Source organism: Arvicanthis niloticus, chromosome 17 (assembly GCF_011762505.2).
Source record: "Arvicanthis niloticus isolate mArvNil1 chromosome 17, mArvNil1.pat.X, whole genome shotgun sequence".
In the NCBI taxonomy this organism is placed as follows: Eukaryota; Metazoa; Chordata; class Mammalia; order Rodentia; family Muridae; genus Arvicanthis; species Arvicanthis niloticus.
In genome coordinates, this window is record NC_047674.1 from 25,312,472 (window position 1) to 25,456,650 (window position 144,179).

At 43.7% G+C, this 144,179-nt stretch overlaps 1 protein-coding gene and 3 long non-coding RNA genes across 8 annotated transcripts; 2 read left to right on the plus strand and 2 right to left on the minus strand.

Moving 5' to 3' along the window:
* Positions 1-58,085: 58,085 nt before the first annotated feature.
* On the plus strand, positions 58,086-64,766 carry LOC143434834 (uncharacterized). The gene is made up of 2 exons (XR_013104640.1): positions 58,086-58,220; positions 59,076-64,766. It is a non-coding gene; the product is annotated as an uncharacterized LOC143434834 (long non-coding RNA).
* A 4,366-nt stretch (positions 64,767-69,132) lies between these two features.
* On the minus strand, positions 69,133-74,569 carry Pou3f3 (POU class 3 homeobox 3). The gene has a single exon (XM_076914952.1). The coding sequence runs from the start codon at positions 74,536-74,538 to the stop codon at positions 73,045-73,047; it is 1,494 nt and encodes a 497-aa protein (XP_076771067.1). The 5' UTR covers positions 74,539-74,569; the 3' UTR covers positions 69,133-73,044.
* A 181-nt stretch (positions 74,570-74,750) lies between these two features.
* On the minus strand, positions 74,751-76,821 carry LOC143434833 (uncharacterized). The gene is made up of 3 exons (XR_013104639.1): positions 76,491-76,821; positions 76,227-76,286; positions 74,751-75,600 (listed from the first exon to the last, which is right to left on the minus strand). It is a non-coding gene; the product is annotated as an uncharacterized LOC143434833 (long non-coding RNA).
* Positions 76,822-76,826: 5 nt separating this feature from the next.
* Positions 76,827-121,316, plus strand: LOC117722599 (uncharacterized). 5 transcript variants are annotated; one of them, XR_013104635.1, is made up of 4 exons: positions 76,827-76,948; positions 91,936-91,974; positions 104,953-105,116; positions 121,062-121,316. It is a non-coding gene; the product is annotated as an uncharacterized LOC117722599 (long non-coding RNA). The 5 variants fall into 5 exon arrangements; XR_013104634.1 differs by lacking the exon at positions 76,827-76,948 and adding an exon at positions 78,539-78,741; XR_013104638.1 differs by lacking the exon at positions 76,827-76,948 and adding an exon at positions 84,636-85,049.
* The last annotated feature ends 22,863 nt before the right edge of the window (positions 121,317-144,179 follow it).

The window sequence follows — 144,179 nt, forward strand, 5'->3', positions numbered from 1 at the left end:
TAATGGCCTCAAAGCCTGTTACAAGATACCTGGAAAATTTAGTTTGTAGGTGCAGCAGATTCCAGGGGAGATCCGGCCTCAGAAGCCTTATGCTTTGAGAGGGAAGGAAGGCACTTGAGAAGTTGAGGTCTCAGAAACTTTCTGACTTTGTAAATAGAATTTGCCACTTTTTGTGCGTGCACGCGCGCATACACACACACACACACACACACACATCGTTTTTTTTTCCTCTTTAAGACAAATGATTTTTTTTCAGATTTCAAGTTTTACAGAATTTGATAAAATTTTTGTATAGACCTTAACATTTTCCTCTATGCATAGACGTGGAAAAGAAAGAGATTGGCCTGGGTTAAAATTATTCTAGTTGTTCACGTAGACTTGAAACCTCGAGTGACAAGTGTGTGTGTGTGTGTGTGTGTGTGTGTGTGTGTGTGTGTGTGTTTTTAAGAGGCAGCCTCAGGCAGGAACTTGCTAGCAAGGAGGGAACAAAACAGCATTTAAAAAGCAGATTACAAATCCCTTCTAACAAAGCAAAATCAAACCGCTGATCGATAAGTGCAGCTGGGTTTAAACTGTTTCCTTATAAAAAGCCTCAAAGAAACTTTTTGAATAATAGGCTAAAGGCTGAACCTTCATGCTTTGGAGCAAGCCCCTTCTGGAAAAGTCTTTCCCCTTCCTCCGGGGAGCCACTCCTAGGAATTGCTGCGGCTGCTTCTCTTCCTTCTTTCTGCTGAACTGAGGCTTGTGTTGTGACTGAAAAAGGCTGGTAATGTGGCTTCCAGAGGAAGGGAAAGGTGTCTTTGATCTGTAAGGAGAGCTCTAAGACATTTCAGCAGCCTGCTCCCACAGCAGGGCTCACTCTCCATGCTCATCCATGAATGATCTGTGAGATAGATGCTCAAACTGGGGCATCTCTGCTTACCGGAAATTCAGCTTGGAGTCTAAAGAAAAACCCTAGCCTTCAGATTGTTGAAGCAACAACAACAACAACAACAAAACAACAGCAACAAAAATGTGTCAGGTAGATTGTGGCTTGCTGTTTAGGTGAGAACCTAGTAGGGGACTTTGAAACAGAGTTCCCAGAATCCTCCTTCATCCGTGATTGAATTCTATCTGGGCTTTTAACAGGAGTGAAGAAAGAGAGAGCACCCAATGAGTGAGCTGGTGTTCAGCTTATTCACATATGCTCCAAATGGTGCAGAGATAAGCAAAAGGCATTCTGGTGTGGGTTTTTAATGATTTCATTATCACCAGACAAGAATTGAAAGATCGACCAGATGCTATTCGGAAGATAGAGACGCCAGATTAAAATTAATAATAATGATAATGATAATAATAATACACATGCCTCCAGTAAACAGTTAAGGCAGACCAAGGAGATCCCTGAAGTTAGTAGTTTTGTTTTAAAAGAAAGGTTGTGATTATTTAGAAAAATGAAACTTTTGGAAAATTTGATCTTGGCCTGCCCCTCTCCCTGCCTCCTCTCCAGGAGTTCCAGGGCAGATTTCAGTTTCATCAAGTGTGGTAATAGAGTCAAGGCCACATCTAACCTGGTTGCACAGAAGCCTGACCAGTTGTCTACCGGCAGGAGTTGGAAGATAAGGGTTCCTCCTGTCCCAAGGGTGGTGCTTAAGTCACCAATCTGGCCTTGCCCATGCACTGCCTCCCATGATGACCTCCTTCATGTGACATGTTCTGTACTGAGTATAAAGTATCCAGCTGAAGGAAGCTTTTGCGGACATCCTAGAGACGTGAGCTTGCTTTGTCCTCACTGGGGAGATAATTGACTATCTACAAAATGGGTTTATAGTCTATTTATGAGAGAGAGAGAGAGAGAGAGAGAGAGAGAGAGAGAGAGAGAGAATAAACATCTTCTGAGTTGTGATCTTCAAATCACTCAGTCAACCATGGTGTTTTGTTGGGTGGTAATTTTAAAGGTGAATGTACTAACCAGACAAGCCTGCGTGGGAAGACTGCATGGTGGTGCATGGGGAGCTTGCTTGATGATATATAGTGAACTTGCACAGTGACTCACAGGGAGCTTGCATGGTGGTTTGTGGGGAGCTTGTGTGGTGGGGCATGGGGAGCTTGCGTGGTGATGTATGAGGAGTTTGCACGGTGACTCATGGGGAGCTTGCACGATGATATGTAGTGAACTTGTATGGTGAATCATGAAGTGCTTGCATGGTGGTGCAGCTTACATGGTGGTGCATGGAGAGCTTGTACCATCACAATGGTACAAATAAACTCAAGGACTCAAAGCCTGGTTTTGGATATGCCTTAGCAAGCATTGCTCAGAGAGGCACCCTGTACTGTGAAGTGGGGGAAGAAGAACCTCATTCTAAGAGACAAGATGTTTGATACAACATCATAGTTTCCACCTGGGCCTATCCAGCCCATCCCAAGTTGCCCACGAGTTCCACTAGGGTACCACCACCCTCCAGTATGCCAAGAGACCTAAAATTGAACCTGCAGAGTGCATCATTGTATCAACCTTTGGTCTAACAGTTACTTCTGCTGCCTGGTCTTTCCCTAGCTGACAAATGTTTGTTTCACAACCATCTTCTCAGACCTACTTTGTAACCCCCAGGCAAATTTTAGCAACATTTTCTGACTTCACAGACATCTCTTTCTGGGCCAAATTTTACACAACCATGACAAAAATAGGCTTTCTTGCTGAAACTTTAAGTTGTCACTTTTTATAAAATTTGAAAAACTCTAACAATACCCACTTATCTTTTGGCTTCCAAAACTTTATTATTTATTTATTTATTTATTTATTTATTTATATTATAGGCACCTCGTATTGTCTACAGATTGTGTAGCCCCTGGAGAATAACTTCTTTAAATAGACAGAAGCCAGCCAAACATAGTGGCATGGTCTTCAATCACTAAGGTCTAACTAACTATGTGACCTACCTAACCGATGTTTCTGTGTTCACTCAGCTGACCGGAAGGGCACAGCCTCAACCTATCGACTCCTTCTATTCACTGAGAAGTTGCTGAAGTTTTGTGTGCTTGTTGGATGTATTTTACTGTAAAGCAGCAAATTAGCTTCTATAATTCAAAACCCACTCATAGTATGTGTGCCAAGCACGCAGCAAAACACTGCTCACACAAGCATGTCAGCTGGGAGTGTAGTCCGCTCAGCTTTTCTTCTTCATGCTACTAATTGGGAACAAAGGTAGCACATCTCTCTTACACCCATGGCATCATTTTTCTTCAGGATTTACACAAATTCATGTTTGGAAGCAGGATCGTCTCCAGTGGACAACACTCTAGCATCTATTAATAGAAGAACAGAAATTTAGAAGGTAAAGAAGTGTGGTTTGGGGCCCTCCGCATGATGTCTGGCAAAGGCTAAACAAACAGTCTATCTCACTTCTATGGCTTGCTCATTATGAGTGGAGTCTTTCTTGACTTTGAGTCACCACTGAGTCTCAGTAGTGCTTCCCAAGACAACTTTCTAAAGTTTTTCATTTCAGTGGTAACTGTGATAAAGGGCTGGCGAGCACTGGTTAATTCTGGTGAGCACCAGAGCTATAGCTTGTCTGACAGGGTGCTTGCCTAAGCACGCACAAAACCCTGGGTTCAATCCCCAGCACCATATAACCATATAACCAAGCACAGTGACACTCGGCACTCAAGAAGATAAATTCGGGAAAAATCACAAGTTCATTACTAGCTATTTAGGGAGTTCAAGGCCAGTCTGGGGGGTACATGGAGGCACTGCCTCAAAACCAAAATATCTTGCAAAATAAAAATTATTTAATCAAACTTGGGACTACTTTATCTAAGCAAAGGCTGCTAGTCCTCATTTTGTAAGTACTCTTAATTAACCCCAGGGTAAATCTGGTCCTTCTGCTTCCAGTCTCTTGGCTTTTAAATGTTCAGCTCCCCTGGGCATGTATATATTTCTATTCTTATAGGGAGCAAGGGCTTTGTGCACATGCATGAGTGTTCCTAAACACAGGCACATGTGTTGCTGTGTGGATGGTGAGATTTCAGAAGGACAGGAGAGTATCTGTCTCCTCCTCCTGCCTGTCTCCTCCTCCTGTCTTGTCAGGAGTCTTGTTCTCACTGAATAGCTATTATCATAGGGGAGCCTTAATAAATGTCAATTTTCTGGCAGACTTTTAGGCAAAATTATTATGAGATCAGTAAAACTTTTTGCTGGAAAGGGAAGGTGGGTGAAAGTGCCAAATATAGTCTAATGCCAGGCTAGTTCAACTTTGCATGTGAACATTTAATTAAAAAAAATTAACACAATGAAAGAGATTAGTAATTTGTTGTTGTTGTTAGTATTCCTTATGTTTTATACTTGTGTGTACATTGATCACATTCTCTCCCAATAAGTGGTTTTAAATGTAAATTTTTTTCTTTTTTTTCCTCTTTCTTTTCTTTTTCTTTTTTTTGTAATTTTTTGTTGTTGTTGTTTTGTTTTTTTGTTTTTCAAGACAGGGGAGACAGGGTTTCTCTGTGTAGCCCTGACTGTCTTGGAACTCACTCTGTAGACCAGGCTGGCCTCGAACTTAGAAATCCACCTGCCTCTGCCTCCCAAGTGCTGGGATTAAAGGCATGCACCACCACCGCCCGTCGTAAATTTTTTTAATGTCCTAATTTTAAGTAGGGTTGGAAATGGAGAGTTACATAGCTTGTCATTAGATAATGTAATCTCCAGTTTAGCTGGCCATTTTATTTGTTCATAGTTGTATATAAATTTAATTCAATTTTTTTATGTGAAATTCCCTCGACAGGCAATAGAACCATCATACCAAATGATAAGTTAGAAAAGAAACAGGATCTTTCCTGAGGGGAGTAGATCTGAGGGAGAGAGGAAGTAGGGGAAATAGAGACTGGAAAAGGTAGGGGAGGAGAAATTATGGTTGGAATATAATATATGAGAAAAGAATTTAAAGAAAGAATTTAAAGCAGAAAAAAAGGGAAGAAAAGCAGGAACCATCGCCATTTGTTTTACAATCAAGAAAACTTCTTTTATTCAGGAAATAAAGGATCTGCATGCATGCATGAGGTGAGAAGACAAAATGGCTGCTGCGCCACCCAGAATGATGGAGTGGAACTAATACATCGCCACCCAGCATCCTCAGAGAGGTTTTGCGTTTGATTTCTGAAACTCATGCAGCTCTATGAAAGTCTATAAGAGAGTAAAGAGTGTGTCCAAACCCACTCATCCATGCAACAGCTGGAGTTAACAACTGGGGAGGAAAGTATTATTCTGAGACAGACACAAGAAGGGGCACTATTAATCCACTCAGAGTCTCCTACAGCAAAATTTTGGGAACGTCTGGTCTTTGGAGGGAGATAGCCAACACAGTTCATAGACACAAAGTAAAATTTCTCACTTGGAACAAATCCCAGCTTGTATACATCTGATGCTATTATATTTATCTAGTAGTCAGAAAGAGAAGAAACATGCTAAATAAAAATACGCGTTACTATTTTCGTAAGTCGAATCAAATGCATGTGTCTAACTTGTGCCTTTAAGAGGCACACTGTGCTAGAAAGTAACAGCAGGAATTGCCTAGTTTGTTGTCTGAATTAAATACAAATTTACACACCCAAATGACCAAAATAATGAAAGTGATAGATTAGTGTATTGATGCATAATCACTGTGGAGAATGAAGAACTTACCAGAAGCTGATTTTGAGACAATTGCTTGTAATTAAAGCTGTGCTAGTTACCAAAAAAAAAATAAAATAAAATAAAAGAGAGGGAGCGGTCCTTTGTGTATAACACCAATTAATTACTTTTTTTCTCCCCATGGTGAATAGTTTTTAAATGCCTGTACAGCTATTTATATCTGACCATGCTCGGAGTGATAGGAGGTAGATTTCTTAGCAGCCTTCTCGGGATTTCTATTTGCGACTACACTTTGCTATTGGTTTTTTCTAAATCCATCTAAGAAGTAACAATGACATTCAGAAGATTCTAACATAAGAAGGGTATTGAGATGCCTGCATCTTTTACAATTAATAAAAATAAGTGATAGGGCCCAGCTACACAGTTGTAAATCGATGTCTCTTGCTATCATCCCAAGCTGAAAAATGATTGAATTATAAATATAATTCCTGTAAATTCCAAAAGATATCTACATTTACTTAGCCTCACAACAGTCCTGTGAGCCAAAAACACCTAAAAGAGGCAACTATGGTGGCGGTCGTTTGTGCTATTCCTTTTGGAAGTGAGACACTGTCAGCTGTCAGTTAGGGGTTATCCCATCCAGCTGTCCTCAGTACCAAGGGTGGGGCTCTTCCTCTTCTGTTGTTCTGAGGACTGGTGATGTAGAAAGGCCACATTGAATCAAAACATTTGTTTCTTCCTCCTCCTGACTACTAAGCAGGTTCTGAACATTTCTGCACCCAGGCAAGTTCATTATTTACTATGCCACCATGGAATGCCTTTCTTGGCGTGGTCTCTATGTGAATACATTCAAAAATTGGGCAACTGAAGCAGCTGTGGTGGTCAGGTGGGGATGGGGTGACTAGGAGAGGAAGCTACTGGGAAACAAAGCAGAATAGATGTGAATGTGAAGTTTAGAGGGCTCTCTCTCTCTCTTCCTCTTCTCTCTCTCTCTCTCTCTCTCTCTCTCTCTCTCTCTCTCTCTCTCTCTGTGTGTGTGTGCATCTGTGTGTGTGTCTGTGTTGCTCCCCTGAAGTGATGGCTGGCTGTTACTAGTGACTAATAATGCAAGACAGAAAATCACAGGCCCAGCCACTGTTCTTGGCTTCATTCTGAGTACTAGGATGGTTAAGAGATTTAGCTACTTCTGGGTCCTATCTCTAAACTACACCAAGGCAATTGTGGAGGTTAAAGTAAGAAGGGTGTTAGCTGGAGAGATGGCCCAGTTGTTTAAAAAGCTTGGGTAAAGATAATTTAGGGTCAGTGAGATGGCTCTGATGAAGGTACTTGTCCCCAACCCTTACAGCCTGAGCTCAGTTTCCAGAACACACATAATGGATGGAGAGAAGTGATTTTTGCAGTTATTTTCTGATGTCCACATGTATGCAATAACATGCACATGTTCACACATACACACATACATACATACACACACACACAATAAGTAAATGTAAAAAAATATTTTTAAAAAGAAAACTTTACAGTGCCAATCCAAAATGATTGCTAACAAGTCTTAGATGTTGCTATTAATTGTAATTTTAAGCAATAAAAACATATAAATAAGTTTTTCATCATGATATTGAATCTCAAATACTTGCTTTTTACCAATCACCTCTTTAGATTGAGACAGTATGATAGAATGTCCTTACTAAATACAACCTGCACAGGACATTCTCTTCTACGGGTATATACACAGAGCTCCTAGTTAGGTTTTTTGTCTGTGGAAAAGAACCTATTAGAAGAAGGAAGGTAAAGTTTATCTTTGTGTTTTCCTGTGACATTTGAACTCTTGCTATGCACCCACTACAATACCAGGCTTTAACATATAAGTAGGAATAAACTCTCTAAGTGACTCAGAAAATCACTAAGTCCAAGAGATGAGGAGGGAGACATGAATGACTCCACCAAAGAAATTCCAACCAGCATTACAGTGGCTATGGAAGTGGCCCTGAGTTCCACGCCAGCTCTGAGCACAGAGGTCCCTAAAAAAAGAGACTCTGGTGCATAGATCTTGGCTCAGTGACAACTAGTGCTGGGCACAGATCTGGGTGCTAGTGATTTCTGAACCGTGGGCAGGTGGGGAGGATCTGGAAGAAGTTGGGGGAGGGGAACCATGATCAGAATATATCGGATGAAAAAGAAAACTATTTTCAATTTTTAAAAAGGTCTTACCAATTAAAAAGAAAAACACTCCTGGATGTAGTGTGGCTAGCCTTTAATCATAGCCTTTGAGAGGCAGAGTGGCAGGGAGATATCTAGGCCAGCCTGGTCCACATAGTGAATTCTAGGAAAACTAAGTCTACACAGAGAGACCTGTCAAAAACAAAAGAAAAGTGCTGATATTTGGTAGAGAGTCCTTGTTTGTCTTTGTTTGTTTTTCTTGCATCTTTTTTTCTCTGTTTCATCTTTGTGTTAGTGACCACAGGACGCCTACTTAGCTCTTAAAGACTAAGCGTTTGTTCACATGTTGAAACCTAACCCTAAGGTGATATCATTAAGAAGTACAGTTTGGGAGGTAATTAGACCATGAGGGTACAACCTGAAGAATAGGATTCGTATCTATATTTAGAGGCCCTGAAGAGCCCCCTTTTCCTGCTCGGTACTATCCATATGGCAGAAAGGTTCCTCACAGGATGCTAGGTTTCCTGGCTCCTCCGTCTTGGTCTTTAAGCGTCTCTCTGGAGCTCTGAATGATGACTACTGTTCAGGCTGTCCAGTCTGCAACATTTTGTCACAACCACCTAAACAGACTAAAACTCTGGACAAAACATTATTTTAAATTAATGCATATTAGGAAATTCATAGACCCTAACCACTTCATCAGCTCGTTTCTTCCAGGGTTTTGAGAGCGAGGTTCAAACTGATGCAGGGAAGGGTTCTTTTATCAAATTGTGAAGAGAAATCACAATTTCTCCTTGTCCAGGTTTCTATGCTAAATTATTTCCTTTGTTTTTTGGACCATTAGATTTCTGTCCTGCGCCTCCTCAGGGGTTGCATACAGCTCATTGTCCCACCACGGTTCTGCATCTTATCGGGAGGGTGTGACTTGGTACACTGGCCTCTCCAGCTCCCTTTGTCTTGTTTTAAGGATTAGCACAAGGGTACAAATTCATAGGACCCAGAGCACTTAGGAAGCATGCTACTTCTTCGCTAATACGCAGTCAGCTGGCTCATCTTCCCAGACCAGGTCCCATTCAGAACCCGTTCCCATTCTTTGGCCATCCGCCTTCAGTCTGTTTTTCTCCTGTGTTCCTCAGACTGGGTCACTAATTGTCCCATCTTCAAACTCGTTGATTGTTTTCCTCTGCTTCTGAATTCCTGCATCTGATTTTTTTTTCTGTTATTATTCCTTTCACAATAACTAGAATTTGTTTCCCCCGCTTAAGTTCTCTCTTTCTCTATGTTTTCATTTTGCCCACAAAACATTTTTGATACTCTCTTCCGTGTCTTTCTCTTATTCTTAGAATGGTTTCAAATCAGTTGCTATTACTTTTTAAAAGATTTATTTGTTTATTTTATGCATATGAGTAAACTGTATCTTCAGACACACCAGAAGAGGGCATCAGATCCCATTACAGATGGTTGTGAGCCACTGTGTGGTTGCTGGGAATTGAACTCAGGACCTCTGGAAGAGCAGTCAGTGCTCTTAACCTCTGACCAGGCCCCAGTTAACCATCTCTCCTGCCCCCAGTTGTTATTATTTTATTGATGTAAATCACTGCACAAAATAATAGCTTCCTTGTCACATGCTCTCACATGTATGTCACTTACTTTGATTTTATTTACCTTCCTTTATTCTTTCCTTATGGTTCCCTTTCTTTCTCCAAATTCTCCCCTTCTTTCCATATTCAAGTCTTCCTCTGATTTTAAAGTCTGGACTCTACAGCTGAGAGAAATGGTATGATATCTACCTTCCAGAGCCTGGCTTATCTCACTTGACTTGCTGTGCTCCAGTCCCACCCATTTTCCTGAAGATTCTGTAATTTTGCTATCTTTACCAGATGAGTAACCCAAATATATATTGTATTATAATGTGTTACAATATTATTATTTTTCCCTTAACCGGATCATACTTTCCTGTTTCTTTGTATATCATGGTTTTCACTGTTGTCAAAACTGGATAGTTGAATCTGAAAACTCTGTAAATCAGGTTGTTCTTGTTCCACAGGGGATTTACTGAGCTTATTCTTGTGCTTTTTAGATTTATTTTTATTGTATTACACACACACACACACACACACACACACACACACACACACACACACGGGAGAGAGAGAGAGAGAGAGAGAGAGAGAGAGAGAGAGAGAGAGAGAGTACTTGCAGAGACCAGAAGCATCTGAGTCTCTAGAGTTAGAGTTACAGGCAGGTTGAGCTTCCCAACATAGGTGCTGGGAACTGAACTCAAGTCCTCTGCCTCTGCCACCACCCTGGCTATACATATTCTCTACCTCAAAGCAGCTGGATGTGTGAACTGTGCTCCCCCTTTCTTTCCCTCAGTAATATGTCTATGGCTTGAGAGCTGATCCCATTACACCCTAGTAGTGTGACCATTGAAACTGAGCTAGACAAACTGATGCATCTGAAATCCTGAATACGAGTTCTGGATATACTCACTAAAGGAAAGAGGAACCCTCCTGTGGCATCCTGGATGTAGATGGACTGATCTGAGAGGAGACTCATGACTCACAGTGGGTCAGAGACACCCACGGGCTTGGGCCACATCCCTCCTGGCAGTTATGCAAGTGAGACTAGATGTCTATGTGACTTGAGTCACTCTTACTTTGAATCCCTTTCAGGTAATAGCTCTCTGTAGAGTGTGGTGGTTTGAATATGCTTGGCCCGTAGGAACTGGCACTATTAGGAAGTGTGACTTTGTTGGATGCAAGTCTTCTCCTATTTGCCTTCGGAACAAGATGTAGAACTCTCAGTTCCTCCTGCACCATGCCTGCCTGGATGCTGCCATGATGATAATGGATTGAATCTTTGAATCTGTAACCCTGCCCCCAATTAAATGTTGTCCTCATAAGAGTTGCCTTGGTCATGGTGTCTGTCCACAGCAGTCAAACCCTAACTAAGACTTAGAACATTCCCATATTGAACAGAATCTGGATATAAAAGTGCCTAAAAAATTCAGTCGGGGCATCATAGTAAAAGCCAAGTTTAACACTCAGCTATGAAGGTCATGAGGATAGAGTCCTTCTAATGGCTTCACAAATTGCTTCATGAGACCATCCTTTTCAGTAATCTTGGAGTCAGATCATAACCTGACCAAGTCTTAGCTCTAGGGAAAATGGAATCCTGATGGATAGTCACTGTTCTTTGGTGCTTTTTTTTTTTTTTTTTTTTTTTTTTTTTTTTTTTTTGACAATACCTAAAAAAGAGAAAAATAGATTCAGGCAAGAGACAGCTAGTTGACAAGAGGTGATAGAAGGTAATTTCTTATGGAAAAAAAATATAGGTCTGAAGATCAGAGTCCACCATCTGGGTGGGCTGAGACTGCTCATCCTGGCAGGAATGAAGCCTTTGGAAGTAGCACTGGGCTTAGAGAGATATGCTGGTCACACCTAGAGTCATTTTCAAGCAATCTGCTTTTTTGATTTGGGGCATTTTTGTTTTCTTGTTATTCTTTTTTTTTTTCCAACTGAGAAGAAAAAGTGATGAGTAAAGAGAAGAAAAGGGTGACGGGGGAGAAGAAGAAGAGGGGAGAGGGAAGGAGAGAGTGAGCTAGTGCAGTGTTAGGCAGGAGGTAAATACATGCCCCCCCCCTTAAGTCTCTTGCTATAGTGGGTTTCAAGTTGTAGTCAGGAGCTTAAGAGGAGAAATGGAAAGAACACAGGGCTAGAAACTAAAAAGATCTCAAAGGCTTCGGATTTGGAACTCTTGGCAATTGGCTGAAATGTCTTACATGAAATGTTAAGTTCAAAGGAATGAGTGAGTGTTTAAGGGAAGTGTATGGTAAGAGAAATCAGATAATGCCCTGGCAGTGCCTATGGCCATTTAAATCCTTAAGGCCTTACACCCTAGACCTCTGAAATGGCATTGGCAGGAAGTGGTTCATGAGAACAGGAAGCTTTACAATGTTGGCCAATGCATGACCACTGGAACCCTCTTATTGTCCTCCTTCTAAATGACCCGAGAAGTGCATTACAATTCTTGTGTATATTAGCTTCCTTGAGATTCCTTCACAAAGTGCAATGAACTTGAGATTTACCCAGTGCACACCACACTGAATTCTATTGATATGTGCAAGTGATACTTGTTGAGAAAATACCCAAGTTGCTGGGTGCGGTAGTGCACGCCTTTAATCTCAGCAGTCTGGAGGCAGAGGCTGGCGGATTCCTGAGTTTAAGACCAGCTTTGCCTACATAGAGAGTTTCTAGATAGCCAGGACTACATAGATAAACCACGTCTTAAGAAACCAAACCAACCAAAGAAAAACAAACAAGGGTAAATAAAAACTATTTGAAAGCTCAATACAAAACAAATGCAACATTTTACAAACTACTTTTTAAATATGGAGTGTCATCCAAATTCTGTTGTGTGGGACTGAAAATATATGTATGACCCTGAAGGAGTAGCTACGTGGGGTTTGAGAGACCCTAACAAAAGACAAACATTAGGGATGACTATCTACAAAGGAAATGAGGACCCTACAACACTCCAGGAGGATAAATACCAAACATGGTCATGATGCTCATGATGAAGTCTTAATTAGCATGATGATGTTAGAAATAATTTTTATGAGTGAAATAGATGATACTTATGATTTGTGGTTAGCTTGAGGGATTTGGGGTTCTTCCTATGTCTCTGGGGATCTGGTATGGTTGATCCCCATGCCCAAACAAGAGTCGTCTCTGATAAATTTGGTATTCTGGCTGCCGTGAACACTCATGTGTCACCAATATAACAAACCTTCCTTTAGAGATGAGAACAGAGAGTGGATGTTTCCCTAACCTTGTCTGAATTAGTCTGGGGAATCTTTTTACCATTTATTAGGCTGAAAATGTTTCTGATGCTTGCTTTGGCAAGAGACTGCTTCCAGTGAAAGGAAGGGCAAGAGAGGAGGAGACAGACAAATAGCCTCAATCTATATTTTGCTATTGGATGTGGCTCAGATTTATCCAAAGACCTTGACATTTTGGAACTACCAAACTCTCACAGAAATAATCAAAAGGTTGGTTTGAACATAGGAAAGACCATGGCCACACAGTCTATTAGGTACAGGGAATTCTGTATGGAAGGAATTTTGATGGTGAGGCAGACAGTTGTAGACTTAGAATTGTCCAGTATATAGTGATTTCTCAACGAAACTGTGAAAGGAAACGTACATACATGCAATGAGTCTGTTTTTAACTGTAGTTTGAGATTCAAGAATCCATGTGAACTTGGTTCCCCACCACCACCTCCCCACCCCTGATGACTGGAGCAGGAGCTGTCCCCAACTCTGTTGATTGCCTGTGGATCCTGTTCCCCTAACCGACCTGCCTTGTCTGGCCTCAGTGTGAGAGGATGTGCCCTGTCCTGCAGTAACTTGATGTGCCAGGGTGGGTTGGCACCCAGGGAGAAGAAGGGGAAGGGGAGGGTCTGTGAGAGGGGATGGGGCTAGAAGAAGAAGGGCAGCTTCCATCAGGATGTAAGATGAATAAATCAATGCATTAATGGAGAAAAAGTAAGAAAACATGTGAGCATGAATCATTCAAATGATTTATTAAAAAAAGGCTTTGTGTGAAATGAGCTATTTAAGGTAGGGTAGACTGAGCTCTGTTGTCCTGTAGGTAAGGCATATTAAATACATGTCTAAGCTACTATATTTCCAACTTTATCTAACATTGAAAAGTACCCAAAAAAAGTATCAGCTCCAGGTATCCCCTGGGTAGTCAGTGGTAAGTCACTTTACTTTTTTTCTAAGAAAAATAAATGAAATCTTTCTACTCGTTTTTTTTTTTTTCCTTCTACACACGCTTTTGAGGCTTGGTATGAAATGGTTAGTTCATGTGATAAATTAATCCAGGAGCAGAGCTGGGAGTAGAGGGAGGTACACGGAACTGTAACACACAGAGAAAGGCTTCACATCAATAATTAGCCAGCCCTCTGTTAACAAGTGGATTCACACCATTTACAATGATGAACCCAAGAATGTGCTGGAAACCAGCCTCTCCAAGACACATTGGGACAGAGCCGTTTGTAACAGATTAACAAATTCTGGCCAACAGACCAGATATTCTGTTGTTTGACAAACTTAATAAAACAGAGACACTCGCTGATACTGCTTTCCCACTAAACAGAAATATCCCAGGAACATATGCAGAAGGATAAATAAGAATGTGGCTTTGACAGAGGACTTGGAGTGAAAGCAGAATGTGAGGGACAATAACAGAGCTGTCTGTCTTTCCCCCCACTGGCCTAAAATCCCTGAATGGTCTATGTGAACAGGCCTCTGCTCAGAGACACGGGTTGTGTGCACATTCAGGCAAGTGTTCTTCCCCAGTTCAAAAATGGGTCATAAAAGTGTGCTTAGCCTCTGTCTGTTTTTGAAATTCATGGAGGTAAGAATGATGGAAAGGTGTGTATGTACTGGGCTCATGTGTAGTTACTGCATAGAATCCATGTGTGTGTGTGTGTGTGTGTGTGTGTGTCCCACGCCTTAGCGAGGTTAGAGCATCACAGTTCTGATTTGTGACTTAGGGAGCCAACACGATTCAGTACATTCTTACAAAGAGCTCCATCCAAGTTCTAAACCTTACTGTATCTGTGTCAGAGCCAGTGGCTCAAATCTTCTGACAGCCTGTGCTCCAAGAACAGAAACCTGAAAAAAAGTATCACCCTATTCTTAGCAGCTAACCACAATTCTCAAAGCTCACCTCTGGTCTGTGTGTCAGAGAGCATGACTGCCTAGGGGCCTGTGGCAGTGGCCTGATGCTTGGGTTATTTGAAGCTTTTAAAGTCTGCTCAGGAAGCCCTGTGACATTTTTCCTCTTCCATCCAGGTAAATGAAGTAATAATTCAAGTGTGGAAATTTATGGGATGAAAACTACAGTCTGGAGATGAGTAATGCTTGAATGTGTTCCAGAACCTTCTGTCCAACACCAACCCAGACTACTTTGCAAGGTGACACAGGCATTGGAGCTGTAAATGTCACACACTTCAGAATCATAAGCTGACATCATTGTGTCTTTGTCCTGGGGGCCGGGTGGGCAGCAGGGTGATGGCTCTCTGCAGCTTGTCCCCACCCTGGCTGCTAAGCATTGTCTCCAGCATACTGGATGCCTCCTGCTGGTGCCAATCCTGTGGTGGTACAGATAACAATCCCAGCTAAACTGCAGCCCTTAGAGGTACTGTTTTGTTACATTAAGATAAGAGAAGAGAAAATAGTGAAGTTAAGTGAATTTGCATTTTGAACCTTCATTTCTAATCTTAAAGAATGCGGAGGGAAACGATCCTTTCGAATTGTGAAAGGAAAAAATGGGGCCAAGCCACCATGTACAGAGATTGAACAGTGCCCCTACACCTACCTGCTAGAGACCCATCCTAGCCAGATATTCTGCTCTTATTCATTGTTTGAGACCTTCCTACAAGCACGTCTTGATCAAACTCATTCCTCACTCTCCAGTTCCTCCCCTATCTTTTATACCAAGTTTCCTTTCCAACTTCATGTGCTCTTTTTAAAACCTACAGAGTTTAGAGAGTAAACTCAATATTTAGTGATGCCTCTGTGTGCCCGGATGTAGGACTATCTACTGGAACACCAGCAGCCTCTAGGGGCCTGTATCCCTGAGGAAAACTTTCTTTTCCTCCTCTAGGATCCATCCTACTTATGTTTACACGTTCTTCTAAGTGACATCCAACAGTTTTGGGTGGGGATGAAAGAACTTCCCAGAACACAGGGCCACCGGTTCCAGAGGATGGAACAGCCAGTGACCTCTGTCTCACAAAGCCTGCCCCAGTGACGGTGCATCTTCCAAACCTCTCCAAACAGCATTGCTCACTGGGGACCTAGTCTTCAAATATCTACATCTAGGGTTGGGGGCATTTCTTATTCAAACCACCATGTCTTAGTTAGGGTTTTACTGCTGCGAACAGACCACCATGACCAAGGCAACTCTTATAAGGACAACACTTAATTGGGGCTGCCTTACAGGTTCAGTGGTTCAGTCTATTATCATCAAGGCAGAAACATGGCAGCATCTAGGCAGGCACGGTGCAGGAGGAGCTGAGAGTTCTACATCTTGTTGCAAAGGCAAAAAAGGAGAAGACTGACTTCTAGGCAGCTAAGATGAGGGTCTAAAAGCCCATGCTCACAATGACACACTTCCACTAAAAAGGCCACACCTACTCCAAGAAGGCGATACCTCCTAACAGTGCCATTCTCTGGGCCAAGCATATTCCAACCATCACACACCACAGTGCCTATCTTGGGGGAAAAAGTGAAAAAAAAAATCACATTCTTTCTTAAATCGGGTAGAACCCATTTTCCAACAAAACAATAGGACAAATGAAACTCCGAATTACTTATTCACTAACTCTGAACAAATTCAAGGACGTTCTACCACTGAGCAGCTCTGAGCTTCAGTTGCAGCGGTTATATCAGCTAATGGTATTTACCTTCTCCTTGGTAGTCTGATAAGCATTTAAAAGTCACAGGAAGTTGATACTAATCTCTCATTTCTAATCTCTCCTAATCTAATCCCTTCTCGAAATCCTACCAGATGTGACATTGAAGGAAGTCCACGATTGGGCAGCTACCTATGGAGAGAACAGGTAGGGGGAGGAGAGAAAACTTGAGGGGGTTCTTTTCTTTCTTTACTGCTTGATCATAGGCTGGAGAGTACTACACATACATACTTTGCTTTTCTAAGTCTTAGGAGAGCTGGAGACAGCTAAGAACAACCACCCTTGCCCAACCCTGACCTTAGGACTCCCATGTAGGATAGTACAGTTCAAAGAAGACCTGGGCTGAATAACCACACCCCACATACCTCACTTCCTAAGTCTCTAGGGCACATCATTTTTAGTACTTAGCTCTGCAACAAGGACCATTGTGGTTTCCCAGGATACTTTATTATTACCAAACCCAAGTTATTTGTTGCATGTAAAGATTATTTTTAGACCACCCACAATAACAAAAATGACTGAGCTCTGGAAATTCAGTGCAATACTTGGTTAAACCTTTTAAAATTCCTTATGTAATGTCCAATAGAGCCAAATCTAATCTTTATAGAATAAATTGGACCCAAGTTCTATAAAAATAGATTTTCAGGGAAAATGGGAAATTGACAATTTCCCTAAGAAGTTCCTATGAAGAAGTAGTCTCCTCCATTTGAATAATGACAACGAAATCAGGCATTCCTGTATTCTTTCCTTTCCCCTTTATTAATGAATTAGAATACACAATTGATTTAAAATTAAATAAAAATCTCATAAGCATCATTCACATCTTCATTACCAGTCACTTGAGTTTTGTAAAACTGGATTTCCATTTAAATAGCTTCATGTCAAATTGGGAGTTCACTGTGGCTGGTGGAAGGAAGCCCATCTGAGAAGTGGCCTGACCCTGCTCAACCTGCAGCCAGGGCAGTGAGTGCAGGCAGGAGCTGTGGTCTCAGCCAGTGGGGACAGTAGTTCAGAGGCAAGAAGGGACCACAACCAGCTGGGCCAAGGAGGGCAGGAGACAGTCAGCTGACTACAGGGTTTCCCTTGGGACACTGCCTCTTGTGTGGATACACACCCTTGTGTATGAGGAGTCTTCTTTATTTCCCAGGTTGTCATAAGTAGGACTCTAAGCAAATCTCTTCTCAGATTTCCAAAGGGACCATTGGGACAGGTGGGACCATGGACATAGCTTTTCCTTCCTTAGGCAGTTTGGAAATTCTCAGGCAGGAGGATGGGCTCAGACTAAGACTCTGGGGCACCAGCTTTGATGAAATTTTTGCTCCATGATTCACCAGCCACATTGGAAATGTGAGAACACCACGTTACACTGTTAATTCTTTTCTAATTCTGACTCTGTTTTCAAGAAGTGACAGCTTTCAGAATAACTAAATAATTTCTAGTGTCAGTTTTTTTCCTCCCAATATTAGTGTTACATGTGCAACCTGGTATTTTGAGGCTTTTCATCACCCATCTGGCTCTCTAGGAATCTTTAAAAAGTAGAACTTTAAAAATAAAAAAAAAAATTAAAGGAACATTTTAGAATATAGACTTATATCCACTTAGTCTACTTTACAGAATTATTCAGAGGCCATAATGACCTAAGCATCAATTTTTAAATCAATATACAAAATTTATTACAGTCAGTGCTGAAGTAGAATGTGGTGGCCCAGGCCTATAATCCTGGTACACAAGAGGCAGAGGCAGGTGGATTGTCACAAGTTCCAAGTTATATCTAAGTATTATTATCTAGGCTTAATTATTTATGGAATAAAATTAAATATGTCGGCACAATTTGTATCTGCATGCAGTGCTCAGGTTAGGGATAAATGTTTGCTTTCTATACTGTAGAGCACTAGGAAGACTTTACTGAAGCCACGTTTAAGTAAACCTGTATGGATGCACAGCTGGAGAATGGGGGACCTATCTTGTTCTTGATAAGAGCTGATTCCAAGATCAACTTCCCTTGCTTGCTTATGTCATTAGAATCACACAGTCACCTCCACCACTGCTGACTACAGGTGGGCCAGTGTAAGAGTCCTAAGCTGCTCATTTGTCCTTGGAACTTGTGCTCACAAGTGTTTGAGAAGACTCTCAAGCCAGACCTGATGGCTTGGACCTATAATCTGTGCTAGTTAACAAGGGAGATGTATCAAAAATTCACTATCTTCACAGTCCTGGGCTATAGAGTGAATTTAAGATCATCCTGGACTAGACAATTTATTGCCATTTTCATTCAAACCACAGTTACGCTACTGTAAACCTGTGTGTTGAGATGAATCCCGAATCCTGTTTTCTTTGCCCCTTTCTGCCTCAGTTTCCCTTCTAGCAGTGCTTTCTGTGAAGACGAAAATAACAGTCTAGAGAGTGAGGAAGTACATCAGTGGCCATACATGTGGTTACTACCCATGCACACGGAAAGATACAATACAAAGGAAAGACTAACAAATAAAAAACAAACAAACAAACAAACAAAAGGGAGGAAAGATGGCTCAACAGTTGAGAGCACTGGCTGCTTTTCCAGGGGTCCTGAGTTCAATTCCCAGCAACCACACGATGACTCTCAACCATCTATAATGTAATCTGATGCCCTTTTCTGGCATGCAGGTGTACATGCAGATAGAGCACTCATATAAAATAAATATATTTTTTTTTAAAAAGCAAAGCAAAACAAAACAAAACCAGTGCATTTTTAAAAAGACCAGACAGGCTACACTCCAAAATTCGGTAATTAAGAACTCTAAGCCAGGTGTGGCCATACACACTGTAATCCTAGCACTTGGGCTGCGACAGGAGGCTTACCAGCTCCAGGTTAGCTGGGCTATAAAGTGAGACTTTGTCTTAAAAAAAAGAAAAAAAAATTATTTATGTGTGTTACCATTTTAAGGAATTAACCACCAATCATTTATTAGTATGTGTAAATGCCAAAATGTGTGCTTAAAAGATAGTTGTCTTAGGTAGGGTTTCCCTTGCTATGATAAAACGTCATGACCAAAGGCAGTTTAGGAGGATAGGGTTTACTTCACCTACACTCCAAGGAACATTCTATCATTCTATCAGGGAAGGAACTCAAGCAGGGCAGGAACCTGGAGGCAGGAGCTGATGCAGAGGCCATGGAGGGATGCTGCTTTTACTGGCTTGCTCATAGGTCAATCCAGTGGGGGATTTTCTCAAGGTTTTTTTTTTTTTTTTATCTCTGAGGTTCCCCCTTCCAAAATGACTCTAGCTAGTGTCAAATTGCATAACACTAGCCAATCACATTCAATTCCAACTTTTAAGAAGTATTTATTTTTATTTTATGTATTTCGTGTGTCTGGGGGTGGTGGTGTTTGCCTGCACAATATTTATGTGCATCATGTGGGTGCCTGGTGCATGTGGAGGCCAGAAGAGAGCAGTGGATTCCCTGAAACTCAAGTTACAGATGATTGTGAGCCACCGTGTGGGTGCTGAGAACTAAGTCCGAGCCTTCTTCAAGAGTTGCAAATGCTTTTAACTCCTGAGTCAGCTCTCCAATCTCTATAATCTTGATTTAAAAAAAAAAAAAAAAAAAAAAAAAAAAAAACCACCAACAACAAAACATACGTATAGCTGGGCATGGTGGAGCACACCTTTAATCCCAGCACTCGGAAGGCAGAGGTAGGTGGATCTCTATATTTGAGGCCAGCTGGGTCTACAGAGAGAGTACCAAGACAACCAGGGCTGCATAGATCGAGAGCTTTACTTCCTTAACATGATAAATCTCTCTCTCTCTCTCTCTCTCTCTCTCTCTCTCTCTCTCTGCTCTCTTTGTCACACACACACACACACACACCAGTGTATGCATATGCAAACTCTCACACTTACTGACGTATCTGTATCATATATTATGCTTTGCAGAAAGACCTTAATAAAGAGTATTTTTACTAAGTAAATAATAAGTCAAGTCTTCCTCTTATCTATACTGATACGATTTAATCTTGCTTCAGACCTACTAATTAAAAAGAATTCACATAACGAGTTGAGAAGACTCTGAAGGATATTCTGTTATGATGTCACAGGCTGTAAGAAAACTACCTCTGGCAGATATGTGGAGAAGGGACATTGGGAAGTGGGTGGGAACCAGTCTCTGACCCAAAGTAAAGGAGGTGGCCTAGGGTAACTCAAGGGAAATGGACATATGTTCTCTCTGCATTTAGATGCAGGAAGAACCAGCAGTTCTTGCTAACAGATTGGTGTGAAGAATGAGTAGGAGGAAGAATGAGGGTATAACTCAAAAGATTCCATTCACAATAGAAAAACAAACAAAAACACAAAATGTCTAAGGAGAAATCACTCATGAAATGTCCAAAACCTATGTGACAAAAACTCCAAATATTTTCTCAGGAGTTTAAAGAAAAAAGTAAGAAGGGAAAAAAAACTTAAAAAAAAAAAAAAGTGTGTATGGTAGAGTAGGCTTCATACTTACGGACAAATATGGACTGTTTAAGGAAATCCAGCATTGTGGTTTAATTACAACAGAACTTAAAAATGACAAAAATGTTACCAAAGTTCATGTCTTTGGGGTTAAGTTAGGTTAATTCTGGCCAAAGTAAAAGGAACAACGGTGGAAAATAGTCTTCACCAGCTACTAAAATGTGAAACGAAATTACAGTAAAGAAAGGTGCAGAAATTCACCACATAGGAACAGACAAATGGAGTCCACAAATCAAACAGCAAGTCCAGGGACAGGGACAGACCCAAAGCAGGTAACTTGTGTTACTAGATATATGTCATGAGGCTTGGCTGGTTCTTTGACACAGAACATGGGCTGGAGAAATGGCTTAGCAGTCAGAACGTTTGCTGCTCTTCCAGAGAAGCTGAATTCAGTTCCTAGTACTGTCAGGGTGCTCACAGCCTCCTGGAGTCCAGGGCATCTGATGCCCTTTTCTTGGCCTCTGCAAGCATCTGCACTGCACACAGGTCTCTCTCTCCTCTCTCTCTCTCTCTCTCTCTCTCTCTCTCTCTCTCTCTCTCTCTCTCTCTCTCTCGTCACACACACACACACAAAATGAGTCTTTAAAATAATAATGAAACATATCACTGTTTTAACTTAGAGTTAATTCAAATGTATCGAAGACAAAAGTAAATGAATACCTTTATAATCTTAGAGTAAGGAAACACTTTTTATGCATGATAAAAAAAAATTAAAACCATGAGAGAAGCTCACATGCAAACTCAAACTATGTAAATATAGAAACCTGCGTGTATGCCAAGAACCAAGCGAGCAAACAAAAACCTCAAAGTTAAGATTTAACTGAATTCATCAAATTCTGGGGTTTTAAAGCCCATCTATTTGTTCAAAGTTTCCCAAGGATAACGGCAGCCAAACATCTGAGTGGTTGGATTGTGTCCTTTCAGAAGCCTTGCCTGTATCCTACCCCCAGGCCCTGTGAGTGGGACCATATATGGAAGAGGGTCTTTGAAGATGTAATCAAGTTGAGATTCGACCATACTGGATTGGGATGGACACCAATTCACCGAGAATATCCTTATGAGAGAAACATTCGGGCAGATGGGAAAATGCACACACACACACACACACACACACACATACACGGAAGGAAGAAGACCATGTAAAGAGGATTGTAGGAACCAGAGCAGTGAGGACATACATAGGAAACATCACCAGTTACTGAAAACCACAGAAATAGCAAGAGAATTGAGGAATGAATTCTTTGGTAAGACCTCAAAGGAGTGGCTTTCAGACTTGATTTCAGACTTCTGTCCTCCGTAACACAAAAGGATTTATTTCTGTTGTTTTGAGCTATCTAATTGATGGTGATTACTTATACCTGGGGAGCAAGCACAGAAATGTCTAATAGGCATGTTAAATTTCATTATAACAAACTTCCTCTTCAGTTCCTTATTTAGGCACATATAAGTAAAATTAAACACAACACATATGAAACATTACTATTTGAATAGAAAATGTTCCTCATAGGCTTGAACTGTTGTTTCCCAGCTGGTGAAACTGCTTCAGGAGGATGAAGAAATCTGGCCTCTTGTTCAACCTTAATCTTTGCTTCTTGGTCCACAGTGATATAAACGGCCTCTAACACAGCATCTCAGCACATTACACAAGCGTCCTCAGCTGTGCCTTGTCACATGTAATAGCCTGAAAACCTCCAAAACCATGAGCCAAAATAAATCTTTCCTTCATTAGGCTGTCATGTGAATTTTGTTTACAGTGTTACAAAACAAACAATAGTAAAACAATTACAGTAGTGAATTCTGGAGAATGAGAATAAATGGGCTGGTACTTTATCCATGTCTACATGGTATTATTACAATAGAAGGCATTTTTTTTTCTTTGTTTCTTTCTTCCTTTTGTTCCTCTTCTTTCTCTTCTTTTCTTTTCTCTCTCTCTTTTTTTTTTTTTTTTTTGTTTTTTTTTTTGTTTTTTTTTTTGTTTTTTTTTTGTTTTTGTTTTTGAGACAGGGTTTGGGTTTCTCTAGGTATCCTTGACTGTTCTGGAACTTGCTCTGTAGACCAAGGCTAGCCTTGAACTCACAGAGATCCTCCTGCCTCTGCCTCCTGAGTTCTGGGATTAAGGGCCTGTGCTACCACCACCCAGCTAATAGAATCCAATTTCAAAGAGTCTAATTACACAGGAAAGCCTGGTGTCACATCATGAGCAGAACCCAACACAGTCCTTTGTGTAACGTGCAGACTTGTTATTGTGACATGATCCAAAAATAACTGGCAAGCTCCAGGCTCCAAGAGGTCTAGGTAACCATAGGTAACCATTTCCAAATCCATCTTAGTCCCGGCTGTGCCTTGTCTCTGCGATTGTGCTAGGTAAATACCCACGGAACTGATTCTCTATTTCATTGCTATATTAGTGAGGCTTCTCTAGAGGAACAGAACTGATGGGGAAACCTACATATTAAAAGAGGTGACTTACAGGCTGTGGTTGGGCTCATCCAACGATGGCTGTCTCCCTTTAGAACGGTCAAGAACCTGGTTGTCATTCCATTCACAAGGCTGGATATCGCAGTTGTTCTTCAGCCTACTATGTTGGAATCCCAAAGAATCAGGTTCTAACACCAGCAAAAGAAAGGCCTTAGCAGCAGAGTAGATGAACTTGTCTTGGAGAGTGAGGGGAAGGAGGTAAACAACTACAACAACAACAACAACAACAACAACAACAACAACAGCAAAAGCTTCCTTTTTCCATGTCCTTTTATGTGGGCTGCCCCTAGGAGAATGTGGCCCAGATTTAGGGAAGGTCTTCTAATAGCAATCTATATTTAGGGTGGATCTTCCCACCCCAAATGATCCAATCAAGAGAATTCTTCATAGACAGGTATGCCAGGATGTTTGCATGTTAGTCAAGCATTTTAGTTGATTTCAGATATAGTGAAGTTGACAGCTGAGGTAACTAACTGTCACAATCACACTGACTCCTGACTCCTGAGATCAGACCAGTTAAAAACTCACACATCATTTATTTTTGGAATTTATCATTTAATACTTTTGGATAATAATGAAAACTATGAAAATGGGAAACCTCAATACAAAAACTGACCAAAAATATCAAGTGGTAAAACTCAACACAGTATCCATAAGACAACATTATTGTTTAAGTCTGATAGGTCTTCATAGGATCCTAGAGTAACAGCTCTGCTCTTGGCATTTTTCAGTTTTTTAATACCTGTGTCAAGGGCTCAACTGGGAAGATGGCCCCGGGAATTCATCAAAATCAGGGACCCAGACCCCCTTCCTAAACTACATTGCCTAGTACTGTCTACCAGCCTGGCTGCCAACCATTTCTGTACCTCTTCTCCAGCTCACATCATCATAGTCTTAGGGTCTCTAGCTTTTCTCTTATGAGAATTTGGGGTGCATGAAGAACAGACACCAGTAGGTCCTCTCAGTATTCATTCTAGTCTGCCTTTCTTCTAGCCTTGCTAAGGACATGTGTACCATATTATATATCATATTATACCATAGCCTGGATAGGCAGGATCGCTATGCTGGATTTAAGTGGAATTATTTTATTTGGTCTTTTTATTGTCCTTTCTGTCTGAGATGAATAGAAACAGTCTCCTTGGGAAAAGTATCAAAATACAGCGGAGAGGGAGAGAGGGGGAGAGAGAGAGAGAGAGAGAGAGAGAGAGAGAGAGAGAGAGAGAGAAATTCTCATACATTTTATTACAATCCAATGCTGAAAATGTAAGCCAAACAAACTTCTTCCTTCCAAACTTGCTTTTTGGTCATGGTGTTTCGTCACAGCAATAGAAACCCTAACTAAGACACTTGGTTTGTTTTTACATATAATGGTTGCTTCTTATCCTCAGGGCAAAGTTCTCAAGAACTTTATAGATATCTTAATAGATACCTGAAACAGAAGATAACACTGAATATGTTCTATTTTTTACACAAACATAATTCTGATGAAACTAATTATAAACTAGGCTCAGAAAGAGATTAATGACAATGATTAACACGTGTAGGAGAGGAACTCAAGCAGGGCAGGAACCTGGAGGCAGGAGCTGATGCAGAGGCCATGGAGGGTGCTGCTTACTGGCTTGCTTCTCCTGACTTGCTCAGCCTGCTTTCTTATAGAAACCAGGACCACCAGCCCAGGGATGGCACCACCTACCATAGCTTGGGCCTTCTCCCATTGATCACTAATTGAGCAAATGCCTTACAGCCAGATCTCATGGAGGCATTTCCTCAGCTGAAGGTCCTTACTCTCTGATGACTCTAACTTGTGTCAGGTTGACACACAAAACCAGCCAGTATACATGACTACTGAAGATTTTTCATTTTACCTTTTTAAATCTTACTTTATCACTGGGTTACCAGTGGTTCTGACAAGACAACATGTAATTGTTACAGTCTATAGGCCTGGATGAACTAATGATGTCTGACTACTACACTTTGTAGGTCTGGATGAACTAATGATGTCTTATTGCTACACTCTGTAGGTCTGGATGAACTAGTGATGTCTGACTGCTACACTCTGTAGGTCTGGATGAACTAATGATGTCTTATTGCTATACTCTGTAGGTCTGGATGAACTAGTGATGTCTGACTACTACACTTTGTAGGTCTGGATGAACTAGTGATGTCTGACTGCTACACTCTGTAGGTCTGGATGAACTAGTGATGTCTGACTGCTACACTCTGTAGGTCTGGGTGAACTAGTGATGTCTGACTGCTACACTCTGTAGGCCTGGATGAACTAGTGATGTATAACTAGATAACCTAACAGGACTTTCCCCATTCATTCTTAGATGACTAGTCCAGAGTAACTGGCCCTATAGCAGTCCCTCAACATCAGTTGAGAGGTTATCCTTTTTATATGTCACTTGGGGCCACCAAAAACATTAATGGTTCCAATTGCTAACAACTTAAGTCTCCTGAAAATGCCAGCTTGGTAAAGCATTATAAATGTTACTCTCCCACATCACCCCACCAAGTCCTAGTCCATATACGATAAAGTCTTCTGGAATGTTCTTGATGAAGCTCTCTGGTCTGTTCTTCATTGCAGAATCCTGAGACAGTAGACTCCTTCCTTTGACTTTCAGTCATTCAAACTTATCACAGTCTTTCCTTGGGCAAGATGGACCCAGAAACGTTGTGAGCATCAGAGCAAAGTCAGAGCATCTGCATCTTAGCCTCGCTGATTTAGGCACCAGCCTGAGTGGAAGCTGCCCGCCCCGCCCCCACTCCACAAACAGTTTTCTAGTAGAAAGGTTAAAGGAAGGAGAGGCTGAATGTATTAACTGTCTCCTCAGCCTCGCTGCTGCCTGACTTCCTTTAGGCTCAGCAGACGATATTAGGCGCCAGACACATATGCAGGGTGCCATTTGCGTGTCTGTGTTAAAGTTGACTTAATTAGGAGGGTTTACCTCAAATACACGCTTAAACGGATTCTCCTAGTGGTGTAACATTCTTGTCTACTGCCTATTGCTTTGCTGAAAAAGAGAAGATGAACACAGAAAGTGGGCAGCAGCTCCAAAGCCATGTTTACACGCATTGATGTGCAGCGGAGAAAGAAAATGGGACTGGGGTCGAGCGAACTCCTGTAGGATAAATAGAGATAAATAATTCAGATTCTCATTATCATAGAGGCATGTAGCTTCAGTGCATGGGAGCATCCTGCCTTTGTTGAGAATTGGTATGCAGAAGGTATTCAGAAGCTATAGCATGTAATCTAGCGTTAATATTAGCATAAATCCAAGGCAGGAATTAGCAATATTTCTAAAGTCTTATAGGATAACTGAATTCACACTATATTGTCTGGTTCTCCTGGGCATTTTAGTAATCGGATAATAGAAATGTTGAAGTAGTTGAGATGTTCTTTATATTGCTCTGTGAAAAGATCTTAACACAATGTCTTTCGTAGACAGTTTTGATAGAATGTGTTGAACAAAAAGAAATATGACTATTTTGGTTATATGGGTATGTTTCATTAGCTCAGCCTGCAGCGATATGACATTACATTCTAAAAGGAATACAATTAATAACAATGAGGGATTTTTCTCTCTCTTTCAAAGAGTGTAGCTGAAGTATTTGAGCACGATGTCAGGGCAATTAAGCCGAGGCACTGCATTACCTTTGTCTGAACACCAGCAACATCACCCTGTCTCAATGCGTTGAATATATTTCTTTAGCAGGAAATTTGTAATTTATTTTGATGTTTCCTATAATTCAGACCACTATAATAAAAAAATGATTTTTTTTCAGGTAAGAAAAAAAAATCTTTTAAAATAACTAGGCAGTAGAAATTAACGTTTCTTTCAATTGGTGTAGCTTCTACCTTTTTTTTTTTTTCCTAGAAGGGAATAAATGACTGCAGGAAAAACTCACACAGTAACTTCTGGGGATTAAACTGAATCGAATGGTCCTATTGGTAAAGCAGCAGGGACACACAGAACAATCAGATGTGCGCAGGCCATGCCCTATGGAAGAGCAACCCAGGGGGAAAGTTGTACTTTGAGACCATTAAAATAATCACCCAAGGTATTATTTTATTCAGTATTAACCTTTATGCTTTATGTTAAATGACAGTGAAGGTTCTGGAACATGGTGATTCCCTAGAGTCTCAGCTGCTGAGATTTCTTTTTATCTCTAAAGAGGTTGTACTCCACTCTGCAATGCCGAAAGTGTTCTTGCTTCCCTTCGCTGGTCAGTTTTAATAGGCGTAACGAAAGATGAAATGTGTTGGAACATGGAAATTCTGCTTTCTGAAAACAGATGACGAAGAGGATTGTTTAAAATCCCATTTCTGCATGCCCAGTCTGCTTCAAGCTTCCAGAGCCATGGTTGTTTGGGCAAGGGGAGACTGCAGGTGATAGGGAGGCAGAGGAGAAGGAGGAGAACAAGTCTATCAATCATTTCTGCTCACCTAAGTTTACCCTGATGGACTTCCCTTGGTGGACACACAGAGCTGTAAGCAGGCATCTAGAAACACCACTAAGAGTCCAGGCCTTGGGGTATTAATACCCAACTCCATTTCCACTCATGAGTGATGTATTAAAATGTTGTAGGTAATAAATTGTTAATCTGAGAGGCTCTAGGTGGTTTCTTACTTACACAGAGACTTAGTTAATGTAACACCTTGATCATTGCTCTGACCGCCTGTTACTCTCTGGGTTATTTTCCCTAGCCATCCTAAGGCAATCAGCTCAACTGCCAACTCCTTCTGCCTGTAACCGCTGCTTAGATCCTGCATATATGCAGACGCACACACCCCTTCAGACAATTAAATCACACCAACCTGCTAGGGGACAGGAGGCCTCCGTGTGTTATGTGAGCAGCCCCCCTCCCCCGTTAAGTATTATTGACAAATCCATCAAGGGCAGTGATGCATTGGCTCCCACCTTACCTAGAAGGACACTAGGGCAACGGTGACATGCTGTCACCGTGGTAACTGAGGCTGAAGTGAACAGCCTGTTAGGATAGGTGACCTCTGTTGGCAGTGCGCCTAGAGATGTAGCACTCACCCGGCTGCCATGTCACGGGGACCCCAAGGAACAGCCCGGTGCCCTCAAATTGATTCATTAGGCCTTAAATGTATTGATCGCTCCAATTTGCAGGAATTTATTATATTGATATTGGACTGATTAACATTTTGTGCCAGACCGGTTCGATATGTGCTTGTAACAGCTTTTAATGATTAATTGACTTTTATGATTCCATCTCAGGGCTGTCAGTGAGCTGTGAACTGTGGGCAGGCCTGTTCCTTGACTGTCTCTCCAGTGGCACAGGGCAGTGATTGAATACCTAGGAAATTAGTGTCCTTGCTGTCTCATTTTATGAAAGATAAATGCTATGACATTTAATGCAGACCTTAATTTAGAACAGAACTAAGCAGATCATTTTGCAATTTAATCATAAACAGGTAAATATCAAAACTTGTTTAGCATTTTTCGAGTTAAGCACACAGAAAACGGAGGCGAAGCAGAGAAGGCGACAGGGGAGCCAGCAAGAGGCAAAATAAAATAACGTGGGTTGGAACTGCACGGCAATTTAATAATCACGTAATTTATTAGGGGCAACATCTGAGCCCATTTTTCAGCCCAGAATATACTGCTCTCATTCACTTGGTGGCGAGCCCAGGGCGTGCCGCTTGGCACGGGCTGAAAAGTTAGCATTTACCTTCAGGGCTGTGGGCAACCCTGCAATATTGCCTGGTGAGTGGAGGAAAATACATTGACTGATTTGCCACAAAAGTAAATAGCAGGAAAAGGGACAGGCTCCAGTTTAATATGTGCCCCTGACATGTAATAACGGGAATATCACATTCAACGTGGTTTGTGTGTTACCTAAAACAACCATAAACATTATGAAAAGATGGTAGGAGCAATGAGATCTCATTGTGCTCGATAACAACAGAGAGAGAGGAGGAGGAAGGCTGGGGGTGCCAACTCACACCTCTTGCATTCATATTTAAAGCATATTTTCTGCCTTTCATTTTAATTAAAAGACTTAAGTTAGGGGAAAACTGTCTAAACATCATGTCAAATTATTCATGTTTGTACATATAAGGAATGAGAAAAAATGGTTCTGTGCAGGCTTCTTCCTTTATGGTTGAATTTTTTTTTCTTCCTTGCTGTGCGGAGCAGGGACCCCTTTATCTGATGTGAGGTTGTCAGGTGATGCATAATATAACCATTTGTAGTGTTCCTATTCTGTGGCCCTCATCTGAGGTCTGCTCAAGCCACAGCAGATTGCCTTTCTCCAGTTCTGCGATGTTGAAAAGGATTGGAAAGTCCTTCATCCCTGGACCACCGAAACACCCCCAAAACATCTTATGGTTTTGGTCACTTCTAAGCTGAGTCTCCCTATCTCACTCATGACCTGAGCTTTTGATCTACCGTCACTTCTACTTAAGTTTGGAATGATGGCTTTTTTCCTCAGGTGATTCTTTGGTCCAATAGTAAAAAAGGGGTAAGTGGGCTCCTGGCTGTCTGTGTCCCTATACAGGCTCCTGCACATACATACACATACACACACCCGTCTTTGAATACGTGCACCTTGTCTGGCCAAGGTTATGAGCCATGCTTACCAATAGTAGCCCTTAGCTATGTTAGCTATGGGCACCATGATCTCACTGTTCTGTGCCCTAGATCTGGTTAGGATGCCCTTTCAGAACTCAGAAAGCACAAACACCCCACTTTAGCTGAATCACAGTCCCAAACAGCAGAAGGCGTTTTCAACATGTCCTTCCTTCTACTGGCTTCAAGTCTTCTCCCACTGGGGCCAGTCTTTGCTGAGAAGTCTTCAGCAGGCTGGGATTATTTCTTTATGCTAAATACAGTTTTGCTACGGAGCATTGTGTCTGACTCAGCCCCACCCAAACTGCCAATAGACTGTGGCAGGACCTATGTGGATAGGCTCTAGAGAGCTTGCTTCATGCGGAAGGATCTGCTTCTCTCCATTGCACCAGCATACTAGTTGCCCCGTGTGCAGAGAGAAGGCATGGGTCGCATTCCAATTGTTCCCTTTACTGATGGAAAAGGTCATCCTTTTTTGCGCTTACCCCTTCAGCCTGTGCTACTTCTGTTCCTCTCCTTTCTTGTTGAGCTGGTGAGCTTCTCTTGAGACTCCGGCTGGAGTTTATGTCGCCAGTGCTTTAGGAGGTGGGGCTACCTGGAGGAAGCATGCCACAACCCACACCACGAGTAAAAGGAGTGCATGAGAATCCATAATGGCAGAGAAGAAGATTCTGGATACAAATTTACAATACTCCCAATGATCCTAGGAGCACGTAAAGTATGTAAGCAAGAGTACTGCGCAGTGTCCTTCATTCTTGGGAAATGGTCTTTCTGTATATTAATAATACTGGTCTTCAAGGCAGCCCCCCCCCTTAAGGCAGATCCAAGCTGACCCGAAGCTGTTGTCTACTTCTCACTCAGTTAAGTAGCAGATGTGTGATACAAATACAGGCAGAGACCTCACAAGTGACGGTGTAGACCTACTGTGTGTGTTATGGTTCTGACACTTTTCCCCCTTTGGAAGGGCTTATCCTTTGGAGTACCTCAGGAGAATCACACATTCCTCTTCTCCCTCTTGTTAGAACCCAGATCTCTCTACCTGTCTAAAATGGATCTGTTTCAGCTCCCAGGGAGAGTTCCGAGACCTACAGGACATGCTCTTGAGTCCTCTATCCAAACACAAGTCCAATAGCTTTTTGCGTCTCTTATCTTCTGATTCTGCTGTCAGCTGAGAGTCATATTATTATTTAAAATTCCATGATAAATTTAACAGTGGAAAAAAATGTATGGATTCCCCCATGTGGATGGATGGAATACATTATCTCCTATTCTGTGCCTATTAATCTTTAAAATGCTTATCTTTCAGTAAACATTTTAATTCAGGCAAAGAAAGGTACAGGGGTAGATGTCTTATTCCAAACTTAGCATCTAAGGGAAACACTCAAAAGTAAATTCAAACAAAATCCAGAGTTGTTGTTTCTCTTCCTCTTCCTCCTCCTCCTCCTCTTCTTCCTCCTTCTCTTCCTTCTCCTTCTCCCCCTACTCCTCCTCCTTCCCCTTCTCCTGCCCCTCTTCCTCCTCCTCCTCTTCCTTCCTTTTAAAAAATTGATCTGTAGAGTCTCAGCAGTTAGGACTCACATTCAATTCCCAGTACCTACATGGTGATTCACAACTGTTCATAACTTCAGGAATTCGATGCCCTCTTCTGACCTTCAGGGGCACCAAGCATGTGTGACATAGTACACATACATACACACAGGCAAAAAAGCTCACACATAAAATAAAATGAGTAGGTCTCATTTTAAAAAGACTTTTTAAAAAGCTTTATTTGTAGCCGGGCAGTGGTAGCACATGCCTTTAATCTCAGCAGTTGGGAAGTAGAGGCAGGCAGATTTGAGTTCAAGGACAGCCTGGTCTACAGAATGAGTTCCAGGAGAGCCAGAGCTCTGGATAGAGAAACGCTGTATCAAAACAGAACTGGAGAGAGAGAGAGAGAGAGAGAGAGAGAGAGAGAGAGAGAGAGAGAGAGAGAGAGAGAATATTCATTAGCATGCAGTTACCTACAGAAGCCAGAAGAGGCCATCAGATTCTCTAAAGCTGGAGTTACCAGCAGTTGTGAGCCAACTGACATGGGTGCTGGGAACTGAACTTGGGTCATCTGAAAGAGCAATAAATACTCTTAACCACTAAGGGCTGAAAAATAAGTTTAACAACATATATTTAAATTTTTTATTTTATGTGTTATGTGTATTTTGCATGTGTGTATGTCTGTGTACCATATGCATGTTGGGTAGCTATGAAGAGGATGTCAGATTCCGTGGAACTGGAGTTGCAGAGGGTTGTGAGCCACCCTAAGGGTGCTGGGAATTGAAGCTGGGTCCTGTGCTAGAACAAATGCTCTTAACCACTAAGCCATGTCTCCAGCCCCATAAAATATTTTTCTCCATAGATTTTATTCATGAGATCTAGGAGGGACTATCATGGTATATTTTACTTCTCAATCATAGCATATACAAAAGGCATAAAATGCACTGCATATTCTAGAAATGCTAGCACTGAGTCTTTTATATTTTTATATTAACATTTCTGTTATATGTTGAAATATTACTTGAAAATTATTGCCTTCTAAATTGGTAGCAGGAAAGTTAGATAAACATGATTCCAGCACTCAAAAGCCTGAGGCAGGAGGATCAAAATTTGAGGCCAATCTGGGCTACATAGTTAGACTCTGTCTCAGGAACAACACAAAAGTTTTTACATTCCATCATTGATTTGAAGACTTATTTTGTTTATTCTATGGTCACTTTTTAATATTTCTAATCCAAACAGAGAAAGATAACTTTATACAGTGTCTAAACTAGTTGCTTTTCATTGTTGTGACCTAATTCTTGACAGAACTAACTGAGGGGAGGACATACATCCGTTTGCTCACAGCTACAGAGGGCTTCAGTCTATGGAGACAGGTAAATCGTGTCTCTCTGTTTATGGTTGCTTGACCACATGGTGAGCTAGGAAGCAGATAAAGAGAGAGGAACAGGCAGGGTAAAACCTTCAAACACCTGTCCCTGGTGACACTCTTCCTCCAGATTGGCCCCTTTTCCTAAAGGCTCCATAGCTTCTGGAAGTAGCACGGCCAGCTGGCAGGCAGGTGTTGAAAACATGTATCTGGTGCAGGCGTTTCCATTCAAGCAACAGGAGCACTAGTCTTCTTGGGTGACTACAGGAAAAAACCATAGGACTAGAGGGACATAGAGGACAAGTCACTGGACTAGAGGGCCTCTGAATAAAGGAAACTCATCACTTTCAGTTCTAGAGGTTAAAGATCCATGCTTAGAGTGTCCTCATGGTTCTGCTCTGGGGAGGGCCCTCTGCAGTGCTGCAGACCTCCTTCCTGCCTTCTCACTTGATTGGATGAGATTCCCCCTAGTTCTCTGGCCTCCTAGGACTACATTGATTCCCATACTGGGCTTTAGATTCTGACATATAAATCTGGGAGAGCACGAACAGTCAGTCTACAACATTTAGGACAATATTTTTTTTTCTTGGCTATTTTGGTAGCCACATACGCTGTAGTTTTAAACCTAGCCAAGTTTATCTCTTCTTCTGTCTTCACAAGGCCTCAGAAAGGAAGCCTCTATTGGCTTCGATGTTGTGGTCTTTGAAGAAATGTTGAGAGGTTGGTGCGCATTTCTAAATATCTCAACCTTGTGGGAGTACACAGAAAATGTCTTGTTTGGAACACAGACTGAAGAACTGCCTTTGGGCTCACCACTGCCTGATGCTCTATTTCTCTCTGGCTCAGTGATGCCTCAGCGCATGAGACTGAAGAACACCTACCATTCTTGCCTTATTTTGTATACAAAGCCAGCCCTGCCTGGTTCTGGGTCAGACCTGTGTCCTTCTGGGGAATGTTCAATGTGCTCTGGAGCCTACGTGAGCTGGCAGGCAGTGTTTCTGGGGACACTGCAGCAGGCTGTGTGGTAGCTTTCTCTGCTTCTAGTTCTTCTCCCTGATCCAAGAGGGAAGGTAAAATGAGAGAGCTCCTTTTTGACTTTTTCCCATGTGTGACTTTATGAAGATGCATAATTTCTATGTGCCTGCCAGGTTTGGGGTACAGAGGCCCTCAGTTCTGGGTAGTGGAACTACTAGGAGCTTCTCCAAGAAGAAAGACTTAGCATGAGCTAGAAAATGGTTTGGGGTTTTGCTTTCAACCTTGACTAGCATGTAGCCTTAGGTGGCTCACACATGTCCATGCACACTCGCTCCCACTATGCCTCCCACCTGGGCTTACTTCCATTGTGGGGTTGCTGGGTGTGATCAACATTCAGGCATGCTTTTAGGTGTATGAGAGAGAGAGGAAAGAGGGAGAGAGGGAGAGGAAAGAGTGCATGCTGGTACATCTCTGGAAGTCAGAGGACAACCTCAGGTATCATGCCTTACAGAACACAGGGTCTCTTGTTCTCTACTATATGTACCCCACATTAGCTAGCCCTACAAGGGTCTAAAGAGTCAATAATGTAATAATAATGTAAATAAGTAATACTGCCATTTCCCATCTTCCCATGTGAAAGCAAGGATTACAGACTTGTAGGCTACTGCATCCAACTTTTACATGGGTCTGGGCATCCAAACTCAGGTTGTGAGGCTTATACCACACATGCTTTTACCACTGAGCCATCTCCTTGGCCCAACATTTGGGTTTTAATAGCAAGATTATCAAAATAAAGAAATAAATAGGGTTTTGTTGTTGTTGTTTTGTTTTTGTTTTGTTCTGTTTAGAGTATCACGCTAGCTACTTGTTACTATGGCAGAACTAACTTAAGAAATGGTTTATTTTGGCTCACAGTACCACGGTGCAGTCCATAATGGCAGGGAAATCTTGTTGGTAGAAGCTTGAGGCAGCAGGTCACGCGATATCTGCCCAATCAGGAAGCAGAGTCGGGTGAATGCTGTGAGTCTGGAAATCCTGTTAAATCAAAAGCAGAGGCTCATAGCTGCCAGGTGATGTGTGAGAGTCGCTGCACAGAAGGGTAGGAAAGAGCCAGAGCCCAGTGTCTGTGATGCTCAGAGAGGCTGTCTATGTTGTGTCATGTCCAGGGCCTGAGCTAAGGCATCCAGATGCCATAGGCAAAGACAACAGCTTCATGCAGGCATGAGAACATTGTATTCCACAGAAGCCCATGTTAGAATGGGCTACTCCAGAGATGCTGGGCACAGAACCCAACATGAGACTTCATCCAGGATCAAGGAGTTAAATATGGGGACAGCAGGGTCTAAGGCACGATGAGTAATGGGAGTAGTCTAGGCTAGCCTTGTAATTCAGGTCAGAGACAGGTGATTTGATGATGAAGTCTCAAATTTTCCTACAGGGTAGTGTGTGTGCCATGGATGAATGAGGTGTTGACACAAACTAAGAAAAACACAACAGAGTAAATTTGAAGGCACGGGATGTTTGTCCCAGACTGACTTCTGATAGACAGAACATTATTTCATATGACCTCCAGCCAAAGTTGCTGGATTATTGGGGATTGTTTTCCCCACATCATTTGTGATGTGCCAGGATGTAGAGGAATTTTAATCTAGCAACATGGCTGCTCTGGTAAGGGATCACATCCAAAGATATGATCCAACCAGAATGTAGATGCATCCTGGATTAAAGTATGATATGGCTGGAAAATAGACAAACCCTTAGTACATACCTTTAATCTCTAATGATGAAGGTAAGGTTAGTTTGTAGAAGGAAGCAGCCATGTTTGAAAGTGACGTCTAACAGAGGGGCAGACAAAGTGACAAGTCATAGAAAGATCTGACAGAATAAGTCAGAGATAGGATACACCTAACTCAGCATAGGGAAGAGAGGCTGCTTAAGAGCAGAGAGAGACAGAAAGACAGAGAGAGAGAGAGAGAGAGAGAGAGAGAGACAGAGACAGAGACAGAGAGAGACAGAGAGAGACAGAGAGACAGAGAGACAGAGAGACAGAGACAGAGACAGAGACAGAGAGACAGAGAAAGGTGTCATGGGTGGTGGGTTGTGTGTGTGTATGGCAGTTTTACTGGGACATCGTTAAAGAGGCAGGTTACAGAGAGAAAAAACTAGACACAGACACAGGTGAAGACAGAAGGATCCAGAAAATGAGAAGGAGCCAAAAGATTAGAATATATTGCCAAAGTTAGTTCAAAGCCAGGCAGAGCCATTCAGTCAGAAGCTGAGAGAAGCCGGATTGAATCAGTCAGCTTGGAATATTAGATTATACAGAGGCTAGAAGCTTCCAGGCCTAGGCCTAGAGATGGTTAGAACAGAGAAGGGAATGCTCTGGGCTCAGCCCAAGCTGGGTATTTGCACAGCTTGAGTAAAGCTCTCATTTCATCACTTCATCTGAGGAATAAAAGGATGTGGAGGGCTACAGATAATTAGGGCTACCATGTCCATTGGACATGGGGTTGAGGGGGCAGAACAAACTCGAGGACCTTTTCAGCCAGGCTAGATCTAATTAGCAAGAATTAGTAAGAGTCAGAGGATAATAAACATGAGCTAGAAGATTCTGAGTCATTGTGTCAGCCTTGGGATTAGGAAGAAATCCTAGGCACAGTATCCCATTATTCATTTCTGCCTTTCTCTTAGATGTTCTGGTCCTCAGTGTCAAGTTCTACGGTATGCTAAGTAGATTCCCAATACTCTCTCTACCATTCTCTCTCTCTCTCTCTCTCTCTCTCTCTCTCTCTCTCTCTCTCTCTCTCCTCTCTCACACATACACACACACACATACACACTAAAATAAAACTACATTAGATCTTTAAAACATGGAGTCAGGATGACTGGTACACAGAAGGGCACATTTGCAGAGTTATTCAAACACTAGTCATGCCTACCATTGAGTGACACACTTTCTGTGTGCCAGGTGTAGCTCTTGTGATATATGTGTTTGGTCTTGCTTAATCCTTACAAAGACTTTCACAAAATCTACTGCTCATTCAAGGACACTGTCTTAGTTAGGGCTTTACTGCTGTGAACAGACACCATGACCAAGGCAACTCTTACAAGGACAACATTTAATTAGGGCTACCTTACAGGTACAGAAGTTCAGTCCATTATCATCAAGTCTGGAGAATGGTGGTGTCCAGGCAGGCTTGGTGCAGGAGGAGCTGAGAGTTGTCTCTTTGTCTGAAGGCTTCTAGGAGAAGACTGGATCTCCAGGCAGCTTGGAGGAGGGTCTTAGAGCCCACACCCACAGTGACACACTTCCTCCAACAAGGTCACACCTCCTAATAGTGCCACTCCTTGGGCCAAGCATATTTAAACCACAAAAGACATTGAGGTTCAGAGAGGCAGAAAGCCTCTAATGGCACAGCCAAATGCTGGGACACACCAGCTGGCCTGCCTTCATCTACAGCAAACTTAACATTTTTATTGTGATACTATCTGTATCTATAGGTTTTCACATAATTTAATGCACACATAGTTGTGCCTCAGCAGTTATTACTTAAGCACCTGCTAGGTATAAACTTTTTGCACACACCATGTCTTTACCCTTGCCTATCTCAACTATGCCAGGACAATAACTGTCTACTTAAGGTTTGTGTGGCTGGTTCTAATCCTAGATATTTCTTCTCCTTAAGTAGAAGACCAACCCTTGCCCTCTGCAGAACACTCAGAGACTACTCCCTTTCCTCTGTGTGTCTCTGTCACATAAAGCATGGGTCTGTTTTCTCTACTATCCAAAGCGCTAATAGAAGTAGCTGTGGGACAGAGGATTTCAAAATAAAATATAGGTCCAAAGTAAGCAACAGAAGTTATTTGCTAAGGATACAGGCATAGCTGGGAATCTTTACAGCTGTATGAGGGCTTCCATCTCACCATTGCCAAGATATTACTCTCCTTTCTTCAACAGTAACGTCCCAAGTATCTCTATTGATTGACTGAAGAACCTGAAGCTCAAGTTCTATATTCATTCTATTTTTATACCATATATATATGAATAGTCTAGACTCTTTATGTAGGAAGAAATGAAATATTTATACTTTTTCTAGCTCCATACATTTTCCTGTAGCTTTCTCTCTCTATTGCTCACTTGCTCTCTCTTTCTCTTTTGTTCCCTTCCTTCCTTCCTTTCTTCCTTTCCTCCTCTTTTTTTTTTTTTTTTTTTTTTTTTTTTTTTTTTTTTTTTTTTTTTTTTTGAGACAGAATTTCTCTAAATAGCCCTTTCTGTCCTGAAACTCACAATGGAGAACAGGCTGACCTCAAACTCAAGAGATCCACCTGCCTCTGCCTCCCAAGTGCTGGGATTAAAGGCGTGCGCCACCACTGCCCGGCCTTGGGTTTTTTTTTTTTTTTTTTTTTTTTTTTTTAATAACTGAACAAAACTTTCTTGAGGATGTATACCACACTGTCATTGTTAATCCCTATGCTAATGGATGTCTTAACAGATTTGATAATCCATGCCACTTGGATTTAATAAATGACATGGCCATTAATGGTGATGGCCAATAACAAAATTTTATTTGCATAGTCTTGAGGGCAAATAAACCTCTCCCATGAACACCGTCTTTCCCAATCTGTATCACTTATTGTCTGTCCATCTTCTCAGTTTGTAATAGCTTGGATCTCAAATGTCTCCCAAAGCTTTGTGTACTAAAGGCTTTCTTGACACCCTGTGGTGGTGCTGGGAGATAGGGGAACCTGGAGAGTTAGACCCATGTGGGAGGAAACTTAGATCATTGGGGGTGTGCTCTTGAAGGGACTATTGGGACCTATTCTTTCTGTTTATGTGATAAATGAAACAAACAAGCAAACAAACAAAAAACATGATTTAAAACAACTTGGGAGAGAACATAGAAGAATGCTTACTGGCTTGCTTCCCCTGGCTTGCTCAGCTACTTTTGTTATACAGCTCATCTGCCCAGGGATGGCACAGCTCACAATGGGCTGGGTCCTCCAATAGCAATTAGTAATCAAGAAAATGTCCTGCGGACATGTGTGTCGGGCCATGGGAGGGTATCCTGGTTCTTGGGTTGTGGGTTCGGCCATGCCCCCAGAACCCAGGCTCCTGTCATGAGGTCTAATCTCCGTTCAACCTAAGCCCTTCAGTCATGTACACAGGTAGATTGCATGATGAACAGGCCCCAGGCCCTAGAGAGATTTACATACTAATGAGATACCTGAAGGCCAGAGGGTGGAGTCAATTAAGCATTCCTTCTCAGCCCCGCCCCCCTTCCCTTCCCTATTTAACTCAGGTCCACCCTGAGTTTTGGGGGGCACACATCCAGATCCATCCACCATCTGCCATGCCAATAAACCAGTTTTGGAAACCCAAGGACTTCCTCGTGTGTTGGGGCCCCGCCGTGAGGAGCCGTGGAGAGGCCTTTAGTTAGTGAGCAGCTGGGCCTAACTTCCAGCTGGAGGAACCCAGAGCGTTCCCAGCCAACTACACAGCGTGGCGTGAGGAACCCTGCAGTTCCCCAGCCATCTTTTTACCTTCACATGTGCACAGGCCAATCAGAAAAGGGCAATTCTTCACGAGAAATAACATCTTCCTTGGTACGTTTAGGTTTGTGTCAGGTTGACAAAAACTAGCTCTCACAGGACTTAGAATTCTCTCCTTCTTCCCCTCCTTTTGGCATCCGTGGTAAGCAGCTTGGCTCTGCCAGGTCGTCCCTGCCACAATGTTCTGTCTCAGGGCAGACCCAAAGCAACCATAGACTGAATGTAAGTGGCCATGAGCTATATAAATCTTTCCTCTGTTAAGTTGCCCGTCTCAAATATTTTGTCACAATGACAGAAAGCTGATGAACACATGACCTGAAGCATAAATCTCTGGAGTAGAAAGCTTTTACAACGGAGATCATTAAAATGGTTTGAACTGCTCAGGAGCCACTGCCCCTCACTAATTTCAACGCTAAGTAAATGAGTAAGCCCGAGGAAGTCACCTTGAGTCATGACACAGTTGTATTTCCTTGTTTTGTGTTGAGAAGTCAGGTCTTCCTAAGCCTCCCCTCATCCCCAGTTGTGGACTGTCTTTGTTAGAGAAACTGTGACAAAATGCATCACTCCAGAATCACATGACAATGGAGAATTCCATGGCCCAGAGCACAGTGAAGCCCCCTGGCATGGTGGGGCTTCACACCTAGCTCTCTATCTGGGATTCTGGGTCAGGCTCACAACATAGGAGGGTTTGGTTTGAGCACAGGCGTGCCCTTGAGTTGTCTAATGGAAGAATTTTGCTGTTAATGGTTTTTCTGACAAGCAAGATGTGCTTTAGGCTCTGTCTAAATGATGTATTTCTTCAACCAAAGAGTGGAAACTCAGATGGTATGTACCATATTTTTGTATATTTAGAAACAGCTGTTTGATTGACTGGATTTTTAATTTTTCCTGAGAATGTTTGATGTCAGAAACACCACACTGTCAGTCCTCCAAGGGAAAAAAAGATTTATATAAAAGTTTTTCCCCATAGCTATTTTATATTTCATGAAATAACTGTGAACAGAAATTTGGTGACTGAAGAAATAATCCTTTTTTCCGTCCACACCAAAGTATCCAAAAGTTATGGCTGCTCTTCCCACTCATGAACCTGCCCATCTAAACCTGAGGACTCATGGGCTATCTCCAAGGCCCTCTAATACATTTTAGAACTGGCCTTCCAGTTTGTGACTTATTGTTATGTATATTTTGAATAAACAAGCCAAAATATTTGGTCAACCTGCTTAAGTCTCTGAGATGCAAAAAAAAATCAGGCCAATGACCTCGGAGCTTTGAGCATAGTAGATTCCCGCTACCTATTTATCAGGTAGATATTCAATCAATATTAAATAGTCATTAATGTTTAACACACTAAAATATTAACACATCGTTACTGTTACGTAGTGATAAAATATTGATATAAATTAATATATAATTGCTGGTATAAAGTATATTAAGCTGAACTGAATGCTATATCTCATAGTAATACATATGGGTAAGAGAAATGAGCCAAATGCTTAAAAAAACGCTGGCTGGAAGGGAGGCAATATTTATTGACTTTGTCTCGGATATTAAGAACAGAGCTAGAAGCCACAAAGATGGTCTCACAGGTCTACAGCTTGTAGATGGGGGAAATAAAGGCTTTGAGAGGTGAAGGAACTCCCTCAAGAGCACACAACTAGTAACCAGAAAGCCTGAAAGCATCTGCTACCGCTCCTCCTCCTCCCTCTCCTTCTCCTCCCCTCCTCCTCTCCCTCCCCCTCTTCCTCCTCTGAGCTCACTCTCTCATGGGTCTCTCCAGAGTGTTTCTATCTGGTTGGAAAATTCTAGTACTAGACTGGTATGTATGGAAAAGACTGTGAAACTGTCCATGATGAAGATGTACCTCTGTGAGGCACAAGTAAGCAGATTGCTGAGTGCATCCATGACTTGGCTGTGGGGGGAGGGGGGGTATGGGAATGGATTGTCTGTCTCTCCTAACAAAACACAGGGCTCCCCCCTCACCCCACCCTCCACCACCCTTACCCTCCATCAAGTACAAAGTCCAAGCCCCAGCAAGAGAGGAGATCCTGAAGGAAGGTTTCCTTGCTGCAGGCAAGCAGCAGAGGGGGAATTCTCAAAACAGTGTCTCCTCACACAGCAAAGCAGGAAGCTTTCTCTGGAGAAATGCTTACCTATTCAGATAGGAAAGACTGCTCCATGCGTGGGGAGAGGGTATATCCTGTGCATGCTCAAATTGAGGTCATCCATCACATGGTCAAAAACAGAAGTAGAGCGCCATTAGATAGAGAATTTAATATTAAAATAGGGAAAGTTCATTCTAGGCCACTCCAGTAGAATGAGTCAGTAGTTTGAGCTAGATAGTTGTAAATTTCACAGGGCTGCTGGTGGTGGAGCTTTATTTGAAACAAACAAGCACACAAAGAGCAAGAACGATAAAGCCTGGAGGCACTGTAGTAGCTTTTCCCCCTGTGAGCACAAGTCCCGGTGCCTAAAATGCCTGCCTAGTAGCTAACATCCTGTAGGTTTGGCAAGGCTCAGTTTTGGCATGATGAGATCCTCTTCTCCCAACATAACTGAAAAGGCATTGAATCAGGGCTCAGAAGACCCAGCAAAGCAAGAGAGAAGGAAACGTTAGCAAGCGTGTGCTGGCACTCAACACATACACATTTAGCAACATTCAGGGGACGGCAAATGTTAAGTTCATAAGAAGGCTTGGGGTTACTTTCTTCTCTCGTCAGATTCAGCTGTTCCTTGGACAGTAAGCTTGGCTGACAGGGTCTTCAGTCTTGGATATTTTATTGCGGCCATTGATGGAAAAGAGAAGAAAAGAGAGCAAATCTGTCTTGCTTTTGTGGGTATGGGTGTTTTGCCTGCATGCATGTCTACGTACTGCATACCTGCCTAGAACCCTTTGGAGGCCAGAAGAGGGTGTTAGATCTGGAAATGGAGTTACAGCCATGTGAGTGCTGGGGATGGAATCCCAGTAGTCTGGAAAAGTAGCCCAGTGTTCTTAACCTCTGAGCCATCTCTCCAGCCCTGGTTCCCACCCTCCCCCGGGTGAAACTCTCTTATGTCATGTTCCACACTCATCAAATGAACCAGAGCTGCAGCCAATTTGTGAAACTCTGCATTCAACTTTATGAAGCCTGATCAGATTTGGTTGGAAGTGACCGTCGAGAAACTGAAACTGGGGGGGAAAAATGTTAGGTCTTTATAGCAGCTTACAAGGAGAATCCTCCTCCTTTCTGTGTGTGATTTAGAAGCTCTGATTCAAAGTGTTTAAACGGTGAGAGGGAGGGTGGCATGGTGCAGGGGAACAAAACGGAGATCTCTCAGCCAAGATTTGCAGGTGTTAAATATAAACCCCCAAATCAGAGATTGCCTCTCCTGAGATCGAGAAGGAAATGGCCCGGTGGGTGGATGGTGGGCTAGGAGCTGGTAAAATCAAGCCGGAAACTGAGACTTCGGATGACGCATCTTAGCAGTTACTCCCTCAAAGTTCCTTCCTTCTCCCGAGGGTAAAATCTCTGTGTGTTTTCTTTAAACCAGATATCAAAATCAAAGCCTGGAAAGCCTTTTTGTTTTTCCTTCCCTGCAATACAGGCCAGTACCTTCCACGATGCAGGCATCCTTGATTAACAGTGAGATCTGCTGTGAGGATACTGCCTTCCAAATCATGCAGAAGAAAGAAGAGGATGGTGGAGCTGGCCACAAGCTAGGCCCCCCACATCTGTCCCAACCGTCCCAACCATGGCTGTTAGCATTCTTCCCTTAAAACCAGCTTAACCAGCAAGCCCGCAGTAGCTTCTGGTTTTCTCTTACCACAGAAATGGATCTACGGAACCTTCCTAAACAACCTTAACCCTTCCCCAAATAGATCAGGCTTACAGGTGCAGCTCGGGAGTAGAAAGTTTCTCTCACATTTGTGGAGACTTTGTAACACCCATCTGTAGGGGAATTTCCCTTAATTATCTGATTGGCTAAGAAAGATGACAAATAGCCAATCGCTGGGCTAAAATGAGGAGGCGGGTTTTCCAGGCAAGACCGGAAGAGGAAGGGAGGAAGAGGAGTTGCAGGAGACCTGAAATGGAGGACAGAGGCAGAGGTGTTGAAAATAGAGCAAAAGCACATGGCCTGGAGAAACTACAAGTAATAGGGATTTCACAGCTGGGGAAGAAAGTGCTGTAGAGACACATCTGCCCAATATAGGTGTACAGTTTATAAATATACAACTGAGCTGTGTTTTCCTTGCATGGGCTTATTGGGGTTAGAGATTCACCTCAACCAAGATGCGTTTTCTTTGAATGAGGTTATTGTGGTTTGAGATTTACCACAACAAAATGGCATCCCAACGTATATATTAGAACTCAACTAACAGGAAATAAAAGATCACTGCCCCTCCCCTCACCCCCAATACAAGGCTGGGCAGTGAGCTAGGCTGCAGCAGTTGTGTGAATTATTTGCCTCCTAGAAATCTATGAAAATGTGCCCATTTCTTCAAGTACCAAGGTTGCCTGCAGGGGAAAAAACAAAAAACAAAAAACAAAAAACAAAAAACAAAACAGGGCTTGCAGTTTTTCCAGATAGCATCTTTGTTAAGCTTGCACAGCCTTGTTACCAAGGGTGGGTTTTATCTAGAGTGGGTGCACTTTGGGAAGACAAAGGGCGATAGTGCTTTGGAGATGTCCTACCCTCCTCTCCACCCTTCTGAAAGTGCTTGCTGCACTCCATTTGCAGCAAGCCTACAAAAGAAAAATTTGTAGATGTTTTTAAATACTTAACTGTTCCTAATTGCTATTCAGAATAAAGGCTGAACTTAAGTGTTCCTCAGAAACCTCCTTTTGAACCCTGTTTTTAGTATCTCCATTTAAAGCCTGAAAATAAAACATGTTTGCATGTGAATGGCTTGCTGTAAACTTGTGGGGCATTCCTCCCTGTCGGGGCTGCCCTCTGGGACACCCAGAATCATGCTCTTTGGCTTCTGTAGGGACCCAGTACATGCTGGCAATATCCGAAGTTCTGTTTGGGTTATGAACGAATGAAATGTCTGGCCCAAACCTCAGGAAGGAAACTCTAACGTCTGTCTTAAGTTGTAACTGCAGCAGTGCTCACACAATAAAATATTTTTTAAATATTTGGCTCTATTGTACAGCTGAGAATATTTTACCATGCAGGTCATTGGACAGATGCTCTTCAGTAACTGAGTTTAAGATGAGTCCCTTATGCTTTAAGTCAACTTTCCCTTTCCTGTTCTAATTAAGGACGGGAAGTCTGCTTTTCCTTGCACCAGCCTGGGATGTGACTTCTATATTTGCCAACCCACACCACCCAGCAGTTCCATTTTTAATGGTTCCTACCTACTTACCTACCTACCTATCTTGTTCCCCAAGAAACAATCCACTCTGCCTTTCTCCTTTGCTAAAATTGTTTTTTGGAACACCTTCCCCATAGGAAGGAAACCAGCAAGACTTCCCCTGTGTGATTTATTTGACTACCCCAGACCCAGCTGAGCTGAATGGCTTTCTTTCAGCAGTGCTGAAGTAGCAGAGAGGATCCTGTTTTTTTTTTTTTTTTTTTTTTCTCCGCCTCCTCCCCATTCTCCTTCCCCTCCTCCTCCTCTTCCTTTTCCTCTTCTTCTCATCAGGGTTTCTCTGCACAGCCCTAGCTGACCTGGAACTCACTTCGTAGACAAGGCTGGCCTCAAATCCATCGAGATCCACCCGATTCTGCCTCCTGAGCACTAGACTTAGAGGCATGCACCACTGTGCTTGTCGAGAAGTCCTCTTAAGCTTATGACAGACAACACACCCTCTGTGAGTTTCCAGAAGAGAGGACTGTCTGACTTAACTAAGGGCCCTGTGTGATGGAAATTCAGTAACTGGTTTGTGTGGCTTCCTGAGGAAACTGGTTCCCAGAACCCCTCCTGAGTGGGTTGGAGGAGAGGCTTTTCTTGGGTTGTTGCAGTTTTTGCTGCATACATGAGGATGAGCAAGTGGCCCCCTGCGGGACACATGTCAGCCCTGCCACTGTCTCTCTTTCAGGCAGGCTGTAAGTTTAGAAGGAATTCTGGGAGTTTTCATGCTCTCCTTAACAGACACATCAGCTGTTGGGCAGGTCCCTTCTCTGCCATCCTGCATTGGGCCCCAGTGGGCTTCTCTCTATAACCCCAGGTACTGTGCTTTGATTTTGACCCTTCTGCTGTATGTCTGCTTCTAAGATGCTATCCCCTAGGCCCACTGGTACCCTTTCTGTCCTTTCTCCACAATCCTGCTAGATTGTCATCATCTGGTTCCATCATGAATATGACCTCTGCCCTAATTAGTCCCTACAGCTAAAAGCAATTTCTTGTCATCTGTGTGATTTCAAGTTACCTGGGCTGAAGGAGGCTGCAGAGAAAACTCTTTCTACCTCCTCCTGTTTCTTGCCCTTTTCCAGTTCTTTCCCGAAGCCAAGCCATTCTGAGAAGGGCTCTGCCTAGTACCAGGCTACCTAATTCCCTGAGGACAGTCCTGTCTAGTTATCCACAGGACATGACAAGACCACTGACAACAACATTCATGCACGCTCAAGTCCCTTATATAAAACATAGTATTTGAATGGAACCTAGGCACATGTTCCTCCATAATTTCAATTTTTTTCTAAATTACCTGTGATAGATAACACGATGGGGCTGTGTTACTAGGAAATTATGACAAGAGAAAAAAAAAAGTGTACATATCCAGTACAGGCATAGTATTCAACAGTTGGTTAAATCTGCAAATGGAGAACTCAGAGATTAGAGGGCCAACTATATATACTGACTTCTACCAGGGGAGCTTTCTGAAAGCACCCCCCTTCTTTCCTGCCCCTCATGTACTCCCAACAGTCAGAACAGTGGTAATATTCCCTCCTGCATGTTTGCAACTTGGAGACACAGTCTGCTGACTTGCTGAGAAGGTCCTGGAAACACACCACCCCCAGATGGGGAGGAGGGAATTACATTTGTTAGAGTCTCCAGATGCCAAAAAGCAGAGAAATGGACTGGGGATGGAGAGCTGGACAGAGCCCAACTCTGGTGTATAATCTCTCTGACCCTTCTTGGCCGGAACTTCTGCAAAAAATAGCAAGTCGTGTGCCCAGCTTCCATAGAGAGAAGGTCTGCTGGCTTCAGCGAGCCTAATGATAGACCAACACGCCATCTTGCCCAATTTGATGATGAAGAAAAGAGGAAAAAAAAAAAAAAAAAAAAAAAAAAAACGACCATCAGTGTGCAACTTCTGTTACCCCAAACTAATCCAAAAAAATTTTAAACAGTTTCAAAAACCTTCAAGGCAGCCATGGGCCTGAGGAGGGGAGCTGCCAGACTGGGGGTGGGGGGTGTTCCCACGATGCTGTTTCTGGTGAAGCAATTCTGCTCTTCTAATGGTCCTTAGCACTTGGCAAGGGCCTCTCACTGAGCATAGATCAGAAAGTGCAGAGTCCTTCTCTCCGGTACAGCTCCTTAATTTATTTCATGGGCAATCCCTGCAATTCTCCCCAGGAAAGACCCATTTTCCATGAAGGAAATTTCCCTCTCTTCTGCCAAGAGCTTGACTTGCACCTGATGTAAGGACTGATTTCTCCTAGGATGTAGGTACAGAATTTCTCTCAGTTGGGCTATTTCTCTCTGATAACATTCAGACAGCCTCCCCTGGTCTTCTGGTGCCCACTTTCTAGTCTTTTTTTTTTTTTTTTTGAGAGTTTTTTTTATTGGATATTTCATTTATTTACAGTACAGATGTCATCCCCTTTCCCCCTTTCCCCTCCCTAGAACCCCCTATCCTATACCCTCTCTTTCGTTATGCTTTTATACCATTTTGATTACATGCATGTAATAAGGTCAGTTCTGGGTCTAGCAATACAATAGATGCAAATAGTCGAGGAACAAGCAATACAATAAACACAAATAGTCAAAGAAAGAGCAACGCATTAAACCCAGTTACAGGAATACTCCGGTGATCACTGTTTCTAAAGGCTTATCAGGATGAACAAAGTATCTGAGCCTACTTTCCTATCCTAGCCCAAGGTTATTTTCATGTCTGAAACCTACTTTCTTGTTCTAGTCTAAAATTTAGAATTCTGTCTAAAATTACTTCTTTGCTCTGGCCTAATATTTAGAGTCCTGCCTGAGATTAGTTCCTTCTTGTAGCCTATGATTTAGACTTCTACCTGAAATTACTTCTTTGTTCTAGTCTAATGTCAGATTCCTGCTTGAAGCCTACTTCCTTGTTTTTGGTCAATGTCATATTCCTGTCAAGCAGCCCTTTTCCTTGTCCTTGGCCCATGTCAGCTTCTTGCCAAGCAGCCCCAAAGGCTCCCCACCTCTCCCCCTTTTTTATTTTGTTAACAAGACTGAGCCTGTCTCAAGTCATTTTGACAAGAATGCCTTTCTTACCCATCATGGAATATGCATTATCAAAGGCAATGCACTTCTGTCTTAGGTTGGGTTGGTAAGGCTCTGTGCAGAATCTTACCTGTCCTTGGCTTGCCAGCCTGTATATAGCTTGATCAGGCTAGCCCTTCTTGTCCTGGGAATACTTTCATTCCTGCCCATCCTGTTAAAGCTTATCTTTAACAACATCAACATGGGGGCTGGAGAGATGGCTCAGTGGTTAAGAGCACTGACTGCTCTTCCAGAGGTCCTGAGTTCAATTCCCAGCAACCACATGGTGGCTCACAACCATCTACAATTAGATCTGATGCCCTCTTCTGGCTTGCCTGGAGACAACTACAGTGTACTCATATATGTAAAATAAATAAATAAATAATCTTTTAAAATAAATAAATAAATAAATAAATAAAACATCAACATGTTGGCAGCCAAAGTACATGACTTAAACCTGAAAATGGACCCCCAGACAAAGTTATTAAATTCACTTTCTAGTTTTATATGATCAGCAAAGTGTCCAGTTTATACTGAGACATTTGTTTCCTTGAGAACATTACACTGAAACCAAAGGAGAGGAAGAGTAACACATAGGAATGTACATACAATGCTAGAAGCATTTGGAACATGTGTGCTGCTGAACTGGGATTTCAAGCATTTTTGGACACACGGTATCAGATGAAGATGGCTGAATTTGTGGTATTGCTTCATCCACTAGTGTCTGGGGTATTAAAAGGATAAGCCACATTTTTGTTCCAAGGTATACTTGGTGAAGAGACAGTGTGAGGCTGAAGGAAACATATTGAGGACTTCTAATCAGGAACCACAGTGATTAAGTTAGGTCAATATTTGAAATGTTAAACTCAAATCAGACTTGGAAAGCATGCAGATAAACAACCTTTCGTTTGGAAACAGTAGATTTCTTAGGAACACATTTTTTTCCACAGTAGAGTTTATATTTCCTGATAATCTTTTCCTTCATAACTGTCAATTAGCCAATAAACAGGATCTCAGCTTGTTCACTGTTTTTCCTAGTGTGTCTGGACTTTCTTCCTCTTTTGTTTTCACAGGAGGAAAAAGGGAAGAACAACAGGAGATCATAGGTTGTAGTGACAGATACCCCAAGTATGGGAGTCATCTTCCCAGGTGATGTCAGGCCAAGCCAAAAGTGACAGGAAAGCACAGAGACACCTGGGAGCCACCTTTCACTGGCCCAACAATCACCAGGTTTAAAACATCCAAGATTATTTTACTAAATTCAAGAAAATCTGTTGGGTTTTCTTTTTTCTTATGAACACATGTAGTGCTGCACCTGAAGAAAGCCAAGGCTACCAGCTGAAATGCCAGTTTGAAAAGAAAGAAATGTGTATGTGTGCACGCATAACTATTTTATAGGAGAGGATACAGCATGGGTAAAAGAAGGTAGGAAATGAACTATGTTTCCCTCATTTGAAAACAACATAAGATCTATGAGAAGTGATGTGTCCATCCTATTAATGAAGCAAGTTGTTTCTGACACACATCCTTGTCTTACTGACTCTTTGGAGAAATTTAGTGATAAACCAAGTCTAAGTCAGAGACCTCTGCCTCAGGGGAAAGGGTAGCATGAGTTAATCTATGAGGATTTTACTCAAACCCTGCCCAGATTAGACACATCTTAACCCTACCTGTTTACCCCAGAAGAGGTGATAGGTACTGCCAGGCAATAGTGAGGGAATGTTGCTGAAATTCACAAAGAACATGGCTGGCAGCACACACAGAGAACAGAACAAGGTGTGTCTCTCTTTTGTTCCCTGACTCCTATTCCTTGGTATAGAGAAGCAAATAGATCAGAATAGTTTTGATGGCGCAGCCTGAAAAAAAAAATAAGAGCAGACTCCTCAGAACGCTTCCAGAAACTCGGTCCCCAGCAATAAGTACAAATGTCACAACCTATCAGCTTGATGGGAACAGACAGGTGGGGTACTAGGCAAGAAATTTGGACAGCTGGGGCCTTGGGGGTACCCCTGAAATACTGGGTCTCCCATGGTTCCAGCTTCACCCAGATTGGCCAAGTGAATATTTGTACAACAGCCTTCTACCCTAGCACAGAGCCTGGACATAAAGCCCAAGGGAACCTTCTCCTGCAACGCTGGAGAGGGTGCTGTGTGACGGCAGGATGGAGGGGAGTCTGGCATGAGGCATCTTTTCAATTCTCCTGGCTCTGAGGAGAACAGGTGGCCCTAAATCTGTCTGTGTGGGGAGGGGCTGGAGGCAAGGGGGAGGATGAATCTGAAAATATAATGTCCTGAAACGTAAATCCGAACCACTGAAAGGAGGAGGAATAAACTATAAGGTAGCATTCCCAAAATTCTCTATGGAAATATCACTAATGTGAGAAGAAAGCGCATGTGCTTGGATGAGAAGGGACAGGTATTGGCCCAGAGCCACCAGAACAGTCAGGAAGCACATTCAGAACCTTGGGGAGAGGAGTTGTTTTGGTTTTGCTTTTTTTTTTTCCCCCAATTGTATGGTGATTTTGTATTCTTTTGTATCACAGACCTGTGATTGTTACCATGTAAACGCAGAGCCTGACACTGTCAGCTAAATTTCTTCCTTAATGTCCTCCCCAGGACATGCTGAAAGGATTGATCCTCTTGGAAGATGCACCTACTTGCACATGAAACATAGTTACTTTTCTTTCTTCCTGCCTGTCTTCCTCTCACTGTGGCTTACAGACTGGAGCTGTGTGCAACATTGTACCTCAACCTCTTGTTGAGAAAGAAGAATGGCAGCTGCTTTGAGTCCTGTGTGCCTCAGATGTTCTCACCAGACTGCTCATAACTCCACTTGCAGAGGACAAAGTAGCACTACCTTAAACATGGGGATAGCTGTCTTCTCGTGATTTACCTTAGCTAAAACAGGTATACCCCTCCCCTCAAAAAAATTTATAGAAAAAAAAAATATAAAGAGCTGGGCAAGCTGGCACACACCTTTTATCTCAGTATTCGGGAGGCAAAGGCAGGCAGATCTCCCAGTTCGAGGTCAGCCTGGTCTACAAAGTGAGTTGCAGGGCAGCCAGGGATAGACAGAGAAACCATATCTCAAAAAAAAGTAAAACCAATAAAACAAACAAACAAACAAACAAATGGAAAATAATAAAGACAGAACAAATCGAATACTAATAAAAAGCAAATTTATTTTCTGGCCTCTTCCACAAACTCTTACCAGAGGGTAATACACTTGACTGATGGTGTTTGGCAGACATGTCTTTTATAGGCTCTGGCCTCTTGGATACTTCAAGAGGAGAAAACTTGATCAGAGCCCATGGAACCTGAGGCACTGGGCACTGGCCCTTTTCCACATTCCCATTTCTTCTCTACATACCTCCCGTGTGTGTGTGTGTGTGTGTGTGTGTGTGTGTGTGTGTTACACGTATTGTATGCATGTATTAGGTATGTCTGTATTATGTGTAAGCACGTTCTGTGTATTGTGACTATGTTGAATGGACTATGTACTCTATGTGTGCTTCATGCTTTAGCTGTATGTTGGCTATGTATCATGTGTTATATATGTTATATATGTGCCTGCATTGTTGGAGGTGGCTGTATATGTAATGCGTATGTTATGATGTGTAAGCCATGTGTCAGGTGAGCTATTTTATTCCATGTGTTTTTACTCTATGTATATTGTATGTTATATATGTGTTGTATGAATATATAGTATATGCAGTGTTATATGCACATACTATGTATTATTGTGTGTTGTGTGAGAACCATATTATGGTGTATCATGAGTGTCAAAAGGACTGAAGTTGTACTGTGTCGTGTAGTATATATGATGTGCATGATATGTGTGCATTCACTCAAATCTCAGAATATAGTATAGGAAATCTTAGGATGGTTCCTGAATTCTCTATTATTTTTTTTTTTATGAGAAGATAGTAAGGACAGGTGACTGACAAATTATGCAATCCCAACTCTCTGACAAGCTTACAACTTTTATAAACAGGATCTTTCCAAGCCCTGTATTCTACCAGGGCTAAAATACTATTAGATTCATATAATAAGCAGAAATTCTAAATGTCTGATGGCCAGGTTTATCATGAAAACACAATAGAGAATCAGAGTATTGAGCTCTCTTTGAGAATATGCACCAGGTAGGAATTTATTGAGTCATGTCATTCAGCCTATGATATATGCAGACAGGCAGTGTATCTAGCAATGTCAGTGGTGTACCTTGGGTGTTCCAGGCATCACAGTAAAGACATTGGCAGCAAGGAGAAAGAATCCACTTAGTTAGAAATAATTCATCCTCATTTCCAGACCAAGCCCCACAATTGAATTCAACCTCTGAAATTTGGGTAAATTGCATGATTTTGTTTCCATTGTGACCTTTGAGTGAGGCTGATGGATGCTGGGCCTGCTCATCCAGCTGGCCTGTCTTTATACCGAGTTGTCCTTCTTACCAGTCAGCTCAGCCAGGTGACCAATGACTAATCAGCCACTACCTGGTGACTATTTCCTGTTTTCCTGTTCCCAGATGTTTTTCACTGCCTGCCAGGTAGGAACAGAACTCTGTCATTTTCCACCTGAGCTCTGTCTCACCAGGACAGAATGTTACTCTTCCATGGTCAGGGCAACTGTACAACTTAGGAAAGGCTTGGTGACAGTGATGGGACCTAGAGAGTAAGGTCCCCCCAGCTAAGCTCGTCCCAGTGTCTGCACACTGAGCTAGAATGGAGCCTGTGAACATGGGTGGCGTTCGTCCCATTTACTGTCTATGGACATTTTCTCTGCTGGACACACAGAAAAGCTTCCAAAAGGAAGCATACAGTCCTGGCTGTGGTCCCTGGGTTTATGAGAAGGACGTTTTGCAGGGTAACTGTGTGTTAAGGATCTACTTTGGCTATTTCCTCTGGCAGGGTCAGTTGGAGGGAGACCTAATAACTCAGTAAACAGAGAGACGAGGGATGCTTATACTTAATAAGCCATTGCAAATGGAAAAGGTAAGCTCCCACCCGACAGGATTCTCTCTAGAAACAAATGGCTTGGATCCAAGTACTGCAATGAGCTTTTAGAATGCCAAGAGGTCTCTAGGTCCCAGGGCCTCCAGAAGCTTCTCTTTCTCCTGGAAGTAGCTTTAATGAGGGAGAGGAAATGACTCCTGTGAGCTGCCACAGCCAAGGCATCCTCTTTTGTTTTAAGTTACAGAGCTCCCGAGGCGAAGCGTCATCCTTCTCTCTGGAGAGCAGACACAGCAATTAAAGGGGAGGGCCAGACAAATGATCAGAACCGAGAGGTACTAAGAGCTGCCTCCGCTACCTCCTGCCCCAAGGGGGCTCCCAACTCGCTTCCTTCACCCTGCCACAGAACACTCACCACCCAGCAAGCTGTGCCGTTGGCCTGGTGGCAGAGAGAAGGTGGTGCTTGCTGCCAAGGCTTGCTGTTCTGGTTTCTTTCATCTCTGCCCTGTGCCAACCACCCTGTGAGGTGAAAGAACAGTGTAGTTCAGTAGGCCAAGCTGCAGCTCAGGCTGAGAGCCCCAGCTATGACCCTGTCATCAGAGCTGTTTCCGCTTCTTATTTTGTGCCCACTCCCGATGCTTTTCCTTACATGTGGGAAATAAAAACACTAACCTGTCTCCCCAGGCTGTAAAAAGGAATGACTAATATAAAAACGGAAAATAAAAGAATAATAGGCACTTTGTTGGTATACCTCACACAAATATTAAACAAGGCTGGCATGAGGTTACTGCTAGCACAGTCCCTCCAAGGACTGTGGTAAGGAACTCTGTACAAGGGATCCTGCCACAGAACAACAAGTTTCCTGAACACATAGTTGCCATCTTGCCATTTCTCAGCTTTTTTCTAGGAAAAAGAAAGACTTCAAAGATTTCCACCAGGCACCCACATAGCCAAAGTCTTGGCCACTAGCTGTCGTTCTCATTCTCAATTTGAATACATCAAAGAATGGAGGAAGACAAGGGAGAACCCCCCCCCCCCCCACACACACACCCTTTCTACCTCAGAGAGGTCTCCTTCTAGGAACAAAGACATGAATAGGGCTTACTAATAATATGCCTCCACAATTCTCTGGCTTCTGATTGAAGGGATGGATCAAAATGTAATCATCAAAAAAATTTTTCTTTTCTTTTTTTTTTTTTTTTTGCTCCTCTAGCTTAATCGTTTCTCTTCTTGTTTCTAGACCTGAATTTAAAAGGTCTGAGACTGGAAATCCTTGTCATCTTATCATTATTGAGATATTTCTACTGTTATAATCTATGGATACTTTGTTTTGTTCGACAGGCTTTTGGTACAGACCTGTAATCCCAGATATTGGGAGGCTGTAGCAGGAATGTAAATTTCAGGCCCGTTTGGGCTGCAAAGTGAGTCCAAAGCCAGCTTGAGCAATCTAGTAAGAGCCTGTCTTGGGGATAAGGCTCAATTTACCCAGCGTGCATAAGTTCAGTCTCTAGAGCTGATGTACTGATATATAATTGCTCTGTTGATGGCACCTCATTTTACTTCAGGTTTTCTTGTTTGTAGATTTGGTTTTGTTTTGTTTGCTTGTATTGTTTTGATGTAGGCTCTCTATGTATCCCTGACTGGCTCAGAGTTACAGAGAATTCTGTCTCTCCTTCCTGAGTCCTAAGATTACAGGCATTTGCCACCATGCCCAGCATCCATTATGACATGTTTACATCTAAAAATAGTTCAAGATAGGTATCCCAGTACTTGGTAGATAAAGGTAGGAGAGATGAAAGCTTAAAGTTAATCAACCTCAAAAGAAAAACCAAGGAAAGGAAAAGAAAAAAAAAAAAAAAAAAAGGAAGAGAAGTTTCAGAACTGCTATGAGCTGTTACTTATACCAGTTACAATGTCTACTATTTGAAAGGGTCGGAAATTGATGTGTTGAGGAGTCTATGAAGAAACAGGAATCTCTGTGGACTGTGGATGAGAATGTAAAACAATGCAGCAGAGGCTGGAGAGATCACTCAGAAGTTAAGAGCACTGACTGCTCTTCCAGCGGTCCCGAGTTCAATTCCCAGCGACTACATGGTGGCTCACAACCATCTGGAATGGAATTCGATATCCTCTTCTGAAATATCTGAAGACAGCTACTGTGTATTCATGTAAATAAAATACATAAGTCTTTTAAAAAAAAACAATACATTAGTGTGGAACACACTAGGCAATTTCCTTGAGAAGTTCTGAAGAGGATTACCATAGTACCCAGCAAATCTGTTTCTGAGTCTAGACCCAAGAAATGAAAGCAGGAACTTGAGGTTTCTGCATACCTCTCAACATAGCATCAGTATTGGTAGTGGCCAAAAGTGAAAGGTAAACCAGGAATTCATCAACAAATAAATACATAAGTATGGGTTTTACAAGGTTAAAAGGGAAGGAAACACTGGTACATGCTATACATGGATGAAACTTGAAGACATTACATAAAGTCAAATGAATCAGAAAGGAAAAGATGAATGTTGTATTGTCCTACTAACATGAAGACAAATGCGTAGACTTGCCAGGGGCTTTGATGCAGGTGATATGGGAATTACAATGTAATGGAGATAGACTTTCATATTAGCAAGGAGAGAACTTCTGGAAATGGGTGTTGGTGGGGCTGCTCAGTAATGTCAATGTGCCTACTCCAACTGAATTGCCATATGTACATTCAAAAGTGTTGATGTATGTCCAGTGTACTGTACCACCATAAGAACATTTACCAGCTTTATAATATCCACCAAGGAGGAGAAACACTCCAAGGTGGGCAGAAAGCTCCAGTCCTGCCCATCTCTGCATCTCAGACTCCAGCCCAGGACCAGCCACAAACTTGTGGCTTACCATAGGCATTTGTTTGTTTGTTTGTTTGTTTGTTTTGGCCTGAGATGTGGAGATAGGTCCCTGTTAAACCCCAGGGGTCAGAGCAGCTATTGAAGCTGCAGGATGGTTCTGGGGTTGGAAGTCACCTCTTCTCCCTTCTCTTCCTGATTTGTCAGCTGGTCAAGCTTTTCTGCCACCCACCTACACATTCTCCAGGATACTTTCCAGGGTAGTCTGTCCTGATTAGGAGGGCTCCAGTTTGGACCTCCCAGGACCCCTGACTTTCACATTGGCTAGGAATCCTCAGGGGAGGGACTAGTAGGTGTCCCTGTTGTGTGGTATGTTCCCTCCAAACTGAAACTTTTGTTTCAGGAGAGAAGGCACGGCTCACAAGCATATGTAGGGAGAAACAAAGACCTGAAGGAATCTGTATGTCCTCTACTGACAATAAAGGGAGGGGTGTAAGATGGGGAGTGTAAAGAGTTGGTGAGGCAGGTAGAGAGTGACTAGACAGACCTAGGAGAAAGAGAAGTTCCCACTTGGAGATGCCTGAAAAGTGCAGAGAGAGCGGCAATGTGCAGTTTTCAGATGTCTCATGTTGGGATTGGGCTTCCTGTGACGTCAGTACTTTTTAGTTACCCCTGCATCTCCTAATTAACACCTAACCTATACTCCTATCAGTAACCCCATTTTTTAAAAAAAAAAAAAATAGACTAGTTGATTCATCAAATTAGACAGTGGGGCAATCATTACTTTGGCCTGTCCTGGGCTTCTTTCTGGAGGAAGTACATAGATACCTGTTGCATCTGTCACATACCTATCACACCACTACCTCCTGGATGGTGCAGTGTTGCTTGCCCAGGACACTCAAAGGCTCTTCCTGACTTACACCACTTGTGAGACTTCACCAGACTGGCTCCTCTCAAGCCCCAGGGCAACTCTTTAGTACACACCTTTCTCGATGGAGAAGGGCTTCAGCTCTTCTAGACCTACTGCTAGGCTAAATCTCTTGATTACACACGTTGAAGTGGTTGCTATTACCTTTATTCTCCTGCCTTCTACTTCCTTGTGTCTGTAAAAGCTTAGTTAGGCCCACAGGCTTCCATTTCAGAAAACCAGCACACCTCATCCGAATTTATGAGACTTTCCATCTGAGGCCAAAAAGAAAACCCTGAAGACTGAATAATACCAGAACCTTATTCAGGCAGGCGTGACTCCAGGGAACCAGGCAGGCAGTCCTACCAGGAGTGGAAGAGAAGGCCTAAGAAGCAGCCCACAACTGCCCCAGGACTCTGGGAAGGTGAGCTTGGGAGAGGGGTCAAGTCTGGAGTTCCAGAGGGCTAGAGTTGGGAGGGTCGGAGAAGGGGTGTCAAGGCTTGAGAGTGTGGAAATAGTTGGAGAAAGGACTCTCCCAGGCTGGGCACCTCATGGGTCCTAACCTCCACCCACTTTCAACTTTTTTGCTGCTCCCGTTAGATGGCGCTCAAGACTTTCTAACCATTTGTGAAAGTGCTCCTGGCCCGGAACAAAAAGAGCCTTATCGAGAGAGTGTGGCGTGGGCGTGAACCGGGGTTGGGGGTGGGGTGAAGGCACACCAGGGCGCGGGCGTCGCCTGGCACCAGGAGGAGCGGTCACGGGTCAGCTGGCCCCGGGCGGGGGTGCATCCCAGGCAGGGCCTCCGCAGCGGGCCCAGAACTTTCTCTGCTTCCTCTTCCTTTCCCATCCCGATTTTCTCCTGGGCCCTGCTGAGCAGTTGGCAGATGGATTTCGGCCTCGGGAAAGCCGGGGACTGTACATCTACGCAGGCCCTCCGTGTTCTGCAAGAAAGAGGCCTGGAATTGAGCAATGGAGCTGGGGTTCAGAGCAGTCCTCCCCACGCGTACCCCACAAGGGTTCTGAGTTCTCGAGCCCCAGCTCTGCACACTAGCCTTACGGCAGGTGCAGGATTTGTTTTAGGCTCTCAACAAGATGTTTCTAAGTTCACCGATTTTTTGTTTCCAACAATACAGAACAAACTTTCTCGTACCCAGACAGATGACGCCTGAATGAAGTCAAACCACCGTCCTTTTAAAAATACGAACTGAAAGAAAATAATGAAAGTCCCCGGAAACGCTGAAGCATTAGATGTGACCATTTATTTTCAAATAATTGTGTGACGAGTGATCGGAGAGTGAGCTTTGCAAATTTCTCTCTTCCCTCGAAGTCTACAAGAAATAGATAAGCAGGTACTCTGATCCTTCCCTTCCCTGTCCGCCCAAGTGCTCTGAAGCTGTGTGGCTGGCCACCCCTAGGACTAGGGGGAACAGACACCCTCCTTTGTGAGTCTCCTTAGCTGGGAACTTTCCCGCGCGGCGGGTTCCCCTTTAAGAAAGTAGCGATTGCTATGAATATTTAATGCGAAGCTGGAGCCCGTCGGGCCAACGGGAGACCCGGCCCGCGCTCTGCGGCCGGGGCGCAACGCTAGCTCATCCCCATCAGTTCAGCAAGGTGGGATGAGGAGGATGAGGGTTTGCGGGAGGAAAAGCCTTGGCGAGAGAGGGGCGCTGGACTAGAAGACCCGCTGGAGTCCAATAGGCCAGCGCGGGTCATTTTCATAAGAAAGCTGTAACCCTGCTGGAGGCTGCGGTTCTTCGCGGCTTCCCTGCCCCCATCGCCATGGGCAGCGCGTCGCGGGCTTCTCTGGAGTGTAGGTCTAAACGGCTGGTGTGGATTGGTGTTGATGAGATGTGGCTTCCAGCGGTGCCCGACTCAGACCTGTTTCCAGTTTGGATGGAGCGGACCGACCGTGTGGGGTGAGTCCAGGGCGCGGCAGAGCCAGCAAGAGTTGAGGAGAGCGCCAGGAAGCTAGCCCGCACTGGGCACCTCCGATTAGGGAGTCCTGTGAAGTACTCTGAATCGGGTGTAAAGAGAGAGTACTGGGAGAAGGCCCTAAAACCTAAACTGTCCGTGCGGCCCTTCTCAAATCCCCCAGAGCTTTCACTTTCAGTGGGTGACCCTCTTCCAGCGAAGGGGTGGAAAGTGAACTTGGTCAGGCATTTGATCTAACTAGCGAAGCGGTTCTTTTCTGTTTACTTTGAGTTTCTTCTCTGCTTTCAAGCGCGCACGATGGCCACGCGTCTTCAGATCTATCAAACACACACGCGGGAGCAGACACACACACACACACACACACACACACACACACACACACACACCACATCTTATCAAGAGAAATTAAAACCTAGATCTATAGTGTTCAAAAAACAAACAAACAAACAAAAAAAGCAGAGAAGATAATGTGTGAGTCAGATGTCTTCACTTGACCTTCTACTGGGAAAAGTTGCCTGAGAAGGAGGAGCTTCCCTTTATGGCTTCTGAGCCACCTGTATTTTGCTACAAAAACTAAGTTGGGTCACTAATAAAACACCAGTTACATGGAGCAACGAAACCAATTACAACTATTAACAACTTTATTACTTATGATTAGAGTTGAGAACTTTAAACTCGGACATGATCAAGTTATTTTTAAAATCAGCTTAAGATTTTTACACCATCCCTCCTCCTCCACTCCTCACTTCAGTCCCCAGGAAGTAAGAAGACTAGAAATGATATTTCAGGGATATTTCATTGTATGTATCTGTGGTCAATATTATATTTGTTTCTTTTAGTAAATTTTGTTGCCCCTTTTGGTGCCTAATGGTACCTCAATTCCTGATTCTGTCAAGTTATGAAGAACATAATTGAAGATGCTGGTTACAACCGACGTGGTTTGGATGTGGAACTGGGGCAAGCACTCTCTTCCAGTACTCTGGTAATGCTGAAAACCCAAGACTATTTACAAGAACAAGTTGTTTTAACTTCTGCTACAGATGGGGCAATGGCTATGGGGTGAGAGGAACAAGTGAAACTCAACAGCAAAGGGGAAGATGAAGAATTGGTGCCATGTTTTACCCGTTCTTTTTGCTCGTGGGTTGCCATGGCATTGGTGAGCCATTCCTAAGACTGTGGCTGTCTGAAGAGGGGATAGTATCAGAGGAGTTTTATCAGTCTCGAGGCTACCATGTGGCTAGGCCTGCTACCTCCAGGAGGCTATCTGCCACTTACTTCCCTCTGTCTCTTTGCCAGCCTCTTGTTATCCCCAAGTGGAAATCCATGCTCAGTTGTGTGGGTGACTGGGAGCAAAGGAGGAAATTAAATTGCTGTTCAAGTCCACAGTAAGAAGAACAGAGCAACTTACAAAGCCTCTTCTACCTCTAGGGAACAGGCAAGCTGAGCAGTGGGGCAGTTGGAAGGGGCCAGTTATTCTGTCACCTCTGCTCACAGTCCTGGCTTTCTAGAGGATTGAAGTATTCAGGGCAATGAGAATGAAGTCTGTCTTGCTCAAGACATCTACCCAGCTCCTCAGCTCCTGGGTAGAAGCTCATAGCACCAACGTGCGGCTGCTTCCGATATACCTGCCAGGCTGGTGTGGGCATAGATGGCGCGGCTGTGTGGCCCACACTTGACCTGCTTGGGATTAGCAGCCCCTCTGCCCAGCAGCTTAAAGCTTTTGATTGTTTTTAAGCACTGGGTGGCCTCTTCCCTTATGAGAAGCCCATGGACCTCCTCCCCACTCCTATTATGTCAGAGTTAATTGCTCTACAGTGGGGTGTCTCTCATGGTGGGATGGCCAAGAAGTGCAGCAGGGAAGGACAGTGTCCTCCACAGGTAAGACGTTAACGTGGAATTCTCTTTCTCTTTGATATCCAAAGGATCCTGAAACTGAAACTTCCTTTTAATGGGATGGCGCTCCGGCAATTTTTCTTCAGTGGCTCCCTAGGGACAACTTTTTTTTTTTTTTTTTTTTTTTTTTTTTTTTTTTTTTTGCCTGGCCTAGGCTGTTGTCGCCCTGTGTGAGGTCCTGAGAGTAAAACTAATGTTGCTTTCAGTGGGTAGCTCACCCCAGTGGCACATCTTAATAGGAGAGCTTCCAGGTCAGCATCGAATGTCCTCTGTTGCTAAGTATCCTGAGAACAAATCCCCCGTTGATGCCATGAAAGGCTGAACAAGAAGCTAAGGCAGGACCCCCTCACAGCTCTAGAGCTTTCTTACTAAGTCCATGGTAGAGTGGGGCAGGGCTTGGGAACAGATAGGAAAAAAAAATCACTTTATCTTTCAGAAATAGTGTACCTTTAGACAAACTAGAAAACAGTAATGTCCAGAGGACAAGAAGAGGGAATGATGCTGGCCCCTGGTCTGATGACTCTGTGGTCTAATCCACTTATTCTGAGAGTTCCAGGATCCCACAGTAAAGGGAAGGACAGAGCTCTCCCAAAGTAACCAGGAGCACTGATCCTTACACCTGCCCCTATTCCAGAAAGGTCCACAGCACTGGGGGCTGAAGGATCTCAGGGCACCTGGTTTGAGAATCTGAGGTGGTTTTTTTTTTGTTTTTTTGTTTTTTTCAACTTGTAATTTGCCTTGGAAATAGCCAGGTGAGGAGGAAGCATTCTTCCCTCAGAGATAGAAAACCTATCCACTACTAGGACATTCTCCTCGCATCCTCATAGGTAGCCTTTATTGCTCAGCGGACCAGGTAAGCCAGGGAGAAGTTGACCTGTTCCCCAGCAATCTTAGTATATGAAAATGAATATTTTCTAAGAAAACTTTCTACAACTTTCAAGATTTCCATAGCTAGAGCCCATCTACTTTTATCTGGGTTTCTTGTAGACCAACAAGGCCACCTCCTTTTCTTCTTTGCGGTATGAGGTTGCATATTTTGTGTGTGGGGGGTGGTTATTTGATGTTGGTTGAAGTTAGTTCCTCTATCCCTGTCCTCACCACCCAGCTCTTTGTAAGGAACCACTGTCGGAATCTACACATTTAAGATCCTTGCTTTCCTCTCCCCTCTGCTATTCTTTTTGACTAGAGACGTAGACAAGCCATAGACACACTAAGTTGCATAAAGTATAACTTGGCTGATCATCCAAAATGCATCTCATTTGCATTTGGATATAACCAAGGGTGAGGTGCTACGTTACTCATTGCTTCCTGAAATCTCACCAAGCCTGTCTGTGACAGGCAGAAATTTCTAGAAGTTCCTACTGAGGCCATTCCTTAGGTATCTCAGAGCTAGTTCGGGTCCATGAGAAGAAGGAAAAGCAGGTGAGGAGTCTGGAGGGCTAGCATAGGGAACAGGGCTTCTCTCTGTACCTCAGCAAAGCTTTGGGAGGCTCAGCTGGCCGGGGAGGTCTGTGGCAGTCTCTCTCTGGGCTTCTTTTTTGGTTGAATTAGGAAGGTAACACCATGCATCAGAGGGACAGTCACTGACTGTATTTCACATACACGTGTCAAACCTTTTCCTAAAGTTGTATCCTTCCCCGCCCACCTTGTCTTGTGAGGAGTGAAATCTGTAGAATTTTTATACCTGCCCCTGGCCTTGAACACCAGTTCTGAGCTTTGTGTTAGCTGCTTGTTGTGCACCAAGCACCACTCTATAGTTCCTAAAGTAATGCTTTTACTGCTGACTCGGACTGGAGTATGGGAGTTGCACCTGGAGCTCACCCTGCCCTGTGGAGAGGTAGACTGGCTGGTTATTGTTTCTTTTTCTCTCATCTGTCTCATCTGTCTGAGTCCCTGCCAGCCCCTCAGTGCTAACACAGTGGGCAAGTAACAGGGTTAAAGACTTGGGACTCCTACCTAGTCTCTGTGGGTCCCACCTCCTGGTATGGAGAGATAGAGATATTTTTTTTTTTTTTTCACAGCAGTCTTCTCTTTCCATATAAAGGCCATACTGAAACGGACACCTGTCTAACCTAAGGAGCCCTTTCCATTTGGGAGCCTCCCTCTTCCTCAGCAGGGAGGCCTGCTTCTCCAAGTCAGCCTACAACCCTCAACCTTACCAAGCCAGCCAAGGGTAAGTCAGGTTTCTCAGCAGGGCTTGCACCTAGGTCTTGCTGAGCTGCCTGAAAGATCAACTATAAACACCTCTCTAAGGTCCCAGGCACCCTAGCCCCTAGGGGCTTGTGGGATAGCAGGGCCCTAGCCTGAGGCCCTGGGTAGCCAGTCACACACCATGGACATCTTCCACTCTCAGCTCTCAGAATAGTCAATCTGCTCTGTATCTTGGTAGCTAGAGACATGCCTGCTAGGTGTGTGTGTGTGTGTGTGTGTGTGTGTGTGTGTGTGTGTGTTTTAAGAGCCTTGATTGTAGGTTTGCAGGAAGCCTTTGTACAGCTTTGTTAGAGCAAGCTTTCAGCAGCTCTTATAGAGCCTTCACTGTCTTTCCCCTACCCTTGCAGGGGAAAATCTGCCTGGGGTCCACTGCTCTGCTACAGATATCTTCCTACAAAATGCTTTTTCTCCACTTAAAATCTGTCTGCCAGGTCTGGGCGCATAAACACAGTTCAAATGGCCTTTGGGGCCAGGTTCCCCATGCCCATCCTTAAAATGTGAAAGTGATCTCCTGCTGTTGCTACATATTATGGCCCTGTAGCCTGGTCAAGAAGTAAGCTCCCCTAGCATGGCAGGGGTAACTGAGATTCACACTCACGGGGTTCAAAAAGGAGAAAGACACTTGACCTCTCCTGGCAAGGATTCTGACAGAAGGGGCTGATTGAGGGTGCCAAGTTCTGTACTACCTGGCTTGCACTTTCCAAATGACAGCCAGGATGCAGGATTTGTGGGTACAATTGCTTTTCATTCATAGCGTGTGTTAAGTATAAATCCTCCTTAGCCAAGGATCCCCGAAGGGCGCTCTGGCACGCAGAGGGCAGAAAAACAACTGTTTACATACACACCAGCTTGCATGTACAGTGTTCTATACAGCTACCCATACCCCCATGTCTTCCTATGTCATTTTTCTTCCTGTCTCTTTTCCAGGCCTTTCTACCTGCACACATAGTCACTTGTAGAAAAATCAAGTGTGTGTAACTCACCTTGCAGATGGTCTGTCTGTAAGGTAAGGGTATTCACACTGGGATCTCTCAAGTTCTCATTTATTTACTTATTTTTTGTCCCAGTCACCTGTCTTGGTTTTCTGGCAAGGGTCTGTGGAGACACAAATGAAGTGGAGGTTTCCTTCTCTAGGGGCTTTTGTTTCCCTCTGATGCCCCAGCTCACACTGCAGAACAAAGGGATGAGGTTAGTGATTTCTCTTTTAGTCTCCCGACCCCTCATTTCCACCTCTCTCCTCTGCAGGGTTCCTCTTTGAGACCCTGAGGAGAGCCTGGGGTGGAGGTGGGGATCACACCCACAACACTAGACTACTGCTGACCTTGTCAGCCCCTTCTCCTTGAGAAGCAGCGAGCCCATTTTCTGTGCTAGCTACTCCGTGCCTTTGGGTACTTTGGCTACTTCCACTTCCAAAGATTGCAATAGTTGAGGCTGATAGCTTCACACACCTCTCTGGTTAAAAAGCATCAAGGACAAGGTCTGGTGATTCCTGGAAGAGGTAAGGTACCCAAAGGACCCAACTCCCACCCCCGCAAGTGTGCACGCTTGTGCGTGGGCGAGCACACACACACACACACACACACACACACACACACACACACACCTACCTGAAGCAAATGGGCGTACCTTGCATTTGCAAGGCCCTCTATTATTCTCATCACCGCAGAAAACAAAAAACACATGGGACAGCTATTAAGTAGCTTAGAAGAGGTTGAAGGTCTTTTCCTTGGGGGCTGAGAAAGTTTAAAGCCCCTTTGGGTAGATCCCCAGGGGAAGAAATTAAACTTGCTGGTGCAATTTTAAAATTTTTAAAATTCGAAATATCTTTCCTCTTAAAACTGTTCATCGAAAATGAAAATGGTTTTTAGATGCCATGTTGTTTGCTACGGGGCCCTTCTCACCATTGTGAGTCTGGGGAGTCTCAAGGCTAAGCGGAGAAGACTTTTGTGCTAGTTTTGGGGTGCCATCCACTTTCTGATTAGATCTGTTGAATTTCTCTTTAACCCTGCGGGTGGGTTTTCAGACTTGAAAAATGTAAATGACAAGTTAACTCCTTCCCTGCCAGCACATTACAGGAGTTTTTTCTTTTTCTTTTTCTCTTTCTTTTCTTTCTTTCTTTCTTTCTTTTTTTTTTTTTTTTTTTTAAGAGAATGCCAGCTTGGCTTGTACTCATAAAAGTGGGCACTGTGTCTGACCTGGGCAGAAAGAGGGGATTTGACACTTTTCATTTCAGGGCTGACACAGGAGCCTTTGGGAGCCAGTATCTATTTTGTTTCAGTGTGCAAAGTTCCAGCCAATGATTTGGAGAGGGCGGGCACCTTCTGCTGCGAGCCAGTCTGGGAGGGCACAACTCATTCCTGGGTTCTCTTTCACAAAAATATCTCTTGTTCATTAAAATAATAGTAATAAAAAGAATAACAATTAAATGATGTTTGTGCTTTCCTCATACAGGGTCTGTCCCATCCCTTTGTAGCTAGGCCCTTTGTAACGTGTCTACTGTTAGAAATTTAGGTGTGCTCTGTGCTTTCCGTCCTAGACACAGAGTCACATGGAGAATTTCCACTCTGCCTTCCCCTCTCCTATTCTCACTAGAGTGGGCTGGGGGTCACTCGGAGGAAACTCAAAATTAAAAAAGATCAGCCTGGTGCCCCAACTAAGTGATTGACACAGTCACACCAGCTTTCTGGTCCCGTAGGAAGAAGACAGTCCAAGCGGGACATTCCACAGACAGCCCCCCCCAAAGTCTGACGGCCCCCCAAACTTTACAGAGACCCTCCCCCATTCTTAGCCAATTCTAGTCATTTACATTTTCATTGTGTTTACATGCAAATCACATGTACAGAGAATCATGTTACCTCACTTTCCTGTCTGGACCACTCCACTGACACAGAAGGGAAGAGTCAAGGAGAAAAAAAGGGCCTCACCATGTATTTTAGAAGTTTATTTCATAGTGTTTAATGCGTCCACAAAAAGAAACTGGTCAGGTACCCACTATTTTTTCAAGGAAAAGTTAAACTACCTCATTCATTTAAAAAAGCCAACAATGTTTCCTTAGCAGAAGGAAAATCACAGAGGCCCACTGGTGATTTACATACAGAATGTGGCTTGTCTGGGAAAACTATTTGTAAACAAATAGCTTCCAGTTTAATATATCTCTACAACTGTCTGTCTGTCTATCATCTATATATTTGAAAAGGGGAAAAAGAGTGGTGTATCACCTTCTGAACACCTCCTAGAAGAGAAGCTATCTCAGTTTCTTTGTAGTTCCCTTAAACCAGCGGCATCCAGTCAGTTGTGAGGTTCTCTATTTCTACATACTAGGATGACATGGGGACTTGCCACTTCTTGAGTTTCCAGTTTGCAAAATTTTAAGGGCCGCAGGGGGCTGATTCTCTGGGAATGTTACTAGACCTTTTGTGTGGGAGGGTGGGGGTGGAGGGAGGTCAAATTGCCACCGTTTTATCTGAAGCTAAGCCCCTCCACATTTTGTGAGCTTTAGAAGCAAAGCGACTTCTCTGGTGGGACATTGGGTACACACTTGCCGATTGACATTCCTGTCAGCGCCTGAGCCCGCAGACCACTTCGGGTATTGCTCTGTAAGCCTGGGGCTCCACAGTGTAGGAGCTGACACAGGGGCGGGCTCTGCAGGTGATCTGACAACAGATTGATCACCTCCGCGTCCTTGTGGCCCAAGAGAAGCCAAGGCCTGGTCCAAGTGTCTAGGGCTATTCGAGAACACCTCGCTGAGAAAGGCCTGCAAAGACCCAGACAGCCCAAAACTCCACAAAGCCTTCAGCCCTGACCCTCGCTGCGCCACAGTTCTAGCTGCCAAGACTTCCATACACTCACAAACAACATGACCTGCCCGCACAAGGTCATTCTTCTCTGACTACTTTACCCTCTGCTTTTGGACTGTTGCAAAAGAAGTCATTTGGAACCCTGTCCTGAACCAAAGCATCGCCCTTCATGCTCCGCATCCTTTGGGAGAGGCGCGAAGTTTGCTCCTTGGATACAATGGATCTCAGGCTTTCTCGTCCCAGGCTTGGGTCACAGTCTTTGAAGACCCAGGGGGTCAAGAGTCTTGCTCAGTCTTTACGTTGTCCTGGGCCCCAGAGCACTAGGGAGGGGTATTTCTGAGAAACCCGGGTCAGAGAGGCCCTGAATTCAACCCTCTATATTCCACGGTCAGTCAGTCGAGCCAAGGCAGATGCAAGACCCCATAACAGAAAAGCCAAGAACAACGGGCATTTCTATTTTACTCTCTGCCTGCCTGATAAAAAGTGATAGCCAGACTTCCAAACTTAAGCCGTCAGAGCCTTCAACAACTCCTCCAACCTTTCAAGGAAACTTCCACAACTTTTCTCTTTCGCATTCCTTTTCTCAGGTTTCCTGTAGCCAGTGGGCTTTATAGATTACTTCCTCAGCTGCCACAATCTTCAAGGTGCCCAAGGCCTGACGATCTCCATAATAGAAATAATAGTACCGAGTTGGGAAGAACTAGGGAAAGGAGTGGAAATGTTGATGAAAGGGGACATTTCAAAAGGTTTCAGTTGGCAATTATCAGTAACCCCGTCAGACAACTCCATTTAAAAAAAAAAGAAAAAGAAAATTTACTACTGTTCCTGAAAGCCGTTATTTTTTTTTTTTTAACATCGCTTTTAGGAAGATAGATGAACAAAACATTACGTTTCAAGCCATTTTGATCTGTAATTAAATGGCAGGACCGGTTTGTATTCTCCTACGGCTCTTACAGAAGTTGCAGTGATCCAAAGTCGGGTTGCTGTGTCAGAGTGGCATTTTTATTAATGAGAATACAAAAAGCTTGCATATTCTTAGCCCGGCTTGAATTTAGTTGCTAAGCAACCGGTGTATGGTAATTCATCCGCGAAATTTAAATCTTTGAGAAAAGATCCTGCGTTTTGCTGAATGGTCTCCACGAGGAAAACAACTTGTGGGACCCGCAGCAGCTGCCACCGTTCAGCTACTGGGGCCTTGCTGGGCTGAGCCAGAACTGGGCCGCCCCACGGCCACTGCCACCACCCCACCTCGGTGCCCAGCGTTACCCTCCCTCTGGGAGAGAAGCAGGCTTTTAGCTGCCAGCTGCCTTGGTCCATTCTACTCATCTGGCGCTCCTGGTTTTCACCTGAGGCAAGCTCTCACCTAACAAAGTCAGTGTCCCTAGGGCTTCCCACAGACTAGAGTATGATTTTCCCTATCCCTTACACTCACGAGAACACACACACACACACACACACACACACACACACACACACACAGGCGGCCAGGAGAATGCCTGTTGCCCTCTTCCCAGACCTCTCTGAGGTCACTTCCAGAGCCCACTCTTCCTCGAGGAAAAGCGGGCTCATCAAGAACGCAGTCCACAGCCCACCAGAAGGCCAGGCCGCCGCCGCTGGCCGGCAGTGACATCATAGGCCCCTGCTCGCCAAGCTCGCGCCCACATTTTAGGATACAGGAACAAACACGGATGTGAAATCAAGAATGAAAGAGAGAGTAATCTAATTAATAGGCCATGAGCCAGGCTAACAAAATCAAAGAATCTGATTACACAAGTACCCCTCTTGCTATCTCCGCCTCCCCCACCCCCGCTCTTCCAGACTCCTAGCTAATTCCTTTCCTAGGCTGGAAAGTTCAGGAGGTAAACACAGGGCCCTCTGATTTCCTTATTGAAATCAAGATCAAGCCTATCCTGGGGCTCCCGCAGCCAGGAGGTCACATGGATGACCTTCAGGCCCTGGGACTAGGAGTCCCGAGGAATTGAAATGGCCATCCAAGCAAAGCAGCTGAAAGCAAAGAGAGCTGGCTGGTCCAGGGAAGCAGGGGGCCCTCGGCTCTCTCACGCACCACTGCTAACAACAACACCTGCACTGATTACTTCTGTCCTCTGCGGCGGGACCTGGAGGGGGGGGGGGGGTGTCCTTCCAGTCTCAGTCGCTTTAAAAGGGTCTAAACATTTTTGTTGTTGCTGTTACTCCTAACACTACTCTTTTCACTGTATCACCTGAAAGATGTCACTGAAAGACTTGAACTCCCAGGGGCCCTTCCCTTCTTCCCCAGCACAGAAACACAAGCACAGCCAGATAAGGTTTTTTTTGTGTGTGTGCATTGACGCATCTGTTCTAAGATCCATAGAGCCGGCCGCGTGCATTTCTGGAAAGAACAAGGTTCTTTAACATCTTTCCATCTTAACGGTGAGAAAAAGCAGGCCCGCATAATAACTAGTTTCAAGCCTATATCTAGTGCCAGAACCTGTTGCATTTAGTTTACAGTTGATTAATTACCCTGGAACTTGGGCAAACTAAACTCCGTGTGGAGAGAATATTTCTTTCTTTAATTTAGTTCTGTAAGTTACAAGTTATTGTAGGCTCTTACTCTATTTACATACAAATTGGTGCATATATGCCCATCTCTTTAAATGCATTTTGTATAGATATATAAAAGTGTCATTTTGATTTAGCTTGAAGAGGTTGATCATTTATTATAAAAATAAACGAATAAATACAACAATATATTGTTGCTTCCAACAGGATAAATACTTTACAAATATATAATTTAAAAAACAAATTTAATTGTTAAAATTATTTAAAATATTACACTTATTGATAAAACTATGAATAGCATATACTGCATTTGATATAAGAACCAATTATTCTCTGAATGTTGAAAACCACTCATACAAAACCAGATCATGAGCATGATAGTGAGTAAACACTGGAGGCCAGGAGGAAGCAGAGGGAATCTCTAAGATCAATAATGGAGAGTTCTATTTTGAGAGAGAGAGAGAGAGAGAGAGAGAGAGAGAGAGAGAGAGAGAGAGAACCCTTGGCTAATACTAAGGGGGTAAAACACAGAGCAACAACAGCAAAGTGACTAATATTTTAAATACACCTTGAATTATTTATTGTACAGACTTGTCAGGGGAAGGTGATGGGGTAGATGGTGGCTCAAGACTCACACTCTACTGTAAACTATACGTGGGCCTAGTTTGAAAGTAGCTAAGCTGATGGACCAGAACTTTGTCACTTTCCTTTGAGTTGGAAGGGGAGGAGGGGGCGGGCTGAAATGGAGGAAACAAATGGGCAGTTTACTAAGCACAAGACATTTGTGCTGCATAAGAACACAATGACCAAATTCATTTAAAAAAAAAAAAGACCTGGTGATATACAACAATATTTTCATTATTTACATGTGTAACAATATGAGCCTTAGCACAAAACCTCTCATATCTTCTCTGCTGTGTTTCAATCATGAATTCAATTTTGTAAATACATTCAAAGAATTGACTTTAAAACAAAAAAGTGCAAGCATCAGCTTACTTTACAAAACACACAATGACAAGCAAAACCGCTTGGTTCGCCCAGCTTCTTCAGTCAAAACTTACTCTGCTACCCAGAAATCAGGCCTTCTTCCAAAATAACCAGCAAAGGTTGCTTTTTTAATAGAAGACAGTGTAAAATCTAACATAAGCTCTTTTGTCATGAGCTAAATCAAGTAAGCAAATACCTTCTGACATTTAAAATAGACCCATTCCCTACCCAATCAGGCACCACTATTCCAGCAGGAAAACAAAACATCAAACAAACAAAAAATAAAAACCTCACCCCTAAACAAACAAACAACAAAACAAAACAAAACCACCCCCCCCCCCCAAAAAAAAACCACCAAGATCCCTTTCACATGCCAGTGGTGTGTACAATTTACAAACAATCTGGCCCATTCCTAGCTTCTAGCAAGGCCTTCTTGGCTTACCCTCAGAGTCCTTCAAACAACAACAAAACCAACAAAAACAAACAAACAAAAAGATGATGACCCTCACTCTACTCCCAAATCCAGGCAGTGTGATAACAATAACAGGGGAAGCAGAAAACAAGAGCAACGAAAAAAAATAGAATGTGGTTTCTTATCTTCACCTTCACGTCTGTTTAATAAATATGGCCTTTTTGAGATTTCATGAATCAGAATGGTGGTGATTTTTACTACAATTTGGTGTCTAAAATAATGCAACTCAAATACATGGCCATCTGGCTGGGCTCGATTTGTGCTATTGGGTCTGTCTGGGAGAAATAACTATTCCTTGTCCTCATAGTTTCCCAGAATTTTTTTAACCCTTGAATCTATATTGGGGGAGAGGGGAGCTGGTGAGGTAACAAAATTAGGCAAAAGGTGAATGGTAGCTGAGATTGGGGGAAACTCCTGTGTAAATCATTGTTTTTCCACTTAAATTCTTAAAAAAACAAATACAGACAATACAAGGACTCAACCAATCAGAACCTCTCTCCTCTTTACCACTTACAACCTGAGGTGTTGTATTTCCATCTTGTAAATATTGATGTATTAACTTGATAAATGTGACTGTCCTGCAGGGTCTTATCTAAAATGTGGCCTAAATAACTAAAGCCTCAGCATTGATAAAGAAGATGAAGAATTGTTATGTTTCTGAAGGATCAAACCAGAGAAATGGGCAGCCTCGAGTCTGAGCTGGGAACAATCTCAGGACAGAGCAAAGCAGGGCTCAGAACCATCTTCTTTCACGAAAGAAATATAAGAAAGAAAAGCAAATATAGGCTTAATAATTGGAATTTAATCACACAGAGGTATCAATGGGGAGTAATTTTGATATCAAAATACTTAATGAACTTATAAGCTATCCTTCGCAACTATTGATCCACAAAGAAAAAAGAAAGAAGAAAAAGAAAAGAAGAAAAGAAGAAAAAACCCAGGGATATATTGGAAGGCAGAAAGATAAAAAAGAGAGGCTAACCTAAGAGCAACTGTATTTGCCACGACTGGTGGGCATATTTTCACTGGTGATATAGCAAAAACACAGGTAGTTTCAAGGAAATGGCTAGCATCTATAGATAACTCAGCAAAAACACTAGAGACACCCATTGAAACTGAGGGTAAAGAGAATATTGTGAAATTGATGGATCAACAAGGAGTGAATAACCACTATTGTTAAAGCATGGATAGTTTAGCAACCCTAGCCTGTTCTGGAGGTTTCAAACATACCTTTTTGCATGGGGAAGCTCCGCTCTCTTAATGCTATGACTTAAGGATCTGCATTAGTAAAAAAATATTTTCTAGACAACTCTTTCCTTCCCACACAGTGTTTATGCATCAGACACAGACCATTTCATTCTAACAAATTTATTTTCTCAATCAGCTCTTACGGAATCACTACTCAAATTAAATTACAATCAAATGATCACATCAAAAGATACCCTTATTACCTAACAACTGTCCATATTTTCATTTCATTTTGATTTGTGCTCGTCTGAAAAAAACACGTAATACAAGATCTGGGGAAAAATAAATTACCGTTTTGCAGCAGTTCATAAGTATTTTGAATAAAATATTAAAAGAAGTCATTTAATGAAAATATAAAGCAAATATTTTTAGATCAACAACGGATCTAACGATTCTATATTGCCGTCATTTGAAAAGTCTGTTTATTAAAACCTACCAAAAACACTGCTTGGAAATGGCAGTATTACATAATCACATCCGCAGCACCCATTCAATCAAAGTTGGCAACGGATTGAGGGCAGAAGTCAAGGGAAGTGCGCGGTTGGTGCTGTCTTTCCACACCTTTTTATCGGAGTCAGTCCAGAAATAAAAAATAAAAAATGTTAATAAAAAAAATATTAGCGGCGGAATCTTTAGGCATGGTCCACCCCGAGCGGCAGTCGGCAAAGCCCGGGTTTCGGTGGTGGAGGCCTGGCCCTTCTGGGCGGTCTCAAAGGCTGGGCCCTGGCCCCCGCTGTTGTGCCCTCTCCGCTAGCGGATTGTGGCTGGACATACCTACCCTTCAGCCTCACCTAGCCTTGGCTCTTTCGCGATGATTTTATTTCCAAGTTTACTGCGAGGATGCTTTCTTTTGGCTTTCTTGTTCAGTCACTGAACTTCAGAAGCTGTGAATCTTTTCCCCCAGACTCTGTTTCTCCTTTCTTCCCATTTCTTAGTTGTTGATTTATTTGTTCCCCAAAGACTTGAATATGGCCAAGAAAAACACTGTCCAGGAGCAGTCAGACCTGCAGGAAACCTGGTGTGTCTTTCTTTCCAGGTCGCTCCCAATAAAGAAAGTTTCCATGGATCTTTTAGGCAGCCCTTTTGGAAGAAGTGGAAGAAAGGGGAGGGGTCTCTCTCTTATCTCAGAGGCAGGTGCTCTCCACTGACGCCATGCAGGACATCTCGGTGTGGACAGTACCTCAAGTGTGCAGTTTCGGTGCGTTCAAAACAGAAACAAAACACCACCACAGTATAAACGAGATGTCCCTGTCGCCCCCTTTTCCTCTTCCGGTTTTGTTTGTTATATATGCATATAAAACAGTCTTGGTATTTATTATGTTTAAAAATTTTTTTTGGTCCCTCCTTCCTTGGACTTCAGAAAGAGTCTCATCGGTCTCCAGCTGTTCTTCCCCCTCCTAGGGCCGTGGCACGCCTGTCTTTGGGCGGAGGGGAGGAGGCCTAGACGCCCTGGCACTGGCCAGGTGCTGGGTCTGCGCGGCGGCGGCGGCGGCGGCAGCGGCGGCGGCGGCGGCGGCAGCGGCGGCAGCGCAGCGGCAGCAGCAGCGGTGGTTCTCGGCGGTGGCTCGGAGACGGCGGCGGCGGCGACCATGGCGGTGCTGACGGCGGCTGCGGAGATGGTGGCGGCGGCGGCCCTCTTCGCGCTGCGCGCCCTGGCATTCACTGCACGCTGGTCTGCAGCCCGTGGTGCGGTGGCGGTGTGTCAGCGCTCACGGTACCCACCTGCGAGTAGACGTCGTCCGGCGTCTGCTGCTGGATGCCAGGGGGCGTCATGCGTTTTTCCTTTTGGCGTCGGTTGCAGAACCAGACCCGCACGACCTCCTTTTCCAGCTGCAGGCTGTCGGCCAAGTTGGTGATCTCCTGCGCCGAGGGTTTAGGGCACTTGAGGAAGTGGCTCTCCAGCGCGCCTTTGACGCTAACCTCGATGGAGGTCCGCTTCTTGCGCTTGCGGCCCTGCGCTGCGATCTTGTCGATGCTGGTGGGGCTGCCGGTGCTGGAGTCAGCCTCCTCCAGCCACTTGTTCAGTAGCGGCTTGAGCTTGCACATGTTCTTGAAACTGAGCTGCAGGGCCTCGAAGCGGCAGATGGTGGTCTGCGAGAACACGTTGCCATAGAGCGTGCCCAGAGCCAGCCCCACGTCCGCCTGGGTGAAGCCCAGCTTGATGCGCCGCTGCTTGAACTGCTTAGCGAACTGCTCCAGGTCGTCAGACGTCGGCGTATCCTCGTCCGAGTGCGGGTCGTGGCTGTTGAGTCCTGGCCCCGCGCCGCCACCTCCGTGATGCGGGGGTCCCTGCGCGTGGTGCGGGTGCGGCGGGTGCGGGTGCGCGTGGTGGTGATGGTGGTGATGATGTTCCGCCAGCTCGGGCGTGTCCCCGCGCACTAGCCCGGGGTGGACCAGACTCTGGGCTCCACCGCCCGCTCCACCGCCGCCACCGCCGGGCCCCGGGGGCGCGCTCAGCATACCGTTCACCGTGAAGCCTCCGGGCTGCGAGTACAGCAGACTCTGCGGCGGCGGCTGCTGGCCGCCCGCCATGGACGGGAGGTGAGCGGCGGCAGCGGCGGCGGCGGCGGCAGCGGCAGCGGCAGCTGCGGCTCCCCAGCCCCCTGGGTGTCCCTGGTGAGGGGGCGGCGGCGGGGGTCCAAGGTGCGGCGGTCCGCGGTGGTGCAGCGCGGTGCCGGCGTGCAGGTCTTCGCGTCCAGCGCCTCCCTTCACGTCGGGGCCCTGCGGCGGTGGCGGCGGCGGCTGTGGCGGCTGCTGGGGGCTGCCGGCCATGCCCACCGCGCTGCCCGACCACGGTGAGCTGGCTTCCACGGCGGCGGCGGCAGCAGCGGCGGCAGCAGCGGCAGCGTGGGGCAGGGCGGTGACCCACTGGTGCGCGTGGCTCAGCATATGGCCGCCGTTGCTGGCGGCCATGGCCCCCTGCATGAAGTCGCTCTGGACCATCTTGACCGAGGACGGGTCCCCCCGGTAGGCGCCTGAGGTCACGGCGGCGCTTCCCGGCTGCATGCCACCGCCGCCGCCCCCCGCCCCGCCGCCGCCGCCGCCGCCGCCCCCTCCGCCGCCGCCCGCCCCAGCCGCGTCCGAGTGCACAATGGAGCCGGCCGTGAGCAGGCTGTTCCCCGGCAGGTAGGGGTTAGAAGCCGCCGTGGCCATGCCGCTCCGCTCCCGCCACCCCACCGCCGCCACCACCGCCGCCGCCGCAGCAGCAGCCGCGGCCGCCGCCGCCGCCGCCGCCGCCGCGCCCCCCCGCCTCCCGCCTCCTCCCCCCGCTCCTCCTCCCCCGCCCCGGGTCCCCGCCGGCCCCGCCGCCTTCTCCGCCGCCTCCTCCTCCGCCGCCTCCGCCCCCGCCGCCGCCGCCGCCGCCGCCGCGGCCCGGGGCTGCAGCTGCAAGGCCGCTTGGCAGGGCGCGGGGGTCGCCGGCTGGCCTCGGTCAGCAGCAGCAGCCGCCGCTGCAGCAGGAGCAGCGCCCTGTGGATGGGGGATCGCTTCTCCCGGCGAGCTCCGTGGCCAGCCCCTTCAGGGGGGGTCGTGGTCTCCCCCCTGGCCCGGAGCAATCGGCTGGCTCCAGAGAGGCTCGCCCACTGGGGCGGGGACCCGTACTTCGGGCGCTCTCTCCGGGAGCAGGGGCTCCGCTGCTCCTCTTGTCCTCGGGCGGGTGCGGACTCTGCCCCGGCACAGGGCTCTGTCCACCTGCTAAGCGAAGGTTTCACGGGAGACAACAAAGGACGAAGCGGTTCCTTTCTTCCTTGGCCAAATTGTGGGTGGCCAGCAATCCGGCCGCTCCTTGTTGGTCCGCTGTCTTCCCTGATCTTCAGCAGCACATATTACTGTTTCCCCTTACTATAGTAAAACTTTTCCGGTCCTTACAGGCGTGGTGATGCTGGCGGCTCCGGTCTGCGGAGTGGGGAGGCTGGCTCCTGTTCTCCCCCTCTGGTTCTCTCCTTTCAAGTTTTGTTTTGTCCTAGGAAAACTTCTTGCGATGGTGCATTTCTCTGAAGTTGTTATTGCTGGAGCTCTTGGACGCCTCTGAAACAAGAGTCCCTTTTCATTTTCCTCACAACACTCACAGTCTGGTGCGACATCTTTCCTTTTGGGTAGAAATTAGGAAACAAATATAACAAGGCAAAAATTGAACAGGAAAAAAAATGTCGAATTGTTCTGTTACCTTGTTGCCGAAGGTTGGGGTTGATGTTTTATTTTTTCCCCGGCAGTTGTCTGGAGAAGGAGGAGGAAGAAGAGTGCATTGGTGGAGGTGGAGATGTGTGTGTGTGCATACAGGGGATCCTTGATACACAACCAACTCCTGTGGGCACGTTGTACCGCTCCTATAGTACCCGACGGCGGGCGCAGGAGCAGGCGTGCCGGGGCAGAGTTGCAGCCGGAGCTAGCTCTGCGCCCGGGTTCTCTCTCTTTCTCTCTGTCTCACTTTCCCTCTCTCTCTCTCTCCCTCTCTCGAGCGCCCGCTCCCGCTAGGATCTGACAGTTCGCTCTCCGTCCCTCCCTCTCAGAGCAGGGACTGTCGAATGTTTACCCTCCGCCGCAAGCGCGCACCCACCACCACACTTTCCCAAATACAAGGAAGTCGAGCACCAGGGCCCCTGCTGATTGGCTACCCGCTGGGTGATTGGCAGGCCTAGAATGACTGGCTTAGGACGCCTGGCCCCCCTTCCGGCCGTTCCGATTGGTTGCTTTTTAATTTAGGCAGAGCGTCGTAGAAGCTGGAAATCTGTCGTCCCCCCCCCCAGCCTCCCTCCTCCGCGCCACTTTCCCCTCCACGCCCCTCCCCCTCCGCCCCCTTCGTCGTCCCCCCCCTCCGCTCCACCCCTTCGCCACATCTTAACTCTTAGTGTCCGGCCCAAACGTCTGCGTTCCCTTGGCGGCTCCCAGCGTCCGCGATTGGTCTGGGGGGGGGTAGTGGTGGAGGGAGGGGGGAGATATGGAAGAGAAAAGGAGGGGGCGGGGAGAAGAGGGACCAGAAGGAAAATGAAGAGGGGGGAAAATAATGAAAAATAGCAGCCTACCCGTTCTACCTAGTGGGTCGCACCCCAACCCCACGCGAGAGATTTGTAAAGCGCGCGCCGCGGATGTACAGTTCAAGCTAATACCTATAGACAGATGTGTCCCCACTGGTTTCAAAGTTTCCTCTTCCCTTCACGCCCGGGCCCCCATCTCCGTCCTGCGGGAGGTGGAAAAGGAAGGCTTGCCTCGCGCAGAGCTCCTGTGGCCAAGCTTCTTGGAAATCCGCCACTGCAACTTTGTGCAGCCCCGGCGCGCCGGCGGCGACCCTCTTTGTTTAAGTTCTCGGATGCCATCAGCTGGGAAACCTGCAGCCCTGTACCAGCGCGGGGCCCGCGCGTGCGAGACGGACCGCTTGCTGCGGCTGCTCGCTCTCCCCCCACCCCTCTCCCTCTCTCCTTCTCCCTCCTTTCCTCCCTCCCACCCACCCTCCTCTGGGATTCTTGCAAGTATCATGCGTGCCCTTGTGAGTTTGGAGGGTGCCGGTCAACGAAGCCACGCGAGGTATTTGAAAGGCAATCAGCCCGACCGTCCCCCTAGATTCATCGTAAGTGTATTCGATCCCAATGCCTTTAAAATGCAGTGTCTGCCTCAGCTCGCCTAGAGGGCCGAGGGCCGCTAGCTGCCTCCACCCCCCCACCCCTCACCGCTGACTCTGTGTGTGTGTGTGTGTGTGTGTGTGTGTGTGTGTGTGCGTGAGTGAGTGCGTGTGTGTGTTCATTGGTGGGGTTTTTACTCTCTTGCTATTCTTGGGCATGGGGGCGCTTTATTTTCCCCTTTCTTTGGGTCTCAGGTTTGCGAGGTGGCTGTGACCGCTGGCGACAAGTGCCTTCTCAGCCGCAACCCAGCTGAAAGAGTTAAGGGGACGGGGACGGGGGGGGGGGGGGGAAGAGAAGTGCGCCCGGTAGGCGGGAGAAGAGGGGGTGGGGTGGGGTGTGTGTGTGTGGGGGGACGCGGCCAAGCGGAAACGCCGCACAGAGGAACCTCAGCGAACCAAGAAAAAAGAGAAAGTGGCAAGGAAAACAAGGGCAAATTAAATCCTCCTTGGGGATTTCCAATGAACTAACCCAATTCGGACATTCAATAAATACACGACTCTTAATGAGTGTGCGTGTGCTTGCACCCCGCACCCTCAGCTGCAGGGCACCGGCCTGCAGTCTACAGTCCCCAGCCCAAGCAGCAGCAGAGAACGTAACCCGGCGGCCGGTGTGCTCCGAATGTAAAGAACTGGCCTGCCTTCTCCGCGATGCATAATTCCTCTAGTGAGCTCACTTAGGTGAACTCACTTACAGAGGGAGCTCTCCAGCTCGGCAGCAGCCTCCTAGCCCTCTGCGTGATCTCGAGATTAACTGTGGACGCGGAGCATTTATGTAGGATCGAGTCCAGCTCCTGCTTGCCGGGTGAAAAGATACCATCGTAGGAACAGATCTAAAAAGCAGCAGTAATCAAAGCCCCAAACAGAACGGATTCCCCCTCCCTTCCAAAAGGTTCCTTTTTATATTTATATATGCGTATATGTATATATAAAAGATGGAACACAGATTTCATTGAATAAATCTGAGATCTCCAGGTGCAGACGTTTGAATAGTCGGTGCCAGCACCCCGTGTTTTCCTTTCCTGCCGATTTTGCTTGGATCCGGCTCAAAAACCGAAAGAGTCTCGTGGTTTTGTTTACACTGAATGGGGAGGATAGGAACAGAGCCACGGGGCCGCCTTTCATTAATATACAGTGAGGATTTTGTCTAAATTACTGCTATGAGTTTCACAGTACACGCTTTCAAAAGCCGTCTCAGGTGGCCTGATGAAACGGGATAGCGCCTCTGCAAACAGATCCACTTTCTCTCTTTGCAAGGAGGGTGTGCACGTTCGGGAAGCCCCCCAAACACTGTGCTCCTCAATAACAGAAACGCACTTCTGTTCCCAGGTCTGTCCCCTTCTTCCCTCCCCCCCCCACGTACTTAGTTCTCAAATCGCTCCCCAGCTTCCCCCCCACTCCCGCCCCACCCCATCCGCCCCCTCCCTCTGCAGAGTGTGATTGTTTTGTCTGGAAAAAAAAATCCAAAGTATATAACAAGGGGAGAACAGTTAGTGCTGATTTTCATTTGCATACATTTTCATATATTTTGGTGAAAATAATAGACGAGTGAGAACCGGGCTTAGAGGAGTCAGTGTAAAGGGAAGGCTAAGGATGCCTCCTCGGCTCTGGAGAGTAGAGAATACGCCGTCTCCTCTACCCCTCCAGGCACCTTATTTAAAAAAACAAAAAAACAAAAAACAAAAAACAACAAAAAAATCAACCACCACCTTTTATTTAAAAGTCTAACCTTGGGAATTTGCTGGGTAAGTGTTTTTCGTTGTTGTTCTGTTTGTTTGCTTTTTCTTTCTCTGCTTCTTCCTTTTCCTTCCTTTCTGGTGTATTTGTTTATGTTCTTGAAGGTTTGGAAGCTTTATTTTCATTGCTTGGGGAGTAGAGGGGAAGGAAAAGCGTGTCGGAGGGACTGAGTAAAACAGGTCTGACGTTGCTAAAATAATACATAAAAAGATGGACTGATTCCAATGGGCCTCACAGTGAGAGCTTTACCCTTCAGAGAGAGAGAGAGAGAGAGAGAGAGAGAGAGAGAGAGAGAGAGAGAGAGAGAGAGAGAGAGAGAGAGAGAGAGAGAGAGAGAGAGAGAGAGACAGAGAGAGACAGAGAGAGAGAGAGAGACAGAGAGAGAGACAGAGAGAGAGACAGAGACAGAGGTGTCTATTAATTTTAATTGTTGATCATGGGAGGGGTAAACCCTAGAAACGAGTTGCCTACTAAACATGTAGTATATAAATATTTCTTATTTGGAATTTTCCCCCAGAGAATCAGGGCTGAAGAGGGAGAAGCCTGGCCTGTCGTTGGTGGGGGTGATTGAACTGTGAGTCTGCCCAGATTAGGACTCGGGGCTGTAGGATCCAATGAGGAGGGGAGGGGGCTGGCAACCAGAGGGCAGAGGGCTAGAGACAAGGAAGGGTGGTGAGGGAGAAGAGGCAGGAAGTCAATGTCCCCCTGGTTAAAGCTGCAACTGGGGAGCAGGCGGTGTGCTGCAGTTCCTGGCTCAGTAGTGAAAAGCCATCAGAAAGAAGGTGATCAATCAAAACTAACCAGGACATCCCGGCTCTCCACTCCCTAAGGACTCTGGAGCTTCAGCATAGAGTACCAGATTTTCCATGTTTTCTATTTCTGACAGTCAGATCTATCCCTCCTTATCCCTATCCCAGGCTTTCATAAAATTTAAGGGTGTACTTAGTTAAATAAATATGGCCGAAAGAAATAGCTATGCAAGTCCAGGCCAGTGTGATTATCTTACTTCAGTGAAATTAGTCTGGGGATGATTTTTTAAAAGCTTCTTGGATTTGTTCTTTTGAAGAAATCCACATTGGGGGGGGGGGTGTCAAATGTCTGAAATTATACTGCACTTTTGTATACAGAACACCTTGCAATTTTGAATTGGTAATTTATTTGGAAACAGTTGATGCTAAATCAATGCAGTGGTTTGTAATGAGAGAGGAAGAGGTGTCAGTTGGGGAGGGGCTCAGAATCACCAGGTTTCCTCCCCTTGTTTACAGCCTTGCCTCTGACTGGGGTTAACTCTGTCTGCTCCATTGGACCAGATGCCACATAGAACTGCTCCCTGAAGATCATTTGTTTCCTTGATGGGGAACATTTCTGAGCGGAGCATATTGGTTGCCATAGAGAAAGAAATAAAAGGAAGAACACTAGTCACATTAAGCTATATGTTTGTGCACTGGGCTTTAGATAAAAGGACTTGATTCAGCCAAAGAGGAGAAGCCAAACTAGAGATTCCTAGGACCACTAAAACTAGCTTTATTTTGTTTTAGACTTTTACAGTTGAAACATATAAGCTAATTTTATTGGTTGTTGTTAATTTTATATGACACGGTTTACTGAACAAAATAAACTTTGCTTAGCAGTACCCTATCCACTAGTCGGCAGGGGGCGCACTGACCCGACTTAGCAGCAGCTGAGGAAAATGTAGCCAGTTTAAAAGCAAATCTGTCTTTCCAAACTTGCCAGGAAACAAACACCCTTACCTTTCTTGTGCTTGTTCAAGGGAAGAAAGGAAACCATTGGACAACACAGGATTTTAAAAGACCAGAACAGTGATCTTTCCCACACTAGCCACGTCTGTAAATGGCCAAGGAAGCCAGAGAATGTTGAAACTATTTCCTCATTTCTCTCTGAAAAGTGTGGATAGGACTCTTCACAAAATGGGCTGGAAAGAAGGGAGAGAGAGAGAGAGAGAGAGAGAGAGAGAGAGAGAGAGAGAGAGAGAGAGAGAGCAGTTAAAAAATCCTGTTACTTACAGTATAGGTTACTTAAGAAACTATTTTTCAGGGTGATAATGGTGATTATTTTTTTTTTGTAATTTGATTCTGATGTATATGTAAATTTGATGGTCCTCTCATCAGGACATAATTTTACAATAGGGTAAAACTTAGGGTCTTCTGGATATAACAGGTGCCTGGGATCATTCAGTCCATTTGATACCTAGTAGCTACTTTCATTCTTACTGTTTTTCAAAGGATTTAACAGTTAGCCTTGAAAGGCTTTGCAGAGAAAGGAAAATACAAGCTAGACAGAGGGTAGAGGTAACCGTGGACTTGAACCTTTTTAAGGACAGATAAAGAGGAGTTTTAGTGGAGCATAAAGTTTCTGCCTCCACTGTTTTTCCCCCTTTGTGTATGTGTGCTACCAATGAAAACTGTAACAAAGAATGAAAAAGTTCTGTAGCAAAGCAGGAGGCTACCTAAAACAGTGAAGAGCAAATCCTAGTTGGTTTTGAGGATTTAGTCAGTTTGTCTCAAACAGTTTTCCCAAGGAGATTTAGAGAGTTACTAAGAAAGACAAGGCTGGAGTGACTAGGGTGTGACTCTGGCTTCCACAGTGCAGCTGACGGCACCTGTGAATAAGAGTCACAAAGCCTGACCTTTCTGATAGATCTGCTGCTTCTCTAGGGGTGGGGGTTGTTGCCACTGGCTTCTTTTCAACACTGCTCCAAGCCAACCAGGCTTCAGCCTTAAGTTTTTCTTTGAAACTAATTTTAGCAGGTCAGGGTTGGATTGAAGTGCGAGTTCATCTAGGTTCGAAAGATTATAGGAATCATGTAAGCAGGAGAGACTCGCTCAGATACACTTAAACCATATGATTTCACCCTGGACCTTACACATTTGGAGTCAGGAAATGCACTGTCAGGTTTGTGCTCATAAAACCAAGTGGGGAATTGGGGAGATGGTCATTTGAACACAAACACTGCTTTCTTCCTCAGCTCTGCATTGCAGACAAAAGATTTCTAGGAGAAAGTCCACAGAATGGGACAAGTCCCAGAGCTTAGCTTGCTTTGCATGCCCAGGGTTGTTCAAGGCATTCGGAATGTATTAGTTGGGAAGGACACTTTAAAAAAAAAATTCATTCATATCGCAAAACATTGGTGAAGGCCTCTCTATGCTTTCTACGGCACACTCTCCTGTGTTATGGTTCCTTGGAGCTGTGGTTGTATAAGCGGCTGCTTTTCTTTTTCTTTCTCAAAAACATATCCGAAAGAACAGGGAAGTGGAGGGAACCCTAATGGTTTCCATAGATTGAGATAACTTTCAGTAAAAGAAACAGAATATAAGAATTTGGGGTAAAGCAACAAGTTAATTGCTGTTTTACAGAGACCATGTTAGAACTCTGTAAATGACTTTGGGGTGGGAATAATCAAGGTGGATATAAATCCAGACCCGAAGGTCTTGGCAAAAGCTACAGACTTCATTGTTGAGGATAGTGTTTTTTTTTTTTTTTTTTTTTTTTTTTTTTTGCCAAATTCGAGAATGTAGAAAATTACCTGAGTCAGATGTGCCCAACGTGAAATGGGCACGTCCTCATTTGCTTCCATTTGCCAATGATAAGGCAGTCCAATAAAGCACAACAGGGAAGCAGTTTCTCTTAGCATTTACACATTAAAATAAATGCCCAGCCTACCCACAGCCTGTACTGTATGGCTTATACAAATGCAGAGGGCTCTGCAACACTGGCTTTTGGTTAGGAAAGAGGCTTTATTTGGTGGATAGTGGATGAGTCGTTTCTTACTATTGCTAAGGTTTTGGAGTATGCACTCGTTACTCCCCAACCCCCGCTTTGTGTCTCTTTAATAATTGGTTTCTATGACCTGAAGGAAGGGACAAGCACTTAGGTTTCTTCAGAACGGTTCGAAGGAGTAATTATGCATTTAAAGAAACTATGGTTCTTTAAAGTAAGTTCTCTCCTTCTTGAACTACAGGGCATTTCTAATTGTGGAAAATAAACTGAGAAAGCACAGTAACTTAGTTGGTAATCTTGTATGAGCCTTTGAAGCAACCCATTTCCAACTGTTTGCTCACTCTAGCTGTCAAGTCTGGTAATGCTCTCTCCCAATTGCTGGAGAAGCTGCAACTAATGGATTATTCTTGGCTGCCCTTCACCACCCTTCCTGTGCTCCCCGACATCATGGTCTCTTTCAAATTTCAACTCCTAGAACTAGGTAACACAGAGCCCAGCTGATAGGCTAGAGGTGATGGTGAAAATATGATTCATTAGCGACAGACGTGGGTATGTCCTAGCTAGAAAAATATTTCAAGGTAAATTTGGTGTGTGTATGCTATTAAAAAAAAAAAAAAAAAAACAACAAAAGCCCAGAACTATGAACTGAGAGATGTGTCTGGAGTTTACATTCTTGCATTGGTCCTAAGAGATTGGAGTTGCTCTTGGTCTTCCCCCACCAAGCATTGCCTCTAAGTTTTACAGCATCTTCTCTGAGGCCCAAGCAACAGTGCTGGGATGGAGAAGAAAGCAATTCTTGTACTTTGGTGCCTTTTTCTTGTTGCTGTTTTGTTTTGACATTTGACCTTAGCTACTGTCTGAGGAGCCTGGTGAAGATCGGGCATTTCGAGCTGATGGCTGCTGCTCTTTTCACATCTCTGCCAAACACTGCTTCTGTGGTTCTTCTCTCCGGTGCTGCTGGAGCCTTCACTCCTCAGCTCTGCTCCTTCCCTGGGGTCCCACCCAATTCACCGCCTGTCTGGGACAGCCCTGCTTTACTGGTGTGTTCAAGAAAAATTTTCTACTTAAAAAATACACTGGCGGATGTACTCACAGAGAACTGCTGCTTCTAATATGCCACAGTTTGCAAGAGTATAATTTCAGCCACTAAACTACTTGATGGAAGCCAAGGTGTTAGAATGATGTGATCTTGCTCACAATGGCTTCCTGTGTGTCCAGTATTGCTTTTCCATATTCACCTTTCTGCTTAAATTCTCTGCAGGGACTCTGGTTACTAAAGCCCGAGGAGAGGATCCCTGGCTCAGAGCGACAGTTGATAAACATCAAACATTAATTTAGTATTAAACCAGGGCACAAAAATCACCCAGAAGTCACGGCATGTACTGTCAAATGCCGAGGACTGTGTTCTTTTTTATTTTTATCTCACAAAACTGATCAAGTAAAATTTTGCTTGGAACAAACAGCATTAAAAGTACCCCAAATTTAAAAAAAATGTTCGATTTTATTGGTAGGGTCTTGGCAGCAATTCCCACCCAGGGTTAGAATGTATGATTAGAACTTTTTTCCCCAGGAGACTTGAGCTCCAATTCTCATGTGAAATGGGACTTCCATTCCACAGTGGAGGTTGTTCTTCTCTCCTCCCCGACCCTACCATTTAAGTGATTTGTGGGAGCCGACAGGGACGTTTGCCGAATTCGGCAGGAATCTGTTGGGCCTTAGGGCTAAGTCTGTCTTTCTTCGAACGCATTCTAAGGGCATTTTATTTTATTTAGAGTGTAGTTTGCATAATAAAATTAAAAGGCTCCCATTACTCCCCCCTTTCTGCCAGTGACTGCCCAGAAAGGTCTTTTAGAGTGTTATTTGAACATAGAGCGGTCTATGTTCAAATCCGGTTAACAGTGCTTTTCCATGGGAAAGAAAAAAGGGAAAAAAGCTAGCCCTCAAAGCGAAAGGGGGCCGAGGTAAAAGGAGTGAGGTAGAGAAAAAAGCTGGGCTAGATTGAGGAGACTGAAACGGGCACGAAAAAAACCCCAGCAAGACCAGTGAGGTTGCAGGACCAGATAGATAAAAGCGGAGTCACCCAACAGGTCTTTGGGCACACACACACACACACACACACACACACACACACACAGAAGCCCAGAAAAATCTGGGTGCAAATTGTACCCATCTTTGGGGCCTCCTTCTCGCCCGGCCATAGGAGCGCTGCCTTGGAGCTTGGCACCGCCTGCCTGCCTTTGTCACCCGTTCTGAGCGCGGCCACGAGCTCCCGCGGCGGGCTTTGTTCCCGCGGAGCGGGGCAGGACCCCTAGCACCGCCGCGCGTCCCCGACCGCCCCTGAGCTGGGGACCGTGGGGGTGGGGAACGCACCACAGAAAGGGGGACCAGAGAAGCTCCGGTGGGCAGGGCATTTGAGCCCGGGATTTCATTTCTTTGCTCCTTTCCGTAATTGAGCTGTTCTCTCCTCGCGGAGGGGGTCTTGGTTGAACAGGAGGCAAGAGACTGCAAAGGGGGCGCCCGTTCTCAGCCCATAGCTGGGCAAAGAACTATCTGCGCCGTCTGTCCACCGATTTGTATGGTATGCATGCATGCATGTATGCATGCAAGTATGGATGGATGCATGTTAGGATTGATGGATGAGAAAAACCATTGAATTGGGTCCCAGAATCTGGGCTTCTGGTTCGGGTTTTGGCGACTGTAGGGCGTCTCAGGTTGGTGTGGTTGGTTAACCCGTAGGATCTGCTCTCTAGGTGCTTTGGGGCCGCGGGTGGGCGCTGTGGATATACCCTTGGGGTCAAGCTGCACAACCGCAGCGCGCAGATCTCTGCTGTGGAGGCCTGTGGCGAGGGACAAAAGAAGTAGATACTGGGAGCGAGCAGAGGAGAGGCGCGCACTGGAATCCACGCACTCATTTCCACTCCGAGGCTCCTGCCTTAGCCCAGGAGCCTTCCCTTCCCCCCTCCCGCCTAGGTATCTAGGGCTCTGCTCTGCGTCTGTGTCTGTAAAGTTCGCCACCACAGAGCCCTCTCTTTCCCTCCTTCTACACTGCTTTTATCTAGTTGGGTGTGAACTAGTGTCGCCCTCTTCCCAGCCACCTCCAAAGGTGTGGGCAGATTGCAAGAGTTGCGCCTCTGTTATTGTTTGTCAAACAGGCCCTTTCTCTTGGGAGAGGGTCGAGGGGCGTGAGGCGGATCCTGGGCCAGGATTACATTAATCAAAGCATTATTTCCCCAGAGAAGTCGAGCACAAATGAGAATAAATCCTAATAAAATTGGCTCGCAGAAAAACGGAACGCTTTGAGTAATCTGTGCTGCCTGATGAAATTCTCATATTTATAAGATGGGGTGTCTTTAAATTTTTTTCTGTACATCCCTGGCCCTGGCTTGGCTGCTAGGTATGGGAAAGGCATCGGGAGTAGGGTGGGGAGGGATGTCACTCTCTCAAGCTCAGTTGAACTGCAGTGAGGAGGGGATAGAGCTACTCTGGTTTGGAGTGTCAAAAAATTTGGTCTCAGTTTTACTAAGACACTTTCCTCCGGGTCCGCTCACTAGTACCTGGAGAAGTCCAGGGTCCAGTCAAGCCTCGATCGATGTCCTTGTGAAGTCCTGAACTTGTTCCTTCGGGAATGTGGTTGGGGGCACGATGTCTACAGGGTCATTTCCTCCTTCAGCCTAAAGCCCAGACTGTTTGTGAGGTTCCTAAGGGAGCCTCAGGTGAAAGAGCTTGCGTGCTGTTCGGTAAGAGGCAGCGAAGCCGTGGGCACAGCTTGTCCACGAGATTTCTAATACTTTCTGGCCATCCCTAGGAAGCAAGATTTATACTTCATCTTTCTGTGTCCTCCCGCCCCCGTCCCAAGTGGTAGAAAACTTTTCTAGCCTTGTGAAGCTCTTCCAGAAAAAAGACACCCCCCCCCGCCCCCAACACGCAGTGGAGTTGTGACTTGGCAGAATCACTTGGTCTGCAGGCTATCTCTCCCTGCATCCTGCACCCAGGCGTCTTCTAGCTACGGAGCATAGAAAGCAAACAAAAAGGATTGCGAACTGTGACATCTCCTGGCCTTAGATGGTCACTAGTGTGACCATACCATTCCGAACCCCCAGGAAGGAGCTAGTCCTAGTGCTTTGGGGGATGACGGGCCAGCCCTACGGGCGCCACCGTGAGGGCGCCCTCTGCAGGCGGGCTCGGAGAGGGCACGCGCTTGTGTCCAGCCGCGTTGGGTCACTCAATTGCGGGTATGCCAGCCAGGTTCCCCCATGCGCGCGCACAGCTCCAACCTAGGTGTTGCGACCAGGCACATAGTGCCCTCCTCAAGGCGAGTCCCCTGCGGCTGCGGAAAAGAACCACCAAGAAGGCACCCCCAGCCCCAGATTCTTGCACCCCTCCCGCCGCTGCACGCCCTTCACTGAAAAGCCCCTGCAGCCACCTGCCCTTCGTGCCTCTTCTGCCGCGGCCCACGCTCTCCAGAGCCCACAGTGTCTCTCTGCTCCCTTGCGGGGGCTGGGCTAGGAAGGGCAGGGCCGTCGCTCCTTAAAGAGGGACGTTGCCCCACGGTCTGGCCAGAGACACTGGGAGTAGTGTGCGTGATCGGGTGTGTGCGTGTGCTAAGGCGTGTGCGCGTGAGTGAGGCGCGCGCGCAGGGCAGCGCTGGCCAGGGCAGGCCAGGGCAGGGCTTGGAAAGGCAGGACAGGAGGCACGACAGGAGGCATAGCAGGATTCTCAGTGCTAGTCGTTTTCCCGCCAGTGTGGGTACCTATAGTGCAGAGCTTAGAGTCCCCGTCTGCCCCAGGCTTGTTTTCTATCCACTGTGCGTCTCCCTCTTTCGGTTAGGTCATCTGCAGATCCCCAGAGATCTCCCTTGTGGTCCCTCGTGGTCCAGGGCTGTTATGGACAGCCGGCTCCACGTGAGCCAAAGTTATGCCTAGAGGGACAATACTAGCTAACAGACAGCATCATACAGCTTGGTCTTGCTTTAGCCTAGGGCCCATGCACTCAGAAACCACTTTTTAGGGAGTTTAGGGTAGCAGTTTGGTTTTCTCTTGCCTTGGTCTAAAGGACTGTGACTAAAAGGTTTTGGGCTTTTTTTTTTTTTTTTTTTTTTTTTTTTTTTTTTTTTTGGAGGGCTTCGGCCCACAATCATGGTCTGTCTTGCACCGTTTCAACTTTCTGGCTCCTTTCCAGTAATGGGAAATTTTAAGAGGAAGTAAAGACACCTACCTCTTTTCAGTTCTGAAATAATGACTTCCTATTCTTCTAGTCTGTGATTTCCATAATTTCATACAAAACAGGGGTTGTCAATTATCTCTCCACGAGAAAAAAGTGGACTAGTTGAAGGAAAGTTGGGGCAAAATAAATTCCTCTCTCTTAAATCATTAACCAGGAACTTTTTCCCTCTCCTTTCTGTGTCCCGTCCAGTTTTGTTCACTTCTCAAGGGGAGACAGGACAGGGTATTTATAAACACATGAAAGGATTTCTTCTCCTCTGGGCTGTGAACCTAAATGCATTTTTATAACACTAGATTTCTGAAGAACATAGAAAGAAACCTCATGCTTGCTTACACTTACCCTCTACTGTACATTTGTGTCCAATTATTTCTAATAATTAGGAACTACCTTTGGTATTTTTCAGTATGAGTAAGATTCCCTTTCTTCTGTTTTTGAGCTGCTGCTGCTAACCATAGAAGTTTGGTCTATTGTACATGGGCATGTTCTATGCAAATGTATTCAGTTGGGCTGTGTATAGATCTTGTTACATGCATAAACATGTATGCTTGTGCATATGTGTATTTTCACCATAAGTAAATATGGTCTACATCTATTTCTTAGACCTCATAATATTAGATGATTTTACATAGTTCTTTGAGACCCTTCTGTCCTGGAGAAACCTCTGAGTAACTGTGACGGACACTAGCCTAACTCAAGAGGCCATCCTCAGCCAGCATCTTGATACAATGTCAGTCAGTCCTTTTCATGAGATAATTTAGAGACAGCCACATTTTAACAAAGCATGTTAATGCTGGGATGTTAGTGTTTCAGTGGATGAACTTTTGTTTGTGAAATCAAAGTTAAGTTTTTTTCTTTGAATTATTTATCAGGAACTTTGCCCACAGGCTTTTCTAGGAGAAGGTAGATGCAAAGGGGATGGTTCCACTTTTAATTATTTAAAGCAGATGTTAACATAATATTTTAAAACTGGCCTTTTGGAAAACAGGAAATAATCATGTCTGTCAACACCCACCTTTGGGACTGTGAAAAACAAAACCAAAAATACAATTTAATGACTTTCATTAAAAAAAAAATGTACTCAGTTAACAGTTAACTAAAATATTGCTTGGCACTCCCTTGAAGCTCCTCCTCCTCTTAAGTATAGTACAGTTTGGTAATATACTCCACATATTTACACATGATGTAAATATACATATGCACAAGGGTAGATGTTTATGTACAGAACATAACAAAATATATACATACCCCAACTGAATGTATTTGCATAGAACATGCCCATGTGCAATACACTGAGTTCTATGATTAACAATGCATTAAATAGCAGCAACTCAAAGCAAGAGGAACTGAATGTGTGATACTGAAACAATTCAAAATTTCTCTTCCAATGTGCATTGGGCTTTTGGTAGCTGACTCCCCAGAAAAGAACAGGTTCCTAGTACTATTTTAAGCACAGCCCATTTAAAAGTGCGATGTACTTAAATAATGTGTTTCATGTAAAGTAAAAATGACAGCATCCTTTAAAAATGCACATTTAAATTATAAATATTCCATCTAACGTGATATAACCTTTGACTTTTTTTCATACACTAAATGCTATTGTCTTAGACCAAAAGTTAATTCCCAATACATTGAAAAAAAAAAAAGAGCATCAATTTTATTTAATTTTCCTCATTATAAAGAAATAATTTTAAAGGTATTTATTGTTATGGGTGGGCTTCTGTGTGCATTAAAAGGTGGTCTGTAGGCAAACACAGTTAAAGAAGCAAATTTGAAGCATGTATTTGCTTTTGAAATTATTTGCTTGGATAAGGGTGACATGTTACGTACCTGGTACTTATAAGTGATATTTTGAATCTTCAGTTTTTGGAAGCTTCTTTTTTTTGTTGTTGTTGTTAAAGATTACCGTCAAAATGAATAAATTGACAGTCATTGGCAGGAGTCCAAATTCTCATTTGTGTTAACCAAATGTAAAGAAATGTCGGACCTGCATTTTCTCTTTCAAGAGGTAGTGGTCCTAGTTGAACAAATGAAACTGATAAAATTTTGAAGCTTTCTGAAAACTGTGATCAGGAACTTTTTCATGAATTTCATTTATTTATGTAACTACTATAAAATAATCTTGACTTTTTAAGCCTATATAAAAGTACATTTTGCCTTGCAAAATATATACATTCATGATGATACTGATTCCTCAGTGCGATTTATTGCTGTTTATTTGGAAGAGCACTTAAAAGTTTATAGCTCATCAGTGGTCTCCAAATATTAGTGACAAATGTGTGAAATGAAAATTAGTTTAACCTAATAATTTTTTGAATTTTATTTCTCAATACCTTTAAAAGTCCAACATTAAATGATAGCCATAGCACAATTCAAAAAATTAAAAAAAATAAAATCAAAGATTGAGAAGAAGTAAAAATATTTCTTTAGTTAGAAGTTTAAGATGAGTTGCTTTTTTTTCTTTTTAAGAAAGTTTCCTGTTTGCTGCTGTGGTGTGATGTAAGGACATGGGGGTATGTACTAACTTAAGACAGTGAAATGTTCATTCAAAAATTCATCTGAAGAGTCATTCACCACAACATGGGAAAATAACCTTTTCTGTCAATTTAATTAATGAAGTGGGTAAAGAAATAGTTAGGCAAGCTCAAATTACACATGTAGAGAGATTTGTAGGAATAAAGGCTTTGGCATTCGCGGTCTAAAAGCAGACAGAACTATAATGTAGCAAATAAGAAACCCCCAGAATGTAGGCACCAAGATTCCATTTCATTAAAAAATTTGGCAGTTAAAAGAAATGAAGGGAAAATGCTTATTAAATCAGGGTAACTATAAAATGTTGACAGATCTCAAGTTTTATATCCAACTAGGCTCGTAGAAAACTGCAGGGTGTTGGTGGAATATAAGTTATTCTGTCAAACCAATTTTCATAAAGAAATATCTTCTCAATGCCTTCAAATTTAAACTCAGATTCATAGACTAATCTCTCTTTCTTTCTTCCCTCCCCCTTCCCTTCCCTCCCCATTTTTCTCTTCTATAGCTGTATACTCTGCCTTCCATGCCAAGTCTCTAAGCAGCTGGGTAAGATGTGTAGTAAGGCGTCTCAGAAACACAGGGAGGTATGAGGCCTTCAGCCTCCTTCTTCCCAGAACAATGGTCCACAGTCAGTTATCCTAGGACAGATCTGTGGCCTCTCAGAGTCTAGTTTTTTCCTCATCCAAGGAGCAGCATCTTTTAAAGACACGATCAGACCATGTCTGAAGAAGGAAAATAAACTGGAGAATTGAGTTAATTTTTCATAGAATTCAGGTATTTCTGCCTTCCCTCCTTCTTTGCTGCTAAAAAAAAAAAAATAGTGAAAATTGTACAATCTAAATTAGCTATTATAAGTAAATTTGGAAGACTTGGAGTGAGTCTGTCAGCCATCCTTCGATGCTTACTTCTAAGCAATGTCAGCAGAGACGGACATATGCCCCTGGACAGACTTGAGATCATTGTGCTTGTGGACATTTACACCATATTTACATAGAGGGAGTTGAGGGGCCCAGCTTACCAGGCTTACCACGGATACCCATTGAATTGTTAGGTAACTGGTCACCTTCCTACTTTGACTCAGGAGAATCATGCATATATCACTGTACGCTTTGAAAGTAAAGGGCTCAACTGGGAATGCGAAGATTGTTTACATGAAGCTGTGAGTTATGTTAGTGTTTTACACGTAATGAGTTGGGGTCTTAGTTGCCTTGAATGATCCGACTTGGAGACATTGGTTGAACAAGCCTTCTAAGCTTTCCTTGTAGGGACAGTTTTCTTTGGCGGATTTAAAGGTGCAACCCCCTCACTTTATGCAGAGGACAAAGTTGAGAGCAGGAGAAAGGGTGAGGTTAATTATTGTGGGTGGCAATGGGCTGGAGACAGCTTAATGTAGTCAGTAGGGTAGCATGGTGTTGAACCGATACGGGCTTAGCTAAAGAACATTAGTAGACATTAATTACAGGCGGTTTTAAAAATGGTATCTAGTTGAGAGTCTTGTTAAAGGACCGGGCACCTGGACTTTCTGTTGATAAACTTTGCTTTCATTCTGAAAAATTACTGGCAAATCATGTCCCTCTGCTTTGCAGTCCCCTAATTAAACAAGCTGAATACTGTTCAGCTACACACAGCGTGAACACTGCAAGCGTAAATAAAAATGTGTGCTAGGGGAGAAGAAAACCCAGCAGATTTCATCTTTTTTTTTGTTGTTACAGTTTCAGGAAAGAGGAGCCAGCCGAGTGGACCATGAACTGGTAATACTGTCTATTTATTTATAAAGTTGTTTTTATTATTCTAACGGACCTTGTGTTAACCTAGGGGGGGAAAAACCAGCGATACTCCTTTGAAATTTCTAATGGCTATTATTTTTGGTTACACGCAAGCATAGAAAAATACTTACCAGATTACATATGTGCCTGCACAGAAATTAAATGTGTAGAAAGAGATTCATAAATAAGGAGGGTCGTGTAACAAGTAAGTCTTTATTAGTCACCCATTTCCCCCACTGAGTTTTAAAAATGTATGTGCACTATGAAGTTATTATGGAAACAGTAACTATTCCTCCCCCCAGAGCCTTTTCTTAAAGTGATCCATCCGCAGAAGGTTAAAGGTAACAGAATGACACACACATTGTCAGGAATGTCTCCATCTAAGTATTTACAAAAAATAAATAAATACAAATTAATAAAAGGAAGGCATATTTACTTTGCTTTCTTTCCTTCTCATTTGAGAGGTAGGGCCAGATTCTGCCCATTGGCTGTTGGGTCTCTGTGGTGAGGTAGCCATGTAATTTCTTTATCTTTCACCTGCAAATTACACACATTATTTTTCAGCTCAAAATAAGCATTCCCAATGAGTTGCATTCAGTAAATGTCTTTCACAGCATTAGTACAGAACTGAGGTACAAAAGAATATTAATCTAATACATTCCAAAATTCAAATACTTGTGATTAATAAGCATTATTATCTATAAATAAGGCCCTAATGATACTTTGGCAGTGTTGTAAACACAAGAATCAGAGGCAATTATTGTCATTATTGTTCGGCAAGCACTTCCCATGAATACCAAATGGGTATTGCTGTCCAGCTACTTGGCAAGTAAGGTCCCTGTAAAGAAACAGATGTTGGCCAATCAGGACTGGCCACTATCAGCTGCCTTTAGCCTTAGCCTTAAAGAAAGAAAGAAAGAAAGAAAGAAAGAAAGAAAGAAAGAAAGAAAGAAAGAAAGAAAGAAAGGAAGGAAACTGCAAACTCAGACATTAAAAACCGTTGTACTGTGATTTTTCAAAACCTCCCTTTATTATAAACAAAAAGCCATCCTGAAATAATGCTTCTGCCTACTCCTGACGTTGGGGAGCTATAGACAGCAGTAGCCATTGTGTTATGTGGTAGCTAGAGTCTCATTTGTGAAACTCCCAGGCACTACGTGATGAGGGTTCTTCCAGTAAAATAAATTGTGAACAGGAAGTAAGTTGCATCAACTACGAAATCCCTCAGGGAAGTGTGGCCCAGACTGCATCTTTTCTCCTTCCCCAGGACACTTAATCCCCCACCTTTTTTACTAAACACTGCCCACCAGGCTTTTCTAACTCTTGTGAGGGTTGAGAGTAGCTTCAGATTGACTTACAGCTCATAGATGTCTCTTCAGAGGGTTTGGCCTGGGTATCAGCTCTATAATCCAAGTCTTAGCCATCAACCCAGGACCAGGTATATCCAGAAGCTGATGTTTTGCTTGCGGTTTAACGGCAGATATTGGGTAACAGCCAAATTGATTTTTGTAGACATTAAAGTAAATTTTGTATACATTCCCCCCAACCCCGTGAAGGATCAGTGCATTAACCATTGGGTATTTTCTCTTCCTAAATTCTCATCTGAGCCTTATGCTTTAAAGGTGTTACAGTTATGAATGGCAAGCCTTGGGAAAACATTGGCTTGGATGTCTCAGGACATTGCCTTTGGGTCAATTCATACAAGGCAGGCAAGGACTGACTGTGGTGGGGATGGTAGGAGATGCTATGGAGACTAGACTCTTTGTTGACTATTGCCAGCTATCAATTTTAGCATGAGAGTGTTCTTAGGGAGAATACTTGGTGGAAGGACCAGCAGCCAGCTGGATGTGAAATTTTTCAGTTTAAACTCCTTTTTCCCAATAGACATCTCTTTAGCATCCCTTTAAATTGGGTAGGATTTTCCCTTTGTGCCCCCTGGGAATTAAAAACAAGCTAAGGCCATTGTTTTCACAATGAACAGATAGGGGAGCTGAGCTGAATCTTTCAACACAGAGGGTCTTCATTTGGCTCTGTCTAGAATTGTCCTTGTTACACTCCATCTGCATTTTGCCAAGCGGGGGTCAGGTTACCGTGCCCATGGGCACATGCCAAAGCCATGTGGCAGAGGCAATTGTGTGGGTCTTCACCTGGCTTCTGCTCCCTTTCTTTTTCATTCTTTTGCATGTGCTGATTTTCTCTGCATGGAATGGAGGGCGCCTTAACCCACCAGAATTCAGCATTCTTCAATCAATTACTTTTAGGGGAGATGAGAACAGTTGAATTCTTATGAGTAAATTCCTCTCATTTGTGAGCAGGGTGACTCCAAGAATTTTAATCACCATAAAGCCAATATGGACGGTGATGTTAATAATGTTAAAATATCTTACTAAGAAATTACACTGAAGGTTGAACCTTATATGTATTCCTCTTCTAAAGACTCTCTCCAATGTGGACTTAGTTTGGGGATTGATAGATGCATCAGCTGAGGGACTGAGGGATACACCATGTGACAAGGTCATATTAGGGGGATACTAGGTTTTAAAGTTGTATCTTGTCTGCTAAAGACAATGTCTTTCTTTCTTTCTTTCTTTCTTTCTTTCTTTCTTTCTTTCTTTCTTTCTTTCTTTTTTTTTTTTTTTTTGTTGTTGTTGTTTTTCCGAGACAGGGTTTCTCTGTGTAGTCCTGGCTGTCCTGGACTCACTCTGTAGACCAGGCTGGCCTTGAACTCAGAAATCCACCTGCCTCTGCCTCCCAAGTGCTGGGATTAAAGGCATGCGCCACCACTGCCCGGCAAGACAATGTCTTTCAATGACAATGGTTTACAACTTTCCAAATTTGTGTGTACCTGGGTGGGGCTTGTAGGTCTCACTTTCTATCTGTCTTGGCATCTTGGAGCTGTCTGGACACTGCCCCTTCAGGGCACCTCTGTGTTAGTTTACAAGATGGTTCTGTGACACTTGGTGGGTTCAGCCACCTCATCCCATTTTGTATCAGAACAAAGGTGGCAAATGCTCCTAAGGTCTCACGAACCTTCATAACTGCTCTGTCTCTGTACCCTAGCCTTTTGTGACGATGTGGGCAGAAGATGGCTCTTTAGTAACATGGCTCAGCTCTGCCGTGGATGCTCCATTTACACGGAAGGAAGGCAAACTAAACTAAGCATCTTGGCAAGTGTCTGGTTGTATCGACACTCTCTTGTTTTTCCTGTCTGGTCAGAACAGTATTGGTTTCTGCATCTCCCTGAACCCTGAGAAAGAAAATCACTTACTGATGGAAAGCAACACTCCTAACTATGACATTGACTATTGGTGCAGGAGCTTTGACCCTGTTGTGGAGGTCACCAGGGCTTGCTGATGGAAGTGCACATAACACCAGTTTGACTAGTGAGCACCACAAAGGAGCACTGTTCAATCATCCTAGGAGTCATGATATTGCCTGGGAGATAGTGACAGTGTTTCAGACCCACCCAGTATCCATGGAGAGTAGACTCTGAGTCTCCTTGCCTGCAGTCTCTCTCTGGAGGAAATAAGGACTATGGGCTGCTGATTCAGGTGCTGACCGGATGTGCAAAACTGTTCAGATAAATTAAATATGTACTTTCATTTGGAGCTGGAGAGGATATATGTTCATCTTTGGAACTCTGTGAAGCAAGGGTCCTCCACTCATGGTGACAGGGATATATGGTATGCAAAAACTTTGCTTTACATGATAGTTTCACGGCAGTCACTGGGCTCAGAAGGGTAAGATGTATTCGTAAAGGTCAAAGTGAAAAGTTGCTTGGGTTTCAGAGAACAACGCTTTGCTACTTGGTCCATTATTTAGTATTCTGTCACATTCCAAGGAAGAATTTGAGGCAGGATATGATGAAAAAAATGAAGTGGGTGAGAGTTTGTAGCTGCTGAAATGTGGCAGAGAGGTGCCTTGTTCTCTTTAGAGATTCTTGAGCCTCCTGGAGAATAAGACTTGGTTTTTTTCCTTAACAAAAAAGAAAAAAAAGTTTTACAAAAAGAGCTATCGTTCTTTGTAACTTTTATTTATAATAGGACAAAACCCCAAACAGTTTTCAAGGCGGTTGTTGTGGGACTTAAAAACATTTCTTAACTTCTTTTGAAAATATATATATATATATATATATATATATATTCCAAAAAAAGTTCAGAGAAGAGTTTACTGGAACCTTGTGTAGTCTCAGTGAAATAGCTCATCTAGAGTCAGATAAATTTTATATCAGAGAAAGCATTATAATAGACTTTAAAAATCATTAGTGCTGACCATGGATGTTTTACTTCTTGCTCTTAATTCCCATAAGATACTTCTACAGTTTGGAAGACATAGATTACACTTGTTTCAGAAAAAATAAATATGTGATATATGCTTTGCTTATGGTTTTGTTTATTTCATTGTGCAGATCAGAGACAGCACAGTGAAGAGTGCAGTAAGGTCCTCATATTCGGGGACTGTGGGTTTCTCCACCTTCTCTCACAGTGGCTTAGCACTGTGGCCCCCTCAGTGTAATGCTTTCTGGGTTCAGCTTTTCTTATCTGTTAAATTTAGGTGTGGGATGGAGCTGATTTTGTGTTTGGAATTTTCTGTCATCTAGAGAATCCGTTAATGTAGGCATGGCTTTTTTATATGTGGTTAGATTTTAACTGATAGAGAACTTGTGGGTAAAGAATACAGAACATTCTGCTGTGTAGCATAAATCAATAAGTGGAAATGTATCCATCGACAACATTTGTATTTCTCCCCATTACAAAGCGGTGCTATCTCTTTGAATACAATACACTTTTATGCCCCATTAAAGCATGCTTGACATAGCTTTCAACTACTTGCAAATGCTGAGAACTTGAAAAACATAACATTTACAAAAGATACATCTGGTGCATATTTATATGACTTGGAATAAGGAGTCATTTAAATACTGCTGAGCCATTTCCATATTAGGAGAAAAGATATTCCAGGTCCATATGTGAAATCGCTAGTGAAATATGTATAGGTTTCAATTTCTCCTGAACATTTTCTTTTCCTTGACACATGTTAGAAATATGGAAATATTGATTAGGGATTAAATCATCTCTTTGAGTTGTTGGAAATGCTTTCCCTCAGAATTTTATAGATCATACAATTATGGCTAGAGTATATTAAAGAGTTGGTAAATTTTGAAAAAAGAAAAGCTGCTTACTCTTGGTCAGAATTTGTTAACTTAGGGGTCGTGGATCTGTTAAGCATTAAGAGATGAGGTTTAGGGGCTCCTGAGTTGATACACTATTGTGTGTCTACATACAAGTGTGTGTGTGTGTGTGTGTGTGTGTGTGTGTGTGTGTGTGTGTGTGATTTATTCTTTTGCAGAGAATGCTTAACTCCTACCAGTAGCTAGGACAGGTTCTTGAAGACTCTACTATTGGAAAAACTTTAAGTCTAAGAAACCACAGGAATTGGCTTTTGTAAGGAGTAGGCACTCTCTGTGAGCCTCCTTTGTATAAAGAAAAGATAGTTTGATGACCTTAGATGTCCTTTTCAGCTTGGGTATTTTGGAGTTCAGTGTTGGAAGGAAGTTCATACACCCTTCTCGCTATATCATCAGTCAGCCAACACTATCCGCTTTTATTTTGTATGGCTGCATTCCTTCTTAGGCTGTTCCTGGGAAGGTTCCCTGTGGAGCATAGGTGATGTCATTTGGCTGAATGGTGCACAGATGGCGTAGAGACGTGATTGGGAGAAAAGACACCTAAAATTGTACAACTCCTCTACAATGCCCATGTGGCACAGCAAACACGACGGTCTGCTCCCTTCCAGATCTCTCTCACACACAGACACACAGACACACAAACACACACACACACAGACAGACACACAGACACGCACACACACACACACACACAGACAGACACACAGACACGCACACACACATACACACACAGACACGCACACACACATACACACTTTAACTCACAGTGTGGGTTTTGTTTTCAGCTGGAAGAAGTGAGAAAATCAAGGTTAAGGGTGTGATGTTCTCTACCACATAGAACAAATAAGGACAATGTAAATGGAAGATTTCAAATCTCCTTGTCAATTTCCTATCTGTTGTCAGTCTGAATGATTTCCAAATCAGAAGAACTCGGAGGATCTGTTTTCCCATCAGTTCTGAGCCTAAGGAATTTGGAGCTGGAGTTGTGAGCCAGGAAATGGTCCTGTTTTGAATTCAGAGACTCCCGGGCTGTGCACAGATGCCAGGCTTTTGATAGATTCAGAAAGATTCCACATGGTATTTCAACCTCAGAGGTCAGAAAGAATTCCTCATTCCTCAGAGGGGTGCTCTGAGAATGACAGAAGTGGCCTGGGAGTTTTGTTATTCCTCTGAGAGAGCTGCTCATGCCTCTGCAGGCTTCAGTGATGTGGTCAGCTAGATGCACCCACTCTCCTCATGTAGAATATTCTTCCAGTGAGCATGAGCAGCCTTAGTCTAGAGGTGATTTCTGCATTTCTACATACTGGACATAGTGCCTCTCCAATTTCTAGAAGGTCCTGGAATGTTCTCACCTTACATTTAATTATTGTGTTGTCATGAAGACCCATATTTTGGAGCTAGTGGGACCCCATTGTGCATCAGTTCTTGAGAGGATCATTTGAAAGATTTCCTTAGATTATTTTAGAGTCCTCATGATATGTCATATCCATGTTTTAGCTGAGTGTGTGGATTAGACTTACATGCATGCTGCACTCCAGATACCAACCATTCTTTTGTCTTTGCCTAACTAAGCTTCTGTTTCATATTCTGTATAGATCAAACCTCAGTGTCACAAGGGGTGATGGCTTCTAGATTCAGGCTCTCAGGAAGATGATTTGTCAGGAAGACAGACAGACAGACAGACAGACACACACACACACAGACACACACACACAGACACACACACACAGACACACAGAGATAGACAGACAGATACATGCACACAGACTTAGATGATAGCTCGGTAGCTAGAGAGGTGATGGATGGATGAATTGATAGATTAAGTAGATAGGTAGGTAGAATGATTTCAGGATTGAAACATAGATTAGGGGCATAGGTCAATGGTATCATCCTTATCTAGTATATGGGAAGTTCTGGTTTCCAGCCCTATAACCCTCATTCCCCTAAAATTATAAACTAATTTTTAGCAATGACTGAAACAGAACATACATACATACATACATACATACATACATACATACATACATATATCCCTACCCTCAAAGGCTATGACTTTTCTTGTCCCTGAGGCATTGTCAAAAACAGCAATATACCTTGCCTCAATTTTCCCTTTAGCACTTTGCTGATTTAGTCACCTTGCACTGTTTTCTCTGGTAGAACAATACACTGATTCTGAGTCCACAGCAAGGTGAGGAACAGAAGTTTCAATTTGGACAATTCGGTTGTGTTGTGACCCAGGACCTGAAACTTACTGTGTAGACCAAGCTAGCCTTAAATTCACAGACGTCTCTACCCTCCTTTGCCTTCAGAATGGTGGGATTAAAGTCATGAGCCACCATGCCCTGCAGTGATCTATTTTTATTTTTTTCTATTTATATGTAGGTATTGTATATACGTGTGTGTGTGTGTGTGTGTGTGTGTGTGAGTGCCACATGCATGTGGAGGACAGGAGAAGACATTGGAGTTCCTGGAACAAGAGCTACAAGTAGTTGTAAGCAGTGGGACGTGGTGCTGGGAGCTGGATGCTGGTCTTCTGCAAGAGGAGCTTTAACTGCTGAACCATCTCTCTAGTCTGAGGTCATTTTTTAAAGGAGTGAAAACTATGTTGTCCATTTTTAATGCTATTTTGTCTTCACTGGTGGCAACCTGAAATGACTGCCCACAATTGGGAGATCTGATTATTTTTGGTTCGTTGGATCCTGCCAGGTCACAGCTCTGTTCCTGGCCAGCCTGCAGATCCATTGTGGTTTGGGGATTTGTATTTAGTTTTCTACCTTCTCTACTCTCCGGGTCTGTCTATTGTTGACAAAGCCGTCAAAGAAGGCAGAGTGATATCCATTTGTGTTAGCTGGTACAAGTTTGTGCTGCCCCTTGCAGACTCCATCATGCCTCTTTGCAGACATGCATATGTATAGTTAATACCACTTTGGTATCATAAGGACTTCCGGGGAAGTAACACAGAGATGCAAGACGCTCTGTAGAAAAACCGCTCTGTAAGTCAAAAGTGGGCACCATTTGCAGTGACTCAGCATTGGTCTGCAGCCAACATAGAAGATGGTACAGAGAGAAACAGGACAAGAGAGCTGATGCTCTTGTGTGATTCTTTGGGAAATGCTTCCCAGCCCTTCAGCTGCGATCCACAGTGCTCATTCTCATTGTTCTGATTCTGAAACAGTTTTTTCATCCTGTTCAGATGGGATATTACTATTCAGAGCTTAGGTGTGGAGCACCAGCTCAGGGAGGTTTATATATTTGTATAGGAGGAAGGAGATCCTTCAATTTGGTCATTGTTCCTGGAAAATATTCAGGGAGTGTTTTCTTATGTCCCACGAAAGCATTTCACTGTTTATGTGAATTCTTGAGCACTTATGCAAAGAAAATAAGAAACATTTTATCTACAGATGACATACCCTCATGTTCTTATTCAATGAAAACCTGAAGATCAGAATTCTAGATTCTTCTCTAGATGATATTTAAAAAATAATGTCCACAGCATTACAAAGATGATCTGGGACAGTTTGGTTTATCAGTATTTCTACCTTGGGGCTAGAAAATGTTAGCATTCTAACTATAAAAACATCATTCTCTCTCTCTCTCTCTCTCTCTCTCTCTCTCTCTCTCTCTCTCTCTCTCTCTCTCTTCCTTTCTTCCACTAGTTATTTAAGGTGCAAGTTTTCTCTTTTGGGGTTGCTGTGAACCAGCAAGAATTTGTTGGTGACAAAGATTGGTACAGTCGACAAGGAAGTGTTTTTTTTCCGAGGTGCAATTCATTGCAAGAAAAGGTGTGGAACATGAAAATCTCTCTGAAACTTTAGGATTTATGGGTTGGGAGTATAAAAGCGAATGTTTGTATTGCAGATACAAGTCTAAGGAACAGCTATGTGATCAATAACTTCTATGAGGAAGTAGCATACACTAATTAATTCTGAGAAAGATACATTGTGTCTTTCTATGCTTAAATGGCGGGCCCATTTTGTTTAAAGTGATTGATACATTGAGCTAAAAATTCTAGTGAGATAGAGGGAGCCAGTTAACTCAGGAAACAAATTCGGAAGGGCTAAATTTTGAAACAAGAATGGCAGGGTTCAAGCAGCTACGTCAAAATCAAAGAACAACATGAAGAAATGTGGGCAGAGCCTCCATGCCTTTTGCAAAGTCATGGAACAGATTGGCAGCATCTTTTCTAAGGATTTGGATGAATGTGAGCTTTAGGAGTAGAGAAATAAATGGAAGGACTTTAATCAAAATCTAGGGGTTTATAAAAAAAAGCCCTCCCCTTTTATTTATTTATTTAAAAATCTACCTGTGTCTTGAATAATAAAGGACTTTCCTTTCTCTGAGTTGTGCTGGGCTTTGACAAGAGCTAATATATTTATCAGCACTGGCTCAAATGATGCAGCCTGTGCTGATTCTTCTTTTGCCTCTGATGTTCATTTCAGTGTATTTTCTAAGTAGCCAGTACTTACTGACTTTGTGCAGAATTATTTCTGATTGGTAGAGATTTCCCAATTTCTTCCTCCTCCTTGGTGGTGGTTTGAATGCAAAGTCACCCATAGTCTGGACATTTGAATATCTGGTTCCCAGTTGCTGGATATTTGGAGAGACTTAGGATATGTATCCTTGCTAGAGGAAATGTGTCACTTGGGGTGAGCTTTGAGGTTTATAAAACTTATGCCTTTCCAAGTTGGCTCTCTCTGTTTCCTGTTTGTGGTTCATTGTATGAACTCTCAGCTATTCCTGCTGCCATGCCTGGTGCCTGCTACTATGCTTTCCCGTGGTGATGGTGACAGATTGATCCTTCCTGAACTGCAAACTCCAGACCAACAACCCTTCCTTTTTATAGGTTGTGTTTCGTGGTGCTTTTAATGTAGAGTAGAAACGTAACTGATACACTGCTCAAATTCTTCTCTCTCCTTAAAAGCAGTCTACTGATACTGTTCTTCCTATCACCATGTTTCCTTTCTTCTCGGTGATTTTGCTGGAATTTCTTCTGTGCCTCATACTCTACTTCCCTCTCTGTATCCCTTAAGCATCGTTTGACTCTCTCTAGCCATGACCTTCTTGTGTCTTTGTTCTCTATGCTTTAATGGATGTACTATGTCCTGTTCTTTCATGGTGATTTATTTTGAAAATTGTAAGCTACTGATAAATTCAAGCCTACACACACCACTGGACAGCTACCTCTCATACAGTTTGCACTAACTTGTCAATTGGATTCAATTGTAAGTGACTTTTCTTTGGTTGTCCAGATGGCTCTCTCTTCCCCATGGTCATAAACACTATTTTTTTCTCCCATTGTTTCTTCAAATCCTACTTTATTTGGCAAACTTAAGTGCATGTTAAGGCTCTCAGTTGAGATTTCTGCCCAGCTGATAGTGATGGAAGGTTTAGTACCTTCTTCTTAGCATTTATGTTGATGGCTGTGGAGGCTTGCGTGTAAAGTGTGCCTCAACATGTGTCTGTGTTGAAGACTTAGTCGCAAGTTGGTAGTCTCCTGAAATGTCACTGAAGCATGAGAGCTTCAGTGTTATTATATTGAATGTTCTACTAATGGGTGAGGCTTGGTGGGAAGGAGTAGATCCTAGGGATGCATACTTAAAAAAATATATCTTGTCTTTGGCACCTCACCCTCCTCCTTCTTCTTCCTCCTCCTTCTCTTCCTCCTCCTTCCCTTCATCCTCCTTCTCTTCCTCCTCCTCCTCCTTCTCTTCCTCCTCCTTCCCTTTATCCTCCTTCTCTTCCTCCTCCTCCTCCTTCTCTTCCTCTTTCTTCTCCCCCTCCTCTTCCCCTCCTCCTCCTCCTTCTTCTTCTTCCTCCTCTTCCCCTTCTTCTCTTCCTCCTCCTTCTTCTTCCTCTTCCTCCTCTTCCTTTTCTTCTTCCTCCTCCTCCTTCTTCTTCCTCTTCCTCCTCTTCCTTCTCTTCTTCCTCCTCCTCCTTCTTTTCCTCCTCCTTCTCTTCCTCCTCTCCCTCCTCCCCCTCCTCCTTCTCTTTTTCCTCTTCCTCCTTCTCCCTCCTCTTCCTCCCTCTCCTTCTTCTCCTCCTTCTTCCTCTTCCTCCTCCTCCCCCTCTCTTCCTCCTCCTCCTTTTTCCTTATCTTCCTCTTGTCCCACTTCTGCCCAGCTCATCCTGTTGTCATCATGAGCCAAACAGCTTTGTGTTCTGTTCTGTCCTTCTGCTGTAATATTTCTGACTTTGGCCTGAAGCCTCTGAGAGTGTGAGTCAAACAAATGTGCACTCCCTTTTTTACCTTCGATATTCTGTCATAGGATGAAACCTAACAGGATAACAACTCCACGGCTTTTTTTTTTTTTTTTTTCCAAACTTTCCTGGTAGCTAGAAGATACAGATAGGAGTTGCTTCTGTGTGTGAATGTTGTGTTTATAATTCAGGCTCTACAATCACCACTGCATATATTCCCTGAATGAACTACTGAATTCTCTACCTTACTCTGCATTCTCAGACATCATAGAACCCAACTCACAGGTTTAGGAATTTTTTTTTCTTTCAGGATTTTGTACTGACTATGTATCTAGCAAGTACTTTTATTTTTCCTGTTCTCGCTCAGGTAGAGACTGTACACGCTAGACATGGTAGAGGCTGGGAATGAATGCAACAATGCCCCTTGTAGTGTGTCAAAGCATGCACATATTTTATTTATTTTATGCACACATTATTTTACTGTGTTTTGACAATGTCCCTGAACACTGTGCAAGACCTGATGCCTCTTTGTAGGAAGCCGGGACAATTCTTTTGGCCATGACAACCATGTGATTCATTTGGGAGGAAAGATGATGACCATTAAGGAGCCACTTGGATTCAATGAAGGCAGTGGCCACTGAGAGGTCGGCTCCATTGTGGAAAATTGGAGCCATTCAGCCTTGTAGAAAACAGAAGGGTTTATGCTTATTTTCCAAGTTCAGAGAAAAAGAAAACCATCTCTTTTTCTCCCCTCCCTGTTGTTTTTGGCAAGACTCAGTAAGTCTTCCACTCACAAATAAGGCTGGGCCAGGTCTTCAAAGAGCCTCTGTGCTTTGCATGCACTAAGGTTTTCAAACCCAGCTCCAGCTCTGTTGGGGGTGGAGCTTCTGGGGAGGGTTGGAGGGCAGGACCAGATGGGATTTTCTCATCTACTGCTCCAATTCACATACTGCAAGGTAATAGCTTTGATGAGATCTGGTTTTCTGGGAAAAAATATCTGTTAAACGTGGCTGACACTTTGAGCAGTTCACGTTTAAATGGGTAGCTTTGGAAGTGACTGTGGGCTGGGCCTGTCTGCTTGCTTCGTAGGGAGAGGATATTTTATTGTTTAATGTCAAGCATGGTTTGAAGAGATCCCTAAATTCAGATAGAATTACTGGTGTGTGTGTGTGTGTGTGTGTGTGTGTGTGTGTGTGTGTGTGTGAAAATGGTTTTTCCATCCTTTACCAGTCGTGATACCAACTTCTCCATTTTGTAGGCACTTTCAGTCTGAAATAGGCCTCCTTTGGAAAGGAATGAAAGTCTCAAGGCTTTGTTTATTGTGGGGAGAAATGTAGATTTCTCCTTTTCTTTGTGACCACAAGTGACTTCAAACACTCTTATTTGGGCCATTGCTGTTTGTTAGGTATGGAAAGTTATGGTTTACCACTCAAATCTCAATGGCTTAATAGATCAGGCCTTTATCGCTCACTCTCTCTTAAGTCTACTGTGGATCAGAAAGAGGTCTGCTTCCATGGGGATTTAGATTCCTGGAGTGACGGAGGCTCCTTCTTTACCTGCTTCTTCTTTCACCACAGGGAGAAGGCACTCAGTGAATATTGTCCCGGCTCCCAGTAATTCTGTCCACTGATGACACCTGCCACCTTCTGCTCATACTTCCTGAGTCAACATGGCCACTCCTAACTTTGGAATGACTGTAGACATTCTATGTTACAATGAGCCTGGAAGAAAGAAGAGAAATGTAAGTGAGCTGTGCCATGATTCTTTCTTTATCCACTATCACTAGTCTATAAGGCATTCTCTGTATTATAATAACGAGTGCTGTAAGTCTGAACTGCAACTCCCCCAGACAGTTCTGACATTGCTAGAAGAGTGTTGTCACATGGCTCTACATGACTTCCCATGAACTGAACTCCTCTATCCTTGGGAGCTTACAGTGTAGCATCTTCAAAGACTCCTGGTACTTTGAAATGCTTTCAGTGACAATAATATGATGAAAGCAATAGCTAAGAATTAAAAAAAAAAATACGCATAAAGAAAGATACATCTTGAAGTATTGGCTTGATTTCTGCTTTGTTTTTCTATTCTTTTAAAAATGTCCTTCAAATTATAATCAATAGTAACATTATTGGGGTTAGAGATATGGCTCAGAAATTAAGAGCACTTACTCTTCTGGAAGATCCAAGCTTGGTTCCCAGCACTCATATTGGGTGGCTCACAATTGCCGGTAAAAAAAAAAATTCTTTTCTGGCCTCCATGGGTATCTACATTCATGCACAGAGACTCAGATACAAACACAGAGATAGACATAGACACACAGACATGGCTAGACATAGAAACAGAGACATACATGACACAGACACAGAGACAGACACAACAAAGATACAGAGACAGAGAGACAGAGAGACAGAGAGACAGAACACAGACACACATTCAAGACACATACACAGACACACACAAACACAGACACACAGATTAGCTTAACATCCGATGAGTAGGAATTAAGCCCGAGAAAGCATAGAAAGGGGGCTTTCTGAAGCTGAATATAGGGAGGGAGTAGAGGGGGAGGGAATAACTTAATTAGCTACGCCCTGGCCTTTAGATAACTCATTAATATTTAAATCTCTGGAGGTGGAGACTTGTTAATCACGCCCTCTACCTGTGTGTTACGTGACTGAAGGTGGCAGGTTAAATGGAGTTACCTCATCCAAGGCCCAACACTTCATTTTATATATGTGAGTACACTGTCGCTGTCCTCACACACACCAGAAGAGGGCTTCAGATTTCATTACAGATGGTTGTGAGCCACCACGTGGTTCCTGGGAATTGAACTCGAGGCCTCTGGAGGAACAGTCAGCACTCTTAACCGCTGAGTTGTCTCTCCAGCCCAGACCCTTATGGCTGTTAAAACCTTATTACAAGACTCTCATGCTTTGGTGCCTAAAAACGTCCTGGCTCACTTAGGGAATGGTACCAAGTAGAAAGATTCTGGCTGAAGGCTAATGCCTAAGAGTTATGCCCTTCCTCCTCCAAATATTAGTAAGATAACGGTGTTATCAAATTACCAATCATGTTGAACATTTGTGAGGAATCCCATGTTGCCACCTCACATAATACGTTTTATTTATTTTTTTCTCTTGGGGATTTGATCTCTGAATGTTTGCTTCTTCATGGTCCAATTAATCAGAACTCTCCCTATCCCTCGTCCTTCACCACATAGTATCATTGTATAAAAAGAAACAAATGTCAGAAAATGATAGGCAGTATTTAAAGGCTGAAATCTATTAAGAACACTATCTTGCTGGTGAAAGAGAATAGGAAGTAATTAGAACTCAGCACTTTAAAACATTGGGCACCCACTGGCTTTCTTCCATTTTGTTACAACATAAAAAGAAAGCACCGTCTTCTAAGCAAGATGGGAGAGCGCTCACCAAGCCCTAAAAGTGAGCTACCGATGAGTGCATTGGTATGGTTTCAAGAAATAGAGAGAGGAAATGAAAACTATTTATTTTACTGAACCAGCCATCCCCCTGCAGATTATGGAGACTGTGCCCAGGACTGTAAGACGGATACTACCCAGCAGGTTAGTTTCTGTTTATTTAGTTTCTGACTGTCAGCTTGAACTTGAGTTGTTTAAAACTGTAGGTCACTGAATACGTTAAGAGAGTTTCTTGACTATAAAATGAGGCTGTCTTAGATTTTATTTTCAGATAAAAATGTACTTAGCTTGATTATTTGAATAGGCAGATAATATTTTTATACGTTTTTGAAATACCTTCAGACCTTTAGGTTGGTTAAGAATTGGGTATATTGTTGACAGAGAGATCATCCATCTATTTTGGTCACGCTAATTTGGAAAGTTTCACAGTGCCGTTTTAGAATGCATTTCATAAGAAAACATTTTTATAGGCATTAATTTGGAAATCAGGGCTAGCTATTTTCATTTTAGGCTTCTGCTTCTTAGCTATGTGAATCAGAGCATGCTATTTAAGCTGCGTTGTGTTCAGTTTAATCGTTAGTATTTCCTTGTGGATGTAGAATGTAGTATATATTTAACTTTTGTTGTTGTGGCTTTATAAAGCCTGGGATATTTGAAATGCAACAGATTAAACCCAAATGGGGATTCTTTGCTCAAGTGAGGCGGATAGTAGATATGGTGTCACCATTTACTTCTTGGTTTCTGTGGTGCTGAGATCAAACACAGGGTCTCACACAAACCAGATGAATGCTCTGATGTAGCTGCGTTCTCAGCCCTCACTTATAGTTGAGTGAGGTCCCCAGTACAGTTTCAATCTTGAGCTAAATAATTTTATGTGTATTTCTGGTACACAGTAGCCCTATGTTGCAGTAATCACAGCTGCCATTATTTTTTACCGATAACAAAATTGACAGCTGACACAGGAGATTTAACTTTCCTATGAACCTCTAATGGTGAACACCAAACCCAGGATGCTCTCACAATGCCAGGCTGGGAGTTAATAAATGTGGGAGGCATCTGTTACAGTTGACAGTAGCCTTGGTATGCATGTCAAGGTGTTTTTATGTAGACACTTGGACCCAGGGCTTGCTCTACCATTGAATTGCATACTCAGCCAGGCCAGGGTTGTTAAATCATTGCTTTAAGTTCCTAGAACAGAAGATCCAATGTCCAAGTATGAGGCTTGAGTTTCTCCATGATGAATATCACTCCAGAGAACAGTGGGGTTTCCAGCTAGCTTCCCTTAGAAACACTAGTGTGGACACACTTCAGTGGCCATTCCCACGATGCCTTCATAGAGGTCCTGCTACAAAATTACAAAGTCCAGGCTAGAGCCCATCTTTATTAATGTTTTCAAACAGTTGCTCTGGCTTCTTCCTAAGCCATATCAAGTTCAAAGTCATAGTAAGGGTGGGAGCAGCTAAAATTGAAATGGCTTGAATGTTTAATGTAGCCTTAGAGCGGAAATTGTTCTCAGAGTTGGGAAGCAGGCGGAATATTCATAGAAATTTGAGTACAGGATCCCAAGTCAGCGTCAAAACAATATTCCATACCAACTTACTATTTTTAACACTAGCTTTTCAAGGCTGGTTAAGAGAGAAGGAAGAGAGAGGAGGAGGTTAAGCTTCTCCAGTCTTGGGACAGGTCTGTAACATTGTTCTTCCCTTTTTTTTTTGTGGGAGGGAAGATTGTCTCTTCAGGACTTAGCATTTTGGTGACAGTGACGGGGTGCAGAGCAAATCAGCAAGGATCTGGTTCCTTCTGCATTGTGCTTGAAACAGAGGAATCTATAAACAAGAACTTGGGCAGTCTTTTGCAGTTGCAGGAGTGACACCATTTGCTTTGTTCTTGTGATGTAGACAGCAATTAAAAAAAATCATGAAGGTATAGAATGGTGGGCATCATTTCAAGATTATAGAATTATATTTTAAAATTAAAGGGTTCAAAAACTGATGACCTAAATCTTTCCCCAAGAATTAACAAATTTCTCATTTTGCCCCCCTAGGAATGCTCCTCATCTGTAGTTAATCTTAGAATTAACATGTAGCAAATTACTGCCATGGTGCCTTCAGTAGGGAATGTGCCTGGTGGCTCAGTTGATTAGAACCCTGTGCTAATGAGGTCACAGGTTCAGTTCCCAGGAGACAAATTCACCTCACTCTGGTCTCCCTTCTGAAGCCCCAGCCTGGTCTCTGAGTGGACAAGTAGCCTTCTGGGTTGGAATTCGCACGACTTTTGTGTGGTTTGTGGGAAAAATAACTCTAGCAGATGCATTAAATTAATTTGGGACATGTCAGTGATTATTTAGGGTAACAAAATGGTACCCCAGAGGCTGCAAAGACTTCTTGAAGATTGTGCCAGGTGTCTCATTTCCTGGGTGTTTGACTGATGTGTGTTGGAGGGGAGAGTTATCTAGAGCTAGGAGGTTGGGGCTTTATTTAAATGGCATTATCAGAAGGATGTTTAGGAGAACAGGCTGAGTTGCCTACTGGTAACTTATACAAAAGATGGAGCACCATGGTTTTCATTTAATATATGCACTCATGCAACCCATGGGATGGTCTCTCTCCCAGTCAGATGTCCCTCAGCATTTACGTCTAGCCTGCCAGGAGTAAGTGGCTCTCGTTTATGCATTATTTCCATTTTCAGTTCCAATCTCACCTCAGGCATCATCTTTTGGGTACTTTTCCAAGGTTAAGTCTCATCCAATTGTGACTGAATGCATTGCTATCCTCTGAGGCCATTTGCTGGATTTCAAGAGACTTCCTGCCCTCACTAATAATTCCCAGAGGGCTTTCATTGAGTGGCTTCCCAAAGTCTTTGAGATGAGGAGTCACTCACTGTACTGTTGAGCATGTTGCTGAGTTCCTAGGCTGTTGTACTGAGGAGATTCTCTCACCTCATCCTCTGCTTCCCCAAATGCTGGTACCCTAAGTCTATAGTACCACATCTGGCTTAAAAAATAATTTTTTTCTAGCAACAGTGCCCTCCCATCTAGCAGAATGGATTGCGTACAGAAGGTGTGCATAGCCTCCATTTTTATATGCTATTATAAGGATGAGTTCTGTTTGAAACCCACAGAGCAGAGCACAAGTACGGAGTTCAAATGTGTGATCTGGTAGGATGAGAACCGAAGATACCCACTGAGAGGAGGAGAAAGATACCCTTTGCCGGACAATGGATGAAGAAAGACATAAGGAGGAATGGGAAAGGGTCCATGGTGGAAGGATTGATAACTTTGGGAGTTATCAAGGGAAACAGATAAGGTTAGAGACAACACTAGGACTGGCAACTGGACAATAGATCCAACAGGAAGGGATGAACATAAAGACAGGAAGCTAAGAGGTATACAAGAAAGGTAAACAAGGAAGGCTATCCCTCAGAACCAAGTGAGAATGAAAGAAAGAGAATAAAAAGAAAGAAGGAAGGAAGAGAGGGAGGGAGGAAGAAACATCATGGCATCTGTCAATATCTAGTCAATTCCAGCATGATATGGGCAGTAGCAGTGTTCGTGGGCAGAAAGGTGGGGTTGGGGTGGAGTGCAGTGATAAAGAGTGCTTAGCAGGAATGAGGCCCTGTGTTTCATCTCAGCACATAAACAAACAGCTCGTCAAATCCCACAATAATATCACCATCATCTCATTATCACTATCACCATCACCTGCAGCAGCAGCAGCCATAACAGGAAATGGAGGTCACTGAAGACAAGCATGGTCCTCTTGCCAAATCATACCCATGTTTTCTAGAAAATGCTTAGAGTAACATACCTGAGAAAGGTATGGGAAATAGCTGGGTATTAAAGATACAGTTATGCATTCACATTCTCCCACCATTACTACCTTATTCATATGAAATGGCCTATGAGGTGTTACTGTGCAGGTAACCTATGTGCTACATATTGTGTGTACTATACTTCAATGCAGACTTGTGCTATCATGTACATGGTGATTGCAAGAGAAAGATGATGTGGGAGGGCAGGGAGACATGTTTACCTTTGCTTTTATTCACCATTTAGAGCATTGCAACAATCTGTAGTACTTTCCTCATCTAAAAATAAAGGGGAAAAATGAAAGAATAAAAAGAATTTAAATTGGCTCCCATTCTTCACTGTCAAGCGGAAATCAGTTAGGTAACGGTACTAAGTTCTGGGTTGTCACACAACCCCTACTAACTAGGAATAGAGTCCCATGAACAACATGAGAGTCACACCTGGCTACACAGAATGCCGAGCTCACGGCCACCTCACACATAGATGGCATGGGGACATTCGATGAGCTGGGAAGTTATATATCCTCAGCAGGCAGGACATACCAACACGTAGGCTATTTCTATGGGATGAGAGCAAACAGTCTCTTTAGACCATGTGTGCCTATGTAAGCCAGTAGCAGGGAGTGGAGGGTCATGGAGGAGGTTAACTGCAGGGAGAGAACTTGAGCTTGGAGGAGAGGGGCATTGGAGAACTTTCTTCTGATCCAGTTCAAGGGTGGCCAACAATAGTGGATGAAATAAAGTGACTGAGAGTTGTGTTGTTACCTCAGATGTACTGTTTTAAGGCAACCCTCTTGGGATTTAAAAAAATCTGATTCAATTAGAGATAAGGTTTTGCTATGTTACCTAGGCAGGGGCTGACAATTCTTTTGCTTCAGCATCTGCAACAGCGGGGACGATAGCATTCATTACTCAGATAAGGCACAACTCATTTCTTAGAGACCAACAAGGAACAGCGCAGAGGTGACTGCTCTTCTCCTGAATTAAGGAAGTGGATGGTTCACAAGGGACCAACAGGGAGAGCATATTCATTCATGCCAGAGACAGCACTGAAGGAAATCCCTTGGGGGTGTGCTTGGGAAAACCCACATCTAGAAACTGCAGCAGACCTTTCTGGGTCAGGATTGGAGAGGAGAGGCTATCAGGACACAGGGAGATCCAGGAGTGGGTGGGATGGGTGTTGGCTCTGGATGCCACATGGAGAGGTTCTCAGATAGGGGACGAGTGACCTTCTAAATGGTTTCTGTCCAAGCTCAAGAGCTTGAGTTTCATTCAGGGAACGAAGATGTGCTTAGGAGTCCACTTGTGCTTTATTTCATTTCCAAACTTCCACTGGAACATCTGCTGACAGAGAGATCCCTGCATTTGGGTCATTCCCATGGGTAGACCCAAGCAGTGTAGTGTTTTACCCTGTAGCTGAAGGTGCATGGATAAGGCTTCCCTCTATGGCCCTTAATGAAGTATTTTCACAAATGAGACCTGTCTCATGCCCTTCCCACCACCCAGCATAGTAGCCTGTGTAAGTATTCACATTTCTTCAGGTTGTTCATTGACATAGGAAAGACTCAGGTAGAACATATGGCCACGAGCACTCCTGAACCTCATGTCTCAGTTCTGGTAAGCTCTCTCAGAGCTGAGTCCTGAGGAAAGGCTTCCAGTGGTCACACTAGGAACTGTTTGGGCCCCTTCCATTGGCTTCAGAGGACTTATCTGTGAGAAAGTCTGTAGTGAACAGGAAGGCATGCATGAATAACTATGACCTCTCCCATTACCAGTGGGAGGCAGCCAGCTTGTGGTGGTGTATACTTACTGAGCAGACAGGAGGTCACTTTCTAATCTTCCTCCATGGCCTGCGTATCCACAGAAGACATTATCAGGACTCCAGAGTTCTGATGTTGGGGCACAGGCAATGTGGACCAATGGGAGTTTCACTCACCTTCTATTCCAACACAAGTTTGAAGCTGTGATGGTTTTGGATTGAGTTGCCATAGAGAATCATCAACTTGGACCCTTCAATGCCTTGTGCCTTTTGTCACAGTAACTGCTGTGGTCCCAAGAATCACTTCTGAAGTTCTGAAGTGTGTCAGTATTTTGTGACACATACATGCCACACAGACTAGCTAGTGTAGATCTCCAGCTATGTCTGTCTTTCTTGGCAGGTTAGAGAAGCCTCTGGGGCAACCAACTTACTCAGTCTGGTCATCCAAGTGTAGGGTGTAGTGCCCTTTGTTTGAGCTCAAATGAAAAGACCACACAGTCCAAGGGTCTGCTTCTCTGTCAGGATGCTACGCTGTGAACTTGGCATTTGAAATGACCTGTGAGATTGAGGCAGACAGACAAGTATTGGTTGTGGTACTGGGAAGAGTGTGTTCCTCTCTCCTCACTTCCTGCCCTAGGACTTTGGAGTAGAGTTCTCTTAAACCCATCTTTCACATGGGGTTGATGTCATCTACCTTGTATATAATGGAGGGTTAAACAGAATAATTATCATGCCTGGCATCCAAACGATGCCTGGTCCTCATTCCAAGGAATGAATACTCTTGATAACAGGCTTACTCCTTCTCCAGGTAGAATGTTCTTCAGGTAGTGTCCTACCTACTTGCTGTTAACAGGACATTCAGAGGGATATGAGATTTCTCTGTTTAATTTGTGTTGTCTTCTCACATTAAAATGGAGAAAAAAAAAACTTATAGCACCACAAAATAATTGAGCTTTAAAAAGTCTTCATTGGGCAACAAATTCAAAGAATATTCTTATTAATGCATGTTCTTATAACTGAAGCATCACTTCTCAAATATTTGTATGTAGCGGCCAGAGAAGCCAGCACAGTGGGTAGCAGGCCTAGGGACGTTTTCCATGTGTAGCCTGGGATGGCAAAGGCAGGGAGATCCTTCAGTTTTGTGTAGTGGTTTTGGTCTCCAACATGAGCAGTGAATGGTATAGTTTCTGCTCTGGAACCTGTAAGAACTCCCATGTAACTGATCCTTGTAGGAGATTCCCCTTGAAGTCCACGGGGGTTCTTTGAATGGAAAACATGCAAATAAGAATCAGGCCTGATGTAATCTTGGTACGAGGGACTGTTCACCCAAATATTAGCTTTTTAGCCTGGAAACTAGGTTTTGATCATGAGATAAAAGAATTCTTCCTTCCCCTCCGTAAAGCACTTGGTACATGGACAACCAAAGCATTATCATGTGCACACCCAGGAGAGGATAAGCTTGCTAATTACTGAAGAGACCTAATTAAGCCTCAGATACTGTTGAGCTTCATTTTTTACTTTAAACATATGAATAGGATAAATATTCCCAATTCCACGGCAAGTTGCTGTATGAAAAACAAAACAACACCCCTGTCCCCCCAACAATGTTACTCTCTGGAAATATCACTCATCTGATGTGGTAATTTAGAAAAATATATCTATTAGAGATAGTTAGAGATATATGAATTTTTTTTTTTTTTTTTGGTTGGAAAAGCTTCACCGATGAAGAACAAAGCTGAAAATTGTAGACAAGTTAAGTAAATTAAATCACTCACTGTCTTTCTCCACCCCCCCCTTCTTTCTTCAATGACTTTAAAAGTTAAAGGTAATTTGCAAAGAAAATGCTCAGTTTGAATTGGTTTGTAATATCTGTTAATGATCTCGGAAAAAAAAATTCACGTACTCACAGTTCTCTCCCCAAGGGAACTCCAGTGTGCTATCGGGAAAATTTTCCAAAGTCTGAAATGTCGTTAGCTAGTGATTTTCTTGAAGTAAAAAGCCCAGAAAAAAATTATATAAGGTATACAAGTGCACAGGACAATCACTCTGATGAATAATGTCTGTGTTTTTCATAATGTTTCGTATCGAAAAATGCAGCAATTGAAAGCCAAGCTTCTAAACTCCGGATCTGCTTGAATTGGTTCACTGTAGTCATCCCTTGTTTATTTCACACGTATATTGCGTTCTTCCGTATATTTATAGATTGTTGTTGTAAAAACAGTAGTGTTAGGAACAATTTTGATTATGTTCCTTGCATTTACCTTTTGGAAACACAAGGTGTAGTCTAAATACAGACCTACAGGTGCTGCCTTCTCAGGTTAAAACAATAACCTGTTTCAGAGTGTTCAGCCAGGTGCCTGGAGTGGAGGTGCGAACACCCAGAAGACTGGAGGGCTATTGGGTATTAGGTAACAGTACAGTGAAATACTATATTAAGGGGGAAATATCCCCTTGACCCCCGGCTGGTGGTGGGTTTTTGCCTGTTATGCACAGGAGGCTTTGTAATGCAATGCTACCTCTGTGTAACTGCAGATTCCATCCTGGCTGCTGGAGTTTGTATGGGGGAGGGGCTAGATTTTACTAACTGTTGCTGTGTAGTTGCCGGACTCTGTATATTGTATACATTGTATACATTGCAGGAGTAAATGCTTTGTACATAGTCTCTATTTGTTGCTTTTTAATTAATTCTTTGAGAATTTCATATATATATATATATATATATATATTATTATATTTTGATCTTATTTGTCCCTTACTTTTCTGCCTAACTCCTCCCACATCTGTCCACCCCACTCAACTTCAAGTCTTCTTATTTATTTATTTATTTTAAATAACCACCTGATTCCAATTTGTGCTGTTTGTATACTCATAGAGTGGTGCCGTCCACTGGATGTTGGTTGAAGTATGGTTGACCTATCTGGGATCACACAGTTAAAGAAAACTGACTCTTCTTCCCTTAGAAGCTGCCAACAGTCAATAGAGCCATGCTAAAATGTGAACTGGCTTGATCTCACACAGGCTGTGAGTTTATGTGTGCAAGCGTCCTGATCATGTCACATCCACAAGCATTGTTTTGCTCTGGTTCCTTTTGACTTTGAGCTCTTAAAAGGCCCCTTTCCCCCTTTGCAGGATGGTCTCTAAGCCTTCAGGAAAAGGTGTGATACTGATGTGACCACTCCACTGCCGTTGACCAATTGTGAGTTTCTACGTCAACTGCTATTATATTGTCCTTATTTCTTTTACATTGTATCTTTAGTTCTCTTTTCTCTTTCTTCTTAGCTCATTGCAAGACATTCTCTCCCTCCGAGTCTAGCTGGACTAAATCCATTCTTCCTGTTTTCTATCTATTTCACATACACACATGTTGAATGACATCATGAAGCAAAATGAACATTTGGAATGTTTAAATTAGGGCTTCGTTGGAGTTCCACATATGGAAGATGTGAAGAGTGCAAATGTGGCATTCAGTGAATCGATCCAGCGTTAACACATTCTCTAACCACGCCCACCCACGACAGGAAAAGTAAGATCAATGACTGATATTCCCAATTGCTCCTATGATGCAATGCTATCTTCTTTTTTTCCCCCAAAGGCATCCACATCCTAATATTTGACATCATTGCATTGCATTTTATTTTCTCTCTTTCTGTTTTTTTTTTTTTTTTTTTTTTGAAGTTCACATAAGAGAAACAACAAGGAGATATTCATTTAAAGATTAAGATTAATTGCTATGCTGGATATTCTCAACATGCAATAGATATTCATCTATGTTCGTCTTTCTTCTCTCAATATTATCTTGGCTACAATTGTAGTATTTTATTTTGTCCACAAAAGACAACATATTGCAAAAGTGAATCCATCTTCTTTTCATGAACGTTTCAGTTGTTTTGAGTTCTAAAGATTTCAGTGAGCTCCCCTGTAGGCGGTTCCTGAATGCGACTTGCTGAGTGTGTGCATGCGTTATGTTTAGTCTATATTTACACTGAACAAGAAATTGCTAAATTGTAGGGCAGAGCTGTTCAATGCTAGTCTATAATGCTGAGTATGCATACCTTTCCAAAGAGATTGTGTCAGTCTCGAGCAGTGAACGTGGCTGCTTGCTCTGTTCACGCTTACTAGTCATTCTGGCGGCGTGCAGCAGGCTGGCATTGTGAGCTTAAGTCTACTGAGCCTTTGGTTGTTGTCCTTTCTGAGCATTGTTCTCAAGTTGCCTCTCTCTCTCTCTCTCTCTCTCTCTCTCTCTCTCTCTCTCTCTCTCTGTGTGTGTGTGTGTGTGTATGTGTATGCATGTTATTACATGCATGTCAGTGCTGAGGATTCAAAATTAGGTTTTCATGCTTGTGATGCAAGTACATATCCACCCAGCCATCGCTTCAGCCCAGACTGCTTATTTTAATATTGAATTCTCATCTTTTCTTGCTGATTCGTAGATGTCCGTGTAATTTACATATGGATCTCCTATGGTTTCAACTTCCAAGTGCTGAGAATGTTATAAGGCTTCTGAACTTGACTTTTCACTTTCTTTATGGTTTCTTGTGAATGGGTTCATTTCTTTATGGTTGGTACTTTTATTATTTGGAGAGAGTTTTTCCTTAACCCCAGGCTATAAAAACATCTTAATGATGTTTTTTAGTAAGTTTGCTATTTCACTTTTTACATTTAAATCCACAGTCTACATGGCCTTCATTCCCCCTTCTGTCTCCTTTCTTTCCTTTCGCCACAAAATTTCTGTGTTTTCCCTGTCCTGTATTTCTTTCTTGTGACCAGGACTGAACCCCAAAGATGCTGTGAACGCCAAATGTTTTATACCACAGAGTTGTATTCCTGGCCGATGGCACTGATCAAGTTATCCCTTCTGTTTTCAGTGTCTGCTTCTGCACCCATCTCAGGAAAGACCTCTTTCCCCAGTGCTCTGCATTGCCATTTTTTTTTTTTTTTACTGTAACTTAAATACTTTCTTCGTGCACAATGATGGTATGTCCTTCCCTCTTTATTCCACCTGTGTGACAAATTATTCAGCGGGTTTCTCTCGCACTTTTAAATTCCTTGACAATTTCATACACATACCCAACAGCTTTTAGTGGTTTCCACGCTCCGTTCCTGCCCTCTTCCTCGGAACGCTTCTTCTATCCAACACGGCCCCTGCCTGCTTTCCTATCTTCTTTTTTCAATGGGTTTTTGAATGTTAACCAACCTTGTACTTTGGATTAAACCCAACTTGGATGTGAAGGTTTTATTTTACATCCCGTTGCATATGTTTTCTTCATTTTGGCAATAGGCACTCTCATAATGATGTCTGTGAATTAAGTGTGACTACAATTTTCGCTAATGTCCTCGTCCATCACATCATCAAGTTCAGATTGTAAAGTGAGAGAAGAGATATATTTTTTCTAGATTTCGGTCAAAGGGAGCACACCGGAAGTCTAGGGAACACACCGGAAGTCTAGTTCAACAGAGCAATCTAACAGTATCCCCTGAGCACTCGCCACAGCTCTCTCTCCTTCCAATCTTCTGTGTATCTTGAAGTGGGAATCTGGCTCTGTATGAGTTCTGCATAGGAAAATAAATGTAACCGGACTGCTTGCCGAGTTTCCAAAGGCCATTCAACAGTATATTCTTGTGTCAGAAGCTGGGATTAGTTACTCTGTTTTGATTTTGGAAACCATGTGCAATGGCCATGTAGGTTCAAAAAAAAAAAAAAAAAATCTACGACAGGAGAAGCCTCCTGGGACAAGAGACGAACAGTCAGCTAAAACATGGTCCTCATGGTGAGTCTTCAAAGCTAGTTTTATCTCTGACTTTGAAACTTCGGGCACTGCTCCTGAGAACTTTTTTATTTTAAAAAACATGCTATAGGTCCTATACAGTCCTCTGCTGTATAGGACCCTGCTTTCTTGGTTGGTGTCATCCTAGTGCAGGGCCAACCTGCTACCACCAACAGGCTGGATTCTGTACTGGTCAGCTGACCATATTAACCCCTTGCTGAAAACCCTGAGCTGGTTTTGTTTTGTTCTGCAATGTGAATGTAGGCTTGGCACAGGTTCACCTATGACCTGTAATTTTTGTCTATGTAGGCTGCTTAAGCATATCCAACTTTTAGACTAGAGAATTTCTTGTTTTGTGCTCTTGAGGATCAAATGAGAACCTTCTGCCTGCCAGGCAAGTACTCTGCCCCACAGCCTCACTCTTGGCCCTGGACTGGACAGTTTATAAATGCAAGAAATGTACTCACTGCTCACAGTTTTAGTAGTGGGGGAAATCTAAAGTGCCAATGGCTGCAGTGTCCAGTTAGGGCCTTATAAATGGTGTCTTGGCTGCATTCTTGCATGGTAGAAAACTCAGAGAGCCAGTTTGTGCCGTTTTTGTTTGTTTGTTTTACAACGTGGGCACTATTCTTATTCATGAAGGTTAAGGACCATGATTTTATCATCCGAAGGCCCCACCTCTTAACAATGTCACACTCTGTCTTGGCAAAACCACTCGGCTAAATAGTTTTTATTCACACAACCTAGAGTAACCTTGGAAGAGGGAACTGAATCCTGAAGTATTGCTACAATCATATTGGTGTATGGCCATATCTGTGAGAAATTATTTCAGTTGATTGCTGCGGGGAGGCCCAGCCCACTGTGGCTTGCCCCATCCCTAGGCAGATGGGCCTTGGCTGTAAAAGAAAGCCAGCTAAACATGAGTCCGAGAAACAGCCCAGTAAGCAGCATTCTTCCATGGTTTCTGCTTCAGTTCTTGCCTGGCTTCCCTCAGTGATCTGCACATGGAAGGTGAAATAAACTCTTTTCTCCCCTAAATTGCTCTTGGTCATGGTGTTTATTTATTTTTAATTTATTTATATCTATTTTATGTGCTTTGGTGTTTTGCCTGCATGTATGTCTGTGTGAGGGTATCAGATCTTGGGAGTTTCTGACAGTTGTGAGCAGCCATGTGGGTGCTGGGATTTGAACCTACGTCCTCTGGAAGAGCAGTCAGTGCCCTCAGCCACTGAGCCATCTCTTCAGCCCCAGTCATGGTGTTTATTACAGCAACAGAAAACAAACTTGAACAGTCACTTCATGGTTTTGAGCAAGAGGTTAAACACGGTCAGATTTCCATTTAAGAGTCAACAGTTGAATGCCTGAGAAAGAATGGATCAGCATCCAGACTGTGTACTAGGATAAAGCAGGAACCCAGGAAGACACCAATATTCAAACTATAGCACCTGCCTGTGGCTTGGCTCTCCAGCTTGCTTTCTTGGCTACTCTAGTCTCTGATTGTTCACTCTGTTCTACTCTGGCTGTGTCTACTGCTAGCTGTCTGTGGACCAGGGTTCTAAGTGTCTCAGCTTCTGTTCGTGCTGGTCTTTTTAAATACAAGAAACCATCTATGCATTTTTCCACTCTTTAATAATAAGCTTAGGCTAGATAGCCTTGTCTCCACCCAGCTGGGGCTGCTGGCTCTTAGTTCTGCCCACGATTTGTCTGTGAGAATAGACAGATGTGGAATTGCTTGTGGCAGAGTGCTGGCCCCAGTGATCTGGATGGATCTGGAATTTTCTGTATGTTTTGTGTGTGTGTGTGTGTGTGTGTGTGTGTGTGTGTGTGTGCGCTCAACTAACATTTATAGATACACACAGCACAAACCACAGCTCTGGGTTTCATTTTGTTTCTTTGTATAAGACCGGGATGGAAGTAAGAGGTCTACCTGCATCATCAGCGTGAAGGTTGAAGGCCAAGGCTGGGGGGATTCTGTAATTCTGTATCTCACTGCTCTCCCGGTGTAACAAAGTGCAGTCCCGTTATTAAAATCTTCTTATGATGGATGTCACCATTTATTGAATAGATCAGCAACAGAGATCTTCTGTGAAGGTAGATTTCTCCTGAGCAATTTAAAAATTCAAACAAACAACCAACAAACAAACAAACAAAAAAAAGGAGTCTTGCTTAAAAGGCAAATTGAACAAGATCCTGCCCCTGTCTCTTATTAATAAAAGAGTTTACACAGAAACTCTTTAAGAGGGAGTGTGAGGGATTCACAGGGATCATTAAAGTCTACTAGACATTCACTTTCACTGTGTAAAATTGGCCGTGTCCTCAAGATGGTATCACATAAAAATGGGCTTTCTGAGGCTCTTCTCTGTGAATGGGCCCTGGCTGCACAGTGGGGCATTCATTTTATTTGGCCCATTTATTGCAAGTACATTCTAAATTTGGCCTTAATTATTTTTCCTTTCACAAAAAAAATATTTTGTGGGATCTTTTTGAACCCTGACTACTTCCTTCTTGCCCCTTAAAACAGAAGCCAGGAGTGATATTTTTGTTCTCTTCTAATTAAAATAATTGCTTGGTTCCTTTTAACTAGCTTCAATGCAGTTATTAGCCTAATACATGGATGGGTGCCATGGGGTGCTTGAGGAACGACATGAAAAGTGATCACGCAGCTTCACACGAGAAAGAGTCCGTGGTGCCAGGGAGAATGATTTTCTTTCAGCCGGCATTTCAGAAGGGCCTTTCGTAAACCTGCCCTCCCACACCCGCATTGAAGACTGTTAAATGAAAGAATAGTTCTGTCTCTTTCTAAAGGTGTACAGCCAAAGCCAACACAGTCCGATCTGAAGAGGACCACTTGATATGCTGAGCACAGCACAAAGACCTGGGTCTGGCTTTAATCTCTACCCCTGTTTTGTCTTTCAGAATAACTGCCATGGAAGGATGTTCGTCCTGCCAATTGGCACTTACCAATGACACCGAGGGAGAGGGACAGAGTGCCTAGGTATGAGCCTTCATCAAGTGTTATGAAGGCCCTTCTCCAACAGAAAGTGCTCATGTGAAGAAATGATGCTTTGGACAAGACTTGCCTCCAAGCTGGTGTCCAGGGCTTGTCAAACGGGGTCCCTGGGCATCATCCCTGTTGCATATTCTTTCGAATAAAGTTCTATTGGACACAGATCTGCCCACTGTTTTCTGTATTGTTTATAGTGTTAGTGCATTTACACAGCACCAAATGGCTGTGGCAGAGACTGTATGGTCTAGGAAGCCTCATGGCTCTATACAGGGGAAGTTTAGGTCCTGATATCTGTCACTTAGTTTAATATGTATCTATTAAACACCACCGAAGAGATACATGCGTAGCAATTTTCCTTTGTTTTCTTCCCCCAACCCCTGCATCCAGCTCCACCACTAGAGGTGGTATCTGGGCTGAGCACTGTGCTACCTGCTTCTTTTACATGTTTTTACAACAGCATCCATTTAACAAAACTGCTCAGGGCCCTTGGCGATTCACTAATTTTACGAGTAGAAGTGGCATGTGAAGGGAAGGTCGCAAAGACTGAGGGAGAGAAGTTAAGGTCAGAGATAAGGTTCTCCCAGGGTTAGTTGGCTCAGTGGCAGATGCAGATCATGACAGGCCCTTCCTCTGTCTGTAACTGAGGAGAGCTGGACATGCAGGAACTTGTGGATGGATGATGTCTTTATTGATGATGTCAGCACTTTAGATATTGCACAGTTATGCTTCCAGACCAAAAGATGGACATCTTTGCTGGGTGTGGGGACACACATATGAAATCCCAGCATTCTAGATACTCATATTTTTTGGCCAGCTTAAGCTACATGTTGTGATGCTATCTTAAAATATGGGCACACATTGTCCCCAGCTGGTTGAATCCATATAATAAAACCCTGTATTCTCTAAGTAATAAGCTATTGTATTGGTGGTTAATAGTATCTATAATAATATTATCTATATCTATAATATCTAAAATAATATCATCTATAGAATCATGTTATTATCTCTACTGGGTATGTGAGGAATAAGGTAGCATGACAGGCGGGCCCTAATGGGCAGATCTTAGGCTTTATGTTACTGTTCTTTCTAATACGCTGTTCGTTTACATGATGTCTTTTAGCAATGTCCTGTACTGAGCTGGGCTGCTCAGTGGTAGAACACCTTGTCTAGCGAGTGTGATTTCCTTGGTTTGATTCCTAGCACCAGGGAAACCCCCACAATTCCACAACAGTTCCTTTAGCCCTTTAGTTGCTTTGTTCTGATATTCATTCATTGTGATTATTTGAGAGCTGGCTGTGAGTTGGGAAACACGGAAGTTTTCAGGTTTGCTGATGCTTCGTAGAGAAGAGCTGGAAGACTCTATAAATCATTTTGGTCTTGTACCTACGTCTAGAATCTTCTAGAAGTACAGAGGTTCACCTGTGGAATTTCCCTGGCTGGAGTTGGCTCTTCTCTGAGCAGGGGAGAGTGCTGAGACTTGAGGGGGGTTTTCTGCAGGGGAGAGTGCTGAGACTTGAGGGGGTTCTCTGCAGGGGAGAGTACTGAGACTTGAGGGGGGTTTTCTGCAGGGGAGAGTGCTGAGACTTGAGGGGGTTCTCTGCAGGGGAGAGTACTGAGACTTGAGGGGGTTCTCTGCAGGGGAGAGTACTGAGACTTGAGGGGGGATTTCTGCAGGGGAGAGTGCTGAGACTTGAGGGGGTTCTCTGCAGGGGAGAGTACTGAGACTTGAGGGGCTCCTCTACTTGCTGGAATTTGACTTGGATTGTGCTCCCAAAGCACCCATAGAAAAATCTGGGTCCCAAATATGGCAGTAACAGGAGGTAGTGGAAACTTTTCAGAGCTGGAGCCTAATGAAAAGTCTTGCAGACATTGAGGGCATGCCACTGAAGGAGAGAACTAGGGATTTCCTCTGTCTGTCACTCCAGCTATGAGACAAAGTATCTTGCGTTGTCTAGGAGAAGTGTACGGTCTCACAACAAGGCCAAAGTAGCAGGGCTGGCCTGTCATAGGCTGAAAAATCTCTAAACCACAACCCTTTTCTCTTTTAAGTTTGATTATCTCAGGTGTTTTGCTACAGTAACATGGCCATTATGCAAAGTATTGTCCCGACACTTCGTTCATAGTCTGCATCTGTCTCTACGTCTTTATGTATGTTCAAGCCAAAAGAGGAAAAGAAAGAGCACTGATATTTGGGGAGCGTGTCGCTCTAGCTATGAACAGACAGAGACAACATAGGGTTGGGAGATCGAAAGTATGCTGTCCAAGAAAATCTCTCTGAGAGAAATGATCCAATATGAACTGTCCAGCTCATTAACCCCTGTTAAACATGGCTGTGCCAGAGGTAGGTGCCCTCTGATGGGCTACTAAACACAATTAAGTTCCACTGGTTTGATCTTCCACTCTTGGAGATGGTCATGGAATATTCAAAAGATGCCTCCACTAATGTACATACATTCCTTGTGTGGGTAGAAGAGGGGTGCATGATTGACGGGTTCTGTTGTTTTTGTATTTGTCCTTTAAACAAGAAAAGTTTGATGCTGTTTCTCTCAAGTTCAGGGTGACTGGCTGCCTGCTTATTCTTTTCAGAACCTAAAAGTTATTCAGAGTTTCTGAAACAAAGAAAGCAACAAAGTTCCCTTGTGGAAAGACCAAACTTCCAGAATCTTTGATTGCACAAGTATCACCTCTGAGGGGTATAGTAAGAAAGTTCTACCTAGAGGTAGGAACAACTCCAAAGTCTGCATATTCTGAGATTTGTAGATGTTGCTTTCCAGACATGCTCAGGAGCCAGGAAATTGCCCCATTGGAGAAATGCAGGTTGCTTTCACACACCAAAAGCATATTTGTGGCATAAGCATGACTACACTTAGGGACTCTTCAGTGAGTTCCTCTGCAGTGAACTTAGACACACCCATCAGTCTGTGTAAGTTTCTCTTACACAGAGGGAATGTCCTTTGGTCTTGGGTACTTTTTTATTGCTGTTGTAAGACACCATGACCAAGGCAATTTATAAAATAAAGCATTTAATTTGGGGCTCACAGTTCTGGAGGGCAGTAGAGTCTATGACTATTGTTTCAGGGAGCATTGCAGCAGGCAGGTCGGCATGGTGTTGAAACAGCAGCTGAGAGCTCACATCTGATCTACAAGCACAATGCAGTGACACTTAACTAGGAATCACATGGGCTTTTGAAATCTCAATGCTTACCTCAAGTAACACACCTCCAAAGAGGCCATGTAGTGGTTTGAATGTGATTGGCCTAGGGAGTGGCACTATTAGAAGGTGTGGCCTTGTTGGAGAAAGTGTGCCATTGTGAGCATGGGCTTTAAGATCCTTGTCCTAACTATCTGGAAGCCAGTCTTCTGTTTGCCTTTGGAACAAAATGTCAAACTCTCAGCTCCTCCTGCACCATGCCTGCCTGGATGCTGCCATGTTCCTGCCTTGATGATAATGGACTGAACCTCTGAACCTGCAAGCCAGCCCCTTAAATGTTGTCCTTATAAAAGTTGCCTTGGTCATGGTATCTGTTCACAGCAGTAAAACCCTAACAAGACATGACATGACATGACTCCTAATTCTTCCAAACAGTTCTACTAACTGGGGACCAAGTACTCCAACTTATGAGCCTATAGGGGTCATTCTCATCTGAACCACCACCCACACCTCTGTTTATTTCCTAATTGCATCCACAGCACAGATATCCTACCCCCAAATTCACACTGTTAGCCATTTTTTTTAAGGGTGGAAATGAACTTTTTAACACAGTTTAAATCCCACATATTCTCTTTGTGTGTCAGCCTCTCTTTTCATAATTAAGCAACACCCTGGAAGAGGTACGATCTCTTTGAAAACTCTAGACATCCCTGTCTTATGGTTTCTATCATCGGTTCGGTTCCACTATTAGCATGTAAACTTGTCTTCCTGGTGTACAAACAGTACTTTGGGTTTACCAGAAATGTAGGTTTTGAGGACACCTCATGTGCTGCCTCCTGATGGAGAAGTTGTTCTTAGAGCAGGAAGAGTTTGGGGCACAAGAGTTGGGCCCCAAAAAAGAGAAGGAACAAACAGAAGGCTATGTTATTGATGTGGCCATGACCTGGCATGGGGCATAATTGTCTTAGGTTTCTGTTACTGTAATACACATGTGTGTTAGTCAACTTAAAAAGAGAGAAATGTTTATTTTGGGTTACAACTTTATTCCAGGATACCTTGGACCTGATGCTTTCAGGTCTGTGGAGAGGCAGCAGAGCATAATGGGAGTGTGTGGCAAAGCAGGGCTCTCACCTCATACCAGGATATTAAGGGGAGGAAAGGGAGGTGTTGGAACCTCACAACTCATAATCCCTTTCAATGAAACTTCCACAGTGACCTACAGATTTTCCACTAGGACCCATCTCCTAAATTTTCCACAGTGCCACCTAAAAGTCAAGCTTATATACACAGGACTTGGGGGGGGGGGTTATTGAGCTCCAGCCTTAGTACTAAACTGACTGCTGGATCCTTTGGTACCAATTCTTGGAACCAGGGGAACTGATGAAGAGAGTCTGAAATTGTGCTGGGTTTTCTGGATGGGTTGTCCACTGTCCTTACAGGAGGGAGGTGAGGCTTGTGGGACACACAGGAGATGGCATGATGGTTAAGGAAACAGGTCAAGTGATATGATCCTGGGTGAATGGTTGATGTAGCTATCAGTGCCTGGAATTTCCCAGCAGCTTGTGGGAGGGACGTTGCTAACACCCTGCTTCAAGAGGAGGGACATGGATTTCATACCCCAGGCCTCCAGCACTGCAATAGAACACATTTCACCTGTGTGCTATTTTTCATTGATTTTAAATTTCTTTTCAGATAGGTCTCTGTTTACAACCCTGGCTGGCCTGGAACTCACTATGTAAACTATGTGCTCCAGGCTAGCCTCAAACTCTAGATAATCCTGACTCAGCCTCTTGAATGCTTGGATCACAGGTGGTAGCCAAGCACACTGGCTTGCTTTAACAATAGTTTTAGGAGGCCACTCTTATAGAGGATAGATGGACTCAAGCCAGGCTGATGGAGTTGGGTGGTGGGAAGACTTATCTGTCAGTTCCACCCAACAGTTTTCATCGTGTTACAAAGCATGCCTTCCTCTTCTTCTTACTGGAACTGAATGTAGACTTTGATGGTGATGGGGGTCTCAAACTCTGATTGTTGTGTTTTATAAAATGAAAAGAAGCCAGGGATGTGTTTGGTGGAGCCATGGTATGGTGTGGGGGAAGGGGTGCCTCTGTGGGCCCATGTTGAGGCATCCCTTCCCCCTGAGGTACCAGCCACATGATGATATAGTATAGAATATAGAATAGAGTTTATTTAGGGCATGGGGAGGGGAGTTGAGGGGGTAGTAGAGAAGAGAAAGGGAGAGGGAGAGGGAGAGGGAGAGGGAGAGGGAGAGGGAGAGGGAGAGGGAGAGGGAGAGGGAGAGGGAGAGGGAGAGGGAGAGGGAGAGGGAGAGGGAGAGGGAGAGGGAGAAGAGAAGAGAAGAGAAGAGAAGAGAAGAGAAGAGAAGAGAAGAGAAGAGAAGAGGAGTAGAGAAGGCTGGCCATGAGCACTTTGAGAGAGAGCGGAGAGAGGAATGGGGAGAGAGGCAGAAGAGAGTAAAGGAAGAAGAGCAAAAGGAGAAGAGAAGAGCAAGAGAATGAGGAGGGGGCAAGCAGCCCCTTTCATAGTGAGTCAAGCATACCTGGTTGTCCAGTAACTGGGTGGTGGAGCCTAGGAGGAATGCCAACACTGATGCCAGAGAGGAACTAGAGTAGGAGGAAGGGACCAGCCATAGGGCCCAGGGAGAGGCTCTGTTGTATATATTCTGTGAGATCCATTGCAAGAAAGAATGGGATTAATCATTCTAAGCAGCTGGTGAACTTGGGACTGGGCAGGCGGTGCAGAGGGGAATTTTACCTCTAGACTGTGAGTTTGGTCTTCACTACAGTAGTGTGGGTAGATGTGCTTAGGGTAACTTCACTGATAGATTTAGGTGTGGCCCTCTCTGATTAGCTGTAATTTTAGTTTTGATACATATCAAACAGGGCCCACTCTTACCCATAACAACTGTCTGCATATAGTTGAAGTTTATTATTATTGTTATTATTATTAATTATTATTATTACTATTATTACCTTTTCTATTTAGCTTGGTGGGGGAGGCTTTCTAGATAGTAGCTATACCACCTCCCTCTAAATAAGCTGTAGTTATCTTTCTTAACCTAGGGTCACAGGGAATTCAGGTATGGTCTGCTCAAGCAGACATGATGGTCATTTTACCAATACAACCAGAGACTGGCTTAACCTTGCATTGTTCTTTGAATAGTAGGTGAATAAGAACATTTCAGTATGCTGATTTTTGGCCAAAAGACCCCCTCACACTCAGGAATAAATGGCCGTGTAGAAGCACATTGTCTTCATCACCAGAAGAATCCAACAGAGTGAGTCTGTTTGCAGACAGCACCACTGTAGGTGAGAAAGCAAAGCCGCTCCTTCAGCATGCTTGGATAGCCAGAGTTTTATGCAGCCGTGGTCAGTTCCCACAGGCTGATACCAGTTAGCTGTGCAGAGTTTGTCCTGAACCTGGTCCCTTATCGCTACTAGCTTTTACCTTAAAAGCCAATATGGAGAAGATCTGCACAGGTGGAAGCATCTCTCTTTGTGTATCTTTCTTGACAGGCAGCACTGATTCGGATTTGATTTCTGTTTCATGAAGCCTCAGTATTTTTTATGAGAAGCACTGTCATGATGCCAGAAAGACCTTGCGTGGACAGGCACTGCATCCCAACCGTCTTGCTTCTTAGGTATGCATGGCTGTCTTCGTGTACAGATAGGGAAATGGAGAATGATTTTAAGCGCCTTTCCTAGGGACACGAGAAAGCATTTAACTTCTTGAACTCTTTCTACTTGTGACTATTTTTTACCAAATAAAGTTTTACATGTCCATAGGTACATCTGTCTGTTTATCTATCATCTATCTATCTATCATCTATCATCTACCTATTTATCTATCATTTATAATCTTTTTATTTATATATTTCTATATATCTATTTCTATTACATAGAAATCAAATACTGTTAATAAATGATAAACAGAATTTTACAATTTATTAAGTGTGAAAACAATTTGCATTCTAATAAGTTGGAAGAATTAAATTTCATGAAGAATCACATCTCAGCAGAATATTTGATTCTTTGGGATGGCAGAGCAGTCTCGGTGTCTCTCAACATTGACTGATATTTTTATTTCATAATTGTCAATGCCAAGAATGTCACCGAACACAAAGACGTGGTACAAGATGAAAGAAGTATGTTTAGGGTCATTTCAAAAATTGTAAATTTTATCCCTACCTTGTACCTACATTCATTTAGTGATTTCAATGAATTTGCAATCCAAAGCTACACTAGCTTGATTCATGCTGAAGGAATGCAGTAGGAGAGTACTAAGTCTTTATTCTCCATATTTAAATCATTATGTTTCTGTAAGAACAGAAAACTTGGCATAACCAGTAAAAATGTTGTTCAGCTCACTGTACATGAGATCTTAGGAGAGTGACTTCTTGCTCATTTATGAAAGGAAAGGAGACCTCATGCTGCAGAGTGTGTGATGGGCAAAGCCCTTGAGCCAGGAATGACATATGAGCAGACAACACAGGTGTGAGTATCAGCTTCCTAAGTGACAGTGTGGCACTGGGACTTCTAGGTAGTCCACACAACAACCCTACTGTTTCCTAGGAGAGAACAGGCACCTCAGTATCCCCATCCCTACAAGATCAGCGATGATTTGAAGGCCTGCAGCCAGGAACAGGTTGTCTTGTGTGGTTTGCTTGTGTAGCCTTGAAACTTAGTGGATTAGCCTTTTGCATTTGTTTTTGAGGAGGATCTTGGTTCTAATTCGTTTTCCATATCCTTCTTTGAAAGGTCATTTTATCACCCCTTTCTCCCTCTCTTAGAGAAAGGAATCCCCACTACATCATCAGGTCTTCCAAAACTTGGTGAGAATGTGGCAGGGCTGAATTCCTCATTGGAAAGTTGAGTAAACTTAGATCTTTCAAGACAAAGTGTTAAATTTCCTCTTTCGTTTCTTTTCCTGACTCTAAAGGTTTACCTATCCATGAAGAGGGAGCCTGAGGTGGGTCCTGCTCCACTCTCCATGCTGCTCCCTGTGCTGGCTAGTTTTATGTCAACTGTCTAGACACAAGCTAGGGTCATTTTGGACGAGAAAAACCTCAAGTGAGGAAAATGATCCTATTAGAAGGAAATGTCTGTGTTGCATTTTTTTTTTTTTGATTGATGATAAATGTGGGAGGGTTGATCCCATTGTGGGTAGTGTTGACCCTGGATGGCTGGTCCTAGGGACTATAAGAAAGCAGGAAAAGCAAGGTATTGTGAGCAAGCCAGTGAGCAGTACCCCTTTATAGCTTCTGCATCATTCCTGCTTCCAGGGTCCTGCCCTGATTTCCCTGAATGATGGACTTCCAGCTGTAAGGTAAAGTAAAGCCCTTCCTCTACAAGTTCATTTTGGTCAAAGTGTTTCATTATAGCAATAGAAGTCCTAACGAAGACACTCCCCAGGGAAAGGTCTCTTATGACAGCTTGCTTCACCTAGTTGTGTACTGCAAAGAACTACTTCCCTTCATTCATTACCCAGTGACCATATTGCTGGGGACGGAGATGAATGCTGTGTACTTATCTGATTAAACTGTCTGTTATTTTAAATCTATTTCATAGAGACTTCTTCCTCCAGTAGACATCTTGTGACACAACACATTATACATTATATCCGTATAAGAGACTTCTTCTGTTGTGCTTCTGTGCTTCTCCCTCCCTCCCTCCCTCTCTCTCTCTCTCTCTCTCTCTCTCTCTGTGTGTGTGTGTGTGTGTGTGTGTGTGTGTGTGCGTGCATGCACACACATGTGCCTGATAGATTTTCCATAATTATGAAACAATTGTAGTGTTTAGAAAACCAAGGTTGGGTATGTATCTTATTCACCAGTTTTCTAACAGAACCCAGTTATGTAAAACACCAAACGTTCAAATTGTCTGAGGATGTAAAAGCAGGGAGGACGATCTTGAGACCAGCATTGGCTACATTTTAAGATCCTGTCTCAAAAGGCAAAATCTCAACCCAACTCAACCCAACCCAAGCAAACCAAACCAAACCACCCCCACTCCCCAAAAGTCAAGGACACACTTTACTTGTCAAAGTCATTCTGTCTGAACAACAGACTTGCTTGCTGGGAGCAGTTCAACAAGCCTCACTTCCAATCCTGTTCCCTCCTTGTTTTGCCTTTTCATGGGGCCAAGAGAATAGGACTGCAAATGCCTCAGCACTGGCTGGATGCCATCATTAGAACCTCCATTAATCGTTGAGTCCTTGGCCCCCATTTTGCCCAAAGAATAATGCCTCCCTAGAATTACACAAAAATCAATGGCAAAGTTAATTGAAACCTGGGTCTCTGGATGTTTCTCTCTTTCTTAAGTGATGGCTTGGTTTCCGAACAGGGATGGTAGACTCACAGAACAGCTTTAATTGAGGGATGAGTGGATTGGTGAGAGAGAAAGTGGAGGTAGATCATTCTCCAGAGGACAGGGACAGTGTTTACATTAGAGTTTCATTTCCTTTTAAGTCTTACACTGGGGCTTAGGGAATATCAGCAGCTGAGAAGAATGACCAGGGCATTTCCACGGCACAGCTCCTTGCTTTATTGTCTCCTTAAAGACTGACAAGGCTCTGAAAGGAGCAGGCCTTGCCCCTTCCTCCCAGGGGGCTCAGAAGGAAAAAGGGCATCAGGGGAGAGGGCAGTGACCAGCTTTTTATTTTAATAATTTGTTGGATTCCCCATCTTTCTAGCCACAGTGTTATTCATATGGCAGACATCTGGGCCTTTCATTTGGTTTCACGCAATATGCTTTATACTGACAACTGTTTATAAAACCAAGGAGATACTACTTCACTGGGTTCTCCCATCCATGTGCCAAGGCAAATGGGACAGACATGTTTACCTCTAAAGAACTATACAGGAATTAAAGGAGGCTCTGGTGGCTTGTGCATTATCCAGTGCAACTGAGCCAGAGGTGGACATGAGAGTTAGGAGCCTTCAGAGGCTTAGAGGAAGAAATCGGGGTTGTACAGTCACAAGCTTACCTTGATGGAGCTCCTGACAGCAGGAAGGCAAAGTATATCTTCAGCCAGTTGGGACTCATTATGGAGCCCCTGTAGCATAGTTGTCTTGCTGGACGCACATCCAGACACTGGGTGCTGCTGTTCGCAGCAGGTTCTGACTCTCCTTTGTATCTGTAGCTTCTAAAAATCCAGACAAAGGCCCCCGAAGGGCATCTGGTCAAGCTTTGTGCGAGGAGAAAACTTACCCTCCAATTCCCGAAGCCCCGAAGTCAGGGATTTGATTATGCTTATCATGATCTCAGCTTCCACTGCTCCAAAATGTGATTAGTTTTCTAATTAGTTAATGTCATTACCTGTCATCAAATCCAGACAACACTGATCTCAAAAAAGCTCCCGTGGTAAAAAGGCCCGCATCTTTCCTCTGCTGACATCTTTCCATGGCTGAGCGCAGTTTGTTGAACGATCTTGGCAACGGTTGCCTTACTCTTAGTCCTGGGGCCTGGGAAGTTTGGAGAAAGCTGACTTTATGGTAATCTTGATTTAAAGATGGTTTAAAATGCTGTAGTCCTCCAACTTTTCTTATTCCCAGCTAAAGCATACACAGAACTGCAGACATTTTAGCTCATTCTATTTTCTCTTATATGTATCTTGGCTTTAGGCAGAAAGGACAAATTAGGAGTCAATTTACCATGGGGGAACACTCTGCTGAGAAATAGTTTTACATTGTGAAAATGTTGCCTGTCTTTTATTTCATAGCCACTGTTGAACATCGGACAGGCATTTCCTTTATTGTTCCTGTCTAATCTTTTAATAAATCTGTCGTTGAATACCTTCAGTGTACAGGGATTTGGGATTTTTGGGACCCAAGGTTAAGCCTGGCTTAACTGGGGACTTCCAGTTCAGCTTAAGTTTAGGTAGGGAAATGGAGGCTTGGATGGAAATGTGTAGTCTGTGGGCTGGACCCTTTCCATTTGCTTTCCCTACCCTTTCCCTCTTTTCCAATTTGTGGAGAACCCTGTGGCCAAGGGCTACGAATGTCAGCATCAACGGCTTTCTTGTTTTCAGGCTCCAGCTGTGTTAGGTTTTGTGTGTGGGGGAGATGTGGCAGTTTCAGAATCCTGCCAAAGGAGGGGTCCACTGTTCCCAGTGGAGGGAGTCCTCCCAATGGTGGTAGTTCCAATGGTGGTAGTTGGCTCTTCTAGTGGTGGGAGTGTGTGTCAGCCTTCTCAATGGTGGGAATCAGCCTTTCAGTGGGGAAAAGGCAGCCATCCTTAGGGATGAGACTCAACTGGAAGAAATCAACCATCTTCAGTGCAGGATTCAGAGCTCCCCAGTACTGCCTCAGTCTTGGAGATGACAACTGACCAGCATTATTTTAACATTCACAACCGTGACTTTATTCCTGTAAAATAGATCCTTGGCTTTTCCCTAGTTACCTTTTTGAGTGGGCTTTCAGTATCCTCCCTGGGATCCCGACTGCAGCAGTTGGTTAGAAGGAGTAACATGCTATGCAAATAGTCATCCATCTCTCCATCCCGAAACCCACGGAAAGTAACGCTTCTTCTTCACACTAGGACGCATTTGAGTTAACCTTTGGGTGCCATCAAGCCACATGATCCGTCAATTGTTTTGCTTTTTTTAGAGACAGAGTCTCATGATGTGTTCTAGGCTCACTTGAACTCAAGATCTTCTGGCCTCAGCCTCTCTAGTGCAGGGATTATAGGTGTGCATCATATTTTAGAACCAACTACTTATATCCATTATCCTTATATATAAGGTAACTTCTCCATACACTGTGTAAAAAGGATATCTATGACTTATTCAGCTTTTTAAATCCTCAGCTACATGGTAGCACCTAGAAACTAGTGACCCCAATGTGCACAGGTCAACAAGCATCTACAGCCCGAAGCCTTGGAGCGATCCCGAGGCCATTCCTAATCACCACTGCTTCCGTTGAACGCTCCTCAACAACCACAAACTTTTTCTATTCCTTTGTGAATAAAGGTCAAACTCCCACCTCCTCAACCCTGTCTGGTTCATCACTCTGAAAAACAGGAGCCTCCCTTTTACTTTGGAAGGGACACATTTACACACGCAGCGAGGTTGTCTATGTTGAGCAGTGCCTTTTGTTTTCCAAGAGATTTTTTTTTTCTCCCCAGAACTTCTTTGTGGTCAGTTCTCACTGGCTTGAGTCTCTTCCAGGTGAGCCAAACAAAGTATTTTCCTTCTCTGCATTTAACTCCATGGCATAGCTCAGGGGAGCACATCTTGGACCAGAGGTGTGCAGTTTATTACGTCTTCTATTTTGAAAACAGATTTCAAGGATAGAGGTGGTCTGCAGCATACCCCAGGTTTGCCGGCGGTACATATACTTACCAGTTTCCCCGCTGGAAGCCCCAGATGGATGCCATCCGGCCAAGGAGCTTTGTTCCCCTGCTCAAGTTTTCCAGGTCACTCCATGACTTCCCCCCTGGAGAATTCAGGCTGTGTGAAGGCCATACTAGAGTTTCCTGTGCAAAAAGCTCTTGAGATGTGGAAGTCCCCACTCCTCTTGATGATAAAAAAAATAAAAAATAACAGCTCAGTTACCTGATGGTGCTTATTAGTGAGCTCTGTCTTGAGATGGTGCTGAGAGATTTCACGTGGATCCAATCCCACTGTGGGGGAGTTGGTCAACAGAAGCCACTGAGTGGATAGCCTTTGCGTGTAGGGTAGTTTTCTCTGTAAAAGCTGCAATGTGGGCCAATAGTTCTCATTTCATAGCAGACTCAAGATTCATTCAATTTAAAAAGTATAAAATTCTCAGCTTACTGCAGCCTATTTAAAAGAGAGAGAGAGAGAAAAAAAAAGGAAAGAAAGAAAACATGCCAGCCTGGAGAAGAAATATCCTCAGGAAACCAGCCTGGAGGAAGAGAGACGAAAGCATGAATGAGCCATTTAGCTTTTCTTGGAAAATGGCATAATCCTCAGATGAACGGAAGGCCAAGCATTCCCCACATTTTTTTTTGTCAGACATGTTTGCCAGTCCACAAGGTACTAGAACCCTAACCAGGGAACATGGACTGACTCCAGTTTCAGTAATTCAGGTGTTTGTGGCATAGAATAAACACCACCCAGAAGGGAATATCCTGAGTTACCAGAAGTTCCAGTGTATTATATAATACTAGCCACATTTCAACTGTTTCTACAGAAAGAGGTAAGTTAGCCACGAATGGCTAACATATAAGCAGAATATTTTACTAGTTGAAAAAAAAATGTGGAATCCACAAATGTTTGGAACTAATCTTCCGAATAATTTGTTTTTCTAAGCTCATGTAGAGCTGACTGTAATCCATTTCAATAAATCAAAAAGTGTGTGTTGAGTGTCTATAGTGAAGCCCCATTGGGTGAGATGTTAGCAGCTGCCAGCTCTATCGGCTATGGGAGGTGGTCATAGCCTAATCAGCAAGAGAAATGCTCCTGAGACGGGAACCACCACACATCCTAAACAAAGGGAAACAAGGATGGGATAAGAATGGAGAAAGATGGTGGGTTGCTTGGAGGAGACTTTAGGCAGCAGTAGCATCTAAGGGCCCAGAGAACTCTAACTCCTCAGGATGAGGAGATGGGAGGTTTATCAGGTACACTAAGAATGCTGAGTGAAACAAAAATAATTTAAATAATTTTGTCAAGTGTTTCTTCCTAACAAATAAACAGCAAACAAACTAACATTCCTTAGAACTTCATATGAATTTGTGAATTTATTTCTAATAGTTATACTATAATGAAGAAATGGTAGCTCCTACTTCAAAGGTGATCAGATTGAGTCTTAGGGATGTTAAGTACTTTGGTCAAAAACTCATGGAAAGAAACCCCAGAGCTTGGGCTCTCTTGGGAATGTAAAAGTTTGCACATCTCTGTTCCTCACTGCACTCAATTGCCTTTCCTATATTCTTCTTAAAACATCCTTAAACAGTGAAACATGAGCCCAAGTGTGTGAGCAACTCTGCATGGCTTCAATGACATGGTTCACCGTGGACCTTTGCTTTCTCCTCAAATGGGATGGCACCTAGTTGTGCTGGCATCCCCCACTGGACCCGGCAATATCCTGTGGCTTCAAGAGCTACACCAGAGGAAGTCTAGATTCTTTATTACCACCCAACACAAAGCATCTTGCTATCCTGCACTGTCCAATAGTACCACAGTGTTGTGTAAAAGAATAATTGATTTCATCCTATGAACTGATGAATTTCAAGACCTGGTCAATATATGACCTTAGATTTGACCTTGAAGAATCTAGAACATTCCCAGACTGACAAGTTAATATTGTCTTCAGTCACATGTATTGAATGTGTGTAGTATGAGTGGTACTCAATTTCTACAGACTTCAAGTTAATATTGTGTCTTCTTCCCTTTTTTTTCCTCATTCCATAGACACAAATCATAGATTCTGTTCCTGCTACATGCTAAATACTGGTAATACCAACAAAAGAAACATGGCTTTATCTTCTAATGGCATGATCAGATAATGTCACTGTGAGGCATTGGTATTTTAGCTGAGTCCAAAGTAAAGAGAAGAAATAAAGCATACAAGAGGTGGCATGCCATTCCAAGCCCAGAGACAAGTCTAGGTACATGCAGAATCCCTGGAAAGCAAAAAACTCCTGGGCACAAGGAGTGGAAAACAAGAAGAAAGAAGGCAAAGAGACACTGTATACGAGACAGGATTTATTCTTCATTAGACATGAAGTCACTTGTAGCGTGCAGTTTCTACCACCCTGCTTTAAGCTCTGGGCAGATCGTACTACCAACTACCGTCCTGGTTCCCTTAGATCTGCGGATAAAAGACACACACACACACACACACACACACACACACACACACGCTTATTTTTAGTATACTTTTTAGCTCAATGATCAGGCACTTCTAAGCCGCCTGCAGCTAACATGCCCTTGCCTTCACTCCCAGCCCAACACCTCTAAATCTCCCTCAATTTAGTTGCCTGGTTACCTTCTCCTTGCTCAGCACCCTAAATCTGTCCTCAGCTTAGTTGTGTTTCTTATCTCCTGCCTGCTACTTCAGGCCCAGTCAGGGAAGCAGCCAATGGCCACTCCACCCCGAGATCTTACAAGACTGGTGGCTCTCTCTCCCTCCAGGGCATGCGGATTTCCCTTTTCTCTTCTTGCCTCTCCAGGCCAGCGGGTGGGAACCTAGAAGCCCTGCCTCTTCCGCTTAGCCATTGGCCGCTGGCATCTTTATTGATCAACCAAGAACCAATCGGACAACAGAAACTTCAGCGTTCGCAAGCAGTCTCAATCAAAGCATCAGAACCATGCCCTCCAGTTACTGAAAAAATTTAAGCCAGACTTGTGGTAGAAGAAGGGTAAGTTACTTAATGAATGTCTTAATGTAATATTTACCACTTTGTGGAGAAATTCCATGACAAGGTATGTGTCCGCAGTTCCTACTGATAAAGGCACTGGCTCGTGTGGTTTGAATATGAATGTATCCTAAAGGTGCTGTGGTTGAATAATTGGGTCTTCGTCTTGTGGTTGCCATTTGGGAAAGTTAGAACCTTCAGGAAGTAGAGCCTTGTCAAGGAGGAGGAAGTGTGTTACTAAAGGTAGGCTTGGAGATCATAAAGCTTGTTCTCACTTCCTCTTTGCTTTCTATTGCTGGATTGCCGATGTAATGTGAGCCAATGGTCTTGATCTAGTTGCCAGGCCTTCCCTGCCATGATGGACTAGTGCCTACTCTGGAACTCCTAAGATATAACAAATGCTTTCTTGTTTAAATTACCTTTGCCAGGGCATTTTGTCACAAAAACAGAAAACAGACTTACACAGCTCTGCAGGTTGAAAGGTTGCAAGCAAAAAAATCAAAGAAGAATTTCTGTAGCCATATAATTAAACTTGTACATAGTTCTAAACTAAAAATAAGCAGAAACTGACCTTCTTAAAGGTTCAGTTGGAAAAAGGATTTCTTAAGCAGCATGCTGTCCCAACTCTAAATGGCCGGAGTTACTGCTTGGGAGCTCAGGGTGATGTCACCTTGCCAGTGTGCCTACTTCAGTGGTGTGGGCCAGGCTGATGAAAGAATTTCCCTAGAGGTGCTGAGCACGGCTATTTCTGAATGATGTGAAAGTTGTTGCCATGGGGATTAGAAAGCTTCTAAGGGGCCTGGACTTTGGGAATTCTACTAGTTTAGAGATGGTAAAGAAGTAGAAATACTGTAATTTAAAATAAAGTAGTTAAGTACATTGTGACATACATATATATATATATATATATATATATATACTTAATGATAGCATATTTAAATTAAACATAATCAAAATTATGTTTTATTTAAATTACAAATTAAACCTTCCCAGAACATTAAAGCTACCTAGTTTTACAAGCAACTGATACCTATATTTAAGAGCTTCCATTTTCTTCAAATATTAATTGGATTTTTCTTTCAAAGCTATGGATGGAACCCAGGGTCTCAGTCATGCAGTCAAGAACTTTACTATGGACCTTCAACCCCAAAGTATTAATTTTAAGGCAAATATTGCTTCTTATAAGGGCAATATTGAGGCTGGGAAGACAGCTCAGAAATTAAGAGCACTAACTGTTCTTTCCTGAGGACCAGAGCTTAGATCCCTGGACCCATGTCAAGTAGATGACAAACACACATAACCACAGCTCAGAGGGATCCAGTGTACTCTGCGATTTTTGCGGGCACCGTCATACACATGTGCATGTACACTTGCCCAGACACATGCACACATATATAAATAAAATTAAATTAAAATTAAGAAGCAATAGCATATCTCTTTTGACATGATTATCAACAAGGAAGGAACCAGCTCCGTCTCCAGGTTCACAGTGTGATACAGTCAGTACTGGGCCTTTCATTCTCAGCTTGTTAATGCCCTCTGAAATAGAAAATTGATTTTTTTTTTTTTTTTTAAAACCAGAGAAGTGATGTCAGGGTCTGAATCCATTCAAGTCAAGTCTATTTAGAGCAGTGGCTCTCAACCTTCCTAATGTATGTTAAAAACTTTTAATACAATTCTTCATGTTGCAGTGAACGCCCCCATCAAAATTATTTTTGTTGCTACTTTATAACTGTAATTTTGTTACTGTTATGAATTGTAATGCAAATCTCTGTGTCTTTGATAGTGTTAGGTGACTCCCCCACCCCCCACCTCGCACGAAAGGGTTGAGACCCACAGGTTGAGAACCACTGATCCCACTGATTTAGAGACGTCTTTGTTTTTGTTTTTCTAATCTAGGAAACCTAAAAGAACAGAGGTCTACTGTCAGCATTTGCACAGGAGGAAGTATTTAGAAGCCCCCACCACCCTGTCTGGCCTTCTAGACCCGCTGATGAGGAAGGCCTTCTGTTCCCCTCCCCCACCCCTTCCTCTTTCCATCTCTTGCCTAAAGGCTGCTCTGCTTAGGGGACTGAGCCCAAGGTGTTGCATGGTTGACCGACCCCAGAAAAAGGCAGGCATCATCGGCTCAGCTGCCTGCTCCCTCTGCTCTAAGGACCGGGGACTGGGAACATTCTGGCAAGAGAAGGGAGGGGAGCAAAGCTTGGAGTCACACATGGCTGCATTTCGTATGGCAAGGCTCTCTTGTTTGTGCTTTCTTCCTATGGAAAAAAAAAAAAAGGGCTCCTGGAAGGGGCCTGGGGAGGCAGATCAAATGTACTGGCAGGGAGCCAAAGCTCCACTTCTCTGCCAGGAACTCCACGTTCTCAAGTCTTCACTGCTGTTGAAACGGATAGGGAAGGTTAATGAGATTAATATGGCCAAACACTGTGGGCTTCAGGGACGCAAACAGCCAGGTAGGAAGGCCCAGTGTTCGACCAAGGGCCAGCCCATGGCGGCTGGGAATACTGCATAGAGCCCACTCCTAGTAAAGCGTGATCGTGATCTTCTTTTACTGGACAGTTCTTGTGCTCAGGGCTGGCGGAGAGAGGCAAAGAGAGGCTGAGGGTGAATGAATGTCCTGGTTGGTTTTCATTTTCCCAGCTCTGTCTGGCATTTGCCACCTGTGTAGCTCCACGGTGATTCTTTCCTAGATCTCTTTTATTTGAAAAAGAGTTTGAGTATCTGATGAAAAATGGTGTAATAACACAGCCATAGGGGAAAAAAAATCCAACAGGACAGAAAGTTGAAATGTCTCTATTGAATTGAGATTTTTGAGCAAAGAGGAGAAAAGGACTCTCTCTCTCCCTCTCTCTGTATTTATGAATATTTAAAAAATGATATATAAGTGGAAGGACATGAAGGAAAAAGAAGTTTGGGTAAATCTATAAAACCGCCACAATTTATGAGACTTTAAAAGGCAATTTCTTTTAAAGGGGCAAATTCCTAATTTCCCACATAAAAGTATGGGAATTGAATGGTAAATCCTTCTCCACCGACAAGCCCCCTGAAAGAGGCATGAAAAAGAGTTACTGTTCCCGTCCATTCATGCCTCCTGAAAGCCATGGATGTGACACTCACTGCCCCGGAGCACACAGCCCGTGGTTTCAAAGCTGCCGGGTGACTTCTCAGAAATGATCTATTGTGGCGCTTTGTTTCGTCCGGGTCACCCTCGTTTTGTTCTGCGCGGGCTGTATTACTCTTCTGCCTCTGCCATTAATCCACCCTGTCTACTCTTCTCTATTCAGAGGCACATTTCACTCCTCGTCCTGCCCAGAGCGGGGGATGAAGTGGCTGAGAAAGGCCTAGCGTGTCTGCGTGGCTGGTGAGAGAGAGCAAGCGACTGAAGAAGAAAGGATGAAGGAGGGGATGCAGGGCTTACCTGGAGATCGAGTATGCTCAGCAGAAAAAGAGGGCCAGCAGCCCTTGAGGGGTAGCCAGCGTGGAAATGGGAGTGTTGGGTGGTGGCTTCAGCCATCCAAGTGGGCCCGAGGTACCCAGCTGCACAGCTTCTGAGTCTCTGGGGATGGGGCATCCTGGCGCAGTCCTCATGGGAGAGTGCCCTTATTTTTCAGCTTTGGTTTGATCTACTCATTCACAGTTCACAGTTAGGGGCAGATACAGACTATGTGTAGCTCAAGGGTTGGCAGGCTGGAATGATCTGTAAAAGATACAACAATGATTTCCAAAGGAAAAAGATTAAGAAGAAGACGAAGAAAAAAATTAAACCCCAAACCCGTCCTTTGGTTAGTATCTCAGATGGTGTTTGCATCCTCCTTTGGGAACTTCATTCTATTTGACTTTATCCAAAAATTGCTTGTCTTACACCTGCCTTCTGGGTCACTTACTTTTAATATTGTTGGGAGGGACTATCCAGAGGTCTCACAGGATCCCATGATAACTGAGTTAAACCATGCCGACTTATCAGTGGATCTAATGTCTCTCCTTTGTGCCCCATGGACAGGGGTTGCAGGTTTTCATCCCTTAGATCATACAAGGACTCCAGACAATGGGACCCATGGACTAAAGAGGGGCCTCTGAAGGCTTCCCGTTGGTAATTTGATTTCCTTTACAGCTGGTCCAGTGGCTTCCCTCATTTACCTGGGCCTAGGCTGCTCAGCTCTGATATCCTGAAGACAAGAAGCAGCTACCATCAGCACAGACTGACCCAATCTCTATTTGCTTTCCAGGGATGAACAGTGGGCAAAATGACAAACCGGGGAACAGTAGGGGCTCAAAATTAAGCTGAACAATGACTCAGTTTGCATAGTTGGCCAAATTTTCACCAAAGTCTGAATCTAAATTAACATCTAAGGTTTTTATGTTGCAGTGGGTTAGGGAGATGGCTCTGTGAAAAGGAACACAAGCTTGCCAAGTGTGAGTCCTGAGTTCAAATCCCTTAAAAAAAAAAAAAAAAAAAAAAAAAACAGCACCCACATAAAAGTTGGTGTCTGACTCAGAGACAGATTCTGACTGATGGCAAGAAGGTGGAGAGCCACACAGGTGATACCAGACATCTTCTGTGGTCTCCACATGTGTTTATATGGGCACACATGCTGGCTCACTTACATGAATGCAATATACACCACACACACACACACACACACACACACACACCATAGATTAAAGTTGCACCAACTTGAAGAAAATAAAAGGAACCATTAACATCAGTGTCCACTCTCATTTGAGACTTGTGCCCTCAGTTGGACAAGTGGCCCTACTATGCTGGGTCTCCAGGCTCATCACAGAGAGGGAAGATCTGTGGGTTTACTTCAGTGACTGCTAAACAAGGAAAGGTTTCAGAGATATGGCAAGTGCTTGCTCATTACTACCGCAGGGTCTTAGCCCAGAGCTGCTGATGCAGGAGGCCCAGGTGGGGTTGAAGACCCTGCATGTCTAACCAGCTCCCAGAGCTGCTGATGGTCCAGAATTATACTGTGCAGTGGTTTCTCTGGGAACTCTAGAGCCCCATCTGGCTAGACAACTCAATTTTTCCTAGAGTGGATGAGACAGAGCAAGGTTGTGCAGCAGGGACCAGGAAGTCCTCCTGTGAAATTTGAACAGGACACACTATGTCACCAGCCCTTGACCTTCCCTGAGAGTGCACAGGCACACTGGGCTGATGCATATAGTTTAAAGACACAGCTCAATTACAAGATGTGGTCTAGACAGCTGCCCTTATGGGGACAGAGCCTGCCACTAAACTCTGAGCAATTACTTAAAATTAGACTTGTCAAATTTGTTTAGGGCGGCCAGGCAAGTACCTACATTGACCCAACGTCACTCTTCCTGGAGAGATGGTGTAATGATTTTGTATATCAGTCAGACTATTTAAATACTAATGCCGCTTTCATGCCCTGATCAACATTCCAGTCAGATGTCATTTTTAGAAGCCTTTGGGGAATTTGCATGCCTTAATTATTCTTCAATATCCAAGCCAAGCATTCTTTAATTGGTGTAAATTGAACAGTGTTCCAATGCAAACAAGAAGAGGACACAGTGATCAATGATTCCGGGCATGTCTATTGGAAAGTCATTGCCGTTAGATCAGCTAACAAAGCTTTAGCGGAAACACTAGTTCACGGAGCTGAGAGACCCTTTGGCTTAAGTCACTGCAGCTGGTACGCATGGAGTGAGGTGTCATTCCGAAATTTTGACATTTGAGGAAAGGTTTGAAAAAAGAATGTATGCTTTGTTTTCATGTCAGAAACTTCGCAGGGTCCTTTTTATGAGAATTTAACCAGAAACAAAATATTTCTGCCTTTGGCTATCCCCTCTTAACTGGGAACAGTCTAAAAATCTGTTAACTTGTCTGGCCATTTTTTCTTGTGATTTTTCTGGGGGTGGGGTGGAGGGCAGGGAGAAAGGATGGGGAAGACAGAGGGAAGAGAGTGAAGGGGATGGGGAGGGGGAGGGGAGTGAAGGAGGAGGGAAAGGGGAAGAAAGTGAAGGGGGAGAGGATGGGGGAGGGAGGGGCAGGGAGGCAGAGGGCAGCTCTGACAGAGTGCAACTCTTCCAATCACAGACCTGAGAGTAGTGACATTTCTTGTCACCTTTTAAGATGATCGGAAAAACAAGAAAACAAGGCAAGATTCTTAAGAACTCTGAAATCCTCATGCTTGCTTTTCATTTCTCCTGCTGGCTCTCTCAAACTGATTATTTATTCCTGAGATGAGAAGAAAAAGGAAATAACTGGCCCATCATACACTCCTGGCCCAGATCTGCCAGCCCACTCTCAGAAAACTGTATTCTGATGTTACCCGAGATGTAGCAGATACGTAGAAAAAGAATTGTTTTGTCTCTGGTTTGTGATAAGATGTGCTGGTTTGAGGGAGGGACTCTTTCAAGTTGATCTGAGTTTGAATTTTAAAGGAGACCAGAGTGGAATCCTTAAAATGAGAGAGAGAGTGGAAGAGTAGGAACTGTCAGCTTCCTTGACAATCTTTGTGGACCGGCTTAGACTTACCAGAGTTCTTTGGTGGGTGGGCTCCTCCAGGTGGCCTCTCTATGCTGTCATACATGCAAAAGCCACAGAAAGCACACTGCTTCTCATCAGCGATCTAACCAGGGGGCAAACCTCATCATCAGGTATTTCTGTCTTTAGGGGTTCACTTATGGAAGCTATGTGGAGGGTTTCAGGAAGAGTGGTATCCTAAATCACCTTCCTAGGCTGTTTGGAGTCTCAGATAGACCAGGCTACCCTAAGCTTTCAATCCTCCCACTTGTGGTGAAGATTCAGGTGTCTAAAACCATAAGAACACACACATTTAAGATGGGCAGTTAAGCAGTATCCATGTGTGTGTGCGCGCACACACACACACACACACACACACACACACACACACTCACCAACAGTCATTGAAATGTTGAGGCAGACAGGCACCCCTGTCTGTGGAGTTCTTGTTGATATTCCTACACAAAACAATCATCTGAATTCAATGTGTCTGAACAACCCTGGAGCCTGTCCCCATGCACACCCTGGATCTCTTTGTCTGGGCAGGGCTACAGATCTCAGGTTATGGAGCCATGCTTGCAAGAAGATTGGAAGGCATCAGACTGTGAGAAAAGTGAGATTCTAGGTTGACCTGTTTTGCTTACTAGGGTTGGAGCCCAGCCAGATCCAGAGAGCATAGCTCGGCTGTGCTCGAAGGAGTCAAAGCTACTCTCAGAGAGAAAAAAGCAGTGACCAGTCAGCTCTATCCTTTCCCATGAGGAGACCTAACAGGGGAGCTTCTGGAAGCATCTGGATCTTGGGCCATGTCACTGTGTTCTGGCTCATTGGGGATATTAAATCAGAGACTTAGAGAGCCACAGGGTAGGGAGTTTGTCCTGCTGCCTCAGGCCCCAGGTGCTGGCTTCTGTCCCCTCCCAGGAGTCCAGCCTGAGCTCATTTGTGCCTATTTGGTACTGGCTGGTTTTGTGTGTCAACTTGACACAAGCTGGAGTTACAACAGAGAAACAAGCCTCCCTTGAGGAAATGCCTCCATGAGACC

Coding starts and splice junctions, on each gene's coding strand:
- Pou3f3 (XM_076914952.1), bottom strand. CDS start 74,538: ATGGCCACGGCGGCTTCTAACCCCTACCTGCCGGGGAACAGCCTGCTC.